General features: G+C 42.8%; 1 protein-coding gene across 12 annotated transcripts; it reads left to right on the top strand.

Moving 5' to 3' along the window:
* The first annotated feature begins 38,494 nt into the window (after positions 1-38,494).
* On the top strand, positions 38,495-125,533 carry FGFR2 (fibroblast growth factor receptor 2). Of its 12 annotated transcripts, none has more exons than XM_075026532.1 (18): positions 38,495-38,698; positions 43,952-44,208; positions 59,516-59,782; positions 60,460-60,534; positions 67,772-67,941; positions 74,824-74,947; positions 92,721-92,911; positions 93,785-93,932; positions 97,873-98,076; positions 106,699-106,849; positions 110,274-110,395; positions 111,029-111,139; positions 111,908-112,098; positions 115,574-115,696; positions 117,047-117,117; positions 118,920-119,057; positions 119,881-119,986; positions 123,729-125,533. In XM_075026532.1, the coding sequence occupies exons 2-18, from the start codon at positions 44,034-44,036 to the stop codon at positions 123,891-123,893; spliced, it is 2,532 nt and encodes an 843-aa protein (XP_074882633.1). In that variant the 5' UTR covers positions 38,495-38,698; positions 43,952-44,033; the 3' UTR covers positions 123,894-125,533. The 12 variants fall into 12 exon arrangements, with proteins under 12 accessions (XP_074882633.1, XP_074882632.1, XP_074882637.1 ...); XM_075026531.1 differs by lacking the exon at positions 38,495-38,698 and adding an exon at positions 39,184-39,635; XM_075026529.1 differs by lacking the exons at positions 38,495-38,698; positions 93,785-93,932 and adding exons at positions 41,194-41,690; positions 95,551-95,695 and having other exon boundaries at positions 97,873-98,069; positions 106,698-106,849.
* Positions 125,534-144,179: the final 18,646 nt, after the last annotated feature.

Here is a 144,179-nt window from a genome sequence, read left to right as displayed (position 1 = left end):
CCTTTCATTTTCCCTGTCCTTCATGCAGCAAGTGCATGAGTCTGCTGTGATGTCCTCTGAAAAATAAGTAGTTTCTTTGCAAAGTCCACAGTGGATCAGTGCCTTGTTGGAAGAATACATGGGGAAACTGGTGAGTGCAAGTTGATTTCACACTTTTCGGTACACGGCAATGACCGCAGGCACCTGGAGCCAAATGGATCTACCAAGTAAATCTCTTGACTGCTGGCAGTGGCGGCCAGGATGAATTTAGTCCATAGGTGTTAAGCAATCTTTATTGCATGTCCTAAGCTCTCTGGTGCTTTCAAGGCTCCTGAATACACAAGCTCTGTTCCAATCTCTTTGAAACATTTGAAAGCAGTAAGAAGTTGCAAAATGAGTGGCTGGTAAAAGTACTTCTATTGCATAGTAGTTAACAAGGAATTGTTCATGTTTGGGATGGAAAAGCCTGATCTGTTTTCTTCTTGGTCTGTCCCAGACAATCTATGGCTAAAAAGGCCAATGTACTTAGTTGTCCAGAGAAACTATAAAAGAGAAATTTGAAAATTAGGTTTCCATTTGCTAGGCAAGTTATTCACAGGCAAATGAAATAGGTCATAAGTTGTGTAAGAACTGAAAGAGTACATTAAGGAAAAAAAATACCCAGATTGGCTGGCTAGTCATCTATTATAGTGATATTACGGTTTGAAGCTCCCTATCCCTATAGGCTCCTGTGTGCTGCCAGGCAGTGTATCGAAGCGGAGGGGGAGCAGGGCAGAAGGGACCACGGATCACTGTGGATGTAGTGTATGTATTTGTCTGAACTCCCAGCATCAGTCACAAGCACAACTCTTGGAAGCAGATTTCCTGAGAAAACATGAATGGTTGCAAATCAGGAATTCACTTTTAAAAATATGCCTTCCAATATTTCCATGTAATTCTTTAGTTTTAGGAATTTTCCATTAATAATCTAATTTCCCAGAATGTTTCCAGAGAAGAAACACCAACAGGAAAGTCATGGTCATTTTAATATATATGTAAATAGGAAGACGGTGGCGTGATGCAGGGTTTATTAACATTTAGCAATACTCTTCCATTTGCTATCGGTAAGCACCATTTCACACCCCTGTTGGAAGTTTAAAGTACCAGTCCCATGAGCTATCCCGTCTCCCTCTTTTATTAAATTCTTTGTCATAGATTTCTCCTTTGCCAAACACATTACCTGCTATTTTAAAACTGAGAATCTCCAGATGTTAATTTTTTGCTAAGGCAGATTTAATGTTCCCCCTGAAAAGTACCATGGCAAACAAAAGATGCATGCTGTTACAGAAATGACAGGTTTCTATTTCTGGCAGGTATTCAATAGGCTGGGAGTGCAGGGAGTGCCTGCTGAAGTTCATGATTCCCAAACTGCAAGATATGTCTTTTCATTTCATTCCACGCCGCGGCGAATAGGGATGTGCAGCTTTTGTTACTGTGGAGCATCCGTGGTGCAGGCTTTACTCTGATGAGAGCAACAGGAGAGAAACTGTCCTACCTTCCCCTACAAACAGCTCTAGAAAATATTGCATGAAATCTCCTCAAGTCTTAAGTATATTTCAGCCTTCACTTGCTAAGAAAAAAACATCTGTGAACATTTGACTTGATGCATCGTGCTGTGACATCCAGCAGCAGCACAGCCCCAAATTGCAGAATGCTCCACCTGCCTCACACGGTGGGTCAGCTACGAGCTAGCGAGGAAAAATGCTGCAAAGCTTGAAAGAGCTTAAACTTCCAGTCATTGGACTTCATGCCTTAAAGCACTTCTCGGTAGTAATCGTTGTCCCCATTTGTGCAGCATCTGCCGCTTGGTGATGTTCTTGCTGTTGCATCTCCCTCCGTTGGGGAGGGAGAATTGCACTGCTCCCATTTCACAGAGAAGACCTGAAAAGCAGAATTAGATGGCTTGTGCTGTGTCTCAAAGGGGCAGAGGTGAATTCTGAACTTTGGTCTCCCAAGACCCTTGCCAGCATCGTAATTCCTTTCCCTTATTCCAGAGGTTTCTGCTAAATAAGCCCAAATGGACGACATCATCTGGAGGGTATGGAGCCACTTCTGCTTGGCCCAGAAAATGCTGCTGGCTGGTTGGGTGAGGTTTGCGAGGGTTTCCCAAATCATTGCCGTCCATGCATTGCTGGGTAGGGATTTACATCACATCTGAAGTACTTGTCAAATGCTCAACACAATAACTTGGGATGTGGAGACTGCAAAAAAAAATCATTGGGCTGAGAGGGAGTCCAAGGCACGCACGCCGCTGGGATGAATTGTGTGTAAAACATGTATTTAACAGAAGAGTACACCATTGATTTTCTATGACCTGGATGATTTCACAAATTATTTTGGCACTACATTTTGTTACCTAAGGTGTTGAAGGAGATACTGCATATCCGTTAAAAAAGCCTCGTAGCTCAGCCTTCCCTTGTCCTTCATTGCCTAAGCATACCCAAGCTGTATCCATTTCTTCTCAAAAGCATCATCCAATACTGCCCTTCCCTGTGCGTTAACCTGATTTATTTCTTACTATATGAAACACTGTTTTCTTCATTCAGCCTATTTCTTTTATCGCTGGCATTTTCTTTGGTTCTGTTGATAACACAGCAAAACAGAGGATTTGATAATATTTTAATACATGGGGTTTTTAAACATTAAAGGTTTCAACCTGCATTTTCTACAGACAAAGCAGGTTCTGAGCCTGTCTGCAATGCGGGGTTTTAACTTTGGTGAAGCTTAGGGATGTACATTAACTGTACCCTTTGATCTTCTTCCTCTTCCATCGTAAATAACCTTCAGAGCGAGTCCGCTGGCGGAGAAGCTGGGCTAGAGGACAGAAGTCTGGCTGCTTCCTTTATGTGCAGAGACACTGGATCAACACCTGCAACACACAGCTAGGGATGGATACCACATATTGTAACATTCACTTCCCGGAGCTCCCCTGCCTACGTGGGGACAGAACAGATTGTCAGCTTCTGTTGCAGCCATCTAATAACCCACCATCTGTTTTTCATTTTTAATTTAGACACGAGCAATAGACCTGAATTGAAACTGTGGTTCCAGATCCCATGAGGGTTGCTAGAAATTCTTCTGAGTTTAATAATTAAATAAACAAAAAATTGTTTAATCTCTCAGCAGAAATCCACCGAGCTGTGCACGTGCCCATGAACGACTGCATGCTCATTACCTCATTCGTTCCAGCCCCCGTGCTGTTAGGACTTGTTCCTTGTCACATCTCAAGTCTGTACCATAATTTCTTCAGGGCAAGGACTGTGTATGTTTGCCTGGTAGTGTATCTATGGGAATAACGTAAGATACTAATGGTATTAACAGCAAGTGTGAAAGGTAATTTGGAATCTGGAATTAATTTTGAAGTTTGGCTCTTCAGTTCATCTGGAGTAACCAGGCAGAAAACAGGGAGAAGAAAGAAACGCCCCCCTCCAATGTACTTAAAATCTGGATTTGAAATTAGAAACGCCACCAAAGCCATAATTGCTATCAAGGAAATGGCCGGTGAAATCAGGAGCCGTGCCTGCTCTGCTCATGAGCCCAGCTCAACGCCAGCCCGCCGCGGACGCCAGGACGCCAGGTCCTGCCCTTCGGTGTCTCAGGGCCACGAGCAAGGGGGATGCGACGGGGTGGGCACGGTGCAGACCCAACTAGGGACGTGGCAAACAGCTGGGGTCCCAAAGGAGAGGTTGGGCTGGACTGCAGCGCTGGCGCTGGCGCCCGCTTTGGGGATCGATCAGTCCTGCCAGGTGGAAGCGATGACTCGGAGGGACCATTCCTCCTCCGGGTTCCTCTCCTGTCCAGATGTGGTTCTCTCCCTACAGCCTCTGTCATCGCCTTCTGAAGGAGCTTGGGTAAATGGGAATAATATCATCAAAATACAGGTTTTGAGGGTGAGGCTTTCCAGGGAGTGTCTCAAGCTACTGAGGACTGAAGAGTCATTAGGGTCAAGCTTTAAAAAGGAGCTAGTTCCTAAAAGACCTTTTCCTCTGCCTGAAGTGGTAATGCTAACAGGAGAAAGAGAAAAGGGAAAAATCTATCCTCCCAGTGTACATCGCTTGGAGATAAAAAAAGCTGAGTGAACTCATGTCGCTCCATGGACTTTAACAGCATCATGCTGCATTACGTAAAATAGACATGCTTGCTGGAAATACCGCTCTTGCGGTAAATGCTAGACTTCAGCTTCTGTATTGCTACCAGTGCCTCCAAATTCATATCAAGTGAAACCATCTGAGATTACAGATTTTGATTCTAGAATTAATTGTGTTGACTGCATATCGCAGCACATAAGCCTGGCAGATCTAAGGCCTGGGGCATCTTAGCTCAACTTCTGTGTTTCCAGAAGTCTGACATTTCCAGCATCTCCCAGCTGTGTCAAAGTGAGTGAAGGAGGTCGTCAGTGGTGTCAGAGGGTCGAAAAGCATTTATGGGGTGAACAGGTGAATCTCCACAAGGAAGATAGTAAATGGCCCTGTCTTTTGCTCCCCCAGCACAAGGCATGTATTGACTGTTGTGGGTCTCTGGTACCCAGTTTTTGTTGTTCTGTCTCCAGTTTGGGGAGCCAAATGCTACCTTGGGATTCTCAGCAGCAGCATCTCAGACAGTCCTCGGTAAAGAAGTGGATGTCATCAGATGGGGTAGACTTTCCAAAGGGCAGTGTCCCTGACGTGGCTGCAGGGACTTCTGCCGTGTGAGCCAATTCTCCTCGGGGCAGTAAACAGGGCAGAAGCCAGACTCCCACGGAGCGGAGCCAGGTTACAGGGATGAAGCAGAGCTGGATTTGCTGCAGCGCTGTGTCGTAGCAAGGCTTTCACCTGAAGACTGCCGGTGGGAGAAGTCGGCTGGAATCGCGTGGCTGGATGCAGGCGGAGCGACGAGAGATGTCTCTCTCCTTTTGGCATGATGAATAGTTTTATCTGTTTTGCTTCTCCCTGACATGCCAGCATGGTGAACGAGCTGACAGCATTCGTCTAGTGCGGGTGCCAAGCAGAGGAGAAGGGGAGTGGAGCAGCAGAACTGCTGAGAGTCATGAGGAAATTATGTGGGGCTGGGACAGACTTCCCTTTGGGTTTTACCTGTGTTTTAGACCTGGAATGTAGTCTCGGAGTTGATTAGAGAGAGCTTCTCCCTCCCTCCAGCTCCACCCCTACCCATGAGACGGTGTCTGAGCTGCTGAGTTGGAGGGACTATTGTCATCCCAGTGCCTCTGCTATTATTTCCCCCTAGGAAAACAAGCATGTGGCTCTGTGCGTGGTGAGGGAGGATTTGAGCATTGTGTTCAGGCCTGGATCTCTGAATGGAAAGACTGAGCTCTGCACACCACTGAGCAAAGCTCCTTGCAGCTTTCTGCCCAGAAGCTGTGTCTCCCGTGCCAACTTTCAGCTGTGCCCAGCTTTCCCAGGACGTCGTGCAAAACCATCCTACTTTCTGCTCCTAATTGCAAGGAGTTCAAAATAAGGATTAGGATATATGGGTATTGTCACGGTCCAGCTTCGGAAAAGCTGGTTGATAGGAGTACACCACTGAAAATATCTGCTATGGAGACGATACTGCAGAGGTCATCTAATGTGAAGGAAACAGCTTTTGTCTGAGTCCGCCAGACAAGAAACAAAAAGAGTTGTTTTTGTTTTTTTAAAAAACATTTCAGCTTCTGCCTGACTGTTGCAACCATCCTATTATTTGCTGCATCATTCTTCATCCTTCTGCGGGAGGGACGTGGAAGGCATCCCTGCTGTTTAATCACTTGCCTTTATTGCTCACTTGTGGCTAATACTTGCTCCTCAGCATTGCAAGTGGAATGCAGTAGCACTGCTTTGCATTACTGCCGTGTAGCTGAGAACCAGGCCAATGTCATCAAAATTCAAGGCATTCCTTTCCCAAATGCACTTTACATGGAAAAGTACCCTTAACTCTCTCTAGCCCTGAATACCAGGCTTGAGGGCCTCTTTACCTGCCAATGATGCTGGGCAAGCTTACAGCCCAGATAAATCACAGGCAGCTGGGGAATGGGCGGCGGCTCTTGTTTCACCACTTGAAAGGCAACTTTTAAAAATTGGTTGGAATTCAGCCTTTAATTTTGCACCCACAGATTTGAACCCATAATGAGATGTAAGCTTGGATCTGCAGATCTCATCTGCTGCAGTCCTAATGCCGTCACTATGCATATCGCCTGCCTAATGCAAAAGAACAGTTAGATAATTAAATGTCTAAATGTCTCTGGTTTTTCCCACCACTAGCTATGAACAGAGAATTAAAAGGCATTGGGTCCTCTGCACACGCCCTGGGTAAGCAGATTCTTGTACCCCTTATCTCCTGGTCATTCATTCGGTATCTATAAGTGCTCCCTGCAGCTTTCCGATTTATCCCAGGCTGTTTTCCTAAGAGAAGCCCTCTGACGTGCTACTCCCAATGGAATTATTATTATTACTATTATTATTATTATTATTATTACTATTATTATTATTTTTCTACAAAAACCCAAACCCACACACTTCCCAAAATGAGACTTAATTTAGAGGGGATTCTTTAAAACATACTTATTTTCTTTCTTTTTTCCAAATCCAAACTTCAGGAAAAATTCAAATGCAGCACACGCAGCATTCATGGCTTGGGGCTGTGCCCGTGGGCAGCCAGAGCCTCGGCATCTCTTTCAGGGGAATGCTGTTCCATGCAGCCCAGCAGAAAATTGTCATTTTTACTGGCATTCCTGCTGCAGCAGAATTTGGAGGAGCGCATGGAGGGGCTTTATGGCAAGGCCTTGTTGTTGTTGTCACTGACGCAAAAAACCAGTTCAATTAAAAAAACTACAGCCTCTGTTCGCTGCTTAATGATGGGGAAAATGGTCCTCTGGTCTGCTTCCTTACCTGAAATGTCACTCCACACCTGAAAGAAAAAGTAAGGGAAAATGGAAAAAAAGAAACCTGTTTTTTTCATTTCTTGCCTAGGTGTATGTAATAAGTTTGAAAGGGGAAGGTATATTTTTGCTGGGACACTAATCGAAGTAATCACCAAAATTTGCATTTACTGCTGGATGACATCAAATTTAAACAACTTCATTCACAGAATGATGGATTTGACTCGTAGAATGAAGTCAAATGGAGCAAAATTATTGGACTTACCTTGAAGTAGGTCATTCTCACAAGTACTATTATTTTATTACTAAAAATTTAAGTCTCTGCACAGAAGCAACCGATGCTTCATCAGGTTTTGGATGTCTGCTCACCTCTTCTGTGGGAGTATGATCTCAGTGATCTGACTGCTTTCCAGCTGGAAGTGAATGTCGTCTGGGTGTGATCCCAGTGTCCAAACACACTAACTGTGGATGGTGGCTGCAGACTTCTCCAGAGAAGCCAGCCGATGCCAGGAAGACATCACTTACAATGAAGTCATTGGATGGGAGTCGCGTTTTGCTCTGAGGCTGTGGTCTCCGCCGCATTTCTTAGTCTGGATCATGATTAATGCTGTGTCCAGGCTAAAAATTTAGATTTTTTTATAACTGGGCATTGAATTTGCTTTTTCTATTGCCTGACTCATTTGAACCTTTGTCAGGCAAAGCCTTTTTCCTCCCCTGGAAAAGCTCTGCAATCTCTCTTATCATGCATCCTTTTTGGTAAGCTTCTGATTTTCCTCTCCATCTTGCCTTTCAATCTGGAACTTAGAGCACATGTATATTTGGCATAAGCACATACTTCTTTCTATGTCTTGAGATCCATTTTCTTCTTTCTGTCCTTTTGCATTAATTACCTTGCTTTGTTGCAATTTAGATTGTAAAATCTGTGGGGTAGAAATTTTACTGGTGTGTGCAAAACGCAGCCACAGTGGTATGCAAACAATAGTGCAGAAGGCATATTGTGTATTTTCATGGGCTACCAGTGTGTTTTCAGGAAAAGCTCTTTTTGCAGATGGGCAAACAGCATGGAAATGGAGTGGAATTTCTACCTTTGTAATAAGCTTCCAGAGATTAATTACTTTGTGCTCTTTGTCACGTTAGAACTGTATGGAGCACCAAGATAATGTCTGATACCAGGCAGGCAGTAGCTAGGTGGAAGATCCCTCACAAAAACTCCAGGATTTGGGCATTCATAATGTTAAATCTAATGTTCATTGATTTTCTAGGAGCAATGAAGTGCTGGAGGTACCCATCTCCCCGAGGAGCTCTCACAACAGGACCCCGATAGCTCGCAGCCCACTGACGTTTCCATAGAGGGATGCTCGCTTCAGCCTCTTGGCCCACTTCCCAGTAAGGATAATTGGATTTTTTATTTTTTTTTTCTACTTGCATTTCCACTGCTTGTTAAATGCCATACGGTATTTACTCCACATTTGCTGGCCTTAACTGAGCGGTATTGCTAAATGCTGTTACCTGTCCCAGTGGTGGAAGTGGTGGGGGGTTTGTGAGGCTGTGCAGGCTCCTTCAAGATGAAAGACCCTGTCTTAGGAATATCGGGTTTTATTATTTATTTAAAGGATGTTTTCATGACACTGCAATTTCTAACCCAGCATGGTGAAGCCATAAAATAATAGTGGGTCTGTTTAGAAGAATGTGTTTTATTTGGCACATTTTGGGAACAGCAGTACAAAGGAAGAAAATAAAGTTGCAATGTTTATGGCAGCTGGGTTCTCTGTCTGTTGGTAACCGCTTACCACAAATAACTGCTTGCTGGTGCCCACACATGATATTTTAAGATCCGAGCTCTTAAAAAGAAGCTCTTAAACATCAGCAATATTTAGTGCTGTACAGCCTTCTGGCCACCACATAATGACTGCAGTGTTTTTTTATGAAAATGAAACTCATCACATTCTGGGCTTTGCTCTAAGACCTCACATCAATCACTCAACCCCGAGCCGTGCCTCACACCTTTTCAATTCCCACAGCCTTGTTCTTTCCGTTACGTTAGTCTTAACGTCTCTTTTCTGCCTTCTTCCTTGCTGCCTACTCCTTGAGGAAATACGCTCTCTCCAAAGCTGTTTGCTGAACAATCCTCTTACTGATCTGGAGGAGAGAGGGAAACCTGGTCAAGTCTGTAAGGCAGACACAACTGGAGCACAGTTATTGACTGTTTCTTACAATAAAAATAAACTGGGCATAAGTAGTGAAAGGATCAAGCAGCAGGTAAGATAAGTAAAGGAAGAACTATTTTAGTCCCCCGCAAAATTAACTGTGGGACTCATTGCCACAGGATATTGTGAAGGACAGAAATAGAAATTATTTTTAAAAATAAACTAAGAAAATGAATGAAGGCTGGATTCGTCACTCGTTATGAAACGCAATGACTCAGATGAAACAAAGCCGCTGAGGAAACCCCCAGAAAATTGGTAGGAGCTGTGAGGACCAGGGATCTGCAGCTGGTCCTATGGGAAGTGGGATGGATCTGACTCGGAGTCACTCTTCTGTGCTTTTCAATCTTGCCACCCATAAGGAGTAAAACAATGACAAAACATAATTACAAACTGCTACAGACTGTATAAATGCAGTTAATTTCAGGTAAGGGTTTGCCTTACTGAAGAAATGACCCAGTTCTTTAACATTTTAATCTCTCTGTTTCCTCCTTTCTGCCTAATATTGTCTTTCTTTCTCCTGCTCTGCCATGATGAGTCTTGTTTGCGTGCTCCTCAGGTCTATGACTGTGTCTTTCTTTCTGCAAGGTTGTCTCCTGCAACTAAAAAAAGTACAGTAGCTTTATTCATTTGCTTTTACTTTCTCCCATTCCTCGACAACCCTGTACGCTACGGCTCTCCCGCGCTCCTCAGCCTCCTCCTCTCTACACGGTGAACGGTCAATGCCGCCCAAAATCTTTCCACCAAGCGAGCAAATCGGTTGGGCCTTTCCAGAGCGCTTGATCCTCGCTTAGTCCCTTGTCACAGACCCTCCTGGTGAAACTCGGGTTCAACAAGCAACGAGGCCAATGCCGAGTGTCTGAGAACGCTTCCCACCAGCCTATTTTGCTTTGAAAACCTCCCACTCGCTGGTTGTTTTGAATTAGGGTTTTGGCCTGGGATCACTGAATTACATGACATGGCATGAGAATGTATATTGCAAACAGAACACGAAGCTGTTCTGCGGCCGTTAGTTGCCTATACGGTGCCTTAGCGTCATCGTATACGTTGCGACTCGGATAGCGCAGTGTGCAGTCAGCCGAATTTCTTGCGCTGAGACTGCGCTCTTTCCTCTCTAGGAGCACGATAGCGCGAAGGAAACGAAAGGAAAGAAGCGCCACTGCTTCAGAAACCTCATTTATCTTGTCCCTTCTCATCTGAGATGCTGGTACACAAAGAGATACTGATGAGCTTTGTTTCAGCGTCTTGTTGAGGACGCCGGGCGGTTGGGCGATGCTTAGTGCTGCTAGTCACCAGATGTCCCGATGCTGCGGAGTGCGAATGCGCCCACAGTAAACAACCAGGGACAATGGGGGCTCTAAGGAGGAGGAATGGGTTTGTACCAGGGCTAGTAACTGTACCTGCAATAACAAAGGGGCAATTCAGCTCAGTGGGACGGCATACTGCGGCGCAGCGCAGGAAGAATGAATGAGGAAAGATTAGCAAGGCTTGGCTTGTGCAGGCTGGCACATGATAACATTATTGGTTCTGTCATTTGATGCCGGGTGAAGAATGCAAAAAGAAAGTGCTTTTAGTCAACTAAGTTAGCATATGATGTTGGTGAGGTTATTTTCTGGTATTTTCTGCTCCGTTCCCTTTTTCCGTCCCCTGAGTCGTTGCTCTTCTCCTTTCATCTGGTGATATTCCGCGTTATCAGGCAGCGACACGACCGTGGGATCCCTAGCATAGCAGGGTCAGTGCTGACCCAGCCGCGATCGATACACTCAGAAATTCCCAGGGTGGCTTACCAGCAGTTTGGGCAGACTTTGAACGGATCAAAAACTGAGTGTCTGGCCTGGGGCATTCGTAATGGAGGAAAGGTAACTAACTGTAACATCTGAGAAAAAAAATGGTCTGATGAAGTTTTGTGCTCTGAGAAATTGGATAGCTCTGCTCATGAGGGTGAGTACACGTTGAGAAACCCAACGTTAGGCATCAGGGCTTGAAGAAGTTGGTTTGTACTCTCCATGACGTACTTTGTAAAACAGAAACCTTAATGTAAATAGTAGCAGATAAAGGATTTTTAAAATGGCCCATTGCCATGACGAAAAGGAGTTGGGCAAGCAAACAAGCAAATGCAGCTGAGAGAATGAAGGTCCCATAACTCAGAGTGCATTTGTTTACTTGCTTTGGCATGAGACGCAGGTGTGAGTTCGTTCTTTGTTTCTTTCTGCAGGCTGGATGAAAGCCTGCCTGCTCCTTGCCATGCAGGTAAAATAACTCCAGTACTGAAGAATATTCTTTAAAGCTGTGCTTTGCCAGCTTTTTTTTAATGAAAAGACACATGCCTTTTGGAAAAAGAAGTCCAAGGACCAGCTAAAGTTAAATAAATAAAATCTGCAAACTGTTTCACGCGAGGCTCCAACAATGGTTTTCATTTATTCTCCTCACCTCTCCCTGAAATAAGCTAAATTTTGAACGTTCACTCTCCCCAGTTTTGCTTCCTGGCATAGATCTTTGCACATTTTCACCTCTCAAGTGTTGCAAATCTCCACGGCCCCCCCGACGGCAGACTTTGTACATGCTCTCCTCTTAGTTATATTAGTCTTTTGTATTTGCAACCTCGTAAGGATTTTTTCATACATAGTTTTTGATCTTAGTCAGCTTAGACCCTTTTACTGGGAGTTTAACAGTATCTCCTCCGAGGACACAAAGAATTTGGGAGAGGGCAAAGCGTAAGAGCGGTCGTGAGGATGGCTGAGCGGAGCCCAGGTCGGAGCTGCTCGCTGCAAAGGAACATTTTTGGGGAGGACCGGACACATCCAGCCTCGGGAAAGGGCATTTAGTTTTCAGAACTAAATCCAGCTGGGAGGCAGACCCTCCTGGAGCTGCAGGTGGGAAGAGGTGTGCGTATTCGGGGCTATGCCGGAGCATGAGACAGGCGCTCAGGCCAGCTGTGGAACCTGAATACTTCTCCTGTGGGATGGATAAAAGGGAGGAAAGGAGCGCTTGGAGAGAGTAACCTGGGTGGACTGAGAAGCCGTATCTGGTGTGTGGAGTGTCGGAGACGGGAGAGCAGGGAGAAAGAGGAAAAGCAGACAGCTGCTCTGTGGATGGGCCATGTATTTGGCTAATGATGGTAATAAAACAGGATTAGCTGCTAGTCCTGGATTGATGGCCACGGCAATTGCCAGACACTCTGCTTCCCTCCTGTGAGTAAATGAAGGTGGTGGCACGTGGAAATTACTTTTTAAAGCTAATTAGCTGGGTGTTAAGTCTCATCAGACAGTTAACGGTTCAAACAAGTCCAACCTGAGTATAATTGCAGCCTCTGAAATTTGTTTGCCCCATTAATACCTGTCACTATCAATTATTTAATTCCTCCTCAGCTGTTTGAATGCTTGTTTCAAATTAGGCTTTACATGGATTTATTAATTTGTTTCTGGTGCTACCAGCAGATCATCAGGAGCCTTTCAAACCAGATGATGTGTTTACTGCTCCATGAGCTCTGTAATCTCAAGGTAAGAGATTAAGTGGGAGACCTTGGAAGAGACCATGAGGCTGGTGTGCTGATACATCTTTGGTTTGATGCTACAAAATCTGTGGGAGGCTTCAAGGGTGAGGGCAAGCCCAAGTTTGAAAGTGTTGGTGTTTGGAGGACCCGGTTCAGGTCTCACAGATGTGACTAGGAGCTCCCACCAAAGAAAACAGAGCCTGAGTCACACAGGAGAATTCTGCTCCTGTTTATACCAGCAATGGGAGAACCATAGCAGCAGAAAAACAAACTCTGGGAGAGAAGACAGACAAATGAAACAGCCCCGGGGAGCGGGGTGAGTCGGAGCTCGGTGGGGATGCCAGAGGGGAGAGACGGTCACCCACGCCGGAGCACCGGGGAAGTGCAAGAGGGGTGCATCGTCCCTGCCAGCCTGATAAGGAAAATAATAATCAGGAAAAAACTTTATTAGAGCTGACTCAAATACTTTTGCCATATCTTAAGTCAGAATGTCTGCTTTTACTGCTGTTGATTTTCTTTTTTTTCTGGCTGTTGCGTCTCTGCTGAAATTTTTGTGGCACAGATGGCTCCCTGGTAATTTGTGTGTACGTCCTTTCGAGAATAATATGCTCCTCCAGGACAGCTTGCCTTTTTTTCTTTTTTTTTCTTAAATTTTTTCAAAGTGACACCTGTTTGATGCGAGTATTAATCGGAGAGAGCAATAAGGAAGTGGACTGACAGGTGAAAACCCTTCTCTTAATCTCCCTGTGCTTATCTTTAATGCTTTTAAGCTTATAGTATCAAAATAATTAATTAAGGTGGCATTTCTGTGGTCAAATGGAGAGCGCTCGTTTGGCTCACAGCTCTTCGCAGCTGCTCAGCTGACATGTAAGCAAGCATTTCTGTGCGGTGCATATGTGGCACGCTGCAGTCCTGGCAACTGAGTATAGGAGTTTATTTTGGAAACTGCTAATGGCTTTGTTTACACATTTATTCCCTTTGCTGAGAGAGGCTGCAAACTGTTACCGTGACCTTTTGTGTTACTATGATAAGAAGCTGTTTTGGAGGAAAGTAGGTCTGGTGCTTTGGACTCCCAGGAGCCTTTGCAAAGGCTTTCAGCCCGTCTATGCAGAGGGAGGTATGATGCTGTTTGCAGCTGGAATCCATAGGCTGGATAATATTTGCTAGGGTTAAATATTTAGAATTCAGGTGTAAGAATTTAGAAATAAGTGTGTGCACTAGCCTTTTTTTATTCAAAGCGCTGGATTGCTGATTTTGAGGGTCCAGTTATGGAGGCATCTCCAACCATACCAGGACTGCTTCAAGTTGATTTCCAATAGAGCAGAGAGACGCATGTGGAGGAAAACGTGCCTTCCTCCTGTCTTCGCTGTGGAACCCTGCAAAGTTGTCAGATGCCAACTGAAAAGGGGCTTTTTGGTTTCTAAAAGGGGAAATAGCAAACCACCCTGAAGACACAGCAGCAGCAGACCTCACGAAGTGTTCTTCTGTCTTCAGACCATCTTTTAAACGTAGCTGCAAAAAAAGAAAGTTTAAATGTTAATTTTTATATAAGAAGCAAACTATGAATTGTGCTTGTGCTTTGCTTTGTCACTAGAGCTGCAAACAGCAAGGCATGTCACATTGCCTTCATAAATTAACCCCAAACAATTAGCTCTAATTTACTTTCAACTTTTGGTAACATTGGTTTCCATATACATCCCCAGCTTCTACTAGTAAGAAAAGTCCAGTTATATGAATCCTAATTTATGACAGGGAAAACTGAATTATGAAGACATTCTTGCTGAAAGTCCTAGGTGTTTGTTTTCTTGGTTAAATAAGTAGCTTGAAACTGGTCATTTGAAAAAGAACGAACAGCGCTTGTTGCTTTTGCAGTGTCCTTTTCAGATCGTGCATATAATAATATATAAAATGAGGCATACTTCAATAGCTGCCATTCTAGAGCGAACAAAGCTTGTTATTAGATGTCTAGCCTAGTTTGTTTGATTTGAACTGCAGTCAGAGGGATGAGTGCATGCTTGACATTTCTTCCGCGGTAAAATGTCTAAAGCAATGCCAGCCCGGGCTCCATTATGGGAAACTAGTAAAATCCATTCAGTATGTTCATGAACAACAATTCTAACTTTTAATAAACTTATGAAGTATATAACCACTTTTGGCTGCATATGCGGCCAAATGTTTTTGATGTTTAAAAAAAAATAGTGTAGGTTTTCTTATATATAGGAAAAAATACTAGCAAAATCCATATTTGTTTTATGCGGCTGAGCCTGTTTATATTGCCCATGCTAAGATTTATATGCCCTCAAACAGGAGAGGAATCTTATCTACAGCTGTTGTGTAGAGCCTTTATTGTAAAAGATGATGGAGAAAAAGTGAAGAACTTTTTTAATGAATAAGTAAGTAATGAGAATAGGAGACTGACCAGGAACAGTGACTTTACCTCGGTTCCTTGAACCCTGGAAGTACTTTAAGTACATCCCTGAGCTGATCCCTGTTGAACAAATAATGTGAGTATATCTTTAAGTTTTATTAGCTTCAATGGGGCTTCCACATGTGTTCAGTAACAATGTATAATAAACGCTCTGTTGAATTGGGGTCCAGGCTTGCTTTCTAGGCCATGGATAATGGTATTTGTCCAGCTTGTCCTGATAGTTACAGATAAAAACACTCTCTGTGTTCAGAGTAGTATTATCCATGCTTAAAAATGTTGAAGAAAGAGACAAAGCGTATTTCTCCCTCTCGGATTCTCTGGAGATGCCTGTCTCGCTTGACTGATGGTTTGCCATCCTTGCTGGTTCTTCTCAGCTCATCGACTTGAAGCGTGGTGCTACTTAAAAGATCTCTGACTTGCCGTCACACCAAGGATGCTTTGTTTCCAGCTCTCAGTCCAAGCTCCAGTAGGGACTGGCATTTCACTGCGGTTGCTGAGAAGCCACCAGCTGGCTAATGAGCTCTGCCTAAAATGGGAGCAGACTCATGTCACTTATCCTAGAAATGTAAATTCTCTCTCTTGCTAACGTCCCAGGAAATCAATCAAGGAGGCATCTCTTCCTACAGCTGTGAAAAACAGCAGACCCCCAAACCCAGGGCAGCTATTTCAAGCTTTTTGATGCTACAGTAACTCAGCCAGGAGGGCTTGGCAGGTCGCTGCTGGGGCAGAGGAACATAAGGAGCTCCAGCCTGGGGCATTTGCACTGTAGGTGTGCTCTTTGTTTCTTCATTTGCCACCCACCCAAACGCAGAGGAAAGAAAAGGGGATTAAAGATGGGGGGAAGTCTAATACACCCTCCAAATCCTCTGCTAGGCGCTTAGCAGAACTGAAATTCTCTGGCAAGAACTTAATATGGCTTTTCCTTTGTGGCTAGGACAGAAGATGCTATGGATCAATATCATAATCAGATATTCATCACTTTAGATATTGCTGTGCAAGCTCCAGGCATTGCTCATCTATCTCTTTTACTTAATGGAATTACTTATGTATCTTTAGGTATGCACAAACCTTTTTTTTTTTTTTTTTTTTTTTGCCACAGCAATTATTTAACCAGCCTAAAGGCCAATATAAATGGCAGATGAATAAGACCAGAAATCAGTGCGCAGAAGTGGCCTTTACCATGGACCTTTAAGACTGGCTCTGCTGGAGCCCTGTCGAGGCTTTCTCCGATGAGCTGTGTCGGCCAGGCCGGAGGGATGCTCTAACTCACAGCTCGTGGCTATAAGGTCAGCCAAGACTGAGGAGGCAGGAGGCATCGTAGCTCTGCCTCTTTCCAGCAGCAGCAGGAAGCGGTTTCAGAGTTCCTCCTTTGAAACCTCCTTTCATGCCACCCAAATGTGGATTATTTTTTTTTTTTGGTAAATAAAGAATGTGTACAGCTTACTTCGGTAAATATAGCGTAAGCATATGTGTAAGCTTGACGCTAGCACAGAGTTTGTGACTTTGAGAGGCTGGTCTGGCAGCCAGGGAGCTACCAGCAACCACAACCTGGTTTTAGGGTTTCAGCCTTTGCAAGTGAAGAAGGCGGCAATATTAATGCCATCAAGGCTGACGGAGCAGCACAACCACCGCGGCAGCTGTTAACAAGATCAGCGCGGAGAAGATAATAATGGACCAAAAGCAAGAAGCCTACATATAAGCGAGGTCCATTCCTACATGAAGAAAAAAGAAATGTTTCCGTGCCAACTACACTAGCACGTGAACAAGCCTGGCACAGCAGAAACACATCCTCCCTGCACTCACCTTGGGAGAGTGTCCCAGTTAGTGGTCTGCCTCTTCACCCCAGGGTCTTACCTGCTTTGGGGTTTTGGGGTGGGTTTTTTGGCAGTTGGACTAGATTGTTGTAGGTCCCTTCCAACTGAAATAGTCTGTTCTGTTCTATTTTCTAATCGCTTCCCTCCTCTGATCTTAAGCGAGCCGTTGTGGCCTGGCTCCGTAACACAAATGTGTCAGCAAGAGCAGTGGTGCGATGCGGGACCTTCCGTGCGCAGGCAGCCTCTGGGTGGGAGGTCTTCCAGGCTGCTGAAGGCTAAGGCCCAATATGCCAAATAATAGGGATAATGAGTAAAAACTCCAGATGAGGGGGAGTATGTTGGTGGCAAAATGGCACTGCTGGATGATGTCATTAATCTGTGGTGCTGTAGTGTATGCGCAATAACAACAAATCCGTACCTTTTCCGCAGATTATGGAAGAAGCTGGGTAGCTGGGAACATCTATGAAGTGACTTTTGCGTTCAACTCTGGAGTGTGAATACAAAATGTAACTGGGTTGGTTTCACTTAAAGAATGAGAACAAGATGTCACAGATTGCTGTAGCACATGCAGCAAGCTAGGGCTTTTAGTCACCGGCAGTTGTTTTTCTGGTGGCTGGCAGCTATCGCTTGAATTTTCCTAGCTAACTAGGTTGACTCTCAAATATATGTCCCCTAATCAATTTGTTATGAAGCTCTTTGTCCATGAAGATATTTTTTTATCACTGTAAACTTGTGTTTCCTTCATGAAATCCCTGCTTTGGGATGTCCATGATGTCTTTAAACTGTCTCAAAGCCTTTATATAAAGGTTCAAGGTTAGTACCTGCTTGTAGTTTTCCTTAACACTTCACATCAGACAGTGTAACTAACATTTTACTATTTATTGGTTTGCTGTCTGGGGGAAACTTCTCTAACTTTTTTTCTGAAGATTAATTAGGTCATCCAAACCAGACATTAATATGAGGATGAAGTCTTCTGTAAACAGAATTACGTTTAACGGTCCCACTTCCAAGAGGTTCTCAGCACTGTTGCATTTCTTAAATCCTCACTTCCTAATAGTTTATGATGGTGTGATGTTTTTAGTCTCTGTGTAAGAGCAGGGAGCTACTGCCCTGCCATTTGTACTGTCAGCTGTTAGGCTGTGTTCACCACTCCTGGAGTGCAATGAATTTTTGCATAAGGCTTCTGTTTTTCTGAAGATAAACTAATACACTTTGCATACATTTCCATTCCTTTCATGGATTTTTTTTTTTTTTTTTTGGGGCATTGTGATTAAGATAATCTGTCAAACGAGTGTGCGACTGGCAGTAGCAAACTGACCCTTGTGCCATCATTGGTTCCTGTTGGGACATTTTCAGTAGTGGTCCGATAGTGTTAAAGATGGAGACGAAGGAAGACAATATGGCCCTAATGAAGCTAATTGGAAAAACTCCTATAAACTTCAGCAGAATCAGGATTTAATCCCTGCTATTTTACAGTAAGGCAAAGCTACATGGGAGAGAAGCCTTTAAAAAAAAAATAAATTATTAGAGAACAGTTGTGATCTTGCATGTCAAATGTATTTAATTATAAGGATTTTTCCAGTATCTCTAGAGAATTTAGGGACATTCAGTGGGACCTTCTTTTCTGTTTGGAAAATACTTTGCCCATTGTGGGCACTAGGAGAGGAAAAAAATTGAAATAAGCTGTCTCCAATTGCAGTTGGAAATGTAATACAATGGGAGAGGGCTGAGACCCACAGGGAAGCCAGTGGCAGCACTCCCATTGACCTTAATGGGAGCTGGACCACGTCCCACACGGCCTCGGAGACATTTGTGGGAAAAAACGTCTACTGTAAAACTGAAAGACGAGAATGAAGAAACACATGAATTTCAAAACTTTGTGGCTCAAGTGGGGTCAACGCCAAAACCTGCTGAAGCAAACACAAAGTCAACGGTCAGGCTGACTTTGTTTGACTCGGTTATGTCCGTCTTTGTTTTGTGGAAAACTTTGTCAGTGTGTTAGCTACTGCTCTTAGAAAATATCTGTTCATCACACAGACAACGTACGTTAGCAACACTTCTCCTTTGTATAACTGATATCCTGGATTTTATCCAAAATCATAGGCGAGAGGGTTGTTTGTATGTTTGCAATCCTGACTAATGAAGTCCATCAGCAGCTCGTGCCCTCTGTTCTCTGGCAGTTTCCTCACCTGGAGATCCTCGGGGCTGGGTAAAAGGGGTCTTACAGCCATGGGGTCTCTGTTACCACAAGGTGAGGTGGACCGTGGTGGGGTACAAATGCTGCCATCTCACCGGTTTTAAAGACGGCAGCGAAATGAGGAGGAATTTTCATTAGAGGTAAAATATTTTCTGGGTTTGAAATGCAGCTTGAGGAAAAGCTTAACGCTGAAAAAGCATTTGCTTCATGCAGAGGAAAAGGAACACCTAAAGGACTGCAGAGAGGGGGTGAAAATGTCATCTACATCAACAGTTCACGGCCAGCAAAGGCCAGAAAGCTCTCAAGCTGCTATTGTCTGCTTGCCATTTTGTGAAATTATGGAGAAAGATCTCCACTGTGGTTCGGTTCCCGGCAATCAGGTGTCCAATGTACAAGTGTGGGCAGCGGAGAGAGAAAGACAGTACGAACACGAACACAGAGCCGCATCCTGGGTACCGCGATGAGCTTTGCTCTGTGTCTCTCCAAGTGTGTCAATTCTCCAAAGTTATGAAATTTATGACAAATTTTCCAGAACTTTCAACAGAGCAGGGCTCACTAACACCAACTTTGGAGGACATTAGGAGGGTACTCGCCCCCAACAGCACTCGGATACACAAAGATGGATTAGGGCATGGCGACACGCAGAAAGAGCACGGCTCCCGAGGAAAGGGTTGCTTGCGCTTTCAGAAGAACTTGCTAGAAGCCACAACGTGTCTTGGAAGGAACGGGGATCATATTTCAGCCTTGGATTTTAGGCACACGTTGTGACAGCCCGCGGCAGACATGCCAGGAACTTCATTCCGTAAATCACATTTCTTGCAAAGGAGGCCTCTGTGCTCAGTAGTAGTAGCATTTGTTTCTTCTTTTTCTTGGCTGCTTTGCTTGGAAATAGTGTAAAGACTTAACCCTGGTGAGAAGGACCTGCAGAGAAATAATGGAGTATGTGAGAGCTCCGGCTTTTGCCTTGTTAAATGAAACTCAGTCTATATAAACACCCTTGAAAAAACCCACTGGTAATGCTGCAAACACAGGATTCAGCAGCGGGCTGTTTTCATTTAGCCTTTTGGCAGCATTTTTAACAAGAATATGTTTTTTTGCGACTTTCAAACCAGACACATCATCTTGGATGAACTATAATGGTAATAAAAGCATTGCAAATATCTCTATTTCTAACCCAGGTTTTGCTGGAAACATCTTACTACTAAGAAGAGAAATAGAGCCTTTGTGTACTGAGTGCAAGAACTCGCTTAGAAGTGACTGTGTACTAAAGCATATTCCTGTCTTTACTCGCAGTCCAGCTTTGCTCTTAGTGTTCCTCCTTTGGTTTGCTCAGTATCACACCATCTTGTTATGGGTGGCTTTTACTTTCATCTAGCCATAGTGCAGAAACTTCAGAAGCTAGTGACCTGATGCACCTTGCCTCTTCCCTCTGAAGTATGTGATGTGTTTAGCGTAATAGTGTTTCGTATACACAAAGGCTAGTGTCTCCGCAAGGGATTTGTTTGTAGAGAAAAGTCTGTTCAGTCAGCTGCTGAGGGTGAGGAAGATCTCTGCTGTCAGGGAAGATGTTGCTGTCTGGAGCGTGGTCTGCTTTGAATGCTTCTGAATAAATATTTTGCGAAGAAATGTATATATGGAGCTGTGATATTCAGCTTGACTACAGTGGCAACCCTAAAAAAAAAATAATGTAGACAATGGTAGTGGAGATGATGGTCATCACAAAGAGGGTTTAATCAGCAGAAGCACCCACTGATCTGCGGAACAGATGTGAGCAGCGGCAATTCAAAGTTCCTGCCTCTACCGAAGATACTGAACCTCGTCACCAGCTCTCACAGGCAACCACCTTGTGCAATCCTCCGTGTATCTAGCTGCACCTTAAGGTTAGGTAGGCATTTTCCCTCACTACCATCTAGACAGGTTTTTCAGAATCTCTCTCAATAGCTGGAAACTTGCTAATTTCTGTGTCTTCTACATTTTCTTGTCATTGCCAGCTGGTAAGCTTGGCATAAATTCTCATTGTTAATCCAGAGCAGCACAATTCTAGTCATTGTACCAATGAACTCGGTCTACTCTTTTTTATTCTGGTCTGTTCTGATCCCTTTCTCCCAGAATGAATGTTCCCATCTTCCTCCATCTGACAGTCCTTCCCAATCTTACGCTATCAGCAAAATTCATCAACATGCCCTTATTTCCTGTGCCAAGAATATTAACGGAAATATCTAATATATTCAGTCCCAAGACAAAGCTTCTCGGAGCTCTCTTCTGACTCCCTCCATGCTGATGGTCCGCCTTTCAGTTTCAGATGATGCCTCCAGTTCCCCTAAGAATTTCCCTCTGCCTTTCTGGTGAAAGAGTTGCCAGAAATGTTGGGCTCTACCTATTCTTCTGCCCAAAAGCTGTGGGAAGCCCCCCGTGACGTGGAATGAGGCTGTTGGCTGGGGCAAGAGAGGCTCTGCTCTGGCAATCTCCTCCGTCCCTGGTGCCTCATGCCCTGGTACCCTGCTAGTTACTGAGCAGCCTGCTTAAAGGTAGTAATGGTGGCTCACCAGACTTAAAATGGCCAAGGGTTTCAGTCGCCTTACGCTTATTTTGCTATACAAAATACTGTAAGAATGTAAAGAAGCCCTAAAAAGTCATGATTTCCATAGTGAGTACTCCTTCAGTATAGAAATGAGAAAAATAACCAACTGTTGACTGCAGAGGCTATGCCTAAAAAAACCTGAAGGCTGTTGGGAAACAGGTGAAGGAGGGAGTGAATGGGGACATGACTTAGGTAAGTTAAGCTCTGCAATACTACTGCATTTTATAGTTTCCTGAGGTGCCTGAAATGTGCCTGTAAGCTTCTTCCACCCTTTGACATGCAAGAAATGCTCTGTAGTGCAAGGCCAAGAAGTACATCTTATTAAAATGAAGTTTATCAGAAAATGCGGAACTCTTGAAGCTGGAGCTGTCTCAGAGCCAAAACATATATTAATAATGAAGAGCTGAGCGTGAAAATAAATTGCCTCTTCCGCAAAATTGTTGGCTTTATGAAAATGATAGGTAATGGGTTATTTATCACCAAGAGCCCTCCAGTACCTCATCCCTTTGATAAAAACACAGGCTTGCTGTCCCTGAAGGTATAGATTTGGTATGTCATCAAACAGCTGCTTGTCACCAGTGCAGCTTTTTGCCTTGAAAATGTGGCATCTGCATAGAGGAGCTTCCCCTGCTTTGGAGCAGAGCTTCCCTCTGAGGATGCCAGTCACACCACATTCTGCACGCTCCAGCAACTGGAAATGCAACCACCGTTGACCGTAGCAGAAATCACCGTCTCCGAACCCATTGCTTGTTCCCGTGCAGAAAACCAGGGACTTGGCTGTGCCCAAAATGTTTGCTTTTTCACCTCTGTTCTCCTTTGCCCAGCAAAGTGAACAGCTCTCAAATGTCAATGAATCACAGCACATTGCAGGATATTTGAGCAACATCAAGGAATCACAGCACGTTGCAGGATATTTGAGCGTCGCAACCTGAAGAAGGAGTGAAAGTGCAGTACTGTTGTTGTGCTGGTCATTATTTTACCCCGCGCAGCGTGCCATAAGGCATGCAGTGAGTTAATTTTGCGCTGTGCTATCGCTTGGAGTTACAAGTCAACCTCTTTGCACGAACGCTGCCCACGCAACAGGGAGAACTGTCAAGCTGCAACATGCTGGAGACGCCAAGACACACCTATTGGAATGATGCTTCGCCTCCCCCTTCGCCTTCCCTTGCTTTGGCCTTCAAAAGTAGAATGGAAAATAACGACCAGGTACCGGGGTGTTTATTTTCAAATTTTCTGTGCCAAACACAATAAACATTCCCTGCACCGTGAAGCACAGACAGTTGCAGAAACAGCCTACTTGCAGTACATTTTCCTGCTGATTTGTGACTCTGCACGGCTATAGCTTTTTGCACTTTGGGCTTGTGGCGACAACAGCAGCCGCAGGCTTGCATGTGCTGTGCTGCAGTGCTTTGTTTTTGTGTTAATATTGCAGTTTAATGATGTTCGAAGTGGTATGGTCTGTTGTAACATGGGAGATGGGATGGAGGGGGCTGTCAGAGAGGTGCCCATGCCCTTCTGCATGAGCTGTGATGGAGCATGTCACCGGGAGCCAGGAACTCCTTGAGACACAACTTCGCCCTAAGAGTTGTTGCTGGTGCTGTTGGCACTACTGTGTGTCTGCTTCCATGACCCGTTTGCTGCGAATCGTCTCTCTCCTCTAGCCCGTCGGGGTATTTAATCAAAAAAAGAAAATTGTTACAGTTGTGCTATAGGTGTGTGACCACAGGTTTTGGAGAGGGAGGTGGGCAGTATCACAGCATAGGAGGATAACCTCTAACAACAAGGATGGTCCAAGGAGCGCTTGGTGGTGGGAACAAGCCCCCCGTGAGCACCATTCCGTGTGGTGTGTGTACTCAGGGCTGGGGCTGTGTCTGGTTCTGGGATGGTGCCCCTGGCTCCCAAACTCCAGCCGGGGAGGGGAATGGGGGAGCGGGAGTGACGTGTGGCTCCAAAGGCTCTTTCATCCCTAGAGCCACCAGCAAACCTGGGATGTGCTGTCCCTGCTGTCGGTCCTATGTTATAGCCAATGCGCCACACTGACCATGCTTTATTTTCTTTCAAATGTTCAATTGGTCTGAATAAAAGATTGGATAACCACCCTTAATTTAGGTTACTCAGGAAATTCCTGTATAGTACACTTATACTGAGTTTACTGGCTATTCCATGTGAACTCTCTCTGACAGTATGTGTGTGACCCCACGTTTCTCTGTGTGGACAAACCATTAGTGCAAGGGTACTGGTGTGGGGAAAGGGCTCTTTAATGTAGCAAAGTTATAATGAGGTTCTGCGGCTGAAAGCTGAAGCTGAAGAATTCAGACCAGTAATAAGGTGTGCATTCTTGGCCACTGGAGAATTTAATATCTGAAACAATTTGCCTAGGGACATGATGAATTCTCTCTTTGAAAACTTAAATTAAGATGGGGTTATTTTTTTCTAAACGATCTGGTTCAACCAGAAGTTATGGTCTTGATGCTGGAGGTACTGGGAGCAAGTATATGACCCAGGCAATGCAAGAGTTCAGACCAGACCTTGCAAGTCTCCACTTGGGTGAAATAAAATGTCTTGAATGGACTACTAAAGCATTGCTTACCCTCATGTTTTGAATTTTAACTCAACCTCCCCTGCATGAAGAAATGGGGAAAAAGTGAAAAGAAATGACATCCTCTGGATTGTTTCTTCTGGGATGTATTTTTACTTTACCAATTCCTCCAATAATTTCTCACTGACGTTAAATGTGCTTGACCTAAAAGGAATCAAATGACCTTTTTTTTTTCTTGTCCTGGGGAATGGGTTACTGCCTGCCTGCTAGAATACCAGTTGTATTGGGTCTGGCTGAGATGGCGTTAATTTTCCCCATGGCAGCCCTCACAGCGTTGTGCTCTGTACTGGTAGCTAGAAAAGCATTGATAACCCACCAGTGTTCTGGCTACTGCTGAGCAGCGCTCGCACAGCATCAAGGCTGTCTCTCCAACATTCCCCCCCTCACCAGTAGGCTGAGGGTGGGCAAGATCTTGGGAGGGCACACAGCCAGGACAGCTGACCCAAACTGCCCAAAGGGATATTCCAAACCCTGTGATGTCTGCTCAGCAATAAAAGCTAAGAGAAAGTGGTGGTGGGGCATTCATTATGATGATATTTGACTTTCGGAGCAACCGCTACACGTACTAAAGCCCTAATTCCTGGGAAGTGGCTGGACTTTGCCTGCTGATGGGAAGTAGAGATTAAATCTTTTGTTTTCCTTTGCTTCCGTGCACAGCTCTTGCTTTATTAAACTGCCTTTATCTTGACCCGTGAGGTTTTTTCCATCTTATTTTCTCCCCCCCATCCTGCTGAGAAAGGGGAGTGATAGAGCAGCTTGGTGGGCACCTGGCGTCCAGCCAGGGTCAACCCACCCCACCAGCGCGAAGGGATAATCCACCAGGAAATACCCCAGGCCAAGTAATGAACTGCAGAGTACAGCAGCCCTCTTTCTACTCATTTTCCTGCAAAAACAATCCATGTGCTTAGATATTTAAGGAATGCAAAATAAAGTGGTTGTAGTGACTTTGAGCTATTAAGTATATTTTTCTACTCTTCGCTTAGTATACTGCTGCGTAGAGAGGAGTTTTACAGAAGCCCCTCTATTTGGCAGGGCGTGGACCTTCCTGGCCAGAGCAGGATTGCTCCTTCTCCTCCTGGTCCCTCGTAAAGGAGCTGTAGCTGCAACACGCTGACATCCAAACCACTGCTACCTGCCCAAATGGCCCCGGAATCCATCATACCTGCAGATGAGCTGGGACGAGTATGGGCATGGAAGTGTTTACTACACCACTGGAAATGCCTTGGTTGGCAGGAGCTAACAAGGCTGTTACCAGGGCTGTGCTGAACAGTTAGTAGCAGGTTTTTGATGAGAAGGAAGAAAAAGGCAAGTGAGGAGACGACCTTTGTTTGATACAATCCCATGGAAGCATCCCCTGCAACCCAAGAGTACCCTACATACTTTCAGCATTGTATAGATCTACTAAATTAATCTGATAATGACAATCTAGATGAAACCTTGTACTTATTTCGGCTGTATCTATACAAGAACCCTGAAGAAAAAGGAATAAAAAGGCCCATATACGAGGTCTGCTTGACTTTTCCCTGTCGCTAATGCTAGTGGTGAATGAGTGTATACAGGAAGCGCCAAACTTAATTGTGTTGTATGTGAATAATGAGTCTTCTCTTAATACTCTGGAATTAGTAGGTAAACAAGAAAGTGCTTTTGGGAGAAATCAATGTAGTGATTCAAGTATTTCCCATGATTTTGCATTTAAATTTATTCCATCAGCTGGCTTCATTAGCCCTCAGACCATGTCCCCACAACTACATCAGTCAGACTCCCTCTCTTGTGCTTTAGGAAATCTTTCTAATAAATGTCGCTAATTATTTTAACTTGTTATTTTACTGCGAACAGAGCAGGGCTAGAGGAGAACTGAATTACCAGTTTACTTCATGTGAAGGTCTTGTGAAAAGCAGGTAATGCCCAAGGGATAAAATGCTGCAAAAAGATTCTTTAATTTGTTATCGTGCTAAAGCCAGGATCCATCCTTTTGCCAAGGCTAAATTATTCTTCATTGTGTGTAATGCAGCTTCACAAATTTGTATTACTTTTTCAAGCTTATTGCCCAGTAGCTATTGAAACTGACAGAAAAAAATCACGCTTTCATTTAAAAAATGGCACACTTTGGGAAAAAATTACATTTACCAACAAGAATTTTTGTTTTTGAAGGAAGAAGAACACTTTACTGAAGAGTGTTTGGGGGAAAACTGCTTATGTTTATCTCCCTGTGTTTACTGAAAATAAACAGACAGACGAATTTTCCTTACAGAAGTTGCCTTTACTGGCAATGAGATGGGGACCTGAAAAGCTCTGCTGGGTTATGAACCGGCAGCTGGGAAAGTTCTTATGTTCTTCTGCCTTCATGGCTTTCATCAGCAGAGATGTGCAGGGTGGCATTTTAAGGTTGTAGCTCACCAGGAGACTATGTACTAAGTTGGGAAGAATTCCCTCTAGACAGGCAAGGCGGTGAGATTTATATGAGGAATTTCAAAGCATGCAATTGAGAACTATGTGTAGGTAATTTTTGCTGGGCAGATGTTTCTTTATTGGCCCGAGACACACGCTGCATTTTAAAATACTTCATGCTGTTTGGCCGGTAAATTATTTAATGGAACAAACAGTTAATCTTCAGTGTCCTAGCCTTGACTCTGGCTTTGCTCTTCAAGCTCGTACTTACTCTAGAGCAAATGTTTCTGCTGACAAATTCACAGTGATTTTTCATGTTGTTGGCATTATCTGGCACATTTCTTCAAGGAAAACAAATCTTGATATCAGAAGGGGAATATTCACCTAAGAAGAAACTGAACAAAGGCTGGCTATTTGGCTGTACCTTCCATCAGAAGAAGAAACTCATCTTTATGTTTAAATCTTGAAAGATTTTATTGACTTCAAACAGAAAGAAAAAACATCTTGTTAACAAGAAAGAGAGCATACCGTAAGCTCCTGACAAATATGTAAAAGCATTGTATTTGTATTCCTTCGTAGAGCAGAGCTGGAACTAAACAATGAATAAAGACCATCAGTAAACTTCCAGTAGATGAGGCACACGTGCAATGGCCAGAAACCCTCATCACAGACAAATTAGATGCTATTGCCAACTAGCTGCTTATACCTTTTTTTTTTTTTTTTTAATGTTATTGTAAGGTGTAGAGGACCTGGTGTACTGCGTAAGAGACTGCCCCATCTCAAATGAGTATATAGTGTCCCCAGGTCAGATAGCACCAGAGCTGGCACTAGACACCAAGTCATGGCCAGATATTTTTGCCTGGTTGTACAAAGGATTCCAGATTGACTGAAGCTTTTTTTCTGTATGTGTTAACTGAAAGTGTCATTAGCATACAAATATTTCTTCTTTCTGCTGCTCTTCTGATGCAAGGATTTCCCATTTCAGGTTTTAATCCAGCAGGTAGTAAAATATCCATGTTTTAACTAGAGGAGAGTGCTGACATGTGAAGGATGGTCATCATCTAGGGTATCAGGTGTGATACGTTCAGGACGTGGGCTCCCCTGCGAGTAAGAGCTCATCACACACAACCCGCCTGCGCGCTGGTGCTGTCGCTGTTAACTGTGACACTGTAAGGGTAAAGGGAGATGCAGCCCTGAGGTGGTCCCTAGCAATAGGGTCCACTCAAAAATAAATTGATAGGAGCAGACACAACCAAGCGCGTATAACTGAGCCTTACCCTAGCATGATGATAATCTGAATGGAAAACTGATCTCAGGGAGATTAGTTATATGAAAGTGGTACCCGGCCCTCACACGGAAATAATTTCCACTGCTTATCTGCAAGCCGCTCTGCAGTGTGGGTGAATTGAAGTCAAATATTACACTTTAAAAGACAATTACGTGTCCTTCACTTCCTCAAGCCCCTCAAAAGCCAAATAGTGCTATCTAATCTAAACCACCCCAGCTCTTCTCCATCCCCTCAGACACATGCTGTGCATTACATTTCTGCAGAAATTCATTGCAGTCTGGTTCAGCAATCCCTTTGAAGTCTGTGGGAGCTTATCTGTACTCTAGCAAGCAAGGGTGTGTCTCCCGGCCAGCTTGCAGGCGACCGTAAAGCAGAAATTTATCCCAGAGGCCACAGGTGCCTCTCTGGGGATTTTTTTTCTAAGTATCTAGAAATCTCCAGGATTCACCCCAGAATAAAGGGCTGCATCCTGAGGCTGTCACTTGGCCGGAGGTGCTGCTGAGTGGGAGTGAGGGGGGATGTAGTGTGGGACACATCCTAGTGTCTTGTGGGCATGGACCATGAGAGCTTTGGAAAAAAAAAAAGAAAAAAGCTTCAAGAAAACACTGAAAATGGTCATAGCTGCCTTTTGGTGCAAATGAGCAGGTAGAAACAAAGCGGGGCTGGCAGGAGGCATCTGGCTGGCTCCCCACTGAATTTTGGCAAATGCAGGCGTTTCAGAGTACCTTAATGCCCCAGGTGCACCCACCAGCATTAACCTCTCCCTGCCCAGCTCCGCTCCTGCTCTCTGCAGGGTGTCCGGACCCCAATCCCCCTGCCCATACTCCCAGGGTGCCACATTCATCACTATCCTCACCCCCTTTCCCTGTAAACACAAATACCTTCCCTAAAAAAGCTGCAAAATGGTTTTACTGCCACAGGACTGAAAAAAAAAAAGTCTGACATTAATCCTGAGATGAAAAAAAAGGCTGAGCAAGTATTTATGTTGATTTAAGGCTGTTCTTGTTACATTCTTGAAACTACCGAGGTTATCTTGTAATCCATCTGAATTGCAGCTTGCGGCATTTTGAGCTAATTTTCAATTGTGCTGCATTTAACTATTCTTTAGCTCCTTCTGCCTCGCAGTATATGTGGAAAAACGTACATCAGGTTTTGGAATACCTAACCTGTGGCCTCTGAGGTGTCTCTGCATCAGACAATGGAGACAGAGAATTCCTTGAGAAGAGAAATTTTGGGGGCCGGTGAGACTTTTGACTCTGCTGAAAGGCTCCACGTTTACAGTGCTGGGTTTTGGCTAGAGGAAGGTTCAGCTGAGCAGCACTCTTTCTGTTTATTTTCGGAATGTTTTGAGTGAACGCACGTCTCTATAGATGTTTAGAGAGCGGCAGCGCTGGAGATGATGTTTATTTATTCGCAAGATACGTATCATGGAAACAGCTGCGAACTGCTTCTCCTCACTGCTCCGTTGATGCAATTCAACTCCCACCCCAGCGGACCACCCCATCGGGCAGGGAGAGACAGCGCAGCCCCCCCGGGAGCATCGCCTGGAGGCTGCTGCCTCTTCTCCAGCACGTATCAGGCTGGTGGGCTTTCCAGGTCCTGGAGCTGGAGCTCTGTGCAGTGGGCTGCAAAGTGGATGAAAAACTGAATATGAGCCGGCAATGTGCGCTCGCAGCCCAGAAAGCTGGCCGTATCCTGGGCTGCATCAAGAGAAGTGTGACCAGCAGGTCGAGGGAGGGGATTCTGCCCCTCTACTCTGCTCTGGTGAGACCCCTCCTGCAGTACTGCCTGCAGCTCTGGGGCCCCCGACATAAGGAGGACATGGACCTGGTGGAGCGAGTCCAGAGGAGGGCCACGAAGGTGATCAGAGGGCTGGAGCACCTTCCTATGAGGACAGGCTGAGAGAATTAGAATCATAGACTCATAGAATTGTTTAGGTTGGAAAGGGCCTTGAACACCATCGAGTCCAGCCATCAACGTAACACTGCCCAGTCCACCACCAAGCCATGTCCCTAAGCACCACATCTACATGTCTTTTACATACCTCCAGGGATGGTGACTCTACCACTTCCCTGGGCAGCCTGTTCCAAGGCTTGATAATCCTTTTGGTGAAGAAATTTTTCCTAATATCCAATCTAAACCTCCCCTGGCACAACTTGAGGCCATTTCCTCTCATCCTGTCGCTTGTTACTTGACAGAAGAGACCGACCCCCACCTCACCACAACCTCCTTTCAGGCAGTTGTAGAGAGCGATCAGGTCTCCCCTCAGCCTCCTTTTCTCCAGACTAAACAGCCCCAGTTCCCTCAGCCGCTCCTCACAGGACTTGTGCTCCAGACCCCTCACCACCCTCGTTGCCCTCCTCTGGACACGCTCCAGCCCCTCCATGTCTTTCCTGCAGTGAGGGGCCCAAAACTGAACACAGGACTCGAGGGGCGGCCTCACCAGTGCCCAGTACAGGGGAACAATCACCTCCCTGCTCCTGCTGGCCACACCATTTCTGATACAGGCCAGGATGCCGTTGGCCTTCTGGGCCACCTGGGCACACGGCCGGCTCATATTCAGCTGTTGACCAACACCCCCAGGTCCTTTTCCGCCGGGCAGCTTTCCAGACACTCTTCCCCAGGCCTGCAGCGCTGCGTGGGGTTGCTGTGTGCAGGACCCAGCACAGTTGGGGTTCCTCAGCCTGGAGAAGAGAAGGCTCTGGGGAGACCTTATTGTAGCCTTTTGATACTTAAAGGGGCCTTATAAGATAGATGGGGACAGACTTTTTAGTAGGGACCATATCGATAGGACAAGAGGTAATGGTTTTAAACTAAAAGAGTGTAGATTCAGACTAGATATAAGGAAGAAATTTTTTGCGATGAGGGTGCTGAAACACTGGCACAGGTGGCTCAGAGAGGTGGTCGATGCCCCATCCCTGGGAACATTCCAGGTCAGGTTGGACGGGGCTCTGAGCAACCTGATCTAGTTGAAGATGTCCCTGCTCATTGCAGGGGGGGGTTGGACTAGGTGACCTTTAAAGGTCCCTTCCAACGCAACCCATTCTATGATTCTGTGATTCTAACATGGACACATGGATTTTGGAAGACTTTTTTTCCTCTGGTGAAGTTAATTTCTTTCTCCCACTATTCTCTCTCTTAAGAGAAGAGCTCCAAATGGGTGAGAGATTTGTCAGATTTTTGGATGCAAGGCGCAAGGAGGAATTTTCTCCTGGGCCTGTTTGGTGATCTTCTTGGCATCCAAGAGAAGGAAGCCTCAGAACTCAACCCTGGATGTGACATATCCAAGGACCAGACAGATTTTCCTGGAGAACAAAGCAACTGGATATCTCTAACTAGACGGAATCACAGCATGATTTTCCTCCGGCATCTTTTGCGAGTAATTTCCTGAGGAAGGTGGGGGTTAACCCCATTTTTTACATCCCTTTGGCAAACGCTCCCGGTCTGCTCCTTACCCCCAAACCAGCAGAAACCTGGGCACCTGAGGCGGGCCACGGTATGTGCACAGAAACCTTGTATTTCCACATCATGTCTTGGCTTCATGACAGTTTTAGTGGGAGCACTATATGAGCGCCTGCCTTCCCTCCTTCAGCTTCTTTTCCCTTTCGTCCCTTCTTCTGCCTCTCCCCATCCCCGGGGACCCGCTGACCCCCGGGCCCCACGCGGCACGGGAGGAGACCGATCGCCTGTAGTTACTGCTGCCTGTTTGTCTGTGGGGTTAAACAGTGTGTTATTTCTTATCTGTGAATGATGTTTTTCCTGTTAAGCACAATTATAAATGCAGCTCCTTTGCTTTTAGCTCAATTTTTCACTTCTTGCTTTCCCCCCCACTCCCTCTCGGTTGTACGCTGGAGATCACAGTAGTTTCTGTTTAAAATGTTTCAGCTTCTCTGTTTTCCAGAATTTAACTGGGAGCCTGTTGCTACAGGCTGAGCAGGGTGGGACTGCCGATTTTTTTTTTTTTTCCCCTCTCAGAAAGTAGATTGCTGAATGTAAGGCTTCAGGGAATAAAATTTACAGGAGAGAAATTGCCTTGTATGTTTTTAACGTAGAGCCACCTCGCTGGCCAACATGGTATTTCACCCTTTGCTTGCCGCAAAAAGCTCTCGTTAGTGCTAATCCTTTTTGTAACCGAGGGTTCTCATCCTCTGTGGCAAAAATGAAACTCGTTGCTTTCAGATTCGTTGCTGAATTGCTCTTATTTGCACATAATGAGGCTGAATATGCCAGTAAAAATTCGAGCTCTGTTTAAAAAGCTTCTTTGGGGAGATTTATCATCTGCCACTGATCATCATTACGGCCCTTTTCAAAGGACACGCAATATTTTGGGACCCATCCAGCCCGGGGAGGTGGGGAGAGGAGATGGCTTGTAAGAGGCCATTTCTTGTGAGCCCCCCCATGGGGGGGACACCGGTGGGACAGTGTCCTGCATGTCCCCGACCAGGGCTGCCTGTCTGTGCCCAGGACGAGGAGCGCTGCCCGGGACAGGGGACAGCACATCTGGCCACCCCTGTCCTCCCGCGCACGCCGCTTCCTCCCAGGAAACATCGTGGGGGATCTGCTGGGATGTTTTGCTATTTTTTTTTTTTTTTTTTTTTGGCCTGTGTTTATGCTTTTAGGACCTGATCTTCCCAAACAGCCGAGGGCCGGGGCCAGGAAGCACTACTTCTTCTTGTGCACAGCCAGCTGGAAGGCAGCACCAAGCAAGGTCCCCGAGCGCTCGGTGCTCACTCAACACTTCAGAGCCGAGGGGAAAACCGGTGTCGCGAGGTGGGATAAGCAGTGTGCCGGTTTCACCGGTCATCTGGTCAAACCGATGCCGGCTGGGATGGGTGATCAGGGACCCAGCCGTCGCCTGAGCGCCGTGCAGTTTTTCTCAGTCTCCAAGCTTTTGTGCAGCTTGCTCTCGGTCTTTGCACTCACGATTATTTCAGACTGAACGAGCGACAGCTCTAAGACTTTATAAAGCTTGTTTATCAGATTCCTCTTGCCCCAAACGCTCATGTTACCTGCTCGTCAAGTGCAAGGTGGACAGATAATCAAGTCCTGTTGGCTCTACAAAGCTCTTCTTGGCAAATTAAAGGAGCGCTACCTCTAGCTAACCTTAACAACCAGCAAAAGCGTTTCTGCACATCCACGCAGACCTGCTGTATTCCTCCCACTAGAGGACGGTAGCTGGTGTACGCAGCCATCAGTAGCATTTTACAACAGAAGCAAGAATAAAACAGCCCTACCCTTCCTGTAGAAACATGTTCCTTTCTAGTGGTTTTCACATAATGAATCCCAGTGAATATTTAACTAAGTCTCCCCTGTAATCAAGTTTCTGGCCTCCTTGCTTGTATCCACAATGTAAAACATTTCCTGATCCATTGCGTTCGGCAGCCCTGGGAGTCTCCGGCAGTATCTGTTTCTCTGCTCAGCTGGCATCAGAAGAGCTGCACCATTGTTATTGGGTTTTTCTCATCCAGCAATCACTGTTACGACCTTTGCTATCCTTTAAGAGATGGAAAGGATCTTTAGGACCTCAACTCGGCCATCTAAATCAAAGGCAAGCCTTCTCTTCAAGCCCTGAAATATTGCTGTATATTCATGCATATATGAATATTCATTGATATGTGTATGAATATTCAGTAATGCAAGTCTAGATTTCATGCAAAGTGAGCTTCCCTGTAACCCTCCCTTTAAAACACAAAAGAATGAAGAAGAAAAGTGCGTTTCTGGGTTTGTGCGAGCAGGGAAAGAGGACGGTTTGGGTCTGTGTGGTGACTTGGGAAACCTTTCTACGGTAAAACCTATGACTTTTGTTTAAGGAACTCCACATGACTGTATCAAATAGCAAATCCCTATTTATGTTTGGGCTTTACCCGCCTGACCATTACCTTTTCATCCCATCTTTTGGACTGCAGCTGGTGAACGCAGTTACAGAGTTAACGCATGAGGGCTGTTAAACCTCGATGCACCTCTGTTTACGTGGAGCCTTTCTTGGGCAGGTCACTGGCTCCTCTCCAAGGCAATCCAGTTTCTCAAGTGAAATTACGGGTACCTTAATCACCTGGCAAAGTGGAGGAGGAGGTCATCTTACAGTGGGGACTGGAGCCGATAAAGGACACGGCTTTCACTGAGAGGGAGACGCGCAGGAAGCAGCAAATTCCTGTGAAAACTATGATAGGAGATGATAGAAAACTGAACTTATGTGCAAAGGATGGGGAGAGAAGAAAGAATATGAACTGCTTGGGGAATGCTGACTTAAAGATGTTGGAGGGATGAGAAGAATGAGGCAGGGAAATAGTTGTAGGCATTTAGTGCTTTCTTACCCAGGGTTGTGGAAAGTAAAAAAAAATGACTTTTATTTTTTTTTTTTAACTGCTACAGAGTGACTGTGTCTGTTTGTGTCTGCAGCTGGGCCTCTGAAAGAGTGAAGTGGAAACGCGGAGCTTGGCACTGCAGCGAAGGATGTGGGAAGCAGAAGGGGTCTGCAGGGATTCGGTGGTTGGGGACAGCTGGGCCCAGAAAGAACAGAGTGCCTACGCTGTGGATCCCTGCCGTACAGTTTTCTGCCCCTCCAGGGTTTAAACTGTAACACAAACCCTGGTGTGAGCCCGACTTCACACCTTCTGCTCCTAGGTTGTGCCTGAAAGTAGGAGCATGCTTGCTGAACCCTGTGGTGTCACCAGAGAAGAATCTGATCTGATGTACCATCGCAGGGGAAGCTGCCACAACCACCAGTTGGTCTAGTTAGACAACAGAGCTCCAGTAAAACAAACCAGCGTGTATTGATCAACTGGAAACAGAAATAAGAAGCGCATGGGCCAAGAAGCCAAATATATCCAAGATCTGTAACAGAAAGACAAATTGTCTTTGCAGCCTTTGTCTTCTCATTTTTATAAGTCTGGCTCTGTCTTGCTGTGCCCTGCTCGGTGCTGAAAAGGGGTTTATTCACATGGTTTCTCTGAGGCCTGCTTTAGGGGAGCTCCCTGCTAAAAGATATTCTCCGATGGATGCTGCTTTCCACTCTTTTAGAAAAGATACTGTTCCCCAAGAGCCAGAGGTGCTCTACCAGGACAGCCTGTGACAAATTCTTTATGAGAGAATACATAATAAATTGAGGATTTTCTTTTATTTTGATTATTTAGTATTCAATATTTGCATTATGGAAGTGCCTGGAGGTTCCAGCTGAGATCAGTGTCCTATTGTTCTAAGCCATGCATAAAAACATGGTCAGAGATGAGGAGCTTACCATCTAAATAGATGAACTGGATAAAGAGTGGGAGACAGGAAGCATCTATTATTCTCATTTCATAGCTGGAGAGCTTGGACGCAGACAAATTAAGTGCCTTTCCCAGGACTGTGGAGGAAAGCCGAGGTAGAAGGGCACAAAGCATCAAATGTCCATTATCCCAGTGTAATACCCTGCTCATAACACAGCACATTTCCTGTTTAAATATATCTTGCAACAGTGTAATAATAACAACAAATATATTTTGAATCTTTTCCTTAAGACGTACAAAATGAGAGGAGTACCAGAAAGGTTACATGGCTACAAGGCATAACAGTCTGGAGGGAGTGTTGATGCTCAAAATGCCATTACGAGATATTGACATGATAGCAGTGAAAATAATCTCTTTTTTCCAGCTACTTGGCCTTACTGCCTGAAGAAGTATCTCTTAGAAGATTCTGCTGCGCATAATGCAGAGAGAGATCAAAAATTGGTAGGCAAAAGTAATTAATTTGCCACATTCTGTAGCCTAACCAAAATGAGGGGGGTTTTGTTGATAAACACCCAGTAAAACTATCCCTTTATGGGCTGTGAACTTGCAGACCTCCCATTCCTGTATACATTTTGCTGCAGAAGAACTCGGGAGCCCATCTGCTTCACACTTTTATGGATAATTATTAGAACCACTGGCATTAAAATAAAGAAGTTCTTATCTCAATTTTTCAGTTTAGCAGCATCTTGAAGTAACACGTGGTGAGGACCAGTGAGGGAAGTCTCTCAGTAGTAGTTTTTATGTTAGAAAGGGTTTGCATTTATATGAAGTGACTTTCCCCTAAGACACTGACAAATACATAGAGCAACTTTGCCTGTCCTTGAAAAGAAAAAGATTTGCAGAATTGGGTTCCTATGATTTGCCTCTTTGGCACCCTAAAAAAAAGTTCAAAGCTGCCAGGAAACAGAGCCATAAATACTTTGGAAACCAGGTAAACATTTTAGCTGCCAGAGTTTGGGTTTAGGCACTTAGCTTTAGAAGAACTTCAAAAAATTAAATCTTGGACAAGTATTTAATTGCATCCAGCACGGTCAAGCAAAGATTTTGGACAGGACAGCTTGAATAACAGGGAAGAAATGTTGCTTCCCGTTGTCTTCTGTGGAGAAGGTGAACCCTCAGCGATGTGCGTGGCTGGATTAGGATCTAGAGGATCTCACCCCATAGTTCTCTAAAACTTTAATGTGTGGGTTTTCTTTCTATTTTTTTTGAAATGTATTTAATTTTCTGCATTCTATTCCTATTTTCATCAGAGAGAGAGCAATGATGTGACACGTTAGCAGGTCGAGCACCTGGAGAATAGACGGGTACCGGAGAATTTGCTTCCCTCAGGTCCGCGTGGCCTCCCTTGCCATCTGTCTGCAATGTGGCAGGAGCTGGGACTTGTTCCTCGCTGGACTCCCGTGGAGGAGCCGCCTTCCGCGGAGCCCTCACTATCTCCAGCGCTTCAAAGAAATGTCAGAGACTCTGTAAGGATTAGAACTGAGGAGCGCTCAGAAGCTCTGTGTTAGGTTTTTTTTTTCTAAGGTGACTTTTCCCACATTACTCGAAGGCATCGGTTGCCTATCTCGCCTCATCTCTCTGTGGACCCAAGCTCTTCGTCTTCTTCTTAACCTTCTACCTTCATCCCTAAAAGCCCTTGAGTTGGGCTCTTGCGGCTCCGGCCCAGGAGCAAGCCGAAGCCAGGCACATCTTCACCTTCCCCACGCCAGGTAAAATTGATACCAGGTGGAAATGACTTCAGCCCCTCACCTCTGCCTGCTCCATGGCTGAAATTTGGGCGAGCCCAGCTGTGCCCTCCTTGCAGCTGGAGCCCCTCGCTCATCCCAGTTGAACATTAACCGTATCCCTGCCTGCGTGCGGAGGGGGGGGGGACACGACCAGGGTCCAGCTGACAGCAGTGACAAAGAGCTGGCAGGGCTGAAAGATTCAATTTAACTTTCTTTCTCCTCCCCCGCTTCCATATGCGAGGGGGGACAGGACTGTTCCTGCTTTTGAAACTTGCGGCGCAAAGGAGCATTGGTGTCCTCATTTTCCTTCCTCCCTATTGATGTATCATTGCCGGGATGAAAAAGGACGTCTCAAGAGCTTTTGAAAAAATGGGTGACTACTCAAGACATTTTATAAAGGAGGAAGAATGGGAAAGAAAATAGGACTCGGTAGGGGGTAGAAGGAGCCTGAATGTGTGCCTTGTCTGTCTATTCTTTCGCCTGAAACCTGGAGCTGTTGTTCCTATTTCAGTTCAAACTGTCACCTTTAGTTCATGATGGCTTTACTGCCCTTGCTCCTGAACCTCAACAGATTGGGGCTTATTTACCTATTCACACTCTGCTGTGGAACCTCATTAATAGGCTTATTAGCCACACCATTCACGTGCAGGAGGGCTCACAGAAAAGATCCCAGCCACTTTGAGAGGAGGAGGAAAAAACTGTAAAGAGATTATGCTCTCATTCAGCAGCCTAACTGCTATGAAAGGCTCCCTGGGCCCACTGAGATCTCTTGAAGCCTAAATATGATGACAGAATTGATCCCCCCCCCCCCCCCTTTTAATTCCAAACATGCTTCTGCTTTTCTCGGATTGAGGAGTTGGGCTGTTGTGGGCCACTTTAGGGAGAATGTGGCTCATTTAAGAGAAAAGGCTGCTATTGATAGACTGCTATCTTTTCATCCCGAAAAAGAATAAATTCCAAGAAGTGCTTCCAGACATTGGAAATAGGTGTTCTGATTTGTCATTTTTAGTGGAATGCTTCCTTTTCTTTCAGAGTATGCAAAGATATCGATGAATGGGGAAAGGTATCGCAGCTTCCTGTGCCGGACAATAATTTATGTGAGAATGCGTTAACAATGTTTTCAATGGGCGACGGACATGGCCGGAGCTGGGAAAATTGGATCTTGACTGTGACATCTCAGCTCCTCAATTAGGACGTTCAGATGTCTGTTGCTTTAGGAACAACAACAACAAAAAATTAAACCTGTGTTTCTAATCAATTACAAATTTGCCTGCCGTCCCTCATAAAGCCTGCATTACCGCTGATGATGGTGGGAAAGTGCATCCTGGGAGGTAAGTGCATATTCTACAGAAAACTTGTTTTCAAGTTTTCGGTGTGTGGAAGTATGTAAATTGAGAGTGACACTATGCCGTGTGGCCACAGTCCTTGAAAATCCCCTTGATCGAGATTGCCCACAACCTATAAGATGTACGGCAGGGCTATGCTTAGATAAAGTAACATTAAATTGATCAACACTGATTTAATTTGAGGCAACCGCCACTTATTGATTTTGGTGTCAAGCTGATTCTACAAAGCAAGCATTACGTGGACTCCGTATTTCAGTTAATGGTATCTAAAGCAAATGTTTTATTAGGCAAGGATCAGGTTAAGTTACGCTGAATTTCGAGCAGCGATATTATGCAGTTTTGAATCGCTGTGTGCAGGCAAAGGATGTTTTTGCCTGACTAAGTTGACAACTTTCCCCGTTGGGGCACCAGACGCGCGGTTACTCAAGGCGCACCGCCAGGCAAATTCACAAGGCGGTCGAAACCAGGCTTTGCACCGAAAGGCTCCCAAACTGAGGGTGATTTTTTTGGTTTTGTGTTTGTTTTTTTTTTTTTTTTATTTTGAGTGGGTGTTATCCCATCATCCTCTCTAGCTGGAACGGGCCATAGGCCAGCTCCGGCTTCCGAGCTCCCCCGGTGGGGGGGGGACACACAACCACACGACCCCCGCTCCCCTCGTTAACGCTGCTTCTTAGCAGACCCCCCCCAGACACACGCGTTCCCGTTGGGGGGGGGGGCTGAGCGCAGCCTTTCGGGGCCGGAGGTGGGGAACGACTGAGGGTCCCGGGCCGGTGGGGTCGTGTCGGCGTTGGGGGGGGGGGGAAGGGGCTCCGCTCCGCGGCCGCCGCGATTGGCAGAACCGAGGAACGGCGTCCAGGAAACGGCTCGGGTTGCAGCGGGGGGAGTGACCAGGGGAGGGAGGAAGGGAGCCGGAGGAGTGCGCCGGGAGGAGAAGGGAGAAGGCGGGAGGGGGGGGGGGGAAGAAAAAAAAAAAAAAAAAACAACCAAACCCACAACCCACCCACCCGGGGGGGGGTTTAGTGGGGTTTGACAAAGCTGCGGCGGTTCGGGGAGGGCGGCTGGATGGAGCGGAGCGGAGCCCGGCCGCTCTCTGCTCGGCGATGCCCCGCGCGGGGGAGGAGAGGCTGCCGGGCGCCGGGCACGGCGGGCTCGCCCCTCTGAGGCGGTAGCCGGTTTGGCAGCCGCTGAGGCGACGGGACACGGGGACGCCGAGACCCGGCTTCCCTTTACCCCTCGCCTCACGCCAGCCGCCATCCCGCGGGGGATGCCCCCCGCTGCCGTTCTGCCCGCCGGGGCTACCCGCCGAGTGACCGGAGGGACTTTTCACGCCGTCCACGGGGGAAACCGCTGCTCCGGCACCCTCGCCTCTTGAGGGGGCGAGGGGGGTGGTGGTGGTGGGGGACCCCCCCTTCCCGCGGAGCTTCCTCGCTGCAGGTAATGGCACCGGGGGGCGGTTGGAAAGGCGGGGAAGGGGGTTTTTGCGAATTCCGGCGTTTTCCCCCGGTTCCCGTGTGCCCCGCTGAGGGGGGGCAGCCGGCACCGGGGAGGACTGTGCCGGTGCGGGGGGGGGGGGGGGGCTCGGGTAGCCCCCCCGGGGCGGTGCGGGGCTGCGGGGTCGGTTTTTCTGGCACTTTGATCGCTTCTGCGGTGCGGGGAGAGAGTTGGGGGGGGGAGAAGCCCGAGGATCCACCGCTGGGTCCGTGCCGGTTGTTCTCTCCCCCCCCCCCCCCCCAGCTCCACTCCGCTTCCCCGCCGCTGGATGTCGGGATATCGGCGGGGATCGGTGTCCCGGCGGTGACAGCAGGACGGGCAGCGGGCGGGGAGAAATCCGGGGAGCAACCCAGCTTCCCCCCCCCATCACCTCAGGTTCGGAGGAGGCCGGGACCCCCCGGGGAGCGGGGGGTGCTCCCCCGCCGGGGTGGGAGAGGAGCCGGCGGTGCGGTACTGGCCCGGTCTGAGATAAGGGGGAAAGAGAAATCCTCAATGAAATATATATTTAAATGCAAAACGGGCCGTTCAAACAGCGACCCATTATGCGTTTGGTGTGAAACGCTATCAACATTTAAAACTTCATTGTCTCCTTTGTACCAAATCCCTGTAAATCTTCCACTAGCCTTTACTCATTTTCATCTGAAAAGCCTGTTTGGGCTGAATAGACAGCAATCAGCAGCCTCTGGACTTCTCTCTCTCTCTCTCTGGAATGTCAATTAAAATGCAGATTTTTTTTTTTTTTTTTCCTTCCCCCCCTGATCTCTTAGTGGCAAAAGACTTGAGAAAAACAGGATAGTCCTGGAAAGCAAATGAAAGAAGTTCAAACAATGAAAAAGTCCTGAAGCTGCCAGCCGGTTCCCATTAGTCCTCCAGAATTAATGTTTAATAGCTGTGATGCTGCGATTTGCATGGAGATTGAACTATGATGAAGAGTCTTGTTAGATATGTATGTGTGTATACGTATATTTATAGGCGCGTATGAAGTTTGCGTGTGTATATGTGTATAAAGCTGCTGGCTTTAAAGCTTCAGGTACCTGGATTTTTCTGATGAAGCGGCTGGGCATTTAGGGCGCTTGAGATTTCTTTGTGGGGGGAAGATCCGTATTTCCTTCAGATTTTGCTCTTTCCTGCCTAATAGAGAAAGATGCCGAAGAGTTATACAATGAGCAATGTATTGATTTGGTTAACATACTCTACAAATTGTACTCTCCCTGGGGAGTGATAAACATCTTATAAACAACAATGGAAGTAGATTAAAAAGAACACTGAGCATTGAATTTAATTAATGCCACTGCTGAACAAGTACTACTTGTTTGTGTGTGTGAGTGTGTTTAAACTGAAGTAGGGCTTGGAGGAATTTGGTTGGGCTCCCAAACCAGTCTGCTTTCCCATGCTTGTCAGTTTGGCAAAGAAATTTGGGCAGGTATGTGACGAGGTGAAAATTGACTTGATGAGCGAGTGGCAAGGAGAGCCATCAATCATTGGAGGCTGACAACTCCTCCCCAAAGTGTAGGCTGAGAAGAGAGACAGAGTTCCCTTTCAAGGGGAAAAATAAACACTACGTGTGGCTTTCACTGAGTCTGAGACTCCAGGAGGGATTATGGTATTGTAGTCAGGAAGCCAGAATTGTGGAGGCCAAAAAGCATGCTGGGGCTGTGTTCCAAACATTGAGATAGAGGTACATAATTATCCAGCGCAGGAGGTCTTTCCAGAGGCTCGTCCCCCAGCGACTGTGGCGATTAAAAACTATGAAAAGAATTTGGTTTCGTTTCATCTTCCTTGGACTCTGCTGCTTTTGGGAAAGGGCGATCCTCGAACGCTGGTCGCCGGCGGGGTGGTAAAAAGTGGTTTCGCTCCATGGATGGGTCCAGAGCTCTGATTTTTGCTTTGCTACACCTTTGCAAGCCACGGTTTTGAATTTGCGGCAGCCCTGTGGATGAAGAGTCCCTTCTTTCTGCTGGCAGATGTTCAGGTGCAGAAGCCGGCAAAACTCTCCAGGTGAGATGATGTGCGGTCAGGTAGCCGTGTGCTGTGCTTGAGGCTTTAGGATGAGGATAGGAACTGCAAACGTGCTTTCAATGGCATTTAGCGTAGCCTAAAAATCTGAAACAGCTGAAATGTAAGTGGAATTGATGCTGTTAAAAAAGAGGCTGGAGTATATGCTAGCATTCTGGTACGTTTTCTTTTTGCGAGTTTATGATTAAATTTTGCATTTATATATATAGCCTGTAATCGGGCTTTACGGGATGATTTATGGAAATTAAATTGGCATTACACCCAGCCTGTTAGTTAGGATTTCTGCCCACTTTACATCTGGATACACTAAGCTATGGAGCTGTGGCTGTCAGACAGCGAGTCAGGCGGTTGACCTGGGTGGTAGCATCCAGGAGGGCTTGCTCCGGTCCTTCACCAGACACAAACCCATTCGGGAGACAGAGCTCTCTTCAGTTCTACACCTGCTCTGCGCTTATTTAAAGAAGTGCTCGGCAAGCTCTTTGCAAATGTTTGTGCAGTGGTCTGGTGGTGTTTTCACTGGAGATTTAATAGTAGTTGCTAGCTTGTGGTCTGGGATGCTCGCGCTGTGCTTAAATTTCTAAAGGAGCGACAGAACTTTGAGCTGGTATCAGCTAAGGTGAAAAAAGCTTGCCCTGAAGTATAGGAATTCACCTGAAATACCGTGTATTAATTATTTTCCCCAAGTGCCTTATTTATGTCATCTAAAAATCTGTTTCTGCTGGCTCCAGAAGTTACTGTATACAGTACCCAAGGTAGAAGATGCCTCAACAGCATTTCTGTCCTTAGCGCTGTGAACTTGGTTTGTACGTAGCAGGTAGCAAAAGGCTAATAAAATCTACGTAAACTTTTTAATGGTTGGCCTTAGAAAGGGAGAGTATTTGTCCATGTTTCTGTGTACTGTATGGTGAGGTACCACACCACATCCAAGTGACAGGGAGTTTTGAGAAGTTTGCCTTAATCTCTACAGTCCCTGCCTTTTTTTTGTTTGTTTGTTTGTTTGTTTGTTTGTTTGTTTGTTTTTGTTTAAGAGTGAGGGCAGGAGGGAAAAAGAGGTTTTATGTTACTTTTCCCTTCAAGACGAGTGCTCTCTAAGCTTCAGTTGGGTTTCATCACATCTAAGATGAATCATTGGCCAGATTAGAACAACTGCTGCAGTTACTTGTTTTATCCATTTACTGAGGTTTGCCATCTTTTATTTTTGAAGCGGAAAATCAGATCTAATTTTCTGGTTGAGCTGTTAAATCACCCTGTGAGGATGCTCTTCTGACCCTCACCTGGCATCTTAGTGTGGTGGCAACAGGGTCCCCTGAAGGGAGTGCCAGTTACTTTGGTACCGCTTCGCTTCTCTTTTCCATCAGCCCATGTCTGGATTACCAGTTAACTCCGTCCTCTTAAATTAGTTTTACTGTGGATAAAATACACTTTTTTTTTTTTCCTGGTCTGTAAAGTAGGTATCACTAAGCATTGTTGAGAGGGAAGAGAAACGTGTGCGCACGCGGTTTAGCATATATGAGTGGAAAACGATGCTGGGGAGGTCTCCAGTGAAACTGCAATCTGTACCACGCTTTAGACAGTTTTTAATTGCCTGTAATGCAATGTAGCTAACCAGTATCCCTACAAAGACTGGAACCTTTCACCTATACAGGACTCTCAGACTTCAAAAAGACCCTGAACTGGGTCAGAAGGGACCTGGATAGGGGAGCTGGAAGTCCTGAGGTGAAATGGAGTTTTACAGATTATCCAAGTCTAAACAGTATTTTTCAACTGTGTTTCTTGTGGAAAATTACTGAATTCTTGCAAATTCAGCTGGCTGCAGAACTGCCTAGGTAAAGGAATGAAAAACAAGGCAAACTTACATAAACCTTCAGACAATAACAAGAATATAATTTGTGTAATTGTGGTAATTTTGTAGCATTACAGGTTATGTGCCTGCACATGTGTGTGCCTCTCGTTTTTTAAAAGCTATATTTTTCTGTCAGTAAAATAGCTCTCTAAATATGTGCTGAGAAGTGATTTTGTGAAAACAAGGAGGACTTGGTTACGCCTCAGGTGATGATGGAAACTGCTAACAGAAAATGAAAAGTCACTCACTTTTCACATATTCTTGAAGCTGGAAAACTATTTTTCCCATCCTCCTCCTCCCCTCCCTCTCACCTCAGCTCTCTTCGGGGCTTTCTGAAGTTTTTTGGTTTGTGTTTTAAGATGTTTTTGCTGACAGTGTTAAATCTCTCTCCTCCCCACAGCAGCAGCCATCGTTCTGAGGGAGGAGGTATTACCCTGGCTGAAGGCACCGCTTTCTCTCCATGCTTCTCTAGAGGTGTTCAGATGGGATTAAAGTCCACATGGAGATATGGAAATGGACCAGGGATTTACACTAAAAAGATGGTCAGCTGGGATTCGGGTTGCCTTATCTGCCTGGTGGTGGTCACCATGGCTGGACTTTCCCTGGCTCGACCTTCGTTTAATTTAGTTGTTGAAGACACCACGCTGGAACCTGAAGGTAAACCACTCTAGAATCCTTAATTCCACAAAATAAGTTAATTTTAAGTGCCTGAACGCCGGAAATAGAAGTCAAGATCTTTGTGTGCTTTGGTAAACCTAAGGCAAGTAACAGATTAGCCCTCAAGAGTTATGTTTTTTGACTTTTCCTGCTCGCACATGGGCTGTGTTCATGCAAGCACGCCTTTATTTAGTCTTATGCAAGCGAGTGGTGTCAGTGATTTCACTTGGGAATGTCATCATGTTGTATAATCAAAGCGTAAGGCTGAAAGTTTTCAGGAATGGGTCTTTAAGGCAACCAGCCTGGTGCACTTACATATGTGTCGTTACGTGTCGCTATCTCAGGGAGCGAAATGGCTGTATAGCTGCATGTCTTTGTGATTGTCTTAACCTGAGAAGTGCAGAGAAAAATAAATCCCAATAGTTTTCCATCGTGTGGCCTGAATGTTTAATTTTGCCAGGCGCTCTGCAAAAATGGTGTTGCAGCTTTACTGGTGTTTGTACTTAGTTAGAATAAATTTCCCTCTTGCTGTTAATATCCAAGAGCAATCGGTACAGTGTTTGGATTGCAAGTTCTGGATGCGTAAATGTTGAGATCTGAATAGCAAGGAGTGCAGTTTATTACTGCGAAAGAAAAGGCTGTTTGAGACCTTTACATCGGAAGAGGTGTTTTGATAAAATCTCCTATTTTGACCCTGTACCTGTTGGTGTGTTCTTCCAGGTATATCTGTTCCTCAAGCTTTTGCAAAGTGGTTTTCTTCTCTAAAGAGCTGAGGAGGGGCTGCTTTTGTATTGTCATGAGCTGGTTGTCTTTAAGAATGATTTTACTGTATTGTATAGGATCTTTCCTGCTCTCTGAGCACCTTTGGGGGAAAGCGAGGCTTCCTTCATAAGGTTTTATCTGTCCTTTGGAGGATTGATTACGTTTCTAATGACTCAACTGTCAAACTGATATAATAGTCCACAGAGTATTTCTGATCTGGCAAGCGTGCTGGAGAGGATTTGGCCTTCACACGTTCTACTACTCATGTCCACGGATACAGCTTTGTTTTTGTTTAATACATTTTCATGCAAAACTTATTTGTTTCTATCCACTGCCTCTAAAAATAGACGTCACCAGCTAACACCACATTTTTAGAATCCGTTCCAAGTACATTTTTATTGATGGCAGGGGATGAACTATTTAGAGACGATGAGCCCTCCTCCCTAGCAAGCATTCCTGAAAAAAATTAACAAAGTTTAGCAATATTGTCATCTGTCAGCCATAGAGATTGTTGATAGCAAAGATTTTTGTTGGTTTTTTTTCTCTTGAAGGTAACTCGAGAATTAAAAAAAAGCCCAACTCTCATCACCACTTACTGTATGATTTGTTAATTGCACATCTGGTGCCTTTTTGGCTTTTCAGAGGAATGACAAAATCATGAATAATTCTGTTTCCAGATTATCTGTTTGTAGTGAGGTCCCCTAGTTTTAGGGTTAAACCAGAAAAATGTGATTGCATGATTGGTGCAGTATTTTACAGGGAGAAGAGTAATATTTTTTGAATGATGCCTGATAATTTTTCAGCTTTTCAGGGAAAGAATAGCTTTTATTATTTTAAAAAGCACAGTTTAAAAATATGTTTCTTCCACAGTGAGTATCCAGGGTGTGGAATCTGGGTTTTATCAAAGAGTAAATTGTTAATAAGGATTTAAAACTTCTTCCCTGGGCAGGAATGTTACTGACATGAAACAATTTTAGACGTGAGAACCCGAATCATTACCAGAAACAAGGAGGAAAAAAAAAAAAGCTTCTAAGTTAATGGTATAATAAGAGCTTTTATGCTGCAGAATACAGGGAATTGTGTGGGATTTATATCTGAGATTTAGGAAATAAAACCTCCTTTATGTACTTCGTTAAACCCCTTTAAAAAAAAACAACTAAGTTTTTACACAACCACCTTTTCTGGGTTCCATCACTGCCACCCACAAGCTCTCCAAGCAGAAAACAAAACAAAAAACCCTTCAAAAAAATCTCTTCAAAGACAAAGCAGACTTCTTTTTTAATTTAGTAAATGCCAAACATTTTGGCCACAGCTAATTTGGGGGGTCAGGTGCTCTAATAATGTAAATTTTCGGTAGGGCTGCTGACTGTGCAGTCATTAGAGCTATGACATTTCATACCAGCTGAGAAGGTCGACAGGGCCATGACCTTTGGTGACACGTGTTGATCTCTTCCTTAGTCTTCCTTCATGGACATGCCCTGAATTTTGTCTCTTTTTTTTTTTTTTTTTTTTTTTGATGTTAGGTGCTTTTGTTGTTACTATTTATTGTCTTAGTGACTCAGAATATTCAAAAAGCTGTATGCAACCTTAACAGGAATTGAGATTGTGGCTTTTTGTTCCTTTGATTGTGATGGAGAATATACTCTTGTCTCTTAGCTAAACGTAACTTTAGGGACATTTGCAACCGTTTTCTTCAGAGTATCTGGTTAAGCATGTACTTTAGTACAAGCGGCATTTATCTAATAGGGCAATCGACTGCGTGGGTACGCGCAGGATACGTGCACGAGATTGTCATGCGTCAAGGTACATTACATGTGGTTATCTGCATTCAATCCGATCTCTTTGGTAGCACGGTTCTCTCCGGGGCTTTTATAAAACGCTGGACTCGTCAAGCTCTGGATCTCATCTCCGACCGTGAGATATCACTCTGGTACATATGAAAGTATCAACGCCGCAGGTGGTATCTCGAGCCATGGTAACTTATAACGTCAGTATTGATACCGTGGGCGCTCGCTAAGCGTGGTTGTCGTTGGCGGTGGTGGTTTTCATCCTTGAGCAGCGGGAGCAGAAACAGGAGCTGTGTGTGTTAGTTTGGGGACTGTCAGCTCTCGAATTGTATCTTGCATCAAGTGTTTACGTGTATGTTTTTTGTCCTCGGGAGTATAAAGACTTTCTGCTTTTAAATATTTAGAAGTAAGTCTACCCTGGCATGTACAAAGGAGCCATTCTCTTTCTGTGTACCGAGGCTACGAAGGCCTTTGATGATAGCCAACGTTTCAAAAGGGCTCTGACCGCACACGTAGGATGAAGGGTTACTTTGTGAACTGAATAATTAGTTTAGACATATATTTGATAAATAGCGAGCTCTCCCTTGACCTTCCCTTGCCCAAGCTGTGTGTTATCATTCTGCCGGGTAGCTAATTTAGTCTCTTCCCCACGTGCGATGCCTTGACGCCGTCCTTCGAGCACCCACGCCGAGCCCTCGCCTGGTGCAGTAACAGTGTGTTTCAGTTCCTTTAATTTAGGTCAAGTTTCAAAGGACTAATTTAAGCTTTCCACAAGGGACAGCCTAATTCTGTGTCCTGTGAAAAACGCGGTAGTTCAAAATGGCCTTAAAGGTGCGTTTGGGAGGTTCCTAGGAGCGGCAGCGATGGAGAGGGACCTTCTTTAATGGGTGATGTGGACTTAGGGTGGGCTCTGAAGTGACGAACCAGTTGTCACCTGGGTTTTAACTCGGTCACAGCTATTTGTTGGCACTCAACAACACACAAATAGAAACACACTCAGTGCAGTACCCAGAGCAATACCTTCCTTTTGTTGTAAAAACATTGCATAATATGCACAACGTACCTTCATTTTTGTAAAAGTGTTGGCAGTGCTTAAAGGTTAAGGTCCGTGCTGCTGCCATCCTGCTGTGAGGTGCTGGGGCTGGTGGGACCCCACGAGGATCATCTTCCCGGGGCAGAGGCAGTGGAGACCCACCAGGATGCTGCTTCTAGTTTGGCAGGGAAAATAAAGCAAAAAGTTTACCCAGGGTTCCCTTGTTACCTTTTTTTTTTTACAAGAACAATGGCTTTGATATCTGCAAGTTATGATTAACAATTCAAACTGGTTAGTTAAATCGGAGGGTTGTTTTTTTTTGTGTTGGTTTTTTTTTTTTTTTTTTTTAAGGAAGGTCAATTATCACAGCCCATTATAGAGGAATGTGACATCCCCACAGCTTTGGGTGAGGGTTGGATGCCCTTTCGGGGATCCGGTTCAGTAAGTTATTTGGCCCAGTACAGGAATTGCTAGCTGAGATTCTGGGGAATTGTACAAGCAGCCAGATTAAATCAGTCTTAATGTGTCCATTCTGCATTTAAAATCCGCAGTCCTTTAGCTGGGGCATGGTCTTGAGCTGCAAACTAATTGGGCATGGGTAGGGTTGTTATTTCCAGTCGGTGTTGATGAGACACTGGGAGTTAGTAATGTGTCAGCATGGCAACTATTTTGCAAAGTAGCACAAATAATTGCACGTTTCTGGCTTATCTGCCATACAATTGCAGCTTTTTGAAGGGGGGAAAGAAATATTAACTTTTAGGAATTTGATTCCTTTAGTGGTTTTTTTTTGGAGCCAGAAGATTTTCAAAGATGCTGAGTTGTGGGGTTTGTTTTATTTATTTATTTTTTTAAAAACCACTTGTATAGATAAAACACCAAACTAGTGACAGACTCCAACGGATGCATAATTTTCTAATTTTAAAATAGCTCTTCCTTGGCAGAGAACTCACAACAAATTTCAGCCTATAGTAACTTTTTTACAGGCAAGTTAGAAACCTTTGAAAGCAGAATTTACAATGAAAATGCTGACATCTCCAGTTATGCAAGGTTGTGTATGCATGAGACGATGGACTATTGTGGTGTTTTAATAATAACCATAGCATAGTGCTTAATGAGCATATTTCTATATCCAGCTTCCCAGCTTCAGTAGAAATGATCACTTGCCTTTATACAAATACATCCAAAGATTAGTATTTTCTTAGAATGAATATTTAGTTTAGGAACAGATGGGAGTGCGAGAAAAATACTTAACTGTCCCTTTTCCTATCATTAATAGGAAAAAAAAAATCCTTACTAGAAGGGTCAGATTTTTAAGTGTTAAACATTTGCGAGTCCTCGAGGTTGAAGCTTTAGAGTGAAAGTGGAGACTTTCTTCGAAGCAACACTCCTTAGCAATACAAATCTGTGTTTTTAAAAGAACCATCACCCACTTAGGCAAGTTACGTCTTGTCTATTTGTAATAGTGCACCTGGTTTAATTAGAAGAGAAAACTTATTTCAGTGTAGTTAAACACGTGCAAAATTCATGCTGAAAAAACAACAGGAACCCCAAACCTGTCTGAATTGGTGAAGAGTCTGGAGTTTTGCATCAGTGTGACGGAGAGTTTGGTTGCTCGGTCGCAGGTTGGACGCGCTGTGCTCCTCTATCGCAGCTGGTCAGGTGGGAGCATCTTCTGCAGAGTTGGTCAGGACGCACCGATTTGTGTTTGTGGTGGCTGTAGGAAACTGGGCAATACTTGGTTTGGCATGGAGCCTGCCAGGGTAAAATTATCCTTACAGCAATTGGAGAACCAATTTGAAATTCAGACCTTTGAATTTAAGTTCAGCACATTGCGCTGTGTGTCTGTAGTGTTTTTTGGGGGGGATTTGGCACAGCACGCCCCCAAAATCAGAGCTGCTGTCTTGCACTGGGGACTAAACTGGCTTTTAAACTGATTGAAAGAGAAGTTGGATACAACTTTGAATACAGGCAAATCTTAAATAAAGACCAGATTTGCAAGAGCGCAGCAGCCAACGGCTCCTGTTATAATTACGAAACGTGCACTGGGAGCGCCGAGCTGTTCTGGAAGTTTGGCCCTTTGGGTTTCAATCAGAGTCGAGAGCGTCAACGAAACTGTGTCGGCATTTACTGCTTGGGGACTGTGCCTCTCAACGAGGACAGTTGCAAAATGAGACACTCTGTAAGATGGGTAAATATTTATGTGGATTTTTTTTTAAACTTTTAAAATCAGCTTATAATGCATCTACCAATTATGTACAACTCCAGGTTATCCTTTCCCATCTCTTAATTATCACTGTTGGTTTATTTCTTGGAAAAAGACCCCCCCCCCCCCCTTTTTTTTTTTTAAGAGTTTGTTATACCTGGACCTACTTCTGAGTATCAGAGTAGTCAGCACCTGGTATAGAAATGTGTCTCATGGGCTTCGCTTTCTGCTGGTTCAGGTCCTTTTGCTGCTTGTCACCACACAAATGACATTATCCGTATCGAAGAGAGGGACAGAAAGGCAAACTAAGTGCTAGCTCAGTTCTACCATGCCGCTTCCTTCACTTGCCATGCTATTATTATTTTAATTGTATTTTTAAAATGACTGCAAGTGAAAGCATTTGGTGAACCTCAGCGAAGCTGAGGAGTTGTGAGATCTGACCTACTTTCATTCCCTTCCTCACATGCCGTTGCAAGTTGTGTGTAATTATTGCTTTTCCTCCCCCGCAAAAGAACTGGCTCATCAGTTTGGGACATTAACCGATGTCGAGCAGCCTCGTGAAGCGCCAAGCACCTTACCGTAGCAAAGCCACAAGAACTGAGGAGGGGAAAATTCCTCTGTACCAAGGAAACGGCTTGCATTTGTGAGGGTTTACTGGGAAGGGCAATGCACTGGGAGACTGGAAGGGAGAAAAAGAAGGATGAGAAGCAGGTTGGGGAGGAGAAAATCATATTTTGGCTGTATTTTGATTTTTTTTTTTTTTTTCCCTCCTAGCTTTTCATGAGCTTCTATTTTGAAAGGAGTTTTGTGACATGGTAGTTATCACCTCAGGCTTTCTCCCAGGGGCTTGTGGCTGTTTTCTGAGTGGGGTTTGGAGTTGGACGCTGTGGCTGGCCGTGCCTTAGCAGTCCGCACTGACCAGGACAAGCCTGCAGGAGGTTTAATTGCTGTCAGGTGGAACAGAACTCGATCAGAGCGCCATGCTGTGACTTATATTTGCATGTAATAAAGAGTTGGGGTGTAGAAAAGCTACGTAAGGTTCATGATATTCATTCTTTAGGATGGCCTATATAGGTGTGCAGGGCTACAGTTGAGCTGCTGGCAGGACCGGCTGCTGGGCAGCAAGGGAAAGTGTGCTTTTGTGAGACTTGCTTTGCAAGTTTGTAAAGTGCCCTGCTCCGTGTCACCATGTTGCAATGTTTAATTTGTTTCAAGGAAAGTAATATGACTTACAATTCTGAATGCCACCCAACAGTTCTTAAAAATCATTTTAAACCCCCAATTTAAAATTTGAGCGGTTCTTGAGCTTGGTTCTATTAAACGCAGTTTAATCATGAAAAATAATCCTGTTTAGATATTACATTGTCAAAGTACCCAGATTTATCTGATACTGTTTACTTGCCAGGGGAGCACAGGTATTTCAGACGTGCAGGATTGACACAGAAGCTCCGTAATAAATCGGCAGTGCACCACTACTCGGTAATAGCCCTTCTCCCAACAATTCAGAAGCGTTTGAACCATCTTCCATTAGTATGGCAAAGTGCCCAGGAGCCACTGCTACAGTAAGGCGTGACCAAGGTGTCTGCAAGTTAAAAATAACCCTTGTCATGTAAATGTTTGTGGGCCACCTGGAAGTGCTGATAGCCAGCCTAGCTTTTAACTTCAGGGCTTGTTCTGCTACTTCTTCCTTGTCCCCAGGAACCACTGGTGACTGTTCTCTGTGTGGAGCTGGAATTAAATTAGCTCTGGTATCTTTTGACTAAATGTTGCCCTCTGTTGAAAGGGAGACTGGTATGCCTTGAAGCTTTGAAGTACTTGGAGAATATCCTATGGTTTATGCGCGTTGTGGATAGGACTTTCAAAAGTGCTGAGGGGATGTTTTGGGGATATTGTTTCCAGTGACTTTTTTCAAATCCCACTTTAGGAAGTGGGGGAAGATGAATTTCAGGGGCACAGGCAAGATGAGACTTCTAGACGAGCTGCTAAAATTAAGAGGATTTGTATAGTCAAGTAAAAATGGGACAGTGTACAAAAGAAACAACTGCTGACTTGTTTATAGGGAATCTGAATAGATGTTCTCTGCATCCAGAACTAACACTCGAACATGAAATTGTGCAATTTTTAACCTCACAGTTGTAATTTATTTCTTTTGAATGTTGAGTAGCAATAGTCCCGAGCATGGCCTTCGGCAAACCTGGAAGAAAAAGGTTGTGTTTTTATGTTTGGATTTATGCCGTGTTCTGTTATGTTTTTATATTGCTCCTGAAATGCAAATAAAGAACCTGAGAAAAGCTACAGATTGGAATAGATGCAAGAAAATACTAAAACCAAGAAAAACCCTTTGCAACTAAATATACACGCTCGTACCTTTTCCCAAGGCTGCATATCTTGTATGGAGGCTTTCCCAAGCAGACTTTAATGCTAAGTTGGACAATTGGAGTTGGTTAAATTGCTCTGTCACTTGGTTACGTGCAGAATACAGTCAGGAAGATTTGATGTTCTGCTGTTGCTGAAAGTAGAAACAATGAGAAAATGATCCTAGTCTTGGATTCTGCTTTTTAGAGAGAGAAGGTTAATTTTTTTTTTTTTCAGCTTTTCATTTGAGGTTCTGGCAAAAGTTGATTGATACATTTCCCCTTTGTGTTGTATAATAGATTACATGAGAAGACTCTTCTGTAATGAGTTTGAAGGATAGTTAATTATTTTTGAGATTGTGTTACATGTGTGTTAGGTTTATATTGTACTCCCCAGTATGCTTAGCACAGACTATTGCTCTATTACTTTAGGCAGCTGATGGAACTTATGGCTTGAACAGAAATAAATGGTCAAGATTTGGTGCTTGGAACCAAAGGTTCAAATTCTGAAGATGGCCTGTAGTTTCTCATCATAGTGATGAAATTATGAAAGGCAGCACAATAATTTTAGGGGTTTTGGTGTTGCTGCTCAAGGTTGGGGGTGTTTTCTCCCTTGCTGGCTACCAAGTCTTTGTGCAGAAGACATACCGATGCTTTGCTGTTTCTTGCTCTTTCCCGTATCTGGAGATAAATCCTACGGTGACTGTTGTATAAAGAAGTCTTCATCCTGTAAGGAGCAGACCGTGAAGAACGGGGACAAACAGGAAGAAATTGCAGGGCAGTTCCCAGCAGCAGGAGGTGGCCTTGCTGGTCTCTCTGCTGTTTACTTTGAACTTGGCATGCTCTGAGTCTTCCCTGGCTTGGCTTCCAAAAGCATAAAGCACACAGCCAAGCCCATGAGCATGTGATACTTGGCATTTTTTGATGCACGTTGCGTGGTTGTGCAGCCATAACTCAACGATCACAACTATAAAGACAGGTAGGAGCAAGCAGGCTACAAGTTGTAGGAATTTTTAATCTCTGCATGAAGCCTAGACAAGTACAATTTCTTTTTCTTTCGAGAAGGAGTCGTCCTCCTTTAACCATGGGGAGAGACACATCAACCCAACTGCTTTGCAGCCATCAAAGCCGTGCTGAAATAGTTCATGCGCCTCACCCTGTATCAGCCAACACACCAACTTAGCAGGGGACCTCATGAGGTTTGCCCCCACTGCTCTCTTCTGCTGGGTGTGATGAGGCCCTTGTGTCTGTAGCCAGGGCTAAATGCTGCTTGGGGGTGGTTACCTCAAGGAGTTGCAGTTCCATAATTGCTCATCTGCCAAAGAGCATTATACAAGGCAGGTAGATGTAATCATGTGGAGATAACTTTTAGGTGTGTATGCAGAGCTTTTTTCTTGGCCAGGGGGTCCTGCAAGTGGTGAAACTCTTTGCTGCTCATGAGAATTATTTATTTTTCTAGGTCTTCAAAGCTTAGGAAAACAAGTTAGTGCAGTGTAATATTTTCCCTTACCCGTGATGACATTGGCAAGTATTTCAATTGGAGGAGATTCACTTTTTTTTTTTATGATCTTAGTATATGTAGCACTCAGTAGGAGTTGACATGATGCTGGAGGTCCATGCTTCAGCAGGTCAGTGTGGCTGGAAGCTCTACACTTGCCAAAGTACCAGGCACGTATTATGTGGCAACTCTTACTTTTTCCAAGTGTTCACTTCCAGGCCAAAAGGATTCTTCCTGTTGTTCAGACAATTTTTTTTGGTCTGGTTTCATCTCTTGTACCCGTTGGATGACTAGGTACTTGTAGAATAAGGATAACAGGGTTAAAGAAGATGCCAGGAAAAAATATCTCAATTTACTTTAGAGAGTCTGGCGCTTAACATTTTGTGGAAGTCTCTGCTTTCAAATAGAGCAGCCTGGGATCTTATTTTAAAGGAACAAATGCAGACTTACAATCTGCCACATATTTATGTTTGTAACTATCATGGATATCTCTTTGATGCTTTGTGTTTGATGAAGTTTTTCTGCAAGGCCTAGATCTTTTTGGCCAGATTTGAACAGTTAATGTTTTTATACGTTAGAGAGGGGGGAAATGATTCCTGCTCTTCAGAATGTTGTTCATTGACAAGGGATTCTTTTTTTTATTTTATTAGTGTGTTAAAATTATAGAAGGAACCGTAGTAATTTGGAAAGGAAAGTATTTTATCAGAAGAGAGAGACTTCCTGATTATGCCTGGCATAGCTGGCAGCTGGCTGGCGGAAACACAGTACAAATAAGACAGCAGGAATCCAGTGACTTTGGAGAAGCAGATGGATGAATTGGAAACACTATTTTGTCCTCCTTTGTATAAGGGGACGTGCTTAGCTTTCGTGGCTTTGGTTTGCCGTTGGCTAACGGGTGATAGCCGCCATGGCCAGGAATGACTCTCTGCGTTTTTAAACCGGTGGCTGTTTCTTTTGTAGGCTGAGTTTTTCATCCATCGTCATCAGAGGACATGCAGATACTCTTCATATCAGCCTGCCAAATTAAATTGAGGGAGAAGGCCACTGGCTTTTACCTGGGAGGTGGGAGGGAAGCTTGCAAACCTGGCTGATGATACCTGGGCATCCTGACCCGGCAGAGGCTGTCTCCTGGAGAAGAGCGTAAAGGCTTGGCTTTGACCCCCAAAGTCACGGGGGCCCGTGGCCGTTCTGCTTCAGGCAGAGTTCGACAGCCCCATTCCGCGTTGCTCATCCAGTGTGGTCTTGCTGGATCTTCCTCAATGACGGGAAAAACAGGAGAAGGGGTAGGAGAAGCAGGAGGAGTGGTAGTGGTTGGCAGCCCAGGCTTCCCTGTGGGGACATTCAGTTTTGCAATGAACCTCTTGGATTCTTGACAGGTCAGGTCTGTTGACCCTTCTGGGCACGCTATGGTGAGCGTTTAGTTATTTACTAAAGCCTTTTGAAGCGCAAGTGGCTTGATGGGGTCTGAGGCTTTTGTGTTATGGAGAGTTGTGTGAGAATCTTTGCTGGGGTTAGCTATTAGCTGATTGTTTAATTATTTGGCTCTGTAACTAAGTAACTAAATGCCTTGAGCCTTAAGATAAGCAGCTCTTTGTTAACATTTCAATAAATGGAGGCAAATAATAATAATAATATAAAACCTAAGGAAGTATAAATCTCTCGTTTCAGTGACCGAATCTTGAATAGGAGCATGATTTGGAATATAATTGCGTCTCTTGTAATAATCTGAAATAGCACATTCAAAATGTCCCCAGTCCTCTATTGCGGTCATGGTTTTTATACAAACATTATTTACTCCCATTTGATGGCTGGATGGCATAAGCCGTGCTGCGAGACTGTATGAGCAGGCAAAGAAAAAGTTCACATTTGTTTATTTAACAGCAGCTTGGTTTTTCACGGTGGTATTGTTCAATAGCTCCACCTATAAAGTTTAAATACATTGTGTGCACCACTATTACCAATAAGGATGTAGCCGAGAGCAGACAATAGCAGAGGCAACGTTCCCTCCCGTCTCCCCCAGTGTTTAAGAACACCATCAGAAATTTTGCACGTGCCTTTGTTGCTTGTTTTTTAAGGGCTGATAGGCAGGTGTTATTCACATCAGGTAACGCACCCTTGCAGTAGGTACTAATGCCACAATTATAGGATTTGCAGGAGAACTTGCTTAGAAAGGAATCCCGTGCCTCCTTCCGTGCAGAGCTCGCCCAGCAGCGGGCTGATTTACGGGCTTACGGCAATGGGTGAAGGACACGGATTCAAGGCAGAGCTTCGGAGAGGGCTGGGGGAGCGTGGAGGTGATACCAGATCATCGAGTCTTGCTTGGTGGTGCAGGCTCTGCAGGGCTGTCTCCTCCTCCCATCTAGCTCTTTTCACTAAGGGAAAATTCAGGAGGACGCTGCTGAAAACACCGGAGGACGGGTGCAAGCGAGGGCCGAGCGAACTTGCAGCGTTATTTCTCTGGTATGCTCAGAAGATGTGGAAGCGGGGAAATAATCCTGATGTCAGCCTCAGGGGAGCCATTGATTTGAGCACATGAGTTCAGAATTTGTCCCTAAATTTCAGAGCGGTGTAAAAATCGTTGTGCAGTGTCCTGGAGAGAGAGTTAACTCTGCAGCTTAGGTTGTTTATGTGCTGGTGGGAATTTTTTAACAGTTTGAACTGGTTGATTTTTGCAGTGAAGCTGTTGGGCGGACTCCTGCCTCAGAATCCCACCTGTTCTCTGTTTGCTTTTGGGCACCATTTCAAACCCACACTGGAAAAAGTTTATAGGCAAACATTATAAAAAGTGACAGTCTTAAGTGCTGCTACATTCTAGTTTGGCAACACAAAGGCTTACCTGAAATAACTCACTACTTCCAAACATGACTTCATTATTTCATGACAACACTTTGTGCTGTATCTTCCTTGATACTCTAGAGAGAAAGAAACGGAGGAGGATAATATTTACCAAATGCTAATACCTATTTGAAACTTGTTTTTCTTCAGTATACTAGTAATTTTCCTTGTAAAAGGAATTTTCTTTTTAAATTTTGAAATAAATTACTGCTCCTGAGTTTGGATTTGGATTTGTGTTGAAAGACTCAGTGTAAATTTGGGGGTAGTAGTTCAAAAAGAGATGAAATCAAGGATGGGAGGTAGAAAATTATTTTCCTTGTAATTGTATGTGAACAACTGATCTGCCTAGGAGGACGCTGCAACCTGTGTGACCATCCTGCGCGTGTACTGGGGCTCTTCAGCAAAAGCCTCTAATGCACTTAAAGGAGAGTTGAGTTATTTTCACCCATGGCAGCTTTTAAAAAGTTTAAACAAAGGCATTTTTAGACTCCACTACATTGTTGGCACAGTGTAAACTCTGTAAAAGAAATTTTCTTTGCAGGTAGAGCGTTACAAAGAAGTCTTAAAACTTCAAAGTAAATTAGCTAGCTGGCTTCAGCTGCCTTCTTTTTCTTTTTTCTTTTTTTTTTAAATTTGACAGTGGAATCTGAATTTAAAAAAATCTCAAGCAGACTCAAATATACTCATTAATGTTGCAAAATACATGTAGAAAGCAGCCCATGCTTCTTCTGAAAATTAGATTTCTAACAGCATAGTATAGTACTCAGTGAAACACCTGCATTGCAGATCTCTGGATTCGTGACTGTATCAGCAAGACTGAATTAGTTTATAAGGAGTATAAAGCTGTATTGTAGCTTGCCCTAGACTTTGAGATGGAACTTTGCATGCCTTGTTATAAAATCTAAATCCAAGAATCTTTACAGTCTCCGTACTGGTCTTGTTTAAATGGTTTTATGTACTTTTTCTGGCCATCATCTTGGTGTGACGCATATGTCAAATCTGTTGTTTGAAAAAACATGTTTGCCCTAGGGAAAAAGCCAGGAGAAGCTTTGCTTGTTTTGCAAGGACCACATCCCTGGGTCTGTTCTCCCTTTCCTTTGGGCAAACTCCCACTGAACTCCCTGAAATGACATGATTCCAGGATGAGTGGGAGGAGAAATTGGGCACACTATTTTCAAGTGCATCAGTATAACCCAATATTTAAATGCGTGAGTGTCCCACTGTGGTGGCCACTCCTGGTACTCATAGAATCATAGACTATGTCGAGTTGGAAGGGAGCCGTAGGGATCATCGAGTCCAACTCCCTGCTCCTCATGGGACCACCTAAAACTAAACTACTGACAGAGCTTCAGCATTTCCAAACTCCTGTCCGCAGGCTAACTCCGATGTGATGCTCGTTTCAGACTTCTCTGTTGAAAGTGCGATACAAGAAATGACAACGCTGTGCCCCAAGGACGAGGAACGCGGGTTTCAGGGTTTCAGTATTCTTAGAAGCGAGAGTGGACACTGAGGAGTCGCCTATTTTAATATTCCCTCAGTCTCCCAAACAAACAGAAAGAGGTGTGTGATTTATTTATACGCACCCGCGGTGGTGCACGGTGGGTGCGGGGAAGGATGTGTGCCGGGCTGCGCACCGGGGAGCAGCTGTCTGCGCGATGCGACCCTCCTCGTGAGCGTGAAGGCATCTTCTGTTTACTCCTTTCCTTTATTTACTCTTCGTGCTGGCCTTGGCGAGGCCAAGAGGCTCGTGGGAGAGGGATATTGTGGTTGTAGGGAGAAACCAGTTACAGAAGCAGTCCCTATATCTGGCACGGCTGGAGTGCGTCATAGGTGTGCTGAGCCGTCCCGCTGCCCCGGGGGAGACGGTCCTGAGTGCCCGGGGCTGCGGTTCCCTTCCCCCTGCTGAGAGCCAGCCTCCGAAGGGGGTGATGAAGCTCTAGTAACGATAGGCAGATGTAGTTTTCCAAGGATGCTTTTTTGGAAAAAGACTGTGGTTTGACATTCTTCTTGTTATTTGGTTACAAAAGGGAACCCATGGAAGAGCTATTTTGTTTTGAACTTCTGTGTACACTGTGACGTTGAAAGCTTCGCTTGTGTTCCCAGGATTCTGCTGTGTTCTGCTCAGGAGAGGCTGTGAAATAAGAAACGAGGCAAAAAAACCTTAAAGGAAAAAGTTACTGTCACTGGGAGCGGAGTTGGCAGTGTAGAAGGCAAATGTAGAGACTTTGGGAAGGGTGCAGGGAGAAAAATAAAGGACATCATATATGCTGTGCAAAGGAACTCATGTTTATTAGCTTAGCTAGTGAAGGGTTTTTTTGGCCATCCTTTTCTTCTGACACAGCTCTTTCCAGGTGTTTTTTTTTTTTTTTTTTGTAAAAAAGCAACTTATAAAATCAGATGGGGAAAGATAAATATTCGTTTGAATCGTAGACCAAATGCTAAGATATAAAGCTGAATTTGCTTTTTGAACTTCTCCTGCCTCCTCCAAATTCTTTGAAGCCCTCGGGTTCCGCAGCACTCATCTCCCCAGAGTCGGCTCGCTGGGACCAGCGATGAAGCGTTGTGCCTTTGTGTGGCACTCGGGAGAAGGCATGTGCTAAGACACCGATCAACAGGGAATGAGCTTTGTTTGTGGTTAACTTGAAAATAAAGCCTATCCCATACCTGCATGTGGTTCAGTTTTACGAGACAGATCGCTGGGCTAATCTGGATGAAACTTTTTTATTGAACATAACTTGATTTCTGTGGATGAAAAGGGCCTTCACTGACTTTTGTTGGAAATTCTCTCCTTTCCCTTTCTTTCTTCTTTTTCCTCCTTTCCTTCCACCTTCGCAGAGCCACCAACCAAATACCAAATCTCTCAGCCAGATGTATATTCAGCACTTCCAGGAGAACCGCTTGAGTTGCGCTGTCAATTGAAAGACGCCGTCATGATCAGTTGGACTAAGGATGGGGTCCCTTTGGGGCCCGACAATAGGACAGTGATTATTGGGGAGTACTTACAAATTAAGGATGCTACACCCAGAGATTCGGGCCTCTATGCTTGCACTGCTGTTAGGACCCTAGACAGTGATACTCTGTACTTCATTGTAAATGTTACAGGTGAGTGAGTTAAACACAGGTTTTTGCATGTAGAAGCTGTAAAATGTGATATAAAGGCATATTGTGATATAACGTGAAACAGTCCACTTGGGCACAGTGAGTTGAGCTGAGTTCTGTAGTTATTTCAGGTATTTTCCTCCTTGTCCTGACCCTGAAATGGACTCGGTTTGTATATACTCCTTTTACTTCATGGGATCTGTAGTGATTAACAGCTGCTGAATAGCTCTCTGTTTTATGCCACTATGACAGGATTGAATTATACAGAGTCACTGTGATGATGATAAAGCCATAGAACGAATACAAGTTTTTTCCCCCTGCATCAGGAGAGGAAGAGGGGTGTCCTACATCCTTTAAGTTTAGGGATAAATCGTTCTGGAGACACTCAGTTCTGCTCAACTGAATGTCTTTAAGAAAAACAAAAATTGTAAGTAGAAAGAGATTTTTGGAGTTAGCAAGCTCCCTTTGGAAACTTCGTAGCGTTTCAGGATTATTAGCTAGTTTTGTGTAGAATTTTATAAGAATAAAACACATTTTGTGGCTGGATTTTCTTTTTCTGTAGCTTCTGCACAACTAACATAACATCTGTTCTCCTTGATAGATAATCTAAGATGTAGCATATTGGTTTATTCGTCTGCAAAATAGGCTGGTTTAAAGACTTGATTATTTTTAATGTGCAGATGCTCTTTCCTCTGGGGACGATGAAGACGACAATGATGGGTCTGAGGACTTTGTGAATGACAGCAACCAGATGAGTAAGTAACAGCGAACTGCCAGAAGTCACTAGCAAGATCCACGTGGAAAATAATGTCCCGTCTTTCGCACTCCTGCCTTCAGAGCTTCTTGATTGTTAACTGCATGGGCTGTCAAATAGTGGTATCTTTGTCCTTTTCCATTTTCTGTTTCACATAGTTCATCAATTGGAAAAGAAAAAGAAAAATAAACTAATATTCTTCTAAACACACTTTACTGGTCTGTACTTTCTTTCTCCCTTCTTGCTAGCTCTTCTGCAGTTTCCTTTCTTCTTAAATTGAAGTTCAGTCTTTGTCTGGTTTAGACTCTCACAGATGAACTAACTTTCCCTGAACCTGAGCTGAAATCTAGCAGAAGAAACAAAGATCCGGCTCACTTTGTTAAAAGGTGGTATGGAAACTTTAAAATTAAGTTGTATGAGGCAAATCCTTCAATCCTTAATCTTGGCAGAAATCTCCCTGGGGAGGATAAGTTTGGAGACAATGAGGTTCTTTTGTCTGTAAAGGACCTCGAGGTTTGTCGCAAAGAAAGCAATCCAGCACTAAAACCACATTTTATGTTACTTATGCACGATGAAAATGGGCTAAAAGAGTCTTAAACCTATCCGAATGTTAAACTTCGATCCCTTTAGAGAATTTGGAAAGCTATTAATAGGCTCTAAATAGAGCAGTTGCTAAGAAAAAAAAAAAAAGTAAAATTCATATTGGTTCCTTATGCCCCTATGCACTGTTGCAAAATCCCCGCGGTGACTGCTACTTTGCTATCGCTCATGCTTTGTAAAGTCAATAACAGGCAGAACACAGAAATCCTTCATGGGAGATGTCAGCTAGTTACTGAAGGCAGTAGCAAGGTGGTATATTTGCTCCTCGGCCTGATTAGTAATTGGCAGCTATACTGTATGCTCGAAACACTTGTTCAGATGATAAAGTACGAGCCTGACTTCAGCTCCCCTCGTTAGTTACTGTTGTATACGACTGCCCCTGGTCTGAAGCTGTGAAACATTAGATGCTATTTAAAATGATATAAGTTCTTAGCTGCCTGTTTGGCCCCTGCCATCTGTTAGTGTGATTAACCCAGTCTGATTCACAGGTGCAGCTTGAAGTGGCTGAGATTAAGCAGCTGGAGGCTGCTCTGACAAAGGAATGTGGTGGCAAAGATAATTGGCGAGTTTGGAAAAGGGACACTGCTTTTAAAAGAAGTTGTCTAGGCAAAACCCACCAACCCAGGCAATGTTAGCGTTCCCCTGAAAAGGACTCGCGGATAGAAATTGCTTTTAGGAAACATCCCTATGCCTGTTGTCACCTTAGAGCTTTATTGGTGTCGGTCAGAAAAGGGCTTGCAATCTTTTCGGTGTGTTAGCGAAGACAGTTGTGCTTCTAATCCGTGCTGATGGCTTTGGAGATTCACTGTGAGCACAAATGGATTTTGGAAGGGCATATAGCGAGGGGAAAAAAAGAAAAGGACCTGATCTCAAGGCAACTGTGCTCTGTAACGTCGTGGTAACTATTCCTGCCCTTTCACGCACCAGGGAGAGCTACCCAGTGGTGTCTTCTGTAACACTAGTGATGTTCTTGTAACATGAGCTATCGTTTTAAGCTACTCTTAATCAATCTTGATTCAGGAGCTGGTGAAAGGCCATTGACAATTTCCGTCTGCCAGGGATGGGGTGTGTGCTTCAGCAGGGGTCAGTCACACTTTCCCTGCTCAAAATGAAAGATGCCTCTAGAGCGTGAATGTTTAAACACCTCGGATCGCGGGTTGAGCGCAAGCTCGTGCAGCGTAGAAGGGAGGAAACTGCAAGAAGGCAGATTGCTCCTGAGCAGAGCCTTGCACAAACAAGTCCTCGTGAGATTGCTCTTTACAAGGTGCCCGCAAACCGCTGGGGCTTCTTGCAAGCTGCAGACAGGCGCAGGTAGCAGCGCAGCCTTCCTCCCGACGTCTGAGCGCTCGATGGGGAGAGCCGGAACCGGGAGAACCATGGTGGCACCGCGTCCCTGCAAGTAGTCTGTTTTCGATGGAAAGTTGCATCATAGTAACTCAGTTGGATTAATACAACGCTGCTGAAAGAGGGCTGTGATTTGGCAAGATCGGAGCTGCGTGAAAGTTAGGGGTGGGAATTGGTATGGTGCTTCTGCAAACTGCTGAAGCTTGCGTATCCAGCCTCTCCTAAGCCTTCCCATCGGTATCATTTGCCATTCCCCTTCTAGATTTTATAGCGTGTCCAAAAGGCCGCATCTAATTGAAGAAAACTCTTGCAAGACATTGAAAAGTGAACGAGGAGTCGTCCAAGTCCTCCCTGAGCCTGCCATGTGGCAGGCCAGTGGTGTGTTATGATCAAATGCCCTTTTCTGCCTTCTTCTGCCTTCTCCTGCCTACGTTGGGCAGAGCCTGGGGAAGTCCAGGACCTCACAAGAGTCCCTGGTTGCTTTAAGAGAAGTCTTTAAGTGTTTCCTGAACCATGGTTTGAGCTTTGCAGATCTAAAACAATTTAACTGATAATTTACATACAAATTACAGCTGCGATCATTAAGGATAAGCGATGGAAATTGGCCTGGTTATGCCTTTACTGATGGAAACAAAAGGCCATAGTCTTCAAAGGTTGTTGCTTTTTGATGAAACAATTCTGATAAAGTCCAGCTGTCCTGGCATGTTAATTATGATGTGATGAGGCAGGAAATGGCTGTAGTGCCTTCCACAGGAAACTGAACCTTGGCATTCTCATTCCTGCATATTTAAAACTAAAGCAAACCTTTTAGAACTGTTTTATTTACGATGGTAAGTATTCTTTTAAGCTTTTTTTATTTTCTTTGCCTCTGTTACAAATGTATTTTTCAGAGGCCAAGGTTTTCAGATGCAGGCAGAGAGGCTGTTGAGGAAATCTAGTGTAATTTTCAAGGCTGCCCAGAAAATACAACTGCTCTTGAAGTCAGCGGAGGCTGTAAGTGGTTCCGTAGCTGTGAAGAGCAACTCGTTCTCGGGAGAGGAGGGCACTTGCATGTACACGTGTGCATTTGACCATTTGCCCTGTGTGTATTTTTAAGTAAAAGGCATGCATAGCAGATTTCACTCTGCGTTTGGTGTCCTTTTTAGCTTGACAGATATTTTAACTGTCTGAAAAAACACTGTGGTAGATTTGTTCCAGACTGCATCCTGAATAGCTTTTTATTACTTCCAGCTTTTGTTGAAGGGATTAATGCTTGTGGGGAAGGTGCAGGATTGGTTCCACCGTAAAATAGTCCCCTCTCTCCACAAAATGGCGTTGTTGGCAACTCAGTTTTTCCCTTTGTGGCCCTAAAGAGGTGCCTTAACTTGGTTCCGGAGGACCCGCTCCAAGGATGTTGACCTGGGACTTCTTTGACAAAGCCAAGGGCTGATCGTCACCAGTTCCTACTGGCAGAGGATAGATTGTTGGTCCTTGTTGCCTCATCCTCATCATGATTTTGAGAGGTAGCCCTAACTTAAGGGATTTCCATAATCCTGACTTGGTGCTGGCAAGGCAGCAGCTGTTGTGATGGTTGCTCTGAGGTCCACCAACAGTAATTTATTCTGGACCTCTGGGAAGCCCTGAAGATGCTGCGATTCTGCCTTGAATTCTAGTCAGGCGACTGGAAGCTTTGTGACTTTTTTTCCTTATCACCCTTTAAACAATTTCTTCTGGGCCAAGCAATGGTAAATTGGCACCAGGAACAAAAAGTATCTAAATGTAATCCACATGCTGTTCTTTTCATGCCTTGAAGAATTTCAGAAAGGATGAAACAAGGTTCAAATTCATCAAATCCTGTAGAGTGGAAACCCACTCAAGGGAGCAGCAAAAATTGGATGTTGCCTAGAAGTGTTTTTTAATTAAAGGTCAAATACAATAGTACTGAAAACCTTGGAGGGGGAGGGGGTTGATGTGGCCATTTCAGGTGCACTGTTGCCTGCTTGAGATGCTTGTCAGGCAGGCTTTGAGTTGACTACTTTTGTATTTTTTTGTGTTAGATAAGTCCAAATAAAAATTGAGGAGTCCTGAAGTGAAGTGGTCCCCTGGGCTGCCTAATTTCAATTTCACATGCAGGAGATTTGCCTGATTAGATGTAATGTATTTGCAGTGGAGTGCAGTGTGGGTCAGCAGGATATTTTCTTCACTAATGAGAGCTCTAAAAGCAATCAGGAATTCCCACCCGTTCCCCTGCTGCTCATTACCGCTACACGCCGGAGTCTGCCCTGTTGTTACTGTGAACTTTTAACAGCGGTGCTACCTACTTCCACCTGTCCTGTTAGCGAAGATGGGATGCGATGGACGCGGTCCGTAAGAGGACTCGGCACTTGAGGGTGTATACTCGTTAACTGCGTTCGTTACTGGTTTTAGTGAATCTGGGTTTGTTCCTCTCAGGACAAACAGAAATAGTAAAAGGTGCTTTTAAGTTATGATAAATTTCTCTGTATAAATGCTGTGCGTTAATTGGCTCAGTCGCTGTACGAAAGCACAAAATGAGGGCGAGTGTTACGGTTTGTGGGTGTTGCTGCCTTTTTTTCTTTTCCCTTAAACATCCTGAGGAGCTGCCAATATACATTGCTACTACCTAGTGAAAAATGGTAGGATGTCTTGAAGTGTTTTCAGACGGTCTTTTCAACATGTGATGTCCGCATGTTTTTCTTCAAGCTCCCCTGTGATTCAGGAGCATTGCAGGTTACGCTGAGGGTCGTGCGAGGGAAAGCTTTCCAAGCAGAGTCCTTTCTCCCAGCCCGAGGAGTTTCCTTTCTCCGTGGCGCAGAACTGAGCTGCTTCTCTTCATTCCTGCCCGCATCCTCCTGTCCTCTTCTCTGCTCCCACCTCTTCCATGGAGCAAACTTTTTCCTCCCTGTGCATTTGGTGTATATGAGTCTTCTTGGAGCACTTCTCTTCCAGGAGCAGAGTTTTTTAAAGGGTGAGAGTTGATGGAAGGGGGGGTTATACGCAAGAAAACCAGAGGATGAACTGCACTATAACGCAGTAGAAACCTGGCTGCATTAAAGCAGCCTTGTTTGGGGAACTGTTGGTGGCTGGATCCTGACCGGCTTGGATGCCCTGGTCCTGGGCTGCACCCTGATGGGAGCTTCTCCCGAGCTCGGTCCATCCAGCCTGGGGACTGCAGATAGATCCATATCGTGGGCGAGCTGCGGATCCTGTGGTTCCGAGGTTGTGCTTGCCAGTAACTGCGTCCAAGGTTTTAAGGCTCTAGATGTGCGAGAAGGTGCTTGTGATGGATGTGATGAGAAGTCACCGTGCTGGCTGCAAAGTTGCTGGGTTGGCATTGCCCGTTGGGGGTCAAATCTAGGCACTCACCTCTGTCTGAGATACCGATGTAACTGGTTCGGATGGTTGACTGGCTTTGACCTGCCACGGTTTACTTTGACTTTGTGGGAATTGTGGGTAGAGCCTGGTAGTGGTCACCTTCCTTACATTGCCTTGCGGAAGATGTTTAGTGGTCCAGAGAAAATACCCTTTTAATGTATCAGTACCAACATGTAATTCCGCCTTTGCCTGGTATACTTGTAATGTAATTTGGTCTTTGTGTGTAGTAGTTAATTCCTTTGGTTGGCTTTGTTTAAAGTCTTCTGTTGTTTTAATGTGATCCTGGTTTTAGCAAATAATGTTAACAGTGATTTTCTTTGCATCCCTAATTCACTTTAGTCCGTGTAACAATTTCTTCGTGTTGCAGTTAAATTTTCAATAGTTACCTGATCTTCTATTTTGATTACATGCACAAATTCGCTTTGCTTTTCTACTTCATTAATTTTAACACTAATTGCCACTTCGGGCAAAAAAAAAAAAAATCACTTATCGTTCTTAGCATCATTATAAGACTTGCTTTCAGAATGTTTTCTTTATACTGGGAGAGACGTTGTTAAAGGATTTATTCCTGTATTTTCTATCCAGCTGTATTTTTATTTAAAGAGGGGGTTAGCAGGATTTCTGAGTTTGCACTGATTGTAAGAACTGCTATAAATATTTGAGGAACGGAAGAGTTTATTTATAGTGGAGTGTTAGGCTGCTAATGAAGGAAATGAAACAGGGCTGAGAGAAATAGAGTTATTTTTCTGGACCCCTCTAGTCCTAAAAATTCCACACTAATCTGATTTGCTTCAGGAAAACTCCATTGTAAAAGAAATTAATGTTTCCTACTATTAAACAGATCTTGAATCTTTAACTTTTTTAAAAAACTGTTTGGTGAGACAACTGAAGCGATGCCATGAAGATGCTGTGCAACGTAGCCAAAGTGGTCCGTGGATCCAGAGCATGGGATAACCTTGTATATGGATCTATCTATCCAAATTTATTTCTGGGAGGGTAAAACCAGATGGGTAGCTGTATGTTTTGTTCTGCTGTGTTTCCTGTACTGGTACGTGACAAATGATTGCGAACCTGGACGAGAAAGGGGTTTTCCTCATGCTCCTTGTGTGGGCATGGGCTGGGCCAGGGCTTGGCAAGGAGCGAGTGAGAGCCAGGAGAGCCTTGCCAGGAGCCGGCAAAAGTGGTCACTTCAGTAAATACTGGCTGAGAGGGACACTCTCCTTTAGTGCCACGGTATTGGACATCACTGAACATTTGGGCTTTGACAGGCTCACAAGAGTGGGAATTCCTTGCAGAATGATAAATGCTATTGCTGAGTTTTGCTGATCCACATTTACTCATTTGGCTTCTTCCTCTTTGGTTAAGATTTCAGAAATATATTCCATTTGTAAATATATTTTAGTGGTTTCTATGACAGTAACAGCACAGTTCACCTTGCTGTGGTACACTAAGTTTTAGCGTGCTGCCAGGCAGGTAGGTGTTTTATCCCCCTTCTAACACATGTGGAAAAGTTAAGGCTGATGCTTCCAACAGGTCTTCTGACTTGGTCTGTCCAGCTTCACAACCAAGGTCCAAGAATTCAGAGTTTACTGAGCACTCACAGTTACTCAACTTGAGGTTCAAAGTGTCTGATCACTTGAGTCTGCTGGAAACTTGGTCCCTCTGTCTTCCTTGATGTACACAAAAAAAAGGATATCTGTGCTTAATTATTGGAATTTTGTCATAAATTATATACTCAAAGCTGCAGACTGAGCCATTTGCAAAACTCTGGCCAACACTTGTGACATATGATTTCCAGTCGTGTACTCTTTTTAACCCACACTTAAAACGAATACGTGCAGTGCTTTATGTCTGTGGACGCGGCTGGAAAGGGAGCTCAGTTTCCAAGTACTGATATTTCTGGACGTATCTTTTTGAAACAGGGGCACCTTATTGGACACATACGGACAAAATGGAGAAAAGGCTACACGCAGTGCCAGCGGCGAACACCGTTAAGTTTCGTTGTCCAGCGATGGGAAACCCAACACCAACCATGCGATGGCTGAAAAATGGGAAAGAGTTTAAACAAGAGCATCGTATTGGCGGATATAAGGTAAGATCTCATGATGTGATTTTGCAATTTCTGTTCTTGACCAGAAGGCTGTAAAAAAAACCAACTTGCTGAAGTCAACAGAAAATGTTTTAATGGCCTTGGATTGAATGTAGAAGCAAAAAAAGTAATTGTTTTCTTCTGGGGAAGGGTGGGAGGTTTCTTTGGCGGTTACTGAGCACTAATTCTGTATTTTTTTAATTTTTTTTTTTTTAACTCAAATTCAAGCTTGTACCATAGCAGTGTAACTAAGGATTATTCATAGAGATTTATTTGGAAAAGACTGACTTTGCAAAGCAGAGTAAGACTATTTGCTCTATTTGTTTTCAGCTGCATTGTTAAAAACATGACCATCCACTCTGGTGATTGTAAGCAGTTTAATAAAGGAAGGGTTGGAAGTCAAAAGTTATTATTTTCTATAGAGTTTATGGTCTGTGAAACTGAAATGGGAAGCAGAATTTGAGGGAAAGTAGCAGCAATTACTTACAAGGGTTTGTTTGAATTTTAAACAGCTTCAGATTAGAAGTTTCATTCTAAATTGGTGGTTACTGATTAAGAGAGAGTTTTAGGGAGGCCAGCTATCTCTATGGGTTAGCACATGGACCTTTAACCTCCCGGTATCTGCCTAGGTCAGGTCAGAAGTCAGGATTCGGTCATCTTATCCCGCTCCTCCCAGGGAATGGGAGTGCGTGACTTTGATGGCAAATTGCTGTTTGAGCACTACCCTTGCCGTCCTGCCCTGCATTTTTGAGTTACCTTAACCTCTTCTGCGGACCTTCGGTCAGTGGCTGCCTCGTGTACCCCACACCTTGGCAGCTTCTCCCCAAAAATGAGAAGTTTCCGAGTTAGTTACCGTGTGTCACGGTTGTAAGCCCCAGCCTAGAACTTCTGCAGAGGAGCTCAGAGCAATTTGTAATGGTAATTAAGACCGAAGTTAACTGGCTTTGCCAGACGATGCAGTAAGCTCAAGACCAAGTCCTGGGGGCTGCCTCCCCCTGTACTACGCCGCTGCCTTACCCCAGCGATTGCAGTAATTTCGGGGCGCAGCATTTTGTGATGCCCCGATGGAGCCAGGGTGTGGGTTTCTTTGTGTGCTGTTGACTCAGATCCTGCTTGGTACAAAAAAAAATATGTTTTCCAGTGCAGAGGAGGACAAGCCGTAGTCTCCTTTCCTCTCTAGCTAGATTTACTGTACAAAGTGTCAATTTTTCCAACATTTGTGTTAGCAGAGAGCGGAGCCCAGAAAATCTCCCCACATGAACGCTAATTATCTAAGTAGACTTTTCCATCTATGTTTGCTTACACCATAAATTACTGTTGCTTATGAGTGTACACCTGGCAACACCTTCCGCCTTTCATAACGCTATGGAGCGTTAACGAATTGGCTACAATTCAGTGGTTTTCACCTTTCTTGGAGCTTTTTTAAAAAACAAAAAAAAGCCAATTAAAAAAAAAAAACCACCACCCAAACTAATCCTGTCTTGGAAAATAATAGTAACTGTTTCGGTACTAACTGAGACATTATTTGAACACTTTACATCTCATGAAGGGGAAATGCAGATATCACTCTTGAAAACCGTGAAGGAAAATGTGTGTCTTGCAAGGCAGGATGGAGATACCTGATCTCTGGTTTGGGAGGGTGATCTCTGGCGGGGTAAATCAGCCCACGTGGGGCTCCGTGCTGCCACTGCTAGCCTGTGTTTGGGTGAGCTCATCTAGACTTGTGCCCATTAAGTGGCACAAATTAAATTTTTGCTCATGTGTATTAAACGTATACAATTTCCTAGGTATGTAGGTACTCTGGGAAGAAACCACAGATGCCTGTTTCTAAAGCCAGCTGGATAAGTGAAGTATATACCTATAATTCTAAATCATAACTTCTTACATCTTTTTGGGCTAAAGGAAAAAAAGAGGGGACACAGCTGTGGATTTTAGACTTTCTCGTTGCTAAGAAATACGTCAAATTTTAAATGATCTGGTAGCACTTACTTATCATTGTCATTCTGCTTACCAAATCTCTATATATTCTAGATTCTGTCAGTGTTATGAATAACCATCTTTTTAAGATGGAAGCTTGTTTTCTGTGAATGGGTGTTAAAGAACGAGGCCTCCAGAGCTTCTGGAGGCTGTCTCCTCCTCTTGTTAGAGGAGCAGGATGAGGCCACTGTGGGCTTATTCAAAGTTATTCCAGAATAAAGAGAGGATCGTATTTTCTTGAAACCACTATACCGACAAACTTGTAATGAAGGAATCCTTAGAAAGGACTGAGTCTTTCCGTGTTGGTCTGTGTTCAGACAGATACCACAGCAACTCATGGTAATTCTTGTATGCTAGCTTGTCTTGAATCTGGGCATTGCTATATGTAAAGCATTTCTGCTGGAGATCTTCATATTCATAATACTTTGAGCAACTAGAATAGCTGGAACCAAACTTGGCCATATCTGCTGTCACCAGTTGATGTAATGCCATCCATCCCCTTTGGAAAAGGCAATCATCCTTTGAAGACTTTAAGAACAAAGTAAAGGGAAGGAAAATGTGAAGCTTTCCAGTAATCCTCCAGCCACCTCTCTCCTGCTGCCTTGCCTAAGAAATCCCTTCTTTGTATTTTCTTTATCACAATCAGATAGTGACCTGTAGCACTTTGTCCCTCAGACTGGGGAATGTCTTGAGTCAATTTGCACTCAGGCAGGCTAGCAGAAGGGTGTATGTGCTAGCCAAGATAGCTTCCAGAGCGAAATTCCTCCACCATGACTAATTCTGGGTGGTGAATTTCAAAATCGAACGTTTTATGATTTCTCAAGGTATGCGCAAAGTTCCTACAGCGAGGAGAAGGGGATCAGTTATTGAATGTCTAAATCCTTTTTAGTCTTTTTTTATCTGTCTCTAAAGTGATGATAGCTCTTGCTTGTGCATTTAAAGGCATTTTATGATTTCTTTGAGTGAATAATCTAAGTCCTCTATGAGACACCACAGGAGCCTTTACTTTTCTGTACAACACCCGGAAAGCAAATGTACTTCTATCAGTTGTTACTGTTTAAGTATTAACAGGTGTGTGTTTTCACATATGCATTTTGATAAGCTTCATCACAACAGTTGTCTTATACACATTTAAATTCAGCCAGGTAAATACAGAGTAAAGAAAGAGTTCTGACTCTATAGGAACTGTAAAAACCTATAGCTTTTGTATAGACTCTCTGCACTTGTTGTCTCTGCCTGAGAAGTACCAGTATATGTGTGAACTGTGCTGATTTTGTGGGGAATCATACTTTGGTTTCTAATCCTTCTTTCTTTTGAAATTCATTTAAAATTGACTCCTTTTTTTGCTAAGTGATAATTTTTCATGATGTATCTGTTCACTGAGAACACGTATTTTAAAATTAAACAGAACCGTCCACAATTTTTTATATGATACTCCAAAAGCAAAATGTTTCTATGAAACACTACTTGGTCTTTCCTAAATTTCTGACCAATGTTTCTTGGCATTTTGGTACCAGTTAAGGCTTCCCACCTCCAAGGTACATCTTAAGGGTATGGTTGTATGCATACGATATTGATAATTTAGTTTAAAAATAGAATTGTTTGGAGAGACTGTTTGGAAGAATTGGTTAAAAATTTGATGGAGAAGACAGCCAAAAAAAGCATCTCAGTAACTTGCTAGAAGTGTCCATACCTGGTCAGGAAAAAAACATGTTGAGATTATATCTATTACCTCAATAAAGTACCATTTTTGGGTATGAAGCACAGATAAAACATGAAAATAGGTATTGCAAAGCAATTAAAAAAACAAAAAAAAGAGGGCAAAAGCAGTTATTAAACTGTGTCAACAAAGTGTCTGAATGGTCAAACTGTGATTCAGGATGCTTGGAATGCGGTCGTTGCCTGAATTTCCCTATGTCAAGAAAAGGCAATGACAAATTGGTAGGGCTACCCTGAAGACCAGGTGATGGAGTGGGTGGGACTGGGTGGGTTTTCTCCAGGATTTTGAAAGAACTTGGTATGAATTAGAGCTTCAGGGAATCAAGCAGTAGAAATAAGAGGATAATAGCTAGCAAGAAGCTAGTCAGGTTGGAGAGCTGGAAAGGTTTCCTACAACTGATGAATCTCTGGCTGTGGACACTTGTCCTTTTCTGGACCCCGTATGCCTGGTGAGGATGCTCCAGCTTTCAGTGGCTTGCTGCTGCCCTCATGTTTTTTTCCTAGTGGATTAGTTTGCATGAGCTCCCTAATACGTTCTGTCTGCCAGACGAGCTCAAGTCACCTATTTAAACAGCTTAAATGGACCCACTTGGTATTACCCAGGGAGACTTGTAAGGGAGTATTTGGAGAGCTGTAGCACTGGTGTCTTCAGTTAGAAGGGCCTTAGTCAGCAACCAGGAGGGACCTAATGGCTTTAACCTGCATTACCAGCGAGACCATCGATTTGCAACTTCAGTCACAAGGGTGGGGTTTTTTTTTTGGTTTGTTTGGGTTTTTTTCCTCCCAAATGAGTATCACATCAACAAAGCTTGTACAACCAGGGTGTTGCAAGCTGCGTGGTTGTGGGGATGCGGCAGGACTGTCGTGTGTTTGGGAATGAAAGGTTCAATTTGGGAGTTTTCAACGGGAGAAGATGCTGTCGTCCCCAGCAAAGAGGAGTTTTTCTGGGCTTTGCAATGCTGCGCTTGTAACCAGAAAGCACTAAGCCAACAAGCTCAATCTAGTTGAATCCAGATCCGTGACATAAATCCAGTTGTGTGATGATGTGTCATAATGCTTTGGGCCTCTGCAGCAGTTGTTTAGCTCAAGCTGAAAAGGCTTAAGCTGTTGTTTCGTTATAAAGATATTATCTCTTCTCATTGGAGTTACAAGAAGGGAAATTGCACAAATACTTTTTAATATTGCCATCCAGAATATTCACTTGTGGCTGTAAGTTGGTTATGTTTTCTTATTGAATGCTAAACAATTTCTTGTGTTTTCCTATCAAATTAATTGCTTACAGCTTGTTACCAACTTTTATTTTGTTTTAACTTTCATGGAACCATGATCTGTTCCTCCTGTTTTGGAGTCAAATTGGTTAAAAACACTTGCTCTGATTCTGAGAAATGTGATGTAACTTGTAATGGCAGAAAGTTCAGGTCACTTTGACCAAGACACCTCAAAATAGCTCATAAAGAAGTGAAATGTTCAAAATATGTAGCTGTCGTATGTTATTTGCCAATGGTTTATGACAGTAATTCTTCCTGACCCAAACTTCGACTTTCAAGGTTGCTTAGCAGAGTAATGAGACAATAAAATAACACTGATAAACTCTTTCTGGCTTTATAAACTTGTTTCTTAGCTCTTCATAGTGTGGGAAAAAAGGTCAATATATAGTTTTGATGTATACCATGGGAGTGGGGCTGGGGAGAGGAGCTGTAAGTTTGGCCTGGAGATTTTGAGGTTGTGTCACATTTCTGTGACATGAGGTTAGCATCCATGCCCTTTGCCTGCTGCTGAAGTCTCGTCTAAATTTTCTTTGTTTTCAAAGCCCATGTGGCCAGTCTTTAGCTAATATTATTAACCTATAACTGGACAATATTAGTAATATCTAGCTAATTATTAGCTGAGGGGAACTAGGAAAGCCAGGAGCCCCTTACAGAGAGGACTCTTCTTCCAAGCTTTGAAGTGAAGGCATTTTTATCTCCGGCAAGTGTGAGGGCTAAGCTCTTGGCACCGGGGATGCAGCCCTGCACAGCCTTTTCCTGCTGGATAAGGACCTACACAACAGTCAGGCTCGAAGCAGGATTTCAAACCTATAGCTGTAATGATCTTTTAAGAATGTATAGTTACTGGAAGTGTCACTGGATGGTCCATAAATTTTTCTGGTATACTGCACTGAATTACTGCTTTCCATTTGGCTGATTAAAATGACTGTACCAGATTGTATTTTTAGTCCATTTGCTAAAATACGTACTTTGCAGTTTAAAAGTTGTACATTACAGCTACATAATGTTAGGATCTTTGAGCGCTTTGTTAAAAATGTAATGCTAAAACAAGGGATTAGTGGATAGCCAGCAAAAGGTGATTTTGGGAGCCAACTTATGATGCAGGAAATATATATGTGTACCGGATGACTCTATATCCTTCCAGTATTGGGCTGGATCCTATTTTCTGCGAGACCAATGCCAACACTCATTTTGAGTTCAATTGGGAACAGAATCAGCACCTCCAATACATTCTTGTCCGAGAAGGATTGTATGAAATAAATGTATATCCTTATGCTCTGTTTCCGTGAGGATTTTCTTCAGGCATTTTCCTTGAAGCAGCATCTTCATTTCTTTCTTGTGGTACCCCAGAGGAGCAAGAGGTGTGGCCGCTCTGTGTGTCTGTGGGAGGGATCCCAAACATTGCCCTTCTGTACTTTGTTTCTCCAAAACACGGGCTGTGTAATTGAGCTGTTAGAGAAAGACGGAGACTTAGATGTTAGGGGATCATATCCATCCCATATTGCTGGTGGGTAGTTAATATTATCAGATGATTGTTTGGAGACAGATGGGAAATATCCTGAGGGTGTGAATTTGCTTTAGAGCGGATTGAGAGGTAAAGCCTGGTAAGACAACTGCCGCTAATTGGTGCCATCCTCGTAAGCCTGTAGGATTGAGTGTGCACCGACGTCTGCAGTGCTGAGATTGGGGACGAGGTAAATTTATAGCAGAATGCGTAAAGGCTTTCACTGCTGCAGCCATGCTGTACCCGATCAGGCATACATAAAGTATTTCAGTGTCCAGAACTGTCAAAACAAGCACGGAAGAGGCTTTTAAATGTGGATTACAAAAGGTTAACTATTCAGGAAACAGTTCTTTTGGAGGGGGAGAGCATGAAACTATGCTAGCGAAGTTCCCAGCCTCTCTGGTTACAACCCGACAGGTCCGCAACCAGCACTGGAGTCTCATCATGGAGAGCGTGGTCCCGTCTGACAAAGGAAATTATACGTGCATAGTGGAAAACCAGTACGGATCCATCAATCACACGTACCATCTCGACGTTGTTGGTAAGTAAACCTCTGTCACGTGGAAGACAATGTTTTTAATTATTGAGTTTCTCTATTAAAACATTTAGAACTCAGCTGATACATTTTGCATTAATTTTGAAGATGATTTCACAGTAGTCTAAAGATGAGATTTCACTACATAACCAATTGCTACATAACTTTATATATTCATCTGTCTCACTCGTGTCTGTAGGACTAATCTATCCAGGCCTTGGCAAAGGTGTAATATCCACGTGTGCAAGTGGATTCTTGTTGCTGTGATACACCTACAAGCTTACCATGACGACCAAATAATAAATACTGATGTAATTTTAATCATTAGTATTAAAATTGAATTATTACTTGTACAATTATACTAACACAAATTTTAATAACTGCAGTTATGAAAACCGTCAAGTAATCCTCTAGATTGCTGTTACGATAGCTGAAACAATTATTATTACTTTTTTTTTTTAAAAAAAAAATCTAGAAATTGACTTTGGTGAAGCTAGTGCAGATTTGGAGCTTCAGGAAAGGTACTTTGCATTCACAGCAGTGTAACAGAGGTCCAACCATAGCCTGTTGTGTGGGCTCTGAGCAGTCCCTGAAACACAGATGACAAAAATGGTGAAGTGTTTTACCCGAGGACAAATTGTAAAAAGCTGTGTGAATTCCTACTAGTAGCAAAGCTGTGATTCAGCAGGACTATTAAGCACATGCTTAATAATGTTAACTTAATAATACCAAAATCCTGTTGACTTTAATAAGGCTTACACGTATTTATTTAAGTGCTTAGCTAAATTACGGCTTGAAATCTCAGGAACCAGTTCTAGTCACCCCTACTCTTGCTGATTAGCCTGGATGGGTGTGAGCAGTTTTATTGACTCTGAAGGCATTGCTGTCTAAAAGTAATCAGTTTGACTGTTACAGTAGGACCTGCTGGTAGTACCTTTGGGGATCTGAGCTGCAGTTTCTGAAATACGTCTTCAGTGGGCTTTGCTCTCTCCAGGCTTGTGAGGCAATCGGAGCGTCACAAGCTCTGTGAATAAAACTTTTGATCAATCATTATTGAAAGCAAAAATGAATTTGATGATTATAAGCTGGTTTTGGCTGGTGACTGACAGCCCAACTTATCTTATGTGGAGAATCTTACTGTGAGTTTGGGTTTGTACGACCAAAACAGTGACAAAATTTTCACTTCCCTATTTTCTGATTGGTTTTTACATGAACAAAAATGCATCCCTCGCATTGTTTTGGATGATCTTTAAAAGTAGTGCCTTATTTTGTCTGGGACCACTTAAAGCTGCAGAAACCCCCAAATCCAAAAGAAAACAAGTGCCAGCTTCTCAGGCAGCAAGAAATGAAAACATTCCCTGTGAAAATGCCAGCGAGAGCTAACCTTCGTGGAGCAGAGGAGGAAAAAGATAATTTTGTGATGGGGATGCTGTCAGACTGAAGCCTTACCACCAGCCCCGATGCATTTTAAGTCTTCAAAGCCAGTCTGTGGACCACCCAACTCACCTGTACTTGGTTGTAGGTAGTCAACACTGAAAGCAGTGAGGATTTTTTTTTTCTTTTTTTCCATGGCAATATTTTGTCATCCTTGGTAGAGTGAGCTATGGGTATTGTTGAGGTGAACCGAGCGACTGGCAAAGCCATTTTCGTCTGAACACTTGTTTAAACAAAGTTTATGGAGAGTGCAGCGGCAACGGCTGCCAGAGACGGCAGTCAATTGTGTTCTGCGTGTCTCTGTCCTCTGGTGACCACCTTGTCGGAGGACGTGGGCTGCTCGCATGGGCTCGCCAGGAACAAGGCTCAATTTACAGAGCCTGGCCCAGAAAGAGTGTAAGGAGATGATGAGTTAAGGGATTCTTGGAGGTTTTTTGGGTTTGGGTTTTTTTTTCTTAATCCTTTAGGGAGCCTAGATTGACTCAACTTTGGTTTTGCTTAAAAGTCTTTTTTAGTAGGCTACATGGAAGGAAAAAGGCAGTTTTGCAATATTGGGAGTTTTCCTTGCTGAAACAAAACTGGTTAAAAATTCCCCTTCCCTTCTCTGTCCCCTGCTTCTTTTCCTCATTACCACCCCAGTCCCAGTCTGGCATGTTTCATGTTGACTGTAAATTTCTACACCCATTTTTCTAGCAAATGTGTTCGTGGATGATGCGGTCACTTGAGCAAATATTTGTCAGAAGCCCTCTCACCTCCTCTCCCCCTTTGAGCCTTTTGAATGTCTTACATTGAGGAATTTTATGCAGAAGTTTATTTTTCCTGGCAGTAAATTATAGTGACCTGCATGAATGAATGGAATGGTAATAAGGATTATGTCATTTATTTAAATGTCTATTCCTTTCCTATAGAGAGGCAGAAAAGTAAATAATGAGGTTTTTCAAAAGTGGCTAGTGACTTGGGGTGCTGCGTACCCAGCTGATGGCACCCAAAGGAGCCCTGATTTTGCCTGGGCAGATATTCAGCATTTTCTGATGCTTGGGCCCTGTGAGATATGAAACCAGAAGTCCAAAGGTGACTTTTGCAAGTCACGACCTGCATTTTTCAGTTCTGCGTACTTAATAGTTTTACTTCCTTTTTTGCATTTAGTTTGATCAGTTAAAGGGTGTATTTGTTAGTTTACTTTGAAAGCATATGTATGGGAATGCGCACCCGAAGATACCCATGTTGAATTTACTGTGCATCTCTCAAGAGATACAGCATTGGGACTTTAACCTAAAAAGAGGATTGATGTTAGAGAGCTCAGCCATTTCTGTGTTGCTGAAAGCTTGTAATAATTGTGGAGGTTGGGCATAAAATTGCTGAAGCAGTAAATTAAGGCTGGCCAGAAGGGGAAATGCTGACCGTTTTTCTAGTTAAGACAGTTCTACAGAAGTTAATTTTGTGGGTTTTTTTTTTTCTGTTTTCATATGAATTTTCAGTTCCCACAGGGTTTTGGAGAGTTATGGATGTTTGTTTAGAAGCAATTGCATATGTAGACCGCATCTTTCAAACTTCAGGTTGTATTTTTAGGTCAAGTTGTGTGCGCAAAACTGTTAGTTGAAAGCCTCTGAAATTGCTTTTCCTATATGGTTTAACTGGTTCCAGAGTTGATTAAGTGTAAGTAATAGCAAATGGTATTAAACACAGTAATGTATTACACTAACATGAGCATCTGACTATATGGTGTAATGTAGAGAACCCTCTGATTATGTCACAGATTTGGGAGGTATCCCAGCAAAAATCCTGCCAAATAATGACACAGTGCTAGTTAGGAATATCCAGTATTACTTGATGCCAATAACTTTCCAAACCTTGAATTCTTTTGACAATTAAAAGCCTGGAGCCAGCAGGGCTGAGTAGTTTTCAGTCAGAATGTAGGTGTGAAGTATTCTCGTTTTTACCTTGTAATTACTTGCAAGAACCCTCTTAAAATAGTCAACTCAGCTCAGATGGTCTCATTCAAATTTACAAACCTGGCAAAACCATTGCACGGAATTTTTTTACAATGGGAGTAGAAAATACTGAAGAAAAAAACAGCAAGTCATTGGCAGCCTCTCTATATTGCGCAGGATACTTGTGCGCATTGGCAGTGTTAGTGGGGAATTGTCCATTTGAGTTGGCCAGGATGTTCTGTGTTGGACAAAGTTATTCTTTAAATGTTCGGGACACCCCAATCGACTGCCTTTTCCTCTCTCCTCCTCCTCCATTTCAAAACAAGGACTTAAGCAGGCTGCTTTGCTCAGGGATACAAATGTGTTAGATTGCAGTAGTGGCAAATGGTGGCGATACAAAACTCTGTGAGGATCCGGTGAAAGGGAGACGAGTTGATTTTAGCTTTTTATTGGAGTGCTACCCAGAGGCTTCAATTAATATCAGATACTTATTGTCCAAGGCAATGTGCCAGCGCGCGGTAATTGCTTACAACCGAAATGCGGAGAGGCCGAGAGAAGGAAATGTCACTGTCCGTTTTATAGATGAAAAACCGAGCTGTGGAGTGATGAAATTTCTTGCCCTGGGTCACACAGGAAGCTGGTGGCAGAGCCAAAAAGTAAAGCTGGTACTTGAATCCTAATCCAGTACCTTAATTAAAAGAATGTTCTTTCCCTTGTACAGTTTAGCCCATCAGCTGTTTTTCTACATGCAGCTGAAGTGCCTTTCTCTTCTTTTGTATTTAACAGTAGGTAGAAACTTGCATTTTTGTAGTAAGCTTACTAATAGACTAACTCCATTCTCATTAAACATATATAAAGTCATGCAGTCTTAAGGGACAATGAATGAAAACGATGTGGTTTTCACTTATGAGTTGTATTGTAGTGAATCCGGGTTGTAGGAAGCAACGTGGGAATGCAGCCACTGAGACTTGTATATAATTAGATCACTCTTGGATTGCAATTATCGCTAGAGTACAATTTCAGCAGCGGCAGTTCTGTTTAAACATGGAAGTAACTAATTGAATTTATATTTTAACGGCAAAAAAAAGGTTAGTCTTTGAACAGCCCTAGTGCAGGTAGCCATTTCTGTCCTATTTAAAGTCATCATCCAGGGAAACAAAAGATGGTTTGGTTTCAGATGAAGTTTGGCACATTACCTCATTTACTGGGTTTTATAAGCAGCTGCTACAGCACGACACATCTTCCAAGAATGTATAAGAAGACCCCGCTGTTTACGAAAAAAAAGGCACATAACTTGTCACAAATATATTTTTTTAAAAAAGTCCTTTTGCAGCCAGTTTAGCTGTACTTTGACCAGTTTCTAATTTGCCTAATAGCTATGCTTTTGGTTCTCATTACTGAGGAGTGAACTCCAGAGGTGGCAGAGTACCACGCAGTTGTTCCTTAACAGTATTCGTATTTTCATATGAAAGCAGCGTGAGAAGAACTTCTCATCCAGGAAGCATTTTAAATGACTCTTAGTTTAAAGCTCGTGCCCCAGAAATCTCACGTATGAGTGGTTTTACTGACGAGTATGCAGAAAAACGCTTTTATTTTGAACTCTGGGAGGTTTTAGAGGGTTTTATGATGAATTTTACTCTTGCTTTTTACAGGACAGTATTAAAAAAAAAATCTGATTAAAATGGAATCAACTTTTTGCTATTGGTACTTCACTGTTTAGATTTTCCTTAGTTTAGGCAGAATACCAAACTTTGCCTTTGTTTCTAGTCAGTTTTATTTTTGGATTTTCATGTGCTCTCAGAATCCCTAGCTGCAAACATGGCACAGACACATAGATTATTTTTTTAAAGACATGTTTCCATTTTGTCATTCCCTGATTCCTAAAAACAGATGCATTGTTATTTACTTTTTGCCGAGGCTTGTTTTGTCAAAATAGAGTTCAGAATTATTTTGACTTAACTATAGTATGTTCCTTCATTTCCAAAGAATTATTTTTAGGATTCAGGTTACATACGAAAAAGGAACTGACACCAACTAAATACATGCCTTGGACGTTGCATCACTAATGTCTGGCAGGAGTTGAGTGTAGGTATTACAACCAAGCCTAAACTTGCATTTCTGGCAGATGTGCTTGTAGTTATTGACTGGCTTTTTACCTGGACAAGCTTTGGCTTGATGTCTTCACCCAAGGGCTTGCGGCATGGGACGTGATGAGACAGGGGCTGGAAGCATGAAGGAATCCACACTGATGCTTGCCCTCAAGTATTTGGTTAGGCCGCGAGGGAAGATGATTTTATTTAATGTACTGATAAGCCTGAGTGTGGACTTTACACCTGGCACTAGGCTTTCGGCAAGGTGTGTGCATCCGAGAAGAAATTACGCAAATTGTTTAGTGCTGGAGGCTGTGTGGTTCACTCCTGAAAACAAAGACCACAGTGTGATGGTTCAGCTAAGGGAAAACGAAAGCTTGTGTTCTCCCCCAGCCCCTTTCTTAATAAGGTAAAAATATTCCAACCCCCTAGTTTTATAGCGTTAAAGCTTCTGATTTCATTGGAGTAGTCTGGCTAAATTACATTTTATGGACAAATACTAGTGTCATTACTTCATCTGCTGGGTGAACAGTGAATTTGTCATGTTTGGAATGCTTCCTGCAGAGTCTGCTGCGGGAGGACTGGTCTCCCTGTCCCACTTTCTGTCTTATTACAGCCCCAAGGCAGGTATTTCTCTTTCTTTTGATGAATGATGAACAGGATATTGTTTCAGCTCTGCTATTATCATTTTTAATCATGCCTTCTAATTTGTGCAGTATCCTAGTCGTGGAAATGCAAGCAGGAATTTGCAGGACTTGTCTGAAGATGCTAACGAGACTGTTGCCTTGTTAAATGTGCAATCGGCACGTGTCAAAAGCCATGTCTGTGCCTAATAAGAGGGGCTTTTTGACCTGATCCAGTCGTTTCTAACAATTTTGTTACTGAAAAAAATGGCAGTGTTAATTGGCAGTAGATTGGTAAAGTTACATCCTCTTAAAAATAAGTAAATAAATAAATAAAAGCTTAAGTTATCACAAATACAGAAAAGTCGCAAATGAACTGTGATACAGACTGGATGAATGGATCGCATTGAAGGCAAACACAAGGTTATTAATCATGTCTCCCTTATTAATGAGTTTGCACCTGCATTTCTTCATGTTGTCCCTGAGCAGGGGAGGAGATGCAGAGGTGGGACAGCCCCGTGCCTGCAATGGGATAGCTGCCCGTGGTGGGCGAGATGAATCCTGACCGAGACCACCACACTGGCGGTTTTGGGGATTAAACTAGGATTAAGAGAGCTGTAGCAGAGGTGGAAGTGGATGAAGATGGCACTCAAGTGGTAGGCATCAGGGGTTGTGTGTGACTGTAACGAGCTGAGGCTGGGGGAGGTCAGGACTGGGAAAATAAGAGTGAAAGGGTGTGAGGAGTCTTCCCAGAGGCTTGCAATGTAGGAGAGAAAAAACTTTGAGGGACGGTATCAGGGTAGAGATAGGTAAGAGGGTGAGAGATCTGGCAGTACCGAAGTGTGGACAAATCAGTAAAATGTGAAATTCTGTGGCTATTTAAAAAAAAAAAAAGGTTGCACTTACAACCGTCATGTCGGTATCCTCTCCTCTCGCTGCACTACAAACTGCTGTGTCACTTGAAATGCAGAGGTGGCTTTGTTTTACAGGTTTTCAGGATTTTAAGTCATCAGGTCATCTTTGGATTACTCCCATTCCTATGGTGCAGCTTCAACAGCAGTTGTTCCATTTAAACATAAAAAGCCACATTAAAAATCATAGTTTGTCAAGCACTTTTGACTATTGAACTGCTCTGTAAATGTAAAATATTAAGAATATTTTTTCAGGTTGCTCTTTAAAAGGTTGCATGAATATATTGAAATTTCTGACTGTTCATGAAAGAAAAACACTGTCAGAACTTGAGCTGAGTGAAGAACTCAGCGTGACAGTGTATTAGTTGGAATAAAGTTAGTCTTCACCATTTTTACAAGATGATTGTGAAAGTCAAATTATATGTACTTTTAGGGATTTTTAATCACTGTCACAAATTAGGTAATCAAAACAGTTGCTCTTAAGTTGTTCATGTATTCTGCATGTACAAGTGATTGTACATGTATTGGTTAGTGTTTATATCTGCAGGATTGTTTCTGCTATTAGATTGGATTATGTGCATTACTGAGCAACATAATTTCATTTCAGCAGTTGGTTTCAAATGTACGTTTCCTTTGATAACTGTGCTAAAGCACTATCTAGAGTGTGAAACCCACTTTTGTCTACATTTGAATGAGTATTCAAAAAAAATGCCACTCTTCAAGTGCAATTTTCTCAGAAAGCAGTTCTGGCACCTGGTGCTCAGCCAGAGGCTGGTGATGGTGCTGCTGGTTCTGGGCTTCGTAGGAAGCTGGTCATTCGGAGTGTACGCTGAAAGGCAGGAAAATGTGGGTGCAGAAGAGAGGTCAAGAACTGTAGAAAGTAACAGAGAAGAACTTTCTTGTTTTGGAGCACAAAGTTCACGTCCAAGCGTGGTCAGCCTAAGTGCTTGTTATGAACGCTGTTGTATCTTGCAAACTTCACCTGGATTTACCTGAACTACTAGAAATATAATGAGAAATGTGTATAATCAGAGTCTTCCCAAGAGCAGTAGTCTTCAGCATCCATTCCAACATTTAGAACAGGTCACGGATTCTGTGTTGCAGACTAGAGTGATCATGATGGAGGGACATCTCCCCTCCTCACGTGGGACCACGAGATGGCAAACTTCATCACCAGGGAAGGGAAGCCCAAAGGCTGAGTGAGGTCCAACATAGACGTGGCTTGAGGCTAAGCCAGGCTGGTCCAGCAAAGAGCATTGAAACTCTGGGTGTTGGAGCTTCTCTCCTGCCCCGAGAGCCTGCATGCCGGGTAGGGTCAGTCAGCCAGCAGGTTGGCCGTGTCTAGCTGGGGAAGGGAGAATACTGCAGTCCTTCCGATAATTTCACACCTGCGTTGCTCAATAGAGCAAGTGTGCTGTGTAAGAAAAGGGGGAGAGGTGTAGAAATATAAGAGGGCTTTTAAAGGTTTACATAATCTTTTCCATTTTACTTTAAAGGCAGAGCTGTTTTCAGGAAAGGAAATTTGGACGATGAAAAATATGCAGTCAGGTCACAATAACAACAGCAATAATAACTCCCACTGTGTGCTTTATGGCATCACTGGGTGCACTGGTGAGTTAAACCCGCTGCAGCTGGGAGAGGACATCATCCCTGTGGGAGAGATGCTATTTGCCAGGCATACAGTAAACCTTTGGCAGAGCCTACTGGAGAGCCCAGTCCAAAGATGCTGGACCCCAGCATTGTCTCTGGTTGTTATAAAGCAGCTGAGTGCTGGGAGCTGTGCGCAGTACAAAGGATGGTATATCTGTGTGTAAAAATTAATGCAGTCTCTGGAAACAGCCAGAACAATAAAATTTTACCACTTGTCTGTGAGAAGGCACAAGTTGTTTTTCATATTCTCTTGAAGCCTTTTTCTTTTAGGGTACATTGAAAAGAATTTCAATGAAAATTTCAGCTACTCATTGTTCTGTTTCCCATGTTCTGTTCACACTAAAATAAGGCCTCTCCCCTCTTTGTTCACACATGTACGAAGCTTTTGCTTATGCATGCACTGTGTGAGGGATACTGCAAGTAAGCTCCAAGATTAGTGTTGTACAATCCTTGCTGCTATGACTTTTTCTGCTCCACAGGGCTGATGAAACCCATGCTGCGTCAACCTGACAGTAGGGCTTTGCTTTAAGGACCAACTGGTCTTAAAAACCCAGTCGATAATTTCACGTTTTAAAACAAGAGCGTTCACGTTGCCTGCCTTAGCCCTGGGCTTGCTGGATGTTCCAGTCTCTTTTAACCCTCTGATATACGTGTGATTTGAAAGGATAGCTTTTAACTAGTTCTGATTTTGAGTTTGGTTTTTTTTTTCCCCTACTGTTTTCACTGACATCAGCGGGCTCTGTATCAAGCCAAATAAGTCAGTCTTGCTTGCTTTCTTTTGCCCAGCTTGCTGCCATATGAGTTGTGCAGATGAACTTACACTGTAAAGGTGTTAAGCAAAGATGAATTTTAGCTAAAATGCACATAGGACAGCATGCTGTAGAGCTATCCAAAGAGACAGATGGGATAACATCAGTGGGAGCTTTGCCTGCTGGAGAAACAGTGCCATTACTTCAAATCGGAGGTGAAGGTGGTGAAGCCAAGGACAGAGAGTTTGAATACACCTGATTAGTTTCTGTAAAGGTTTTAAAAAGGCACTGCCTTTTATTTGACTGGCTTTGGTAAGTAGGAAGGGTTGGGTGGCACAAGGAGGTTGGATAGGTTGGCAAAGGCTTTACTACGGGCAGCAAATGGGTCTGCTTCTGCTGTCTGTGATGAAATTTTAATCTTTAGAACTAAAATTCTTTAATAGTCAGTGTTCAAATGTTTAGTTTTATGAGAAAGTATTCAGTGACGGCAGGGAATATGTGCAGTCTGGTTCCCTGCTGTCTCACTTTATAACGATTGCTGATACTGGTCCACAAACCAAAGCAGAGATGGACGTTTGGGCCCGGTAGTCAGCGATGATGAAGTATGTGACACAGCAGGAGGAAGAAATGCCTCAGGTTTATAGACAAGGCTTCTAAGTTTGAGGACAAAGGGGGTTTGGAAAGCGGTTATGGAGGTTAGGCCCTCACTCCCATCCGCAGGAGCAGATCCCCGGGCCGCTCCAGGACTCGCCGGGTTCACTCGTGAGGGCCAGGAGCTCCGGCTGCAGCGATCGCCCCTTGGGCTCTTGGCCACTGAGATGACTTCTTCAACTAGCATTGGGCCGATAGGAAATGCTATACGTGGAGATTCCTGCTCTACAGGAACTTTGAATATTCCGAACATTTGTTGGCGAGTCCCTACAGATAAAAGATGGCAAAATTTATAAGGCATGATTTCATCAGCACTGGTAGTGCTGGTCTGACCCATAAGTCTGCCTGAACGGCTCCTGTTCTTTATCAGGCGTTCTTGCCAGGGATGGTCTTTATCTCTTAGTGTTTAATGACAGTGATTTGTTATTCCTTGGAGCCTTAAAACATCTTCTGATTTTGCAGAGTTTGGGAAAAGACAGTTGTCTCTAACTTGCTGTGGATGCTACCTTGGCGTGTATAAATTACCTAGGAAGCGATGATTTGAAGGGTGTGTATGTATGTACATATAAATGGAACATGACAGTTCAGCAGCACTTCTGAATTGGCCATAAACAACACGCAGCGCTTCATATTATGCCGAAAGGAAACCAAACTGACGTGCAGCTGGTAGAAGCTGCTCAGCTCCTGGCTCACGTATATATAGTGTATGACATTAATTAGTAGAGGCTTTTTGCCTACACCTGCTCAGTGGCTTCTGATCTTTTGAAAGAGCAGCCAGCACCGAACCTTACTCCTTCACGACATGGAGCAAATGGTGGAGTTAGCAGTGTTTTCCTTCCAGCATTTCATAGAGCACAGGTCTCCGTAAGCAGTTGCTTATTGCTGGAGAAAGGAAGCAAAGGTTTGGCTTGGCCCATGGGTAGACATTCCTGTGGGGACTCTGACATCTGTTTGCTTAGACCCCTCCTATGCCACTCCACCTAGGCGTATGGGGAACAAGTATGGTTTCAAATCAGGTCCTTTGTATGAACTTGGATAATGCTGGATTTATAGAGAAACCTGAGTTGCAGTTCCTCATGCCTTGCCTGCTCCTGGAAGTCTCCTCAAAAGAGCTCTCTAATTCAGAGAGCAATAATTAATCCAGCTTCTGTGTGCTTGTGAACCGAGGCCAGATTTGCAACTTGTGTAGGTGGGATCTTTCATGAAGGACAGTGATGCTTGTGTCTTTCCTTGCAAACTGGTTCCTTTGCTGTTAGCTAGGGCAGGATAGAAACTTGAAAGGTCTTTACTCACTAAACGGTGAGGGATTGATAAACATTTAATCTTTCTTTTAATGCTTGATACTTAGCCCAAATAGGTAGTGATCAGGGACTGATATCCTGTGGTTGGCCCAGTGGCTTTAGTAAATGCCCTCACCCAGTGGTAGCTATCCACACCACCAAAAAAACATCATCAGAGCCAGCAATAATAGTATGTAAGTGTACAGTCTCAACAGGGATGCCAAAAATTGAGCGTAGAGACAGAGCGGCTTGCAGAGGTAGACCGAGTTGTTCCCTCAAGCTGGCTGAAATGGTCATTAGTGCCACTTCTGAGAAGAAATGATATTTCAGCTTTGAGGTGGCACAGGGTGCACTGGCCCCGTGGGGAGCTGGAGCTACACCTGAGAGGTTTCACAGTCCTGTCAACTCCAGGCAGCGGTTAAATCACCTGAGAAGTTGTGGCATTTGCTGTTGGAGGAGTTTTGGTAATCCCATGGTTATAGTTTGGAAGAGGGCACGAGGAGGGGGCTCTGGGTGTTGGGTGATGCCACTGGCTTCCCACTCCGTGAGGCTTGTCCATGGATCAGGTGGTGGCATGAGGGATGTGTCAGGTGGATATGCATCTGTCTGTAAAGTAACTGCCAAGGGAATCCCCAGACGTGACATATTGTTGGATAGGAGAGGACATATGCAGTTAATTTGGGGACAGAGCCAGGTAGCAACACATTCCTCTATCAGCAGTGCTGCTCCCAGGCCTCGGCAGCCTTCTGGGACCTTCCATGTTAGGTACATGGCTCGTTGGAAATGGTGGGAGAGTGCTGCGTACCGGGTGAGGATGAAACACAGGGGAGAAATATATCAGTCCAAGCGTGTGATGAAAAGGCTGTGATTTTTTTTTTTTTTTTTTTTTTCTCCCCTAAAGCTGAAGAGTCAATCTTGCAAGTTTGGGATGCTGAGCCAAAGCCAAGGCAAGAGGCTGTGATTACAGTCTGGCCTAAAATACTGTAGGATGCTTTTGAGACCCATAATTTACAGGATAATTAGCATTTTCCAAAGCAACAGATGTTGCACGATTGGAAGGAAGGTTGTTGGGAATGGGCAGTGTTTTCAGCAAACGGGGTCCAGACTGCTGTTGAAGGCTTCCCAAGCTCGGATCCAGGCAAAATAAGCAACTAGAGCTGACTGTGCTGTGCTGACCAGGGCAAGTGAAGAAGAGGGCATGGCGGGTCTGTGTTTTCAGTTAAGCAGAGAGACAGCTGGAACTGCTTCATTTTTTATTCAGTGATGGCTGTATACACAAAATCTCTACCAGGGGCTATCGATCCAGAAAGGTTACTGATGCACTGAGAGGCATCATTTGAAGGAGCCCTCTGTAACTTCACAGTGGCAGCTGTCAAGATGACTCCTTAGGAGTCAGTAGCATTTCAAAACTGGTGTTGAAGACTCTCATAAATGTGCCTAATGAAAAATTGTGGAAAAGAATTAGATAACTTTTTTCTCCCTCTCCCCTTCCTCCCCCCCTTAATTGAGGATCCCTTCATTGTCCCCAGAACTCATGTCTGGTCTTGCATTTGCCATTCAGCTTTTATTTTTCTATCCCGCACTTGAATCACACATTTGCAAGGAGAGGAAACAAGCACATTCAAAAGGAGAAAATAAGAGTAGTTTTCATTTTTCTTCTGAAATGAATCAGATGCCTTATCCAAAGCCCATTGAATTCCATGTGAGTTTTCCCCCTGACTTCAATGGGCTTTGGTTCTGGCTTTTAGCTCCCATGAAAGGTCCTGAACTGTCTGTGCTAGGGTGACAAGGAGCCTTGGATAGACAATTACCAGAGCTCTTCTCAGCCCCTGGCACAGCCAGGTTGCTAAGGAGACTTGGCCTCGGGATGGGACCCAGCACTCGCCCTTTCCGGGGTTATTGTCTCCGCTCCCTGCCAAGGCACTCCGGTAGCGGCAGAGCCACTCTTTCAGCCACAATATGCTCGACTTGGGCCTCTGGCAGCAGTAAATCTTGCCCTATGGCTTCCCTCCGCTGGCGTGCTCGGCGAGCAGCCTCTCGTCCCGCGGTTTTTCCATCCCTGCACAGCCCACGCTAGGAGCGGGGTGGTGGGACCGCATCTTCTGCTCTGTTGGCTGTGAAAGTTGGGTTTCGGCCCCTATCGCCCACCTCTGTACCCCAGCGTCTTCATCTTGTACGTCTGCATCGTGACTTTCCTGTCTGTCTCTTCTCTGATGCCCTCCGTGTTGGCTGCAGCTGGTCAGCAAAAAAAAATAAAATAGAATTGGAGGAGATAAAGCCAAGGATGGGAGAGACATGAGGGCTTTTTGTAGGAAACACCTGTCCAGGGAGTTAAACTTCTTAAAGAGCCAATTCTCAGGACCTCCTTGTGAAGGGTGCAGGCTCCAGTAGTCATTTCCAAGCTAGTCCTTCCAGTCACTTCTCCCTCCATCGTCTGCGGCAGGATGGGCTCCCACCCATCTCGAGGTGTCCTGCAGGGCTGGGAGCTCCCTGGGCAGCTCCTTCCGTTGCGCCAGTTTTTCGGGGACTTGGAATTTTCCAGCTTTCCTGGATTCTTTGCAGTTTTCTCTCTTGGAGGAAGGTATTCTGAAGTTTTAACATTAACAGGCTAAATGGCAGTTTCTTCTAAGCCATTGGGCAGGTCTCTTTGTCAGTTGTCTTTTCAGATAGTGAGTCTGTTTGTCTACAGATAAGCAGAATTGCTCAAACAATTCTGAGCAGAAATGCTCAAGCCCTGGGCACTTCTATGGTGGTGTAATATTTAGATGCTTGTAGCATTGATTATGATATTCCTCATGTGAGCAATTATTTTCGCTCTGCCTTTTGTAGATAATTGACTTCTCAAATGGGGATGATGTTGGTTTTGTGTCTGCAAGTTGAAGAAAGCCAGCTGGTGTTTGTCTCTTAAGCTGGGATCCAGCATTAAGCATGCTTTCTCTTTAAAAAGTATTATAAAGTTAGACTTTGGGAAGAACTAGAATAAAAATGAAATGTAAGCTATGGAGATTTATATGTAATTATCAGTTTGGCTCAGTGCAGTGTACGGAAAATATTTTTCAATTTAAAAAATTTTTAAACACCCATTACATTTTCTTTTAAACATCTGAAACATTTCAGTTGAACCAGGAAGGTGTGTTTGAGAAAGCAGGGCATGTCTATGAAAAACCTTGTAGATCCTGTATGTAGTTCACTAAGTAACTAATATTTATGGTAATAAAATTAGTATCTACTACTTTTTATGGTCCTTATGATGTACTGTTTAGTATGCTTGAAGACAGGTAATCTACGGGGTGATTTCCTGTATTATAGCATATGCTGTTGACTTGTTTTTGAAATGTGTTAGCAATGAGAGTGGAACACTGAAATTTCAGTGGTCAGGTGGCAAAGATTTATTTCTTGAGGTTCTGATTCAATTCAATATTAATAAGCAAGGGGAATATTGAAATCAGTAGGGCTACAGAGCTATGAGATTGGTTGCCAACTTGTTTTGTATGAAAATACTGTTTGTCTGAGTTCAATAACTAGAGATTTATATGGTCACTATAGTGATGATCCTGATTATAATTATTAGGTTATGTAAGGCTACTGATAAAATTAGTGTCACCAACCTTTAAGTTTTTTTTTTTAAAAGGCAACTTTGACTCTTTTGCTAGTCTTCTGTAAAAAAGAGCACTCCGTTTCCATCTAATATTAGTGTAGCCAGTTGTTTGAGTGATGATACCTGGTTACAAGCGTATGGCTTTTATTTTAAATGCTAAATAGTGATGTGAGATTTACGAAGATGGTTTTGACAGTACGTATGCTTAAGCAGTGTCCTGAGATGTGCATTGTTTGCAAAGAAATAGGAAAGACAGGATAACATCCTGAAATGACTATTTCCAAAAAATGGTACTGTACAGAATTATACTTCGTCATTTGTAATTAGTGGAAATTTCTCCATATTTAGTTATTTTCCCCAATACCGAGTGTATTTCTTGCAGTCCTTGGTCTCCAGGTTTGTCAGGAAACCTTGCTGAATTTGCATCATGATGGCTGTATTTTTCTGTGCTGTTTGCCTGTGTGGGCATAGGAATACTCCCTTCTGCTGAAGCGGGGGAGTTGACGAACACTAATCATCGCTCCATATGTTGGAGGGCAACTAAAGTTTATTTTTAACATATTTACCCTTAGAGAAGACATTTCAGAAGTGGCTATACACATACACCTATACATATGCATGCACTTTATTTAGTTTTTTAAAAGGAATTTGGGACCAGGAATGTAAGAACTTCGCTTCTACTTCTTTGCTTTGCCTCCTCTTTTTTTTGGTAGAGGAAATGTTTGACCGTCATCAATAAAAGATTAAATCATTGATGGCTATCGGGATAAACTAAACACATTTCATGTGTTGATGCTGGCATAGTAGGAACTTTTCCAAGATGTTTCAGGTCTCATTCTCTGGTTTGTTTAAGGGCAGAGAATAAGGTCACAAAGGAAATCAAACCCTGATGTGGAGAAATGAAACATGAGGCCTACTGACTTCTAAAAAACATTTTAAATAACATTCTCTAAGGTTTCATTTTATACTGAAGGCAGCTGTAATAAGTTTTGGAAGATGGTGTAAGGTTTCTATTAAAGAGAGATTTTTGCTTGCTGTTTTTGTACCCAAATGAAGGAGCGAGGGAGATGGAATTAGAGCTTATTTAGTATAAGGTGAGAAACTAAAAGTTCACTCCAGAACTGTAAAATAGTAATTTATATTTTCTACTGTAATTTACAAATTAAAAAATATTAAACCATTCCTAGATCTTTGAAAATGACACACGTAGCCATGGAATAATTTAATAACTGCAACACAAACGCACTTTTGCCACAAGTAAAATAAGACTGCTGCTTTGTAGTATGCTGCCAGCATAGCCTCAGTGAATAAATTCCCAGTAGATGTTTGCTGCATGCCAAATATATTGGACTGTATAAAAGATCCCATTGTTCCATGGGCATCATTATTTGCTATTATACTTGCAATGTTTGCTTGTGAAACAGTTTATTGGAAACTAGTATGTTTAAGAAGGAACACTTGATTTGAAATTCAGTTGGTTTGGCTCGTAAGGGCAAAGCTTTCACAGTGTACAGCCTCTAAAAATAAATATTTAGGTCTGCTGTTTTTTACTTATCTTTGAAAGAATTCCTGGAGAAGGGGAGAACAGACATCTCAACTCAGGCTGGGGATGGGCAATGGGCATTTCACTTCTAATTCATAAGTTGAAAGTATATGTAGGTCAGTATTAACTTTAATTTCTTATAAAAAGAAATGGACGGAATTAAGTTTGCGTGAAGAAGGTGGTGAGTTCCCAGCTCGGCTGATGAAACTGCAGCTCTCTGAAGGTTTTCTGGGGAGGGTGGCATTGTCCATCCCTCTCACTGGATAATAAAGCTATTTGGTAACCAGGGCTGTCATTTTGAGGGCTTCTCATTCAAACATGACATAAGAGAAAGTTTTTATGCTTTGCCCACTTGCCTTGTCCAGCAAAAAATGCTGTTGGTGGCCCTGGGGGCTGGGGAGCTGGCTCACGCACTGCCCACCACCCAGAAGGTTTTAGCAGCTTTTAGATCGGGCTTAGTGAGGGTGATGGAAAGCTGCCTCGCCGTCCTAGCTGAGGGCATCGAGGCTTTCCCCAAAGACTATGTATTGCAAAAATTGGGCTGGGACCGCTGGCTGCAGTGGCTCTCTGGGCACCCAGATGATACAGGGTACACTTGGTATATTCAGTGACGCAAACTTAAGCAAGTCTATAGATTAAAAACTCTATTGGCTCACATTAAATACACTGCAGTTTTCCAGAGCACTCTTTATTTCCCTGCGTCCTGCTCAGAATAAGAATGAACTGGTATTTCTGCTGCTGGATGAGGGTAACAGAGAGCAGCTATCGTGGCAGTACTGGTCAGAGCGTTTTGAAAAGTCGAGCTGTCTGGTATGTGCATCCCGCGTGAGGAGTTTCAGTGGTGAGACTTCTGCTGCTAGTTTTGAGAAATTCCCTTTGGTTTATTTTAATACATTAATCAGTTTTTAAAAGTAATCAATAATCTTTCTTCTTAATTTGTGGAGGTTAAGTCTAATTAGAATGTTGTAAAACCCAGACGTACTTATTACAATAGCTCAAAAAAGAAAAAGGAGGATATTGTACTTAATTCTTGCTGAGTTGAACTATGAAAAACGCTTAAAAGTTTTTAAGCACGGTTTGTCTCCTCCCCCAAATAGTTATTCTATATATTACAAGTGTAGTGCTCAAGTCATCTCCTTTGAACTGTAGTTTTTGTTATACGTTTTGGCTGCAGTGTTATTTCAGAGGAGTCAGCCAACAGGCTTACAGGGCTTTTTGGCTCGAGTTCACTTACAGTTTTCTTGGCAGCTCTGCTTATTTATGCATCTTTATTTCTCTCTCTCTCTCTTGCTCCTTGCTCCCCCTCCCCACCCGACCAGAGCGATCACCGCACCGGCCCATCCTCCAAGCTGGCCTTCCAGCAAATGCCTCTGCCGTCGTTGGAGGTGACGTCGAGTTTGTCTGCAAAGTCTACAGCGATGCTCAGCCTCATATTCAGTGGATAAAACATGTAGAGAAGAATGGCAGTAAATACGGACCAGATGGACTGCCGTATCTTCAGGTTTTAAAGGTGAGGCTTTACAGATGCCGGCGATGGTGATGGCTTCTTTAAAGCATTGAATTTATTTGATGTAAATCCAGGAATTTTGAGATCTGAACTTCTGAAACTGGAAGTGTTGATATTACAAATGAAATAATGAGTTAGATAAACATTTGATTGTCTAAATGCTAATTGTGCAGCTTATAGACACTGTTTTGCTCTTTTTTACTTCCGTCAACTCCTTTATCTCTGAATGTTTCAGGCGTGACTTATTCAGAAAAAAATGAAAACCCTCTTAAAGAACATTATTGACATTTATGTATGGGTAGAACGCATCCAAAACATAGCTGGGACAATCTACTCCATTTCTTTCATGTTTCTTCAGCCTCTTTATTTCAAAGTAATGTGACACCTGCTGCCAAAACCTTGTTGGCAGGATTGGGTTTTCTGGATGCTGAGCCTGCAGAGATGTCTGTTTTTCGCCGGCGGATTGGTGCTGTCATTCCTGCCGGCAGGTGTTTTGAGCAAGCCTGACCAAGGAAACTCCAAAGTTTTCCGAGCTGGGTGGCATTGCCAAAACTCAGCGCGCTGGCAGGCAGGACAGCCAGCTCTATACCATCTTGTTCCACACGGCCGGTGTACCAGCCCCGGTGCTTTTTCCCCCCACGCTGCTGTTTTCTAACTCCTTGTCTGATGCTTTGGATTTAAAAAAAAAACCAAAACAACCAACCAAAACCCAACAGAAAACCCAAACAAGCCCCAAACCCTCAATGTTTTGACGCTGATACCTGTATGAAGTGGAAGGCATATTCTTATGACGCGTTGGTGGTGGGACCATAGACAGATCGGTGTCCGTTTTGGGCAGCAGTGACATTGTTCTCCTGTGTTATTGGTCTATTCTAGCATTCGGGGATAAATAGTTCCAATGCTGAAGTGCTGACACTGTACAATGTGACAGAGGCGGACGCTGGAGAATATATTTGTAAGGTCTCCAATTATATAGGGGAGGCCAACCAGTCTGCCTGGCTCTCTGTTCTGCCAAGTATTCAAGGTAACAATGTTTTTTAAAGCAAGCTGGATGTAGAAGCTGGAAAAAATGGTGCTTTGGGAGACTGCAGGCAGCTTGTAGGATAACTCTTTGGCCTTGTGGTATATGTGTAATCCTCCTTTGGTGATGCAACTGGTATTACACCAGCAGCCATGGAAAAATTCCCACAATATTCTGTGTGTATCATAAGCACTGGTTTCTGATGCTGATCTTTATTCTCTCTTGTGTTTGGTGTCTTTGTGTCTGTGTGTTTACGTCCAGTTTTGTTGTTAATTCTGCATACTTTGCAGTTCACATATAGGGTACTTGTTGAATAATATAATTATGACCTAATTAGTGTATATTTATATATACATATGTATGTATGTATATATTTTATATATATGAAGTGTTCACATAAGTACCCACTGAAGCATAAGTCAGGTCAGTTTAGTCACTTAAAACTTCCCACGTCACCTGTGACTGTGCAGGGTGGAAGGGTTTTCCGGTTGTTATTCACCCATTATTAACTGGGTAATAACCCATCAATAACAATAAAGACTGACAACAATGTGACTACAACTCACAACTAAATTCACTTTAAAATGGTCTGGTAAAAATCCGTTTATTCGCTCATCATGTATTTCAGTGTAACATTTTTGAAGGGAACAGAGACAAAAAGCAGCAAACAGTAATTTCTCTAAATCTCCATCATAGAGACCTTGACGCTGATGCCCTGCTGCACCCATCTGGGGACAGCTGGAAAGTTCCAGGTCTAAGTTTTACTCTATTTGTACGAGTTTGGATAATCACTGATACACTGATTGGTTTGGTGCATAATGACTTGTCAAGCCAGAGATTTAGCAAGTCTGGAAGGAGACCAGAAAAAACCCCAAAACTTCCAGACTTTTTTTCTCAGTCTCTAAGATTTAGAAAAATATATTTTATTTCTGTCTCCTGGTTCTTGAACCTTTGGGGTCCAGTTTTTCTCCACATCTCCGAGAGCTACAACTGATCTTTTTTGAACAAGAGCTGAGATACCTTCCACTGTGCTTCTAATATTACCAAACTTCAGATTAAAACGAGATTTGGCAACACTGCACAACATACAATATTGAAGTGTAGTGCAGTGGATGATGCAAGGACCATAGACTGCCTAAGACAGCTACTAAGTTCTGTCTTTTGGAGCAGAATTTGCCTTTTTTTTTATTATTATTATTTTCTAATCCTTTCAGAGTACATTTTTATAGTAATTTCATTCCTCTGAAACAGGTAACTACAAGTGAAGGATCCCCCATTCTGTCCTACTTTGTTTTCTCATTGTTTTTCTTTCAACTTTCTTTTATTAAAAAAGAAGAAGAAAAAAAAAGCTTTGTGGGATAATTTTTCCATGTTATTTGATTGCATGCATGTCTAGGTGGTGAGTTTAGGTCTGGTGAAGGGTGTTGATTACTTTCTGAGGTGAGCTGGGACCTGTTGGTAAACGCCTTTTGGATGAGGGATTGTGGATGGGGAAGGAGCTTTGCATCTCTACACCTCTGCCTTTACAAAGTGCAAAGCCCTGTGGCTCCATCTCCCTATCCACAAGAATTCTCTCGATGTCTAGCTTTTTCTCTTGCTTCCCTCTTTTGTTTTTTTTTAGGCTGCCGGTGTTAACACCACGGACAAAGAAATTGAGGTTCTCTATATACGGAATGTAACTTTTGAGGATGCTGGGGAGTATACATGCTTGGCGGGTAATTCTATTGGGATATCCTTTCACACTGCATGGTTGACAGTTCTGCCAGGTATACACTGCTCTCTTTCCGTGGTTTTTCCTCTTTTTTTTTCCCCTTGTTGATTGCTGCAGAATTAGCACCGCTTCTGTCTCAGAAAAGGAGTTTTACAATGATTTATTTTCTTTTTTAAAAGCAGTTGTCTCAAGCCAATGAATAGTTTTGTCACACCTTTGCAACTCCAAAAACCTAACAACATAAAAGGAGGGGGGAAATGGCTTTTGAACTTAATTGAAATATTTTTACATCTGTTAAATATCCATCAGAAATGCTAAGGAACTGTATTTCCTTAGCATGTCAGTGAGATAACTGAAAATCAGCACATTAATCATTGTAAACTTTTTCAAGGGGAGGAAATTCAAAGTTTCTTATGAAGCTTTGGGACTAATTTGGCCACAGTCATGTCCTGGTTTGTTAAAATACCTGAGCTATTCAGTGTGCTTAAATTCACTCTTACCTATCATCCAAATCTCTTACGGGAATTCTAATTTTAATGCCAATGGATTGTGTACAGAAGCAGTGCCTTCCATATCTTGGGAATCGGCTCCATGCATCTTTAAACATTGCATGCTCTAAGAAAACAAGTAGTCATTTGCTTTTACTGCAAAGCATGTCTTGCTGTTCTGGGGTTGATGATGTTTCTGTCCTTAAAAGAAACAAACATCAATGTGCTTTATTGCCTGAAAATTGTTATCAGCTGTTAGAAGATGTAACCGTAGTTGGTTTTGACACTAGTCAAATTTTCTCATTTATAACTGTTGGCAGCTGCCTTAGGAGTTCCTTTGAAAGAAAAAAACATGAACCACCTGAGGTTTGCTGGGTCATCTTGTGCTTAGCATTTATTGATTGTTAATCCTAAGTAAAAGGTACAAAACCTGCATGTGCATATTGCTGAGGTTCAGATGACTGGAGTGGAATGTTCCCACGTTTTGCAGATAATTTCTTATCCTTTGTTAAAATATATTGAACAAGGCAACTTTATTTAATCTCACTCTTATGTGAACACTGAGCCTGCGTGGTCTGTCACCAAGCAGGCAAAGCAGTACTTGTGTAGAGCTTGCTTCTGCTAGCAGTGTTTGCATTTTGCAAGTGCTTGAACAGCGGGTTTTTTTTTTTAACCGATTTTCTGGAATGAAATATTTTTATAAGCCTAGAATGAGGCACAAGAAAATTTCAGCTTGAACGTGCATTGCTTGCGGAGTGACCACTGATTGCTGTGGAATGCTGTTTATCCGGGGGTTGTATCCCAGATAAGGGATTAGGGACAGTGCTTGCACATATAACTGTCTTGAAGATAATTTCAAAATGGTTTCAATCAGAGTAACAGCTATGTAGAACCACTCCCACTAAAATCTAATCTCATAGACTAGTAACCAGTGATGAGGTTACTTGAAATATGCAGTCCTCACAACAGAGGACTCATTAATTAAAGTATTGCTAGCAATTTAGCTTTCGCTTGCGTAATGCTTTTTAATTTGACACTGGGCTCTTCAGAGGACCTCAGGGGAGTTAGGCACCTGGCATGAACCGCAACAAGTTAAGCAGCTGGGCGTCCAGGTCCTTGAAACTCTCCTGAAACCCCTAACCTGAGTTTAGAAACAGATGAGGGACAGATTCATCCTGCCTTCCCTCTGCATTTTGAGATCCCAGCGAAAATTTTGGATAAACAGGCAATGCAGACTCAAGCCCAAATGTCTGTTCGTGAATTTAGACACTTTTCTGTTAGGCTAACTAATTCAGTATTTTATCTTTAATTGTGTCTTTATGTGGTTAAAAAGAACTACATGCTTTTGAAGTTCGACTTGAGCAACAAAATGATCCTGAGCCTAGTTTGAACACTTCAGTTTTTTCTTTTCCACCCAAATTATGCCTGATCATCCCATATTTCAATGTATATGTATCTACTTATCTAGGCAGACACATGTATATGTCTGTGTATGTATACATACATGCACAAGCTCACACTCAGTGGCAAACTGAGAAGTTAAAAGCAGTGATCTAGAAAGAGGAATTACTCTCAGATTGCAAGATGGCCTAAACATTCACAGTATTCTGTATGTCACACAGTCACTGCAAGAATTGCTGATATTTTCCCATTTCAAGTTGTTCCAAGCACTGTACTGAACTATGCTTGTACTGTGTGCTAACTCTGTGGCATGATTGTTCCCTCCTAAAAACTTCCAATCCAGCTCCTGAAAAAGAAAAAGAATATCCGACATCTCCAGACTACCTGGAAATAGCAATTTACTGCATAGGGGTCTTCTTAATTGCCTGCATGGTGCTGACAGTCATCCTGTGTCGCATGAAGAACACCACCAAGAAGCCCGATTTCAGCAGCCAGCCCGCTGTCCATAAGCTGACAAAGCGAATCCCTCTGCGCAGACAGGTAACAGAAAGTAGATAAAGAGTTTAAAAAACTTTTACCAAACAACTAAGCCAGCACGTCCTTCTGATGAAAGCTTTGGAAAGGGGAACAAGTCAGCGTTATACCAAATTGTAGTAGGGGTGGGATTTAATCTAGCACCTGGGAGACTGGCATGGGAAGAATGTACATCTTAACATAGCAATGTGTATCTCAAGGCGAAAAAATCAGGGCAGGGATGTTAGAGGAGAAATGTAAAAAATTGAATATGTTCTGTAATAGCAGTCTATAGATGGAAAAAAATGTATTTAAAGTATTTTGGGGCCTGATCCTACAGCTCATTGAAGTCAATGGAAAAATTTTTACTGACTTAATGGACTTTGGAACAGAATCCTATTTAATTGTGTATTTATAATGTTTCTAAGGTGACTATTATTATAGTAACTAGGTACCAGATACAGAGAGGTATTTTTCAGGAAGAATTTTGAGGACTGAGGAGAAGGAATTTCATAGCCAAGCAACCACCCCAAAATAGAAAAAAAACCCGTAATAAAGTAAAAATAGGGGAGATACTATATCAGATCTCAGTTTGATTAAGATGCTGATGCTTTTGAGTGAGGAACAAAAGCAAATGTCAGATTTAAAACGCATACAACAGCATGAAATATATTTTATAATTGCTTGTGGCTGGCAGTGAGCGTTTCTGGAGAGGGCAATAACACCAACAACAAACCAGTTAAACAAGTAGGACTTTGGCTTTGTCACAGGCCATCACTTGCCAAAACAGCCTCCGTTCCCACATACTGTCCTCACCTGAAAGACTTGTTTCTTTTGAAGCTGGAGTTTAATACGTTTTGATTTTCTTGCAGTAGGTCTTCAGGACAGACCTCTGAACCCCCCGAATCCACCCCCAGGTTTCAGCCCCGCGAGGCAGAGGGGTGTTGGCATCTGAGGCTGTGGTTTACCACATTATTCAAAATAGGAACCTTCTGTGGGGGTTGGATCCAGGCTCTGGTCAGGGGGTTTGGATCTGAGGGTTTAGTTTGGGTTCATCTGCATCATGAATAGATTGTGCAGAATTTCTGCAGATTGTTTTTACAGCCTGTCCAGAATATTATCACTGTCAGAGTAATACATGTACCTTAAAAATAGTTCTTCAGTGTGGTTAAGTATTTGAAATTTAGATGCATGATTGGACAGAGCTAGGGTGGAGCTTGGTCTTGGGACTTCGAACAATATTACTTTTTTTCTGAACCCTTGTTTCAAGGTTTCTGCATCTCCTTGGTTAAAAATACTACAGAGTAGTAATGCTTTAGCCATCTTCCTCTAAAGTGCAGTATTTTACAAAGTCTTGAGGTGGGGGGCATGAACTTTGTCCTATCTGAAAAATATTTGGTTTGTTTTATGAGCAAAAATGTTAATTCTTATTTTTTCTGGCTTGCTTTGCCAGTTCTTGTTTTTTTGTAATGTTATGATTTTAGTCATTTGCTTGGAAATCACTGGGAAGAAGAGGGACTTTTGACTCTGAGAGTATCAGAAAGAGTGATGGGAAGCCCTCGGCTCATTTCACACATCTCTATGGCTAAAAATCTGTGTAGCTTTCTGGATAAAGAAGGCTTTTCAAATGTTGTATGCTTAACCAGAGAGAGATACATATCAGCTGCTTAGATAAGACATTTATTAGATTTTTGCCTGAATATAAAAGCATCGTAACGACTCAGAAATAAGTCAATGGCATAAAAAATACCAAGAGTTTGGTGTGAGCTCAGCTGTGTCAGTTGGAAATGGTTCCTTGGGGGGAGAGTGTTATTTCATTGCGTGTGACAGCAGTGCCAACCACTGCCCTCAGTTTAGTTATTTATCATTAAATGATGCAATATGGACCTTCTCCAAAGCTATTGTTTTCACAGAGGAAAAAAATCCCTGCCTTACAGCATGCTTGTCAGATAGGGTTTTATCGGTTTATTTTGGTTTTCTATGTTTTCTTAGCAAAAATTGCATTTTGCTTTTAAAAGTGGGAAGGTTTGAAAGTGCAAATCCTATTTCAACCCCTAAGCAAAAATTCCACTACTCTCAATTCTCCCGAGTACTTTTTTTATTAACAGGAGTTTCTCATTGAAGGGCTCTCTGCTTTTGTATCTTCACAGAGGGAAATGTAACTACTATAAGCGTTAAAAGAAATCTGTGTCTCTGTTTTGATGATTTCACTGGTCATTTCACTAATTGCTTGTATTAGCTTGCAGAGGCAGGATGAGATGAGCAGTCCCTGAAGACTTGCTCATCAACAGTGAATATTCCTTTATTTTTCTGTTAGCATCTCCTTGGTCTCTAAGGCTGCAGCAGTTCTTTATTTTCTGCATCTTTTAAAGCTGGTTTTGGATTTTGGAATTGTTGTCACAAATCAAGAATTAAAAAATAATCCAGGAGGTGTTTTATTTAATGGGTGTGTGTTTCTGGATTATTCAACTCTGTTTTGTTTTATCGCCAGGCTTCCTTTTTTGTTTCAGTTTATTTGTATTTTAGAGGATTGTATTTAAAGCCTGCTGGGTTTTTGCCAGTAAACCTTTATTTATTGATTGATCACAGAAGATTCTCCCTTGCCTTTGTGCTGTGTGTGGGAGGAACGGAGAAAGTGGCTGAGTTGTTGAGAGGATGAGTGAGAGCGAGCAGGGGAGATGCTCGTGGCAGGTAGACTGTGTGAGCTGGGCAGAGATCTGGGGCTGGGTGATGGGATTTGTTGGAATTCCAGAGAAATGAGGCCATAGATTGGGGAATTCTTGATATTGTTTTCAAAGCTCTCTGCTGCTGGGTCAAGCTCCCGAAGGATCTGGATATGAAATTAAGCCTGGTTCCCGAAGAGGCATTTGCATGACTGTGATGCCATCTTGTCTGAGCGGGTTAAGAGTCTTGCTGAGTTAACATATGGTTTGGTTTGCAGGCCTGGATTTTCGTACACTATTTAGTCTGAGCTACTACAGGATTTTATCATTCCCCACATGCAGGCATTTTTTTCCTGCCAAAATGTGGTTCTTTTCACATTCATAGGAAGGGTCATGATGAAGTCAGGAATTATCAGTTCCCTCCCCCTACAATCCTCAGCCTCACTAGGATCTGGTACTTGGTTTTCGAAATAGAAACTGCTTACGGGGAAATCCAGCAAGTGGTTCCTCTTCTTTATATAAAAGCAGAGAGGTGCAGTGCTCTGTTGGTATTACCCGTGTTCTGTATATAAGTACCAGCTTGCGAGGGAGGGGGAAGAAGTATTTATAGGATTGAACATCACAAGCCGATTTGCAGTATAGGCTTTAGGTGACAGGTTCACTGAACCAAAAGGTAGAGTAGCCTTCGATAGGATATACATCTGCTTTGTAGTACTTACTTTTCACAAATAAATTGTAATTGAAACAGACAAAAAGACAGTCCCATCTCTTGTGACTTGCCCAGTCAAAGTCAAGTACACGTATTTGTCATCACTGGAGCATTTCGTTAGTGCTATCACAGTTAATCTGTCAAATTTGGATCCCTTCAGCTTGGGTGTATGTACGTGTCTTAAATAGGGAGGGAAGATTTCTTATGCTTAGTATTTTATACATTCCCATTAATTTGTATCTACTGTTGTTGTTGAGTCTAATCCTTCATAAAGATGTAATGAGTGTATTTGTGATGAACAAAAACTGATTGGTTTTAAGTAAGACTTAAGCTCACCCAGCAAAATAGCTGATTTGAAATGATGATGGCAGCTGAAACCTGAAAAAAAGAAATCCGCAACAAGTAAAGTAACATAGTATTTCACATAGTATTGAGCTGTAAAAATATCATTCATTTTGAGGAATGGGCTCTGACATACAAAGATTAATACACAACTGTCAGTAGGATATTTTGCAAGGAATTTACCTTAATACCTATTTTAGTTTTTTGCTTTATGCTTGGATTTCTCTATATGGAAACCATTGGCTTGCCTAGTAGTACTCGTTTGCTATTTTGTTGTTGTGTGTTTCAAAAGGAGTGCTTTTCATGAAGTGGTGGTGCTGCGTGTGTTTTAAATATCAGTACTTAATGTTAGTAATCCTCAGTTTCATGTAGTGCATTTAACCTTTTATTTTCCGAGATCCAGTCACTTGGATGGACTGTTTCTATCAACAGCTAATAGCATTACTTACTAATTATATTTATATACATATATGCATATGACTTCAAATTAACTTTTATAGCAGAGCCTTCAAAAAGACTGACAATTATAGGAAATCACTGCATGGCTGCTAAAATCTCACAGCATGAGTGCCAGAACTGACAGATCTAGGCTTTGGGACATGGTATAAATCATCAGTGGAGGAAAACACCCTTCATAATCAATTACAGACAATTACACACTGCTCTGCAGCTGATTTTGCCACATGGCATTTAAAGATTCCAGCAAAGATTTGTTTGTTTTAAATGCTCCACTGCTTAGAAATGCTTGTAAACCATTATCTTGGAGCTGATTAAATACAGTGTCTTGGCCGAAGGAAAAATATGTTGTTAAAATGGGGATATAATCATGCATTGGTGCATGAGGTTTGGACAGAGTGGGCTCTTCTCCTTCTGAAGTGCAGATATGGAGCTAAAAATCTGTCTGAGGCTGGTACTTTTCTTGGTTCTGGCCTCCTAAAAGCAGAAAGGAAACACAGAAAGAATATTTTACGGTGGAAGTCTGCCTTCCTGTTGAGGTTAACGTATACCACAATAGTCCTTTCAGTGTTCTGCTCAAGTTAAGCTGACTTTTGCCTTCCTTGCTTTAATTAAGCACTCAAAATACCTCCTTAGTGTAGTGTCCTCACTTAAAACAGGTGTCATCAACACACTGAGTAGACCTTGAAGATGTCTAATTCTCCTACATGAGGTGCCCTTCCTTGCTTCTCTGCCCTGGCTCTGCTTTTTTCCTTTATTTCCGAGAAGCACATATTGGTGAGCTGGGTGATTGCCCAAGAAATTAATGCATTTTGACTACACGTCCAGCTGCTGCTTCTTGGCACTTGGTAGACCCAAAAGTGACCCTGGAGCCTGTATATTGCCCATGTACAATTACAAGCTCGCTGCAAAAACTCAGTATGGCCTCTGTTATGCCTGTGTCCTATGTACCTTGAATCTTTGCGTAACTGAAAGCAAAAGGAGCATCCACGGACTTGAAAGCAACTCCACAGGCTGAAATGTGGCGTTCGTGGCAGGAACCTCAGCGGTTCTTGAGCCTGCGTGGTAAGGGGTTGGAGAGCAGTGCTGCAAGTAGCAAGCTGGAAAAAAAGCTTTCTATATGCTGTTACTTAAATGTATAGATGTAGATTGAAGCTGACCATGTCTACTGACCTTGGAGTTGGTAAGGTTTTCCTCATTGTTTTATAGTGCACTCTAAGGCAATGAAGAAAGATGCTTAAGGGATGAGTTCAAAGGTTAATTCTTTACTATTGCAGAAAAGGTGAAAGGCCATTTTGAAACAGAAAAACTCCTCCAACCACAGGCCAGCCTGGGTTGGCTTCATCTTTTCTGGAACAGATTTTTATAGCCCTTGAGCTCCCGTAACTCCTTGTACTGCTCCAATTAATCAATCAGAAGAATATTCCCTGGGAGTACAGTCCATTTTTCTTCTCCCAGACACTGAATAGTTCCTCTGGATTTCTCATCATTCCTATCCACGTTAATGCGCTTTGGTTACCTACAGCATCTCTGGCCAATCATCCAGTTATTGTGTGAACTAAACATGTGCAATAGTGTTAAAAGGGAAACTGGCAGAGTCTTTCATCTGTTTTTTCTATACATTATTGCTATTTAACTTCTGTGTTTGAAATGCAATAAACTGAAATACTCTGGTGATGCAAGTGTATGTTTATAGGTTTTAACCATGCTAAGACTGCTGAACTGTGAGTGTAAGAGCTAGTGAAAAGATGAAACTCTGGCAGCAGTCTGAACAGTGTCTAATACAAATACTGTATTCATGAAAAAAAAGACCCCAGAACATTTTGGGCCGTTTCTGATAGATAAGGGATGTCATCTAAATTTTACAGCTTCACTTCCATGCCTTCCTGATGTCCCATGAAAACAATGGGTATAATGACAAAGGAAGGTGAGAAAGTAAAGGCAATGTTAATAAATAAACTGATAAATAAATCAGGACTTCAATAAAGATCTTGGTAGAATGGCTGGTGGGTGAATTTTGGAAACATGAAGGAAGTGATTGTAGAGTATTAGTAGTAAGTTTGCAGTAAGAGAGATTTAAAAATGGAAACCAGAAATAAGAGAAATTAAATCTAAGGGAAGTCGTGGGGGACAGAGGAGTTGGCACATTGTTTGTGGAGATTTGCGCATTTCTTAGTGTTGAGCTAGTTCATTTCATGAAGCATCATTTTTAAACTGTAGTGAAATAATGAAAATGAGCAAAACATAAGTGAAAGTCTAATTCCAGCCCAGGTTCTCACGCTGACCTGCCATGCAGCTCTGAGTGAGCAATTCAGCTCCAGCAGGTATGTTCCCCTCTAGGCTGGACATAGCAGCATCTCTCTCGAAGGACTCTGTTCAGTATTCACTTACTGATTTATTTAGAGCTACGTAGTCTGCCTTAATAGTAGTTTTCTCTTTGTATCCCAAGTGGTCACCATATTTATTAGCCTAGAGGAATGTGTCAGATACTTATATTTGCTGAAAGTAAATATTAACATTAACGATGGTTGGATGGACAAGGGGGAAAGCAGTCCACCTCTCCTATTTGAATGGTAGCCTTATTTGTGCAGTTATACTCTCTTGTTCCATAGATACCACATCTCGCATGCAGAAGCTGGAGCTTCTCATATCAAGAAAGGTCTGTCAGTCAGCTGCAAAACTGATTACCAAGGTTAATTATTTTTATAGCAGTCCTTAACACTTTCTTCCTTACAAAACCTCTTTCCAGTCTTAATCTCTGGTCTCAGAAAAATGTGTCAAGAAGCCAACCCCATTTGATGAGATGGGTTTGAGGATGTTGACCTGCCAAAAGACGTCTCAGACAAAACAGGTTGTCAGAGTCATGATGAGAAATTTGTATGAGAGCCTTAGCCTTGTCTTGTCAAAATACATACTCTTGTGTAAGAGCATGACATGGTTGCAAAAGCTTTTCAGCCCCATTCTGAGGAGCTCAAGTAATTCTGTGGGCTGAGACACTGTAATTGTTAATTGGACTTGAAATAAGGGAGCGCTAAGTTGCGCTTATCAGGTGTCTTGAGACACAAGAGGATTTTGTGTTCATATCACTGTGTATCAGTGATATGCACTCTAATGCTATTAGGATCTGTTGGCTTATAATTGCTTTTTTTTTAATCTAGTTATAAGACTTCAGGAACAAAATTGTAGCCTGGTGGCACTTTACATAAGCAAACCTGGTGTCAGGGTTGACTCCAGGTGATGAGGACGAAGGTCGAGAGTGGTAGTTATTCTGACGTTCTAGGCTTCCAGCTTGGGCAGGGTCCCAAGATGCTGGCCAAGAAGCACCTCCTGCCATCTGATGGGAGGACAGGTACCAGCGATGGCATTGCAAAGCAACCTTCATCCCGTCTTGGCCACCAGATTTGGGCTTGAGCAATACTGTCATGGCCTGAAGAGAGAAGGAGGATTCGCGCTTAACGGAGGGGACGGAGTGGCAATACAAGCATTTTTGTTTTGTGTTCGTATTCACTTGAAACTCTGCGGGGAGCACACAGCAGGCTGCTGCTTGCAGGTTTGAGGAAAGAGCCATATGGAAGATACACCATTCACCCCAAACCAAGTTTTGTTACATGGATGGGAATAGCCACCTCCTTTTTCAAAGCGGTTATCATTAAGTACCTTTGATGTTCTAAGGAAAATGTATTGGTGTTGAGGCCGATGAGAAATCATACTCCAAAGTGAATTACATTTCTAAGTTTTGGACATTATAAATTATTTTTATAAGCTCTTCTCCACATTGCCTGCAGAATCTTTAATTAAGAATGTAGTTAACTGAAAACTTAAGTATCCCCCAATTATTGTGATAGCTTTTTGATGCTTTCAGTATTGAATGCTTAGAAAATATCAGAGAATCTGGCATGTCCTACACAGTAATATGCATGTGATCTTGATCATTGGCGCTGATGAAAGGTACGTGAGCCTTTGCAAAATTAAAATTGAAAATTTCAATTTAATAGTAACACCAAAAAATAGTGTCCTGATTTTGGGAAAAGAAATTGTGACATGGACAACTAGAAGCGAGTGGAAGAAGAGAGCTTATTGGTAACATCTGCTCATAGTACCAACTGCCCACTTAGGTATCTGAGGGTGGTGATATAAATATACTCTCAGTTGATTAAAAAAATATTAATTTGATAAACAGAAAGAGGGAAAAGTTTATTTAATTTCTCTTCTGAGTGAATGTTGTTAAAACTTATATGGTTTTTGACCTATGGGACAGAATTACAGCCTTGGCAGCAATTAGAGTCGGTATTGTGCTTACAAGGGAGGGTAAATGTGTGAGAGTAGTGCACTAGAAACAAGACTGTAGATTCAACCACTTTCTAATACCATTCTTCTGAGCTGGCTTGGTTATCAGGTACTGCTGTTTTTCAGATATTGGGTCAAGATTACATCTCCGCCTTTTCTTTTTTTTTCCCTTTTTTGCATCTTGTATTGCAACAACAGGTGTCAGCTGACTCGAGCTCCTCCATGAATTCCAACACACCCCTGGTGAGGATAACTACTCGCCTCTCTTCTACTGCCGATGCCCCCATGCTGGCAGGAGTCTCGGAATATGAATTGCCAGAAGACCCAAAATGGGAGTTTCCAAGAGATAAGTATGTAGCCTGTTTCCCTTAACACTATCTATGCATATCTGAAAAACGTGACGCAGTATGGGAGGAAGCATCTTCCCTATTGTCTCCCAGGGTTCCTTTAGTTAAAGGAAAATCTCAATTACCTGAACCTCCTCTGAAGATCGAGATCCAATTCAATCATCTGAAATCAGTTTAAGTAGAAACTAAGTTTTCTCTGCCTTTTGTTCTGATTTTATTTTTGGATTTCTTGTAGGTTTTCAGATACTCTGCTGAAATGTCACTCTTTTCCTAACAGAGGAGTTAATATGAAATGTTATTTCAAAATATATGATCTAGACTGGGAAAGATATCCACATACAAGCATTGTTGAGAGGCAGTCAAGATTTCCCCAAGCAATACCTCTGTACATTAAACCATGTTTCTTAGTTGATTACTTAATTGGCTAATATTTATAAAATAGGTAATACAATATCATGTAGGAGATAGAGAAAGTCTAGAATATGGTATTAGACAATCTTTTCTTTCTGTCAGGACTCTGGGTAGGATCTTGTGTTGATTTTGTATTAGCCTGTATTAATGGAGATGATGATTTTTCATTTAGGGGGACATTTTGCATATTGTGTTCATGTATGTACAACTTCTGTGGCTTAAGAGTGTTAGGTTTCAAGCAGAGCATACTGAATTTTGATATATGCAAATTCATATGGCTACATAATATTTGCTTCAAAGTCTGTTGACTACTGTGCAAAATGAGCTTCTGAATAATCTAATTAAAGCTGAAAACTGTATTTCTTAATATAAAAAAGACATGCAAAAGAGAGATAATATTAACACAGGTAGAATCGTGATTATATATTAAAGCTAGTAGTCTTTAGGTGGCTTTGAGAAAATACCACCTTTTATCATGAACAGTTCTCTTTGAAAGTTCAGGGTTGTAACTTTTGGATAGAAGAGCTGTAATTTTGAACCTTCTGACAACTGTTCTGGAAATTATTTTAATGATGTAGCTGAAAACTAGTGCAAAATGCTGTAATTGCCACCTGCAGTATTCTAGTCAACAGTGGGGGCCTGTATATGTACTTCTGTCAGCCCATACCCTGGGGGGATACACTAAATGCGGAAAATTTTAGAGTGCTAAACATTTAAAACCGGCATTCAGCACAAATGTAGGTGGAGCAGATTTGCAATGAAAGGAGGCTATTTAGAGGCAGTTTATTAGGTTGGGGGGCAGGAGGCACACAATGAGGGGTTTGTTACTTTAGTCCTAGCAGGGCAATAGCACATAAATTAACCAGTTTCCAATGCAAATGTTTGTTCTCTGCCAAGATCCTAAATTCAATTTTAGTTCTGGAGAAAATGCAGGATGACCTCAGCATAGCATACGCTGCCCTTCAGTCTTTGCACCTTTTTAAACTCACGTTTGCTTTAGAAACCAATCCAAAACAGCTTGAGGAATTCTCACCAAGGCAAAGACCGCATTTGACAAGGAGTCCGTGGGCTGCCCTCGGGAGGAACCGCGTCTCGCTTCTGTCTTGTGCCTGAGAGATAAGCGGGGTTTTCAAACCACTTAGCCCTGGCCTAACACTCTTCTGTTGATGATATGACAAACTCCCTGTATTTCACGGGGGAAGGTGGAAGTCCATGCTTTTAAGAACGAGTCCCTACATAGATCATATCTGCGAATCGTGCTTTTGACCACGGAAAACCAAGACCTGAAGGACTCGGTTATGAAAACGCTCATCTGAATCTGGCCCCTGCTCTGGATAATGTTAGCAGCATCCGACTCGCTGAGCACCCTCCCCAATTTCTGCCATGGCACTGCTTCTGGGTGTTAGGTGATATTGTCTGCGAGTCAAGGAGCCTGAATCTGGCCCTTAAGCACTTAGGCTGGGACCAAAAAGATTTTGCCCAGAGGCTTGGAAGTTTCTTTTTTATTTTATCTCTTTATCGTCATAATGTCAAGATTGACATCTCTGTGTCTGTCTCTTACAGCTGAGCAGGTTTTGCAACCAGGTATACGTTCCACAAAATGCATTTTGCATAGCAAATGACTGCTCTTTTTTAAAAGGTTTCTCACATTAATACTGTGATTATAACGGAGTTTCAGTTTCCCCCAATCTCTGCTTCCTGCTCTCTTGAGTGGAGCCCGGGTGCTGCAGGCGGGAGGCATCTTCTGCGACCCTCGTACATTGACGCTCATGGCAGCAAAGAGCCCGCAGCCAAGAAACGGCCGCTGTGCTAGACCCAGCTGTGGGTAAATAAAGCGTCCCGTCTCGCCCCTTAAAGGATCAAAGCGCTGGGGGGACCGCACGAGGATGTCAGAAGAGCCATCTTGCTGTGGGTGGGGAGGCCGTGGAGAAGAAAGCTCGCAGGGGACGCTTGGATCTGCCAAGTGCTTTGTCCCGCCGAGGTGCTGCCTTTTGTGCCAGGGAGGGCAGGGAGAGCGTCTCCCCTGCGGGATTTGCAGCAGAAGAGCCGAGCCGGCGGCCGTGGCAGCTCCTGGCAGCCGTTCAAGGCGTCGCAGGCGTCTTTGCCCTGCTTCTCGCCGCCGTAACCTCTTGCGAGCCTTCGCCACGCGCTTGTCGCCAGCCTCTTTGCCCTTCCACTTCTCTTGCTGTCGTCCTCCCTCGTCTCTCCCGCAAGAAGGCGGCTGTCTGGCCACCTCGTCAGCCACGCGAAAGAGAAAGGGGTGTGATAATTACCCGCAGCTGCACCCAAACACGGTGTCTGCTTACTTGCTGTCTCTGTCCTGTCTAATCCCTTTGGTGGGAGAGATCATTCGGCAAATCTTCGCAGCCCGTGTCCCCAAACAGGAGGCATGAATATGAATTTTGAGCTAAAATGAAGCTGCCTGAGAGCATGTTTGATTTTTCCTTTCTGTTTGCACTGTGCCATTATATCACAGGAGTTAATAATATTTAAAACATCCCCCCCTGCTCTTAATACCACCCTTTACCACACAAATCATCAGCTGCTTGAAAGCGACCACATGGCAACGCATACAAAGAAACTTTTCTTTCATCTCCTTTCAGTCAACGTGAAAAAGAAGACGACCGTCCGTGTTACGGTGACAGGAGAAGCTTTCGTGTTGCTGGCTGCTCCTGAATTTCAGCTGCAGCCTGATGCTTTTTGAAAGCTCTGCCCTTCCATGCTGTGTCTCGCCAGTAGCCATTGTGTACAGCCTCTTATTACAAGGAGAGGGAGAGCTTAAAAGCTGGGTTTAGCAACTGCTCTGCCCTTCCGAGGTGCTCGCTATACCATCCCTAAGAAAACATACTGCAGCGCGCGTGAAAACCGATGCGCGCCCGGAGTCTCATTAGTTCCATATGATAAATGCTTCGTGCTACAGCAAGTTGTTGAAAGCTTTTTATATTTAGCCCTGGAATTTCACTGGCTGCATCCCTTCACCAGATGCCGTGTGTTAATCTCCTGTTTACACCTCCAGGCTGACGCTGGGTAAACCCCTGGGAGAAGGTTGCTTTGGGCAAGTCGTCATGGCCGAAGCGGTGGGGATTGACAAAGACAGGCCAAAAGAAGCGGTGACTGTGGCAGTGAAGATGTTGAAAGGTAAGAAAATTGGGTGATTAGGGATCAGAATGGGTGATATGGCAGTTCTCATCTACGAAAAGTTTCTTTTGTGGCATCTGAACCCTGTCATCGTGGGGGGGGTCAAAGAGCACATAGCTGACCTCAGCCTTCAGCAGTCTGGGGTGTAAATCTGCACCCTTGACAGCCTGTTTATCTTGAGCAGTGAGTATTTAGGAGCCAGGAGATGTATTAGCATCGTGTGGGTCTCTCTGCTTTTAGTTTAGTTCATGTCAGAGGCTGGCCGTGTGTAGATCCTAGCCCATTCAGTCCAGGTAGTTGGTGCCTATTTATTTTGAGTTTAATTGTACGGTTAGTTTGCAGGAAAGGCAGAGTTATTGGAGGTTTGATACATAAGGACAGCATTTTTATGTCGGATATTACTGTGTTGCCTCATAACATACAACACTGAAGAGATGGTCAGTCCATCAGAGAGGTTGAGACTATTTTTTGTTAGGACATAACATCTGACTTTGTATAACGTACAGTGTATACTGGAAAACAAGTCCTGTATTCCGCCTTTTGAAGCACACATGTTTTACACCAACTGGTGAGCCTTAGTGAAGTTCAGGCTGGCACACTAGAAAATATGAACTGAACCTGTGTCTTGTGCAGATGATGCTACAGAAAAAGATCTGTCTGACCTGGTGTCAGAGATGGAGATGATGAAGATGATTGGGAAGCATAAAAATATCATCAATCTCCTTGGAGCCTGTACCCAGGATGGTGAGTAGAGAAAAGAAACTAAACCAGTACTTTCCAGCAGGTCTGCAAAAGTCTCGTTAATCATAATTTTTCAAGAGTTTTTAAGGAAGCAGTCATGCTGTGATGGGATTTTTAGATATTTCCCTAGCTTAGCAGCAATATTTTAACTTCTGTCTCTCATTATACTTGCAGCTTTAATGTGAGAAAGGGTACTATATCATATGAAAACTCTCTAATCCCTTGCTGTAGGGAAAAAATGACATTTTACAGGGGCTTTACCCACGCCTCTTGTTCTGAATTGTCAGTCCTGCTTTAGTGGAACTCGTATCCCATGAATTTGAAACGACCACTTTTACTCTCTGAAGACCACAGTGTTTTTATTAAAAGCTAATTAATGTCATGTAAATTGATGCAGAATGGCATAAAACTCTGGAAATTAAAAAATCTTAAGCAGCACTTTCACCTTCTTTGAGATCTCACTGCATTTTCTGATTGAAAATGCTTGCATTTCAGTATATGGCATGGAGTGGAAGGAATAGGCACTGGGTCAGGGTTTAGGTACTTTCAGCCACTCGTTGTAGCTCTGCCGCTATCCTGCTATGGAGCTTTGCGCCAGTCACTTCGCCAGCTCCGGACCTCCTTTTCTTTCAAGTTGTGTGCTTACTGATTTCACAGTTAAACATTTATTAATTTAGTTCATTTATTATAGAACACTCAAAGCTTCTTTACATAAAACCATTGTATCCTTTGACCTTACTCCAGTTTTCACACGGTTCTGTATATCCAAAGGTCCGTTGTACGTGATAGTCGAATATGCTTCCAAAGGAAACCTGCGGGAGTACCTGCGAGCACGCCGCCCCCCGGGGATGGAGTATTCATTTGATATTAACAGGGTACCAGAAGAGCAGATGACATTCAAGGACTTAGTGTCATGCACATACCAGTTGGCAAGAGGCATGGAGTACCTGGCTTCACAAAAAGTAGGTAGAACTCCGCAAATACTGCACAAAGCGCATGGTGCCTATTTGTTTGGCACTTTTTTAACTTTAGCTTTGTTCTCATCTCGTCTGTGTTCAAGAATTTGCTGGGAGAAGGACCTTTCTCAAACAAGTTGCATAATCCGTACTCTTGAAAATCAGTGGGAAAATTCATACACTTAAAGTTTTTAAACTCTGTTCAACAATATTGCTAAAATGAGGCCCAGAATGGATCATTTAAAGTAAATATTGCGTACATATCTGCACTTTGAATTCATAAGCACAGGTGGTCACTTGATTACACAAGTCACATTACTCCACCCATGAGACAGCAGGCACCATTTGCCTTCTGTTTCCAGTCAAACTGACCAAATTAGCTCACATAGTGATGTAAAATAAATGAATTCAGTTACTGAAAGGATTTACAGAATGATAACAGGCAGAGTTGAGAAGACCACAAGGTGCTGGGGCAAAAAATGTAAGCAGGAGAGGCAAAAATAAATGGAGTGAATTGGTCACTTAAATTAGGCGCTTTACTTAAAACTGGTGTTTGTCAGGAGAGCAAGCTTGTTGAAAGAATTTATTTATCCGGTCATGTCCCTAGACACTTCTTCAAATTTCCTTCAAATGTTTTTCTTTTTTTTTTTTTTTAACCAGTAATTTGATTAAATTATAGTTATGAAACTTTAAATAGCCCTGTGTAACTAACTCTGTAAACATATTGTGGCTTGGGGGACAAACAATCTTGAATATCTTGGCTGGTGTTTGGACCCAATGGCTAAACCAAAGCACCAGATATTGATGATAAGCACTTCCTGCAAGATGTGGAGTGGTTAGTGGGGTTTGTACCAATTTCCAGTCATGTCCACTCCCAGGTATGGAGCTGGTTTTAACCAAAGACCAGACCTGAGTGTAAACCTCCATTCCTGTTGTGTAGAGTCATGATTTTTTTTTTTTATTGCTTTTCTGCACTTGTAGAGGCTAGGGGGAGGGGGAATCGAGATCTAATTTTGCTTTTATCCTTTTATTTTGAAATGGTGATTCTCAGCGCAGTAGGGTAGACAGGGTGACATGCATGACACCAAGACAAAAATCTTCTAATGGAGTAAGCGTGAGCATTGTATTAGATAAAGCACCTTAGGATATCTCTTTCTAAGATTAATGAAACATTTGCCTGGCAATGAGCCATGTCCCAAGAAAATAGAAGTGGTGTGAAAGGAAAAAAATAAATCTTTTGATTGGCAAACCTTGAGAACAAGCATCCGCCTAAGAAGCTCTGAAGTGCTGTTGTAGGATAGTGCCAAGAAGGTGTGTGCTCGCACAGATGCACGCGGCAGAACCGTTTCATCCTTCATCCAGTTCCTTTGCAAAAACACTTGATCAGCGCTGTGCCGAACTTGACAGAATGTGAGGCACTGCACAAGGCAGAGGGAAAACAAAGGCAGCACATAGTAAAAGTGTGCATTCCAGTTCTTCAGATATCCCACCATTTCTGTTTGTATTTCACTAGTTCTCTTCCCCTTAGGGATCCATTTACTGAGCTGGAATAATAAGAGAGCTGGTCTTCTCACGGTATTTCCATCATGCGGGAACTGTGAGAAGGCCAGTGTTCTTGTTATTTCAATCCAATAAATGGCTCACTGAGACTTCAAAAAAGAAAAAAAAAAAGTAATGATGATGTTTGGGCACCTACTTTTTGCCTTACAAAAAGTTTATGCCTTACAAGCAATTGTACTTAGAAACAATATCCTATTTCCAAAGTTGGATGGATGCTTTTTAAAATTCTGTTGACGCGTCCTCTCCGTCCTGCCAGTACTGCGCAAGAACAAGGGAGCTCCAGATACAGGGACTGGCCCAGATAATTGCAAAGAGACAGCAAATCATTAGGGCCAGAGGGTCAGCTATGAAACCTGTCAGATATGGAAATCAATAATGGCACCATTTCAAAGACAGGAAGAGTCTCAGTTGTAAAACTGTAGGGTATGAGAAAGCAGAAATATACTGAGAGAAGATAACAGGGTTTGAATCATTTGGCGTGTTCGCTCAGAGGTGTTAACATGCCATTTGAGGTGGTCTGTGGAACCCTCAGCCTGCCGTTCTGGAAAGGCAGGGGTCTGCTGTAGATCCTGTGTCATCCCTGGTAGTCTCATCAAGATACCTTGGATATCACAGGGCATCTCCGATGACAATGTGTACTGCTGTTTGGGCAACCGAATTGAGTTCCTAGTGTCTCGGCGGCTGTTCTTGCAGGGTTGAGAACAGGGACAGGGAAGTAGGAAGGCTGGTCTCTGTGGTTTCTGCTACCGTAGCATTGCTGATGCTGAATTAGAAGACTGATTTGATGCTGAAAGCATGTGCTGTTGTCTGGTCCTGCGTACATAAAGGCATTGCTGGAGCAGGTTTTTCCTGGCAGTTCCCCATGACTAACCCAGTGAGGAGCAGAAGCTTTGTAGTCTTATTTTACCCATGCGGGATAAGAGATCTCAGAAAATTGCTGGGGCAAGTTATAATGCAAGAAAGAAATTGGCTGTTGTACAGTTTTTTGTAGTGGTTCATTCCAGCATGTCTATGCACATGCTGAAATAAAGAGGACAACATAAAGAGTAATCCAAAATTGAGGAGGGGAAAAAAAAAAGATATTTAACTTGAAGAATATCCTGGGGGGATTCCAAATGCAATGTGTCTTACCATGCCCTTGCTGCCATCAACCCTAATAAGGTTGCTTAAACACAGGAATAATATCCAGAGCAGTCACAATGTCCTTTCAGAGTCAAGAATCAGTTGCAGTTTTTCAGGATAACGCTAACATGAAGGCAAAAATCTCTGGGGTGATAACATTTTTAGTTTCAGTATCAAACAGCCCAGCCCAGACTGTGTTGTTTTGGTTTAATTAAATTGTTACGGTCTCATGGTTGAAGTAAATAGGGCACCTATGTCTACACACTAGACATCTAGTTTAAAATTATATGCTGTGGATATATCTCATATTAGATCTTTATATTGAAAATGGTTGCACTGATCCAGACTGTCAGTTTTTAGCTCTGGTGAGATGACACAATTTAAGAGAAACAACTTAATAAAAAGCTCATTAACAGTATTTGTAATGAAAGTGCTGCAAGACCTGTACCTGGGCACGTGTAATGGAGAGTGAATCACAAACAGCGTGGCGCAGTTTGGGTCACCACCCAAGCTTTCAGCCTTAGCAAAATATAAGTCTTAAATAAACCGAGCTTTTCTAAGAGGTTTCTTAGGGCCGTTGTTCAACTTGGAAACACCAGCTGACGGGATGGATTGCAGTAATTAAGACAATCATATTTCACAGGCTTGCAGTAAATGTGTGGCTTTCCCACCTTGTGATTTAAGTTAAAAACTGTAAAGGGGACTTAGTTATGGTGTAGAAGTAATTTCACTTTTACAGCAGTTTATTTCAGTGGGCCTTTTTTTTTTTTTTTCCCACCTTCTTTTCTTTTCTTTCCAGTGTATCCATCGAGACTTGGCTGCAAGAAATGTTTTGGTGACTGAAAATAATGTCATGAAAATAGCAGACTTTGGTTTAGCCAGAGATATCAACAATATAGATTATTATAAAAAGACTACTAATGTAAGTGGATGGTTTTCTTATCTCTGGAAACAAGTGTTTATTTCAATGATTCACTTCAAGACTGTGGTTATAAACTTGATGGGCTGCTTGTATAGCAGCCTCACTTTTCATCACAGACAGAAAAAGGGGATCAAGGACATAAGCATTTCTGTCACCTCTTACAGTGACAGTTAAAACCATAACCAAAACTGATAACCAAACTCTGATAACCTCTTTGATAACCAAAGAGGCTGTATGTTGTATGATTTATTAGAAATGCTAAAATACAAGAATAGTTTTTTGTGTGTCCCTGACTCCAATTACTTGAAATAAGTGGAAATATTCCTGTTGATTCCAGCTCATTTTGTACCAAGCCTAGGATCTTGAAAAACACTGTATAAACAGTGCTAGCAATAACCATAATAAAAATCCTGTTTATGTGTGGTAATGATGCATACAGCTTTATGCCTTTTGCCTGTAGTTAACTTGTTATGTACAAGTTATGGTGGTAGCATCAAAGTGGGGGCTAGAGGTTGAGAAAATTGATTTTTACTCCTCACTCTGCCACCATTTTGCTGTTTAACCTGTACCAAATCAGGAAGATAAAACGTTTCAGATGTAGTTATTGGTGCCTAGTTCGAACAGCTTATACCTCCTTCTCAGGGGATCTCTTAAGATCCTGACGAACTACACTCGGGTTTTGATGGGAACTTTGCACATCTCCTTCAGTTCTACAGACTTTAATATTTTGTATAAATATTAATTATTATTAACAATTGTGTTAAGTGGCTTATCTGTGAAAATAAAGCACCCAGGTAAGGGTACATCAGTACTGGAGGGAATCAAACGTTCTCATATCAAATTTAATGCGATTCCTGGGCTCTGAGCAGAGCAGACGTTGTGTGCAAAGCACCAGGCTGTTGTGACTGTGAGCTTTGGATCACTGCAAAAGGTGGAAGAGGAAAACAAAATTCTTGGGTTTAGTGATAACTTATTTTTGCAGGCAGGCCTATTTTTCAGAGGATTATTGATTGTTTTTCTTGTCTTTAAAGAGCTATAGTGGAATGATCTTTTTAATTTTGATCTGCTTATCCTGTCATTCTCCTAGCAAGCAGTCTGGGAACTTTTTGGGAGCCCTCAATGCTTTTAATTTTATCTTCCATGTTTATATCCATTTTTCCTAATGGTATCCCTGCTTTAGCCCATTTTACTACTTTTTCCCTGAAAATTTTAAAGGTAAATTATGTGCTGGTTTGCATTAGCAGACTGTTCTCTGAGAATTGATTAATCTTTTAAAAAAAATTGGTGTTGAAATCGTCCTGTCAATTGCTACCATTTTAATTTTTTTTCCCTTCCCCTCCAAACTTACAGGGACGGCTTCCAGTAAAGTGGATGGCTCCAGAAGCTCTGTTTGACAGAGTTTACACGCATCAAAGTGATGTGTAAGTGGCTTTATTTGAATGGAGTTTTGGGGGCTGGGAAGGAGGCTTGTTTTGGTTTATATTTGTTAAAGTTTGGGATATTTTAAATGTATTTTCCTGTTGTCCTTTACCTTTAAGCGTTTTCATTCTGTTTCACATATTAATAGATGGAACAGGACTTGCCCTTAGAAAGTGAGGATTTTATGGTAGACTGCTAACCAGTGCTCTGTTACTAATCTGCCCAGCTTCAAAGCACATGAAAGGTGGAAAATGCTAACCTCCTTCTGTCAGTGCGGAAGTTTCCCCCCTTGAACTTATTTACGGATGTGCAGCTACAAAGAGTCTATCTAATTTGCTTGGCTTTTGACATACTCTGGACTTCCTTCAGGTTTAAAAAAAAAAAAAAAAAAAAGAGAAGAAAGAGAGAGAGAGAAAAAGAAGAAAAGAAAGTTCCTGAAAACTTCTTATAAAAATTTGTGCTAAGATTAGGTATAATAAAACATAGGCTGGATATAGTGGAAAAGTTTTCTCTGATTTTTAGAAGTGTTGTTGCTTCCCAGCAGTACTTCACATGTAGTAGGAAATCATTGGACTCTGACACTTCAAAATCTTTTAATACGTGCACAGAGTCGCTGGCTGATGCAACTGCTCAGGATTTATTCTGCTTCCTATTACAGTTTCCTAGGCCCATCTACAGTACTCGCGTGCATTGTGCTTGAAGTAGACGTGTTATTTTTTATGCAATGCAGATGAAGATCTTATGTTTTTTATTTCTCTGAGAGAAGCTGTTAACCGTAAAGGGCTGGATGCTTCCCAGCACAGGTGTAAAAGGTTATGCGTGTCAGGGCAGGGTTAAAAAGAAAAAGGGCAGGGTGGAGAAAATAAGAGGTATCTCCTCTTTCTTTAACCTGAGTGTACCTCCTGAGCTGCTCTCTCCTTAAGACGAGCATTTACTGAGGCTTTTCCTGCAATCTTTACTTTACTTACAAAGGAAACTATAGACACAGGTTAAGGGTGGATCAAACTTTTGTTTTAAAATAACATCTTGGCAAAATATTTAAGTGAATGTGACTTAAACCACTGGTTCAGGACTGAAAGTCAGTCTGAGCTCCTCGGCAGCCGGGGAGCGTGAGGATTTCAGTGCTGGAACTTGGAGACTCTTGGCCCCATGGTGGCTTTGAAGACGACTAAAGATAATATTATTGTAAGTTTGTGCAAACAGTTTACTAAAATACACCGCTGCAAAGCTGGGAGAGCTGCAGAGAAGCTCGGGAGCCAGTGCAAGCTGTGTGCTGTTGCTCACCTGGCAAAGCTGCCTGCCAAAGAGCCCGAGGTTGCCAGCAAGGCGTGATGAGGCAGGCTCTGGAGGAGGTAGCAAGCAGGCAGGAAAACTGGCTTAAAATTATCCTCCTTCATTTCCTAACAAAAATTAATTAAAAAAAAAAAACCAAAAACCAAACCCAAAACCAAACAACAAAAAAGAGGAGCAGAGTGATGCAAAATTTTTTTTTGTTTTGAACAGTCTGCTTTTTCCAAAGTATTCTGCCACATAATTGCAGTCCAGCTCAGCTGTGAGTGTTCTGTAAATAATTAAGCTGTGAAGACGCAGTTCTTTGCAGTAGCCCTGGAAACTCGGGTGCTCAGCGCACACCAGTCAAAGGCAAAGACCGTGTTTGAGAACATGCTCAGGTCAGTTTTGTTCTATACGCTGCGTCTGATGCACTTCACAGATTGATGCCTGGGCAGATGCTGATTTAAGCAATCTCGTAAGAGGGACTACTAAGAGGCAGATCTACTAACGCGGTTTTCTCTTTACTTTGTAGTTGGTCATTTGGTGTGTTAATGTGGGAGATCTTCACGTTAGGAGGATCACCCTACCCAGGAATCCCAGTGGAGGAACTTTTTAAGCTGCTTAAAGAAGGGCACCGAATGGATAAACCTGCCAACTGCACCAATGAACTGTAAGGACCCTTATTTGCTGTACCAGGATCGCGAGGCACAAACTGTTCTGAATTCACGTGGTTAATACTACCTCCAGCAGAATCAAACATTTTCAGAATTACTTGACTCTGAAATTGTGGATGTATGTGTGTGTATAGATATGTAAAGAAAAGGTGTGAGAAGGTCTTTAGGAAATGTTTGACAGAAGATGCTTCTTTACACACCTTGCTGTGATCCCATTGAAAAAAGAAGAGATCGTCTACAAGCGAGTCTTCGTCAGTGTTTTTACACCCATATTTGTTTTATTTTAATTTCGTTAACCTGAAAATTCCTAAATGGCACACATACCGCTAATCACATGTAAGGTACATCAAGGTCGTTTTGTACACAACAGAATACATCTGGGAACTTCTGCATTAACACGCCAGTATCTCCTGGTGACGAGGGGAGAGTGTTGTCCCTTTCTGATATTTCAGCATAGCCCTTAACTATTTTTAATTTTTTTTTCCCATTTTAATTTCTTCACTTCACAAAGACTACAATCCCTAACACGCAAAAATATGTAAGCATGTGTAATTTAATACCATTGAAATTCCTGGGATAGAAGGCTATAGAATTGGGTCTACAAAAAAGGTAATTTAAACACTGGGCAAGAGAGATACAGGAGTAGAAATGCACCTTTGAGGGAAGGGAGTATTGCACAATTTTGGGAAAGTCAGTGGTCTATGTGTAGGGCTGTGGGTGCTTGCTGCTTTACTTGTGATGAAGAACATTGTGTATGAAAAGGTTTACGAGAAGGACGCATGATTTTAATTAAGCCAAGAAAATGTGTATTTCTTACAGCTATATGATGATGAGAGATTGCTGGCATGCTGTGCCTTCACAGAGACCGACTTTTAAACAGTTGGTAGAAGACTTGGATCGGATTCTCACTCTCACAACTAATGAGGTAGGTAAATTGTTTCCCTCCATAAGCTGCTGATCAGGACAAATGGTTCAGGAGACAGATGGAATTTATTCAATTATGAAATCCTGCTCAAGTTCTCTTCTTGTTCTGTTTGTCGTTGTCCTCTGAGGTTACATGCAGCTAAACTATGTATCCTATGAAATCCTCGGTTTCTTGCCATTATGCCTTGATTTATGTAACTAAACAGAAACACATCTTTAAAGTGTTTTTCTTCATTTCTCATTGCTTCTTTTGATGTTTTAGCATAGCACTATCGAGGGACTACACGCAGCAGGTTGAGAGGCGATGTTTGTGTTTCAATACGAGTTTCATGTGAAGGAGAGATGTAGAGTTCATGGTGGTTTTCATTTATCGACTCAGTTTGATTCCCAGCCATGATATCTAGGTCAGAAGAGGAGAAATCGTCAATGGTAGATTTCAGATTATATGTCTGAGAGTGAATTAGGTTCACTGAAATAGCTCTCTGTGGAGGGAACGAGGACCCACGGGGAACATGTGAACAGCCATCCAATTATCCAAAGGTCCTGCCTCACACTGCTTCAGGTTGGGATATATGAATGCAAAAAGGTTTTATTTGAAGAGCATTCTTTCAGAGGTCTGAGATATTATTAGTTTTAGCAAGGAACACACTGATTAGGATATTCACACAGGAATCGGTTCTCTTATCACTAAATCACATGCATCTTTGAGGAAGATCACAAATGATGGAAATGTTGATTCTTTTGGTGGAAACTTCTTTTGAGAGAAAATGCTTGGTGTCCCAGAAATATTTTACAAATCCCTATCATTGATTTCCTATCAAATTATATGTATAAGAGGAGGGAAAAAAAAGAACAAAACTCTAACAGAGGAAAGTTGCAATAACTTGTTTTGACCATTTCAAAATAAATCTTTCAGGTTTGCTGTGATTATAGCACTTCTTTATAATGGGGGGAAAGGTAGAAAAAAAAAATATTTGGATCACTTTATATTGGTCCTCAACATTACTTTCTAATTTTTCAGAATTGCCGGAGAAATCAAAACCGGATTATTAAGCAGCATTAGGAAAGGCAGCATGCAATAGACATGCCAGGAGAACCTAGTAAAGAGATGCCATTTTTAATGATCATCGTTTGCCCAGTAGATCCGGTTGAAAAAGATTCTTTGGCTTCAGTAGCAGCTATATATTTATCTGGATTCTGGTTTTAAGGCTTACCCTAAAAAGCGGCACCTTCAGGAATGGCTCGGAGATGGGGCAGGAACGTGCACTCCCTTCGGAGCTGGTAATGCAGCTCTGCGTACCGTTACCGTTTTCCCCTCATCCAGTCCCGACTGCATCTTTTCCTGCCTAATTTATATATGATTTCACAAGACCGGTTGGAGGTGGGCTGGCTGCCACCGCAGAGTGCTGGGTGGCTTGGACTGGATATGCATTTGCAGATTCAAGAGGGAGGTTCTGGGCTGCAATTCTAAGCCTGGGAAAGGATATTGCTTTCTTTTTTGTGTGTGTTTAACCATCTTGCCTTCCCAATTCTGTACTGCTCATGGACCTGGAATGATCTCAAAGGTAACCTGAAAAAGCCTCTAGGGTTATGTAAATGACTTTAGACTAGAATCATAGGAAAAACGGCTGGAAAAAGCTCAGGAACACATCCAGTCCATCTGATCGGCCTACGGCAGGATCCCCTATACGTTTGTCATTCCTGACAGATGTTTATGTAACTTGTCCTTAAAGATCTCCACTGCTGTATTTCTGCATCACCCCTTGACAGTCTATTGCTTTGTTTCGTTAGCCTTGCTTTTTGAAAGTTTTTCCTAATCTCTAATATTTCAACATAAGCTATTGCTTTTGTCCTACTTACCCTGGACATAGAAAGCAAATTATTTCACTTGTCTTTGCAGCACATTTTACGTTCCTGAGAACTCGTCATGTTCTCACTCACTGTCTCCTGAGAACTCCAGTGTGTCCCATTTTCCTCCATAGCTTGTGCTTTTGAGACCTCGAATTTTGTGTAATCCGCACGGTTTTCCTGAAGCGCAGGTCCTTTGTGCATCAGTGTGACAATACTTCTGCTTATGCTCTCCACGGTGGCACTTTCCCTTTCCCCCCAGAATGCCACTGTTGATACAGGGTCAGCCTGCTTTACCTTTTTTACTCAAAAAATTGCTAGGGCAGCCAATAATATCTTCTTCTGCGTTTGCGCAAGTAATTATTTCTGTTTAAATGGTAAAGTCTTGCTCTTCTCCATGCTGAATCATCACCTGTTGGGGTGGGTTTTGTTGGTGTTTTGTTGTTGTTGGTTTTTCCCCTAAAAGCCATCCGCGTGTTTCCCAGAGTAGTGTGCAATGTTTCCCCGATCCGCGTGAGCAGAAGTCACCAAGGGTCAGCCTCATGGCTGTGTTGTTCTATCAACACCAGGAACCATCCTGATACTGGAAACTTCTTATGCCCCTTTAAGTGACTCTGACCCTTGACATTGGACAAGGAGGCTGAAGAGGGGATAAGGATCCCATTTTCATACTGGATTCATAACTGAATTACATCAAGCCTTTTGATATGACGAGCCATGCCTGATATCCCCATGAGAAAGCCCCGTTTCTTAAAATACTGGAATACTTTCTTCTTCTGTCTGTCTAGAAAATGCTTGATTATTACTGGTCACATAGGACTGGTTTGCTAATGAATCAATATGGGTCAAGATTGTCCTCATGGATCTTCCAATAGATCCATATGGATCCAATAGATCCATAGTTCCAAACTGACTTCTCTTGCTGCCTACTGTATTTGTTGGCATTTAAAACGTGCATTCCTCCCCTCTTTTAAAATGATAACCATTTTTTAACGATAATATGGTAATGATTGAATTTCTGACTTAAAAAAAATATGTTAACCAAGAACTAAATTACCCCAAACCTAAGCACAGCAGCATAAAGTACTGACTGAGGTGGAAGACTTGTCTCGTCAGTAGGATCATAACTTGTGGTTTAGCAAATGAAGAGATTGCATTTAAATGAATGCAGCTGCCTTTAGAAGTTGAAAGAGAAGGAACATTTCAAGGAGAAAAATAACTTTATTCTCCTGCCAAAACTGTTGTTTCTAGCAAAAGAGCCTTAACCCAAAACTTGGATTCAGCAGATATTATTTCCTTTTTTAATGACTGCTTTGGTCACGGCTACTCTGGGACACACACACACACACACACACAAATGTGTAGTGTAAAAAACCCAAATCTAGTGAATTTAATTTTGTTTTCTTTTCAGTTCTTTTTTGCACGTATGCCACTGCATGTTTAAACACAAATTTAATATCACAGAATATAAAACAGATATTCAAAGTGACCAAAGGAATATAAAGTTGGAAGTATCTTTCCCTCTCCAAATCATTACCATGTGCTAAAGAAAAATGGTTCTATTTAGGATGAAATTTCATTTTTATCATTGTGAGTGAAAAGTCCTCTTTTGATGTGGTTGGCATGTTTATTTCCACTGACGCGGCTAATGCTGGTGATGTTGGACTTCAGAAAAGTACCGTGTTATTGGTTTGTTTTTTCTTTCTCTATTCAAGCTCGTTTTATGAGCTATTCAAGCAACAGGCAGTTTTGAATGCAGTTGTGTTACGCAAATGAGTGTCGTTTTTAAACAGTCTTTTACCTGCTCTATAATCAAGCCAAATCAGAACAGTGGTAACGTGTTATTGTCAGTTTTACTCACTGTCTAAAAATGCAACCTATTTCTCTTGTCATAGGAATATCTGGACCTCAGTGGACCTCTTGAACAGTATTCACCCAGTTACCCTGACACGAGGAGTTCGTGTTCTTCAGGTGATGACTCTGTTTTTTCTCCCGATCCAATGCCTTATGAACCTTGTCTTCCCAAGTACCAACACATGAATGGAAGTGTTAAAACATGAGAAGAAATCATACAGAGGAGTAAAGAAACAAGAACATCAAGCTACCTACCATATACAAAACAAAATCTTTTCTCCAGGACCTTAATGTTTCTGCTTGTACATATGAAATATGGGGGGGGGGGGGGGACGGGACGAAAAAGGAAAAAAAAAAAGAAAACTTGGAGGAAAGCAGTCAGAACCTACATAAAGTATCTCATAATTTGCAACTTTTAAATGTTCCCAACAAAGAAGAATGTTTATGAACTGTGTCTCGATACCCATTGCTATCAATTTTCTGGCTTCCTGTAAGCTGCAACAGACTTTGTTTGTACAATGGACCAGTTGGACTTGAGGCAAACTCCGGGTCTGCCTTTCTTGTTTATTTTGTAATATTTGGAGAAAATATATGTTGGCACACACTTACAGAGCACAAACGCAGTATATAGGTGCTGGATGTATGTAAATATATTCAAAGTATGTATAAATATATATTATATATATTTACAATGAATTATTTTTTGTATTGATTTAAAAATGGATGTCCCAATCCACCTAGCAAATTAGTCTCTTTTTTAACAGCTATTTGCTAAATGCTGTTCTTACACAGATTTCTTAATTTTCACCATCCAAAGGTGGAAAATACTTTGCTTTCAGGGAAAATGGTATATCATTAATTTATTAACTAATTGGTAATGTACAAAACAGTTAATCGTTTATAGGGTTGTTGTGTTTTTGTAATTTAAATGGCATTTCTATGCAGGCAGCACAGAGAACTAGTAGATATATTGCTCAGACTTTACTAGTTTTCAGATCTTTAAAAAAAGAAATATTTACAGTATATAACTAATTTGGGAGAATTAAACTTTTGATTTATTTGTGTTAAAAACTGCAGTGTCAGATGATTATTCTTATCAAAACCAAATCCTTTAACAAGAAAGTCTTTTATTCTCAATACCTGTCACTTTAACAATTTAACTCTTTAGCAATGTTTCCCATGGCCAAAAAGCAGAATCATTCCACAAAAAAAAGAAAATTAAAAAAAAAAGAAAAAAATATTAAAGAGGGTTCCTAAAGTAAGGAAAGACATTAATTTGTCTATAACCATAGCAGAACGTACTGCTCTAAAAGGAGCTGAGCTTCTACCCTGAGTTGCACATGCATCAAATTAACTACAATTCTCTTCCCTGAGTTGGATAATAGGTTCCAGATCTTTTGGCCTGGATCTTTTGCCTTTTAGACTATCCCTCTATTGTAACTTAAGTTAAAAAGAGAGAAGTTGTTTATAATGACAATTTGCCATAGGAATATCAGCATCTTTTTAAGGGATTAATTCATGCTGACTCCAGTATTTCCTTCTGATCCATTCCATAACAGTAGGTATAGCACTGGCCTCTGCTAAAATATCACTGTTGTTTGTATCTTTTTACGGAAGTCTTGTGTTTTTACTCTCAGAACACTCACACTGATATGGCCATGCAATATGAATGCAAATTACACTGTTTTATGTGGTGGTGTTTTTTGTTGGTTTGTTTTTTTTTGCTGGTTTTTTTTTTTTTTAATTGGGTAAAAGAAGTATTAAAATCTGTTAACTTTTGTACTGACAATAAAATGTTTCTACAGATATTAATGTTAAAATTACAAAATAAATGTCATGCAGCTTATTTTTCCTAATCCTTTGTGTCATACAAAATGGTTTCCTGAACATCAAGTGATGGAATGCGTCCAGAAATGCTTCCTTTTGACCTTATCGTAGATCCTATATTACAAAGCAATTCTTTCAGGAATAATACTTTTGCCTCTGTCTTATAAAATGGCTGCTCATGAATAACCTGGGTTATTTGAGTAAACATACGTACAGTCCTTGGTGTTTGTGGGGTGGGACACTATTTGCTGGAAGATGGTTTGAAGTGTTCATAGTGTAGACATAAAATATATTCCCTTTGTTTAGTCAGGCTGTATCCTTTAATTAGTGAAGTTTCTCATACATACTGGAGAGGTTGGAGGACCGTTTGTATAGGAGATTGTAAAAAAATCATAACAGATGGAGAGAGAGTCATCATGGAAAGAATATGAAAGTTTGGGGATTTTTTTACTTGAAAACAGAAGGCAGACACACCAAAATAAGTAGTGCTTGAGACAGAAATGGGAACTTTATGGTCACATTACTGTTGCAGGTTAGCCAGAAAAGGGTTATTGAACCTGGTCTTCTCCACATGCTGTAAAAGTGCTCCAGACACCAAACTATTCTTTGGTTTCTTTTTGTCTCTTTCTACTTTGACCAGAAATCCCATACCAATCCCAAGAAACTTTCTAAAAAAAGTGCCTTTTAAAAGCTGGTGTTTTCCAACTAAGAATTATCTGATTGAAAAATTCCCACTGGCTCCAGTAAAAAAATAACAATTCCCTTTCCCCACGACATCTATTACTATTAGCAGCAATGGTAGCTACTGTCTGACAGAAACCACAATGTCCTTAATGACACACGTCTGGTTTTAAGATTCTCTTAAAGGGTATCATAAGATCTTGACTCTTGCTCTGCTCGTATTGAAATGAATTTAAATGCATCTTTACTACTTTGATATCTTTTTAAAATAACAGTACAGAATCACTCAGAAAAATGGTGGGAAGGTGCTATTAAACAATGTAAACTGGTTACCCTGATTTTGTTTTAAACACTTTACTTGCTTTTCCTTTGTTCGTTTTTGGTTTAGGTCTCAAAGATTTAGATTTGCACCTTGGAGATAGCCCACAATTTCACAAATGTTGGCTGAAGTATATTATGCCGTTTTCCTATTTTATAGTGTAATCCCTGGATTAAGTTTTTATTCTTTCCTGCTATCTGAAGACTTTCTTCTCCATCATTTGCTGACTAATTTCCTTCTATGAAAACACTGGCTCTAAAGCAGGGCACAGAAGCGCTCAGTTCCTGGGGGAGAAGCAGAACATCTTCTGGGGGGGAACTAGGCAGCAGAAAATAAAATCTGGCATTGAAATTTGTCCGAAGGGGAAATATTCTTTATTGCTGTGCCTACCTTTGGCTCTTTCATGAGAAGAAGGGGTTAGGAATTTGGATTGCTATCTCATCTAAAAATAAAGTTGCCATTAATAACAGGAGCAATAATGAAGAGTAGCATTATGTCAGGAAATTAATTTATATTGATGTGGATAATGAGGATTATGTTCCGTGTATCATCAGTTTCCTGCAGCAGCTAATTGTTTCTTGTCCCCCCCTTTTAAGTATCGATTCAAGTCAACTCTGCGTAATATATGAGAAAATATGGATGTAGAAACCAGGTTTGTTATGGCTGAAGTCCATAAACAAGTTCATATTGCCTGTTTTGTTTTTCACTTTTTTACTATAATATAGCAAGTAGCATGGGCTATAGACATCAGATAAGAATATAGTCTCTGTTCTGTCACTTTTTCTGTTGATTTCTTATCATTCGATATCTCTTTTCTTATGCATTTACAAAAGTAAGAGTTGAACTGCGTTCTGAGTTTCAAATCTGCCAAAGGGCAAGTAAGTTTACTGTTTTATTTCTGGAAGTAACATGAGCAAAGCTGTGTACAAAATCCAATAATTCTCATGTCTGGCCCTTGAGAAGAGAGCACCTGAGGTCTAGAGACCAACTTTTAAGTGAAAGATTAGGTGATCTCAACATAATTAAACCAAGAGAAGGTTAAGAGTTGTCTTGATCAGGTTATATAAACTGCTGTTAAGAGTAAAATACTTTTTAATAATAAAGGTCTCTTCCATAAAAGCCTGAAAGGTGGAGCAAGACCCATGCAGGCTAGGTGGGAAGGCGCACCTTTCGGTGGTGGAAGTAATCAGTGGTAGGAGCAGCGTACCCATCGATGGGTGCCATTGACCTTCCCTCGGTTGGAGCAAACATGATCTCCTGCGGCTCGACAGTGAGCAAAATCCAGCAGTCAAGTGAGCCGGTTATAATGTTTCCTCCTGTCCTCATGGTCTGTGATGTGGAAGCTCATGTCATGCAGATCCTGAACGGCAAGTTTTAGAGACTTTTCATAGTCCGGAAAATTTCAAGTATGTGCAGAGTGGCTGCTTGAATCAGTGTCTGATTGTTATTGTTGAGGAAAGGTAAAGGGCTGTTAGAAGACAAGTCCTTTAGCAAACCTTACAGAAACCTTCATATGCTTTAGTTTCATTTGGATTTTTTTAAGTAGCCTAACATACTCAAGGGAAAAAAAAGTTGCTATTCATAGAAGGGGAAAAAAACCCTAACCAACACCTGTTCTGAAAAGGTCATCTGTCCATTCTATAATCAGGAAGTTCTGTATCTGCATAATTTGATCTAATTATTGTCAAATTATTTTATTGATTTTTCCACAGTAAATGTAGTAAGTCTATGTGATGAAGCATAAGTTACCTCCAACAATTTGTGCTTGGAAAGAACGTCAATCCTTCCGCGCCTGCAAATACGTCTGTATTTCCGAGCTTTTGTCGCTGTGAGTCCTGAATGTTACAAGCAGCTTAAATGCGATAGTTTGTAAAGCAAGTCATCTTTTTTATCCCCTTTTACCTATGCAAAACTCCTATTTACCAGATTTGCCATAAAACTCCTAAAGGAGAGAGAAGATGGAGGTGGTCGTTCTCTTCACAAGGATGCACGGAGACAGAACAAGGGGCAAGAGGCACCCGTTGCTTCAGGGTATTTCTATCTGGATTTTAGAAACAATTTCTTCACTGTGAGACCACTTGGACACTGGGATAAGTTGCCTAGAGAAGCGGTGGAATCTATTAAAGATATTCAAGACTTGGCTTGACAGGACCGTGGATAACCTAATCTAAGGCCCTGCTTTCAACACAAGGTTGGCCAAGATGATCTCCGGGGTGCCTTCCAGCTGCAACTTTTCTGGGATTTGCAAATCTGCATTATTGGCCAAGGTAACCCAGTTCTGCAAAGGAGTTCTGGAAAGCTGCACTGGCTCGTGTTGGGGTAGTCAGTGGGATGCAGTAAATTCAATTTAGTGATGCTTTTAACAGGAGACAGATCCCCCTCTATTAAGGCATTTGGATTTTCGAAGTCAGGTCCTGGTTTGCTTTTGATTATCGCAGCTGGCCAAAAATTTTCTGATTGAATTCCTATGCAGTGGAAAACACTGTTTCGTCAAAAGCTTTCTAAAGCATGAGTGTCCTGCAGAAGATAAAGTATTTTGACCTTGTCAGAATGACATGACCCTATCAGAGTCATCTTGTCAGAAGGAAATGAAGTCATTTTATGTTGCAGCTATTTAATAGTAGACAGTAATATATAAAGTCAAAGTAGGAATTAAGTATTTTGATTTTTATCGAAACAGAATTGTTAGACTACCTCTAAGTGACACCCATGAACTGCAAATAATTGCACTTTTAAAATGTCTTTCTAGTTCAGGCTGATGATGAGTTTTTCTCCCAAGTACCAGAATTTCTTGAGGAATACACTTCTGCGTATCGATGATTATATTGCTTAGAGCTCCTATCAATATTTTGACAGGCTTTTTCCTGATGCACCAGCTATTGTCCCCTACAACCAGACAGCTGTGAGTGAGGCCAGAAGCCAGTATATCTCAGGAGGGTTTGTGAGGACCCTGGTACCATTTCCACTGACCAGCACCATGTGCTGGGACCAGGTCGCCTCCCCTGAAAGAGTGAATTACTGGGCAAGTTTTTCCAAAGCCTCAAAGGATTTCCAGGGAGGACTAATTTTTCCTTGTGGCAGAGGAGAAACTCATCTCTTCTGTTATGGCATCGTGCCTTTGAATTGTCTGAGGGGGTAAGGAGAGAGTGGAGAAATAGGACAGCAAACAAGAGTCCCGGTGTCACTGCTGTCTGGAAGAATCTATGGCCCATTATACTGGAATCAAAGTGAATTACAATTTATGGAAAAAAGAAAAAAAAAATCAATACTGCCAAGGACTGTTTTAAAGACATCTCAGAGAAGGTAGCCAAGGTGCAATATTTTGTCTAGACGTGTTTCCCTGGCACAACTATAATTTTTTTTTAGGGCTATTCAGCAGTATACGGTACTTTCTTTTCCAAAAGTTTGTTGCCACAGAGATGCGTAAACTGGCAGCTGAATACTGCTGTATTGCTAAATTCAGTAAGCGAGGGATCTGCCATGGGAATGATGGTTTGGGTGTTCAGAAGAGCAGGCTACATCCAGGTCTGGAAAGAGTGGCGGTGACGCTACTGGAGAAAATGGATTTGTACCACATCATGCCTGAATTTCAAGCGTTCTGTGTTAAGTCCTAACCGCCAAGAGCACTCAAGAGCGGTTTGCCACCATGAAAGGTTAGTGCCAGCGCTCCTGAGGACACTGACCACGCGTACCTGCAGCTGGCCTGCCATGAGGTCTCCTGAGGAGAGCAATTCAGCGCCGTGGCAGAAGGATCCTTTTGTTCTTTGCTCGACCAGCTGGTTTTTGGAGAGGACAGGACAGAGCCCACGATGTCCAGTTTCTGCCGGTGCAAAATTGGTTCGGAGATGAGGGACCTTTTTGGTGCGACCTTGGTACTGGTGGTGCAGAAGATGCTTGAACGGGGTCTTGGGCCGAAGGGAGATGGATGGTCTGCCGCAAGCGAGCAAGATACTGCGAGAAAAAGGGTGAGAGAACACTTGCGCAGTTGACGCTGGCTCTTAATTCAAAGTTTTTCCTTATGAAACTGCTCATTTTCTCCTCATCAGGTCCAGGAAGCCACCAACCCGAATGCCTCTTTGCATTCTCCCGGGGAGCTGCCAGGGGGTTTGAAATGAAACTGCCAGCGTGCAACTTGCCTGGCACGTCCAACTTCTCTGAAGCATTTTCTTTCATGAACACTCCCTCTTCTTACCAGTTTTTTTGACTGTATTTAATTTACTTTTAAATAAGATTTTTTTAAAAAGTATTTGCATTTTTCAGGTCACAATGTTGGGGGAAAAAACCCCAAACCCAAGGGTTTCTGCTAGGGAACTGTAAGTAATAAAAAATTTGCCTATATATTTTTCCAAATTAATATTTTCTCTCTCATTTAAAATTTCCAAGATTTGTTCCCTGGGAGCAGTTATAATAAATGGTGGACTTCTCCAGCTGATGTAATCCAAGACTTCATTCATGCCAGAGGAGACGTAATATTTATTTATCAGCTGGTCAATGAAGTATGATCCATTGGTTTGTTTTTTAATATTCAATAGCCCTTTTTTGGTATTTTTCAGGAAAAATAGTATGTTTATCTCTAGTTATCTATATAGACTAGATCTGTACAAGAGTTCTTGTAGGTCCAGCCCTACGGGTTGCTAAATCATAAGGCTAATGCCATATAAATGTTCAGTAGTCACATAATAGACGTAATCATGACAGGGTTCTGGAAGAGTGAATAAAATTGTTATTAACCAGATAAAAATTCTGAAGGAGAAATGTTTTTATTGTGAGTTAAAAGTGTTGAGTTTTTTTCCCTTAGTATTTGGCAGTGCTTTGCTTGCTCCTCATTTGACTTTTTGCTTCATTGTTCACAAATACTCTGTGGATCCTCATCTGGCTTAATAGTCGGGAAACAACAGTTACACTCAGGGTGGTTCCAACAAGTCTTAAAATTACCCCAGAATTTCATGCCCGGTCTCTCTTTCGATACCGACTGCCCTAAATATGAAGGATGTCACTTGGATCCAGACTTGGATCTTGTAATCTCTATTTTTCCGCCAACGTAAGTTGGTTTCACAGTTGCGTAGTAAGTGTGCTGAACTCGCTTTATTCTTTGTGTTGCAATAAACAAGGAGGAAAAATCTGCTGTGGTTTTCTTCAGGCTTTGTCTCACTCGTTGCAGACAGACGAGAAGGGAAGAGGCAGCAGTCCTTTGCTTTTCGGAGCGCTGCGTTCGTTGTCTTTCTTGCTGGAGCCTCCTCTACCTCCTGCCCTCGCACCCGCAGCCCGGAGCACACGCCACATCAGTAGTTAAAAAACATTACATCCTCAAAGACTTTCATATTTTATTGAGATTTCTTTGTAACTCGACTACAGACAGCCGTTGCTGCATTAATCAACTCCCTCTGTTTGACAAGTGGTAGATTTATGGTACTGCGTTGATGAAACCAAAATGCAATTAAACACAATCAATCAGTTCGGCTGAAGTTTCCCGATACTGCTCGCGGAATCCTTTTCAAGCGTCATTAGAGTTGGGGCTTCGAGAAGCATGGGGCAAAAACAAAGAAAAGAGGGTAGTTTTTCCAGCATATTTTCAGTCTCTCAAAATACACCCCCAAAGGTCTAAATGTTTTGGGGTTTTTTAAGAAAAAAAGAGCCAAGGGGAAGAATCTAGGGGTTTACTTTTGGTCCTGGAGTAAGAGTGGGGGTAAAAGGAGCATCAGATGGCGAAGTGGTAAGTCACTAAATTTGTATGGTTTCTGCAGGCGCAATGTCTGCTTTCACTCCAAGTGGCACAGCAGTCATTTTCAGTTCCTTTCCAGGGGGGATATTCCCACTTCATTCATTAATAGCAAAGATACGATACAAACATGGGGGAGTTGCATGCTGGGTTTGTAAACACTTTCTTAAACAGCTTTGGAGTTCTTGATTTCCACAGTATTTCTACACACATACCCCAGCAAGTGACTTCCAGAAAACTACCATGACGCACAAGTAGCTTAATTTCATGTATTTATTTATTTATTTGCTATTGAATGCAATTCTCTTTCCTCAAAGCAGCTGTGATGTTCATGTAGCGGGTCCAAAACATTTTGAGGTTTTGTTCTTCCATCCATTGTATATCCTTTGAGGAGAAGTCCTTAGTATTCCTTGAGGTTACACACATTAACAGATGCAGTGTCAATATTGTTATATCTGTTGCAACTAGAAGCATGTGTAAATTAGTATGCGCTCTTCATGTAGTATGAAGAGGGAAAGATACTCAGATATTAGTGCCTGTACTCCTTATGCAGTTTACATATTGAGTTGATTCTTATACAGGAGGTCAAGAATATATTCCCCTACACACTGCGGGAGGGATGTCCCAAGAGCTTTTTAACCCAGTGGACAATAAAAGGCAATTGTTTTCTGACAATAAAAGAAGATGGGACTCAACTTTTCCAGCAATAAACAAAGATTTAAAAAAAAAAAAAAAAAAAAAAAGAGACCTTTGTCTTTTCACTTGATCTATGTGTTGGGTCACTTAATAAATCTTCTGGTGTTCCTGGCACCTAATTCTGTGTTTGATAGGCAAGAAAGGCCAGTAGTGATTCTCATATATTTATTTTTCATTACAATCCCATCTTTATCTGAACTACTTCTGCTTTGAGTCTGCTACGGAGCCAGTACCCAAGACTCGCCCTAAAAAAGTAACGAGGATGTCTCTCAGCAAAATCTATGTACATTTGATGCCATTAAAAGTAGGCCTTTTGCCACTAGCCACATGTTTAGGTTTCTTATGATGCCAGAGTAACATGGTGAGGAAGTTGTCTCCATCCCTAAATCCCCACTTTGTGCCATTCTTCCAAAGGCAAAGAACATCTGGAGGGCGCGATGCTTGGCTTTTAGCACACCGTGTTGAAAAAAAGCGCGTCATGCAGCAGTAACCTTCTTCTGACGGTGGAAGGGCCATGGACATCTAGATAGCTGTGAGCGTTTCAAATGCTGGGAGCGTGAGTCTGTAGAAAATTATCGCTGTGTGTTTATCCCCTGTGTACGTGGCCATTTCATGAAAATGATGCTCCAGATGTGCAGAAGATGCTCCGGAGCTGGCAGCCGAGCTCGCAATGCCGCGGGCGCAGCAGTTACAGAAAGGAGCCTCCCCCCTGCAGCGATTTTTGTTTCCCCTAATTAACAGAAAAATGTTGGATTCTCTGGAATCTTGTGGTAACTGATGTGAAATGGTAAGCGTTCACATATGGTGTATCCGAAGCTTAGTGCGATAGGAGGTTTAGTGGTTGCAATTCCGGATCAGATTCTTGGACCGCTGAGTCTGACAGCTTGCTGCTACCGGTGCTCGGTACCCGGAGCAGTTTGCTGCTGTTTGCTGTCTCCAGAAGGGCTGCTGGGAGGCTTTGGAGAAAGGCACTGCAACTCCAAAATCAAGTCCTTCAGAGCAATGTTGCTTGTAAGGGTCATCTTCTCCCTGTGAACACCTTCTCTGCGCCCTGTTGCAGTACCAACCACCCACAGCTTCTCTGCCCACAGCAGCTGTATCAGGGAAGAAGCAGCTGATGGGGGGAAAAGTGTGTTCTCCCACATTTGCTTTTTCCCCCAAAAGGGACCCCCTCCCTCGTTAAAGCTCCCTAAGTCACGAGTGCCTGACCCACATCAATGCTGCTGGCTGCAGGAGCGAGCCACTTTCATCCTGGCCTTACTGGCTGTCACTTTACTTCCTAAAAAATGAATCCAAATTTTATTTTAGAACAAAAAAGCCACTTCCAGTGCCTCTGCAGTATGATCTTCTAAAGACAGCTACTGCCTTGACCATATAGCCTGGACACTGCACACACTCTGTTGGATTTTGGATTTGCTTTAAATTTTCCAATTGTTAATTTTATAATGTGTCCCTCGGGTCCCTTATTAATGGACAGCTTACAGAGGAGGTCTGGGTTACTGTTTACCACAGCCCTCAATACTTTGGCATCCCTTGAGTCAGATCGAGCTCTCAGGCTCCTGCTTGCCAAGTTAAATCCTTTTAGCATTTTTATAATCTCCAAACACACGTTTCTTCATCTCGCGGACGCAGGCTCTGCAATTCAGTAAGCAGTTGTTGTTTGAAATCGGATCATGATGAAATCTCTTAACAGCCATTCTATGAAAATATTTTGTTTAAAAAACACTCAAAACTTAATGGGAATGAAAATACCAGCAGCTGGATTGTAGTTTGAAGTCATAAGTCGGAGAAGCAGCTGGAACAGTGGGATTCAGAGAGACACTTCTAAATCTTCCTCTTCTTACAGGAACGTTTCAAGGCTGCTCTGTTTTGGCAGGCAATGAAAAGGACCCACTTGAGTTTAGCCTTCTCTGACCAGTATCGTATGCTGCTGTTACATCTGTCACAGCTTTGCAGATAGAGCACAAAAAAAAACCCCATTCTGTCTTTTTCTAAGTTTTACGAAGGGTTCTGATGAGCTCTGTGTACTCCCCAAACGTCATTGCCATTGCTGCCATATCTGAATAATGACTTGCTCTACTAGAGAAATTCATTTCTTCTCAGCTCCTCTAATGAGACTTACTGAAAAATATGCTGTAAAGAAGGATTCTGGATGACTTGTTCATTGGATGAGGGCTTACTCCTTCAGTCGTATTGAGTCTGGCTCTTAACTTATCCCAAAGCAGAGGTCTAATTAAATACAAGCATTCATGAACTTGCTAGACAATTTTTGTTGTGTTTTATTTATACTTGGTTGGAGAAGTTGTTAAGATTCAAATAGTTTGAAACCTTGGATACACACAGTAGTGTCCCTGCTATGAGTTCAGCTGGCAAAATGTTGTAAGTTTTCAGACCAGTTCTCTGTCCAATTTCTACTAGATAAAATTCCTTCCATCACAAGAGCTAATTGATAAGGGTGGAATTAATTGACTAGAGAAACTGCATTCTTGGGGTAGAAGTAATCTTCACATACAGCACAGCAGCTTCTTGTTTGTATCTGACAAGACTGGGAAAATGAATTTATAAAAAAATGTAATTTTGACATTGAGGCTGTAAGAGGTACATGCAAAAAAACCCCTAAATTAATGCAAACTTGTCAGAGCAGCCTTTAGATAAATTCTTCTCATTGGATGTTTACTTCCAAATTACACTTATGACCAGCAGGATATCTGGATGCCTAAAACATTTTTTAAAATCACAGATATAATAATGCAAACTTGGCACATAATGCAACGAGAATGTCAGCAATCTCAGAACTCCAAAAGCATCCAGTGCACTCGCCTGGATGAAGCATCCTGGTCTCTGTCACCAGCAATACAGGAACTCCAGTGAGGACTTTGGGGAGTTTAAAGAGGCATCCAAAGTGATTTAGTCATGGCAATCTTAACAATAATGATGGGCTTTTTGTTTGGTGGGGTTTTTTGCGGGGGGGGTTGTTTGTTTTTTTAATAACCTCGCATGCAAAGTGAGGTCAAGAGGCTTTAACAGCTGAGTGTAGTTGCAAAACTAAATGGTTAAGGATATAAACCAGATTTCTTCCAGCTTGAAGGAGTTGTCCTTGTTTTAACTCCTACTGAACAATCTCATTACCCTAAGGTAATCACAACTATGAGAATGAGAAGAGGGAGCAAGCATGTTTTAGTGCAGAAGAGGAACAATTATCTCCCATTACTCTCAGTCACTCCACTCTGACCATAGTGTAAATCATTTATTAGAGGATAAAATATGCTCCATATGCATATTTGGCTTATTCTTTCTCAGCAGTATTATTTCAGTGGCTATAAGCAACTTATTTTGTTCTTCAGGTATTTAAGACAAAACTGATTTTTGCTGGCTTTTTAATTCCTCCATCAAGTGTTTGATTAAGTGCATAGACACTGTATGCCTGCAGATAAGGCTGAAACTCATTAGTGCAGCCAGAACTGCAGTCTTCAGTTTTTCCTAATAGATTTTGTGGGAATGAAACTTGGGGGAGGTGACTGGAGAGGTATCCGTCTTGTTCATTTTAACGGGCTCTTTCTGAAACTCCTACGTGGAGACATTCCCTCTCCCTTACAGCGCCGCTCTAAACCCCTGGCATTAATTCAACAAACTGCTTGAATACTTGCTTCGTGCACATCCTTTATTACCACTCAAATCAAGCTGAGCGTAAACCATGTGCTCATACGCCAAAAATCAGGGCTTCTGCCTAAATGAGGTAGAGGTGGCCTGCGGGAAAGGGTTTTTAGGTGCCTTGAGTGCCCCATGTCAAGCAAGAGCCCGGTACGGGGCCACGGAGCAGGTATCGTACCTGCGATACGTACCAAGTTCTGGATCACTTTTCTGGGCCCACCTCCACGTTGATGCAAACAGTTCTCGAGCCAAAGTTGTCCCGAGGAGGAGAAGGTCCGTTAACAAATATAAACCAATCACTTGTAGCGGTTGACAACTAACTCTGGAGGGGTTTTTTGTTTCTTTAATCACCTTCCAAATTCTGTATTATGAAGATGCCTTTCTGGACAACACTGTAGACAGCAGGAGCGTCTCATCAGTTTGGCGATGTGGAGTGGACACAGATTAAAAATGTGATGCAGACTAGACCTGGTGAATATTTGCCAAAACATTCTGTGAATATTTATTTGGATTTTGAACTGAATTTACTTTGGCCTTGTTCCCCCTTCTTTGGAGCTCATACACTGAGCACTGCAGTCTTACCATCCCTGACCGTGTATAAAAACAACCTTTAAAATCACTTGCTTCAGCAGAAGTTAATTTTTGTATTATTTGCCACATTTGCATCACAGAGACTTGCCAAACTCTCCAAAAAGAAGGGAGAAAAAAGTGAGCGCAGCACTTCTGGCTGATCACAACAGCCACTGAAGTGACAATGAGGAAGGGAGTAGTGCTGATTGATAATTTTGCCTTGTAAGCATAGCAGAGATTAATTTTGTAGGGGAAAAAAGTATGGGAAAATGTATTTGCTCCCGCCTTTTGCTGAAGGTTACGGTTCACCCGGAGAGTAGTCACACCAATTCTTAAATCAGTAGGTGGTACCAAAGGAGAGGGAGATGTCAGGTGAAGGCATGTGAGTGGAAAAGGGGACCTGGGACTCTACAGCAGTTCTGCTGCCAGAGAAGGAAGTTTCTGTTACTGTAGATGACCTGTGTGTGCTTGCGTTCAAGTTGTGTTGAGGGTTTGTCCCCCAGGTTGTCTTACACGTGGGAGTAAATGTAGGTATTGGTCTAACGATGGAGTTGGCAGAACAAACTGGTAGCAGTGGCTGGAAAATATAGCTGGGGAGGCGGGGATGGATCGGTATCAGATAAAATGGCTTTAGCACAGAGTGTTTAGCAGCTCTATGAGCAATCAATGAAAGAAAGAAAATAAAGAAATAGAAGAAAAGACATCCTGGTGTGGTTTTAATAACGAGAGCATCCAAACAAGTTGTAATCTGCTCATGGAGTCTCTGCATTCAGGGAAGTTAAATCTGTCAAATACTTTATTGCCTTGAACATTCATTTGAGCAATCAGCGAGTTCATTCCACTCCTAAATAAGTATATAAACCAACAGAAAAGCATTAGTTTCAAGAATAGCTGACTGTCATATGGCTGAAAGCTGAGATTCCCAATCTGTTCAATCTGTTTTCCTTTATCATGCTGGAGTAGCCAGAATCCCAAATTGCTAGATTAGGTTTACTTTTCTGAGAAGAGTAATTTTTTAAAAATGATTTTACCACACATATGCCAGAGCTAAAGCACAAGCCCTCAGTTGTACTCTGCTGAAATTCATATCTGAATGCCATCGTTGTATTGATCAGTTGACTATCACTGCAGATGTTTGAGGGTTATGGATTCTTTCCTGAGATCATATTAAATATTAAATTAAGTTTCTGAATTACCAAAGTAAATAAAAGCATCAGCAAGTATAATTAATAAAAGAATATAAATGAATAACCAAGGAAGCCACATCAATTTATGCAGCCTGAATTTGTGAGCTGTACTTTATTTTGTGGTGCCAACTGCATGCTCCTGCGTCATTAAGTTATTGTCGTGGTATCTGGTTGTGGTCACTTGATTACAAAATAATTTTGTCATAAAAAAAATCTGTCTTCTAATACAAATCATATATTTAGTGTTCAGGATTTTCATGTGCTCTGAAGTTATCAAGTAATAAGCAAACTTTTTTTTTTCACAATTTTGAATATACCCTTGAGCATAATGGATTTTAAAATCCGCTCCAAACTTTTGCTATTGGAACACAGCCTAGCAGGAGGCTGTACATTGTGCAATAGTTCAGAGGAGGTAAGATTTTTTTTTAGAGTAATTTTTAAACCGGCTTTTAAAAGTGTAGGGTTTGAGAAACAGTTCAACACCGACTGATGCTGGACTGCGTGTAAAGTCTTTTTTGCATTCATGATCCTGTGAGTAAAATTATGCTGATGCCCTTCCTGGAACTGGCTAAATAGGGAGGGGGGAAGAAAAAAAAAAAGGGAAAAGAAACTCACAACTGCCAATCTACTGATGTCTTCCAGGTGGTGTCATCAGGCCCCGGTGCCAGTCTGAGCCAATGCTCTCAGAAGCAATCTGTGTATTCAGGGATCACAGCTGCCATGTTGTAGCGTATGATAATATTCCCCATATGAGCTTTAAACCACTGTTACAAGCAATTTTGTGAACTCCTTGCCACGCTGCCTTATTTCACCTCGTTATTGGATTTTTCTCCCAACTGCGCATGTCTTTCCCATGCTAAAGCTGTTGTTACCTTAATTACTATTAGTCAAATGAGAAACGCCTGAGCAGCATCCTGCTCTAAAGCAACAAAAACTAAAGGTATTTGCTGAAGGCAGAATGATGTGGCTTTGAGGATGAATGCTTGATAATAGTACCTTTAGCATTATCTATTGTGAAATTGGGGATAATTAGGTGTTGGGGAGTCTTTAATTTTTCTGGGTTGCTTTGCTGATACTTTACTGTTGTCCTGGAAGACAAGTTTGAAATGACAAAGCAGCAGAGAAATCTACTCTTTTTGTTGCAATATAGAACTGTCGCCGTAATTACTGTAATTCCAGGCTCACTAACGGTTGGTAGATCTCACACTCCGCCTAACATTATGGTAACCCCAACGATTTGGTATTTCCCACCCCGACGATGACTACGAGATGCCCCAAACGTGACTCTGCCCCAGCAGAATCACAGTTGTGTGCTGGTGTGCCCCTCCCCGGGGCAGGTTTGGCCGTAAACCCCGAGCGGGTGGATGGAGTTGGGTGAGGAGGTGTTTGCCCAAGAGCCGCAGCTGGGGCCTCCTTGCCCACCAGAGCCTCTTTGCTGGGACTGCCTTGCGAGGAGTGGGCGTGCTGGTGTCCTCCACCCTGAGGAGGATATGGGGGGAGCCTCTCCCCCTATGTTGCTCTGGGGAAAATGAAGTAAAGGCCAACGGAGCAAGGGGTATGACCTGCTGTGGCCCATGGCCATTGATCCTCCACCAGCAGCGAGGATCTCCGTTTCCCGAGGGTCTCTTCAACCTCTGCGCAGTGACCCCCTGCGCTCGCTCCTTGAGCTGATGCATCTTGTTTGTTTTCTTCTGTTTAACAGCAGATTTTGGCTTTGAACCATGGGCTGGAAGAGCAGGGCAGCTATTGCCCTTTTTCTGGCAGGTGTTGGCTGCCGAGCATCGGGGGTGCAAGCAGAGCCCCGGAGCCAGAGGGGTTACCTGGAGTAGAGACCTGCGGGGCTGTGGACCCCTCTCCCCACCTCGCATCTCTCCTGGGAAGGGCTCTGCCCTGCCCCGCGGCCGTATCCAGCCTTCTCCCGAGGTGAGTGCGCCCGCTGGTCCCCAGACCCTCGCGTGAGCGTGCTGCGTGTCCCCGCGTCCTCGGGAAGGTTGTCTCGGCTCTCCGGGTCCGGGCTCTGTTTGTGTAGGGTGCCCTTTGCACCTCCGTCCCACGTCGCTTTGTCAGGACCGAGTAGGTGCTCGGCCGAGGGGTTGTTCTGGGTCCCAAGTAGCCGGGCGTCGCGGTGGTTTTTTGGAAAGGAGCCTTGACACGCTGCTGGAGCGTATCTGTTTTTGTGAAGTGTGAGATGTTACTGAGGCCCAGGGTTGGAAAATACGTACTCTGGGAGGTGAATGGTAAAAATCGTAATGTCAGATAACTTTATGTGTTTGTATTGGTGAAGTGACCAAACCCCCTCTTCCAAAGTCTTTCTTTTACAAAAACTTAAGCAAGCTATGTAAACATGTATTTTCTTAGGAAAGCTGTGTAAACAAGGTAGTCGTTTCTTCTTGTGTAGCAATAATATTACATTTCTAAGTTCCTCTCACTTAATTCCTTTAACATCTGCTGAAGAAAAATTGAATTTTGGGTTGTGATAGTCACTGATGGCTTCTGTGGTAGTTAGTGTACACCTGCGGCAGCAATGGCTGTAGTTGAGCAACCAAGCTATTCTGTGAAACCATGATGCACAGGCAGCAAATTATCTTGGAGAAGAGTTCATCTGATCTATTTCTACAGGATAGGTCTGTAAATGTTGATGTCGCCAAGCTTGCATCATTCAAGCTCTTCAAAATTTACAGCTAATCAGGCATTGTTTGGATCTGTTTCTTTGCTAAGTCAGATTTTATCACTCTTTTTTAAATTTATGGCTGCATCTTGTTATAAACTTACACCGAATGCTGTGACCTGCTTTCCAGGAATACGTACAAATATTTGTCTTCACGGGTCAGGGTGCCTAGAGCTCAACAAGCAATCTGAAGATGAGCTGTCATGCCATTATAAATGGTAGCCAATATTTAATTTCGAGAGTTGTGTTACGTTTCATTTCTGTTGCGTATATCCTGCCAGCCTCATCCCGACTTTAATTGCTCATTATATTCCAATGAAATTACTATTGATTTACACTGGGAAGAGGGAGAGCGGAGTCAAACCCTTTGTATTAAATATTCCCACTTACACAGTGCGTGGGGCAGGGGGGGAAATTCAGCGTTCGCTGTGCCAGTGCGACGAACTGGCCCTGCTGTTGCATCGCCGTGGTTTTCTGCAGCGCTGGCTCAAGGTTAGCCCTGCTGGGACCGAGTGCTAAGGCTGAGCTCAGCTTTTTACAGCCGCGGTCATGCAGCGTTGTGTATGAGCAACGAGCAGAGCGCTTTAGACTCGGCCTGAAAGTAGCTGAATTTTCCTCCGATTGTGTTCTTTTTGGGTGATCGTTGCAGCTCCTATACTTGCAGTGCTGACTAGGGAGAAGGCACGGCGATAGGAGAAGTTGGGGATGTGCTGGCATAGCATTTATCTGCAAACAACTTTGTCGGCTGTGCTTTTATGAAGTGTTTAAGGAGCTTGCCCCCGCGCCAGGGTCTGCCACGGCACGTGGGCCGTGATGGAAACGCTCTGCTGCTTCACCGGTCCCCCTCCACCGGTGACGAGGGAAAAAAAAGTTGTTTTCAGACCCGTTACCTTGCGAGGAGCTCGCGGGAGGTCAAGAAGGTGTTCGGTCCTGTGTCCCAGGATGGGGTGCTTTGCCAAAAATGAGCTCACACAGGGCCTTAAAAGATCCTCCCTGCTTGCCCGTGTAGCTCTCTGATGATCATAATTAAGTGAAATAAGCGTTGCTGCCATACTGATGAAGATTAAGGGCGAGCAAGCCTTACAAAGGCTGCCCGGAGCCGCAGGACTCCTGGGGAGGCAGAAGCAAAGTGTGTCTCCGGTCCTGTAATGCACCTTGTAGAAGCATTTTACTGCCCCTTTCAAATGCTCTCTCAGCCCTGCAAGGTACATCCCTCATTAGAAATCCAAGTTTAACGATGCCCTGAACAAACCTGGTTTTGATCCTGTGCTATGTTACATTCGGTTCCTGATTTTTTTTTGTTCTGCTGCTTTATGAAACGCAGGCTAGGTTAAGGAAAACTTGCCATTAACTAGGACTGTAAATGGTAACTGGCTGCTTTGTGGTGGATCTTCCTCACAAACTCTATATTTCTAAGTGTTTGGAAAATTAAACTAATGCTTCCAAATTTATTGTAGCTAACCTAATACACCCCAGTCAGACCAGGTGACTTTGAACTGCGCTGGGAGGAGTGAGCATTCGTTCTTTGCTTTAACAAAAGGATAGAAAAAGAGGAATAGCAAATTTATGTTCTCTGGAGGACTGGGCGTTTCTGCTGCAGGCGATAAAGCCCGTGTGGTAAGTCATCCAGTTGCCTAAACCCCATTCCATAGGTTAGAGGTATGTGCACCCCACAAGCATGTTAAGCAAGTCTCCGAGCTTCCCATCGTATCCTTAGATTTGAGCAACCCTATTAAAGCCAACAATCTGGTGAAATGCTCAACTGACAATTATAAAGCCATCGTATGTGTTCCTTTCAGTGTGTAATTTGCTAATGATATTTCAATATATAGCTGGGGAAGTGAGAGGGAGCATATGTCTGACCTCCTGCCCTCACAGCTGTATTCAGGGAATTGTATACTTCAATGATTTCTTTTATACAAACCTGTGTTTGGTTAATTTTAAAAATAATTATTCTGAGTTTTCATAGAAATGAGTCAGAGACACAGCATGTTCCAGCATGCAAACAAACAAAAAAACCCGCTAGCAATGCTACTGAAAGAACCTTATTTAAAAACCTTATTTTTACCAGGACATAAGCATTATTTATGACTGCCTCTCTTTATCATTGAAAGTATGGATAAATATGCAACTTTTAACTACAGCTTTACTCTTAAAGAGCAGCAGCAGCAATATCCCATGAAACAGAGATTCAGTGTGTTTTTATATACTGATGTTGATTCTCAAATACTTTAAGGCTGAGAGGCTCCGATGAATTATTCTGAAACACAAGGAGTTTTTTTATGCTGCAGTGAGGAATCAGATCAGCTGACAAACAGTTCCCTTTACACTGAGCGGTGTGCCATCACCTAATTCCTGCTAGGGCTCTTTGAGAATCCCTTTCTACAAGGATAGGTCCGTACAATGGTTGTACCTATGTTTTTGCTTTCATTTTTTTAACTTTTATCACTGCACTAATACAATTTCTAGCAGAGCATCACAAATTGCTGCACTGGTGCAAGCAACAGGCAATGAACAGTCATGTAGAGATGATGGGTGTGGGTGGAGGGTGTGAAAGTAGAAACCTTTTAAAATGGGTTTGTTTTTGGAAGAAGACTGATGTTGTTACATCCTGATTGCCAGACTAAACCTACAAATGAAAATGCAATTATTTCAGAACATTGAATATAAAGATGTAAATATACATATGCAAACACAAATATAATTGAAGTACTACTACTGGTCATCTGGAAATAGATACATTTGTTTTGAAATTTGGTGGTATGGCAGGACCTCTAACAAGAGGTTTAAACACAGGAAAGTTAGAGTAATATTCTGAGTTTCACTTTTACCTACATCTCGATGCCTATTCCTTTGTGCCTAGCACTGCTTTAAACAAAGCAGGCCAGATCTGTGTTTTTAAGGTCAGCCTTCTCATTCCTTTCTGACTTAGAGAAAGAAACTTATTGTTCCCACCTGTCATCTCTCTTTCTCTCTCCTAAAAATGCCGGTGGACCGAGGCCTGAGCCTGCAGGCAGCATCAGGCAGGCAGGTCCTTGTTCCCGTGGGGACCCCAGCTCTGTCCCGCTCCCAACGCTGCGTTTGGTCCAGAGCGCAGTTCGTCTCCTCTGCAACATCTCGGTTGAGTCCTCTGCCCATCTGATCCGCAAGATGAAGCGTGGCTTTTTCTAATTA

This window comes from Buteo buteo, chromosome 4 (genome assembly GCF_964188355.1).
Source record: "Buteo buteo chromosome 4, bButBut1.hap1.1, whole genome shotgun sequence".
Classification (NCBI taxonomy): domain Eukaryota; kingdom Metazoa; phylum Chordata; class Aves; order Accipitriformes; family Accipitridae; genus Buteo; species Buteo buteo.
This window is presented reverse-complemented; position numbering and strand designations above follow the sequence as displayed.

Coding starts and splice junctions, on each gene's coding strand:
- FGFR2 (XM_075026526.1), top strand. CDS start 41,629: ATGAAGAGTCCCTTCTTTCTGCTGGCAGATGTTCAGGTGCAGAAGCCG. Junction 59,783..60,459: donor CTTCATTGTAAATGTTACAG/GTGAGTGAGTTA, acceptor TTTAATGTGCAG/ATGCTCTTTCCTCTGGGGAC. Junction 67,942..74,823: donor ATCGTATTGGCGGATATAAG/GTAAGATCTCAT, acceptor ACAACCCGACAG/GTCCGCAACCAGCACTGGAG.